The sequence below is a fragment of the Neopelma chrysocephalum genome, unplaced genomic scaffold, assembly GCF_003984885.1.
Source record: "Neopelma chrysocephalum unplaced genomic scaffold, ASM398488v2 Primary Assembly neopelma1_84, whole genome shotgun sequence".
Taxonomy (NCBI): Eukaryota; Metazoa; Chordata; class Aves; order Passeriformes; family Pipridae; genus Neopelma; species Neopelma chrysocephalum.
Genome location: NW_020897746.1, coordinates 4,468,648 through 4,586,550, shown reverse-complemented (window position 1 = coordinate 4,586,550; position 117,903 = coordinate 4,468,648). Strand labels below are relative to the sequence as shown.

Sequence of the window (117,903 nt, the reverse complement as noted above, 5' to 3'; positions counted from 1 at the left end):
AGAGCCATCGCTGTGGGATCAGGCTGGAGCACAACGTGCCCCCCTAACCAGGGGGTTCAAAGGGGCTGCAGCCAGCAGGACCCCCAGGTCCAGCTGGGGTTGCATCGCTGTCTGAATCTCCATCCCATGGTGAGCCCCCATGGGATCCCAGTTTAATCAGGTAGTCTTTGTCCATGTTGCTGGAACACTTGGTCACCAATTTACTTGTAAAGACCGGCGGTGTCGAGAAACTGGGATTCCCCCAGTTCTATGTCCTCAACTCAGCTGGGAAGAGCTGGGACAGGGAAGTGATGATGTAGGGAGCTGCTGTCCCCTCCCAGCCCCGGGCAGCCCTGGGAAGTGATACCCAAGCTGCTGGTGCAGGGCAAAGCTGGGAGCAGACATTCCTCTGCTGATGGAATCCAGACCGCAGGCAGCGCTGCCAGAGCTGTGGGGAATATGCTTAAACCAAACCAGCCCAGACTGTCCTTCTAACATGGAAATAGGGTTTGTCTGCTCTGAGGTCCAAGTCCAACAATGCAAGTTGTGCAGAGACCGAGGTGTCACTGATGGAAACCCCCCAGTGGGTCCCTGCCCTGAGCCCCCAGCTCCCAGAGGAGACCTCAACCCCTGCAGCCACTCTGACCTCCAGCTCACCACCCTCACATGTTGGAGCAGGATGGTGTGGGATGCTGGGCATGCTGGCCTGGGGACTGGGACAGCAGCAGCACAGGGGGGATGCCTGGAAAGGGAGCATGGGATGGAGACTCTTGGCAGCAGCAGACAGAGGGGAGGTGGTGGGTGCAACGGGGACAGCAAAACCTCCCCATGACCTTAATCCTTACATCAGCTTTCCACCTCCCTCCCCAAAAAATCCCTACCAACCCACACAGTCTAAAAATCCCCAAGGATTACAACATCCAGGGGAATAGGAAGCAGAGGAGCCTTGGGAGTGGGGCTGAATGCTGCCCAGTGCTCACAGGCAGGGCAGGGCATGGCGAGAAGCTGCCAAGGCAGTCCTGGAGAACACTTCGAACCCAGACCAACCTGTTCCTCTCCTGGGAATGTTGCAAAAACCCCCAGTCCCACACTGGGATTTGAGGAAACTGAAACCTTGTGATGCAACTGGGAGAGATGGAGCAAGAGACACTCAGGAAGCAGATGACAGATCCAGAACCACAGGGCTTCATGGACAAGGCATCAGCCAGCTGCTAAACTTCCTCAGACCCTGAACAGCCTCTGGTGTCCCCACCTTCCCCTTCACCCCCTGTGCCCAGCTCTCCCCGCGGGAGTGTGGCCCCTGTCACAGCCAGACCCTTCAGTGGTAACTGGGGATGACAAGGTTATTGGGACACAAGTTGACACTTCCAAACAGATTCTCTTTGCTGCTCTTTTCCTTCCTGAAGCTGGTCTGAGCTTGGCAGGGATTGCTCAGGAAAGCCAGTAAGGTAATATATTCATGTCATCTCACATTTGGTGCCAGGACATGAAGTAAACACCATCAGGGACCTCGCTCTGGTTCAAAGACAAGCCCTGATTCTTATTCCGGTCACATTATCCATGGTCCTTGTACAGCTTCATTGATTCATATCTTAAAAAGAAAAGCCTTCAAAACCCATTAAGTCTGCCCTGCCATTCCAGCCCTGCTCTCAGGGGCCAGGGCAAGAAGCATTAACTAATCTGCTCACATTACCTTGCCTTTGAACCGGGCACCTCTTGGCATCAATCAAGGGTGTTTGGAAGTGATCCGCTGCCACACGGGGTGAGTTTTGGCTGCCAAGGTCACCAATTACCTCAGTGCCAAAGTCATTCAATTCCAGAAGATGTGTTTTGCATTGCAAAGGTCACCCAAGTGAGTGGAGGGACCAGCACTTAGGCACTGCCCCCTGCACCGGGTTCCCTTCTGCACCCAGGGTTCACGTGCCCACAGAGGGATGGTGGGGCAACCCAGGTGCCCTGTTTGGTTATGGAGGCTGTATGGATATAACAAGTCTCCAAAGGACCAAGCTCAGGGCCTCAGGCAGCATCTGGGGTGCAAGAGTGGGGACTCTGCTGGTGTCAGCTTGGCTGGGTCCCGGCAAGGGGAGAAGGGTTTACAAGCAGGATGTCCTCCCAGGGATTACGAAAGCCAGGCTGCCTATTGCCAGGGAAAAGAAGGTCCTTCCAGCCTCCTGGGCTTCAGCTCAGCCAGAAGCCGCTGTTTATTTGGCTTCAATGAGTTCACAGCATACCGAAACATGCTCCTGGGGGCCCAGTGTGCTCCAGAGAAGCTGGACAGGACATCGGGCTTGGCCACCCCACGCGCTCCCCGGTGCCTTGCATAAGGCAGCTCCGCACCCTCTGTCCGGCCTGACTTACACTCAGGAAGAAATTATTCACTCTTGCCTCCATCTGGCTGCAGGACACACTTGGGATGTTTCTTCCACTACTCTCACAAAGGCTTCCCATCCTGCCGGTGCCAGTAACAAGGCCAGATCCATCCCCTTTGCTCCCGGCTGACCCCCAAGTTCAGGAACAGAGACTGGATGGCCTTAGAGGAATTTGGTTTTACTTGACATTTCAAGTGCTGCTTGAGACTGTTGTTTTCAGGGCTTGTAGTACTTTGGGAGGACATATCCGCCAGGAGGGGATTAACCACAGCTGTCCCAGGCCCCTGCCATGGCTGGACTTGGGAGGGGGAATCTTTGGCCCTGGATGGATGGGGATGGAAAACCAGGCTTCCTGGAAAGCTCCATTTTGATTTCTTTTAGACCCAACCACTCACTGAACCTGGACCCATCTAGGTTGCTTGGATTCAGTTCTGGTTTCAAAACCCCTTTTACAGGGGGAAGCTGTTTTCCATCTGAGTGCCCAGCCTGGGGCTTTTCTCAGCTGTCCTGCTGCAGCCAACATCCATCCCATGCCACAGCCCCGGGGCCAAAACGGAGCAGGGGCATTGGGAGAAGCTGCAGGGTTGTGTGCACAGCCCCACAGGGAGGCACGTCCCAACTTTGGTGAGCACCAGAGTTAGACCCTTGAGTGCCTCCACAGCTCAGAGCCCACTGCCCAGTGTCCACATGGGGCAGGCAGTGCTGGGGGTGTAGGCAGAGAGCATTTACAAGAGGAACCTCATGGAAAAACCTCACCTGGGGTCAAAACCCTACATATGCCCAGGAAGCCACTGCCTGCAGCTCCCTGCTTTGCTCCAGGGCTCTTCTCCAGGTCAGGGCCATGACCACCATTAAGCCTTACATGTATGTGTGTCCACAGGTTTGCATGTGCACATACAGCTGTCTACCCTCACCCTCTCTCTTCCAGAAATGTTTTCCCAGTTGTCCTCTTTAACCTAAACCCACAAAGTCACTCCAGAAGACGTGTCCTGCATTGCAAAGGGCTGTGCGAAGGCATTTCACTGCCTGTGGAAGTGATAGTGGAGGGAAAGGCTTCCCTGGAAAGACAATGGAATGGGCACGGAGATCTGGAGGAGATTGTAGGGCCAGTGCCATTCTGTGGAGAAAGGTATGTGTGCTGCTGAGTGATGGGAGAGCGGGGAGGAGGAGGCAAACCCAGCCCGGGCGAGGGAAGGATGCAGACAAGGTCTTGGGATCAGCTGGCTGAGACATGTCCACAGGGAATTACAGGCAGGTCTGAGCCTGTCAGATTACTGGAGCCAGGAAGGGGGGAGCGGGTTGAGGCAGGTCTGGCAGGCAGAGGGATAGAGGAGCTGGAGGAAAAGGGAGGAACAGGGGGAAGGTTGGCAAAGAGGGGAGGGAGGCACACGGGAAAGGAGTGAGCAGAGGGGAGCACCCAGCCCTGGTGGTGTGGGACTGGTGGGGGCAGGAAGACAGACTAGGGGTGCCATGGGGTGGATGGGGTGGGAATGGGTTTGATCCATGACACGTCACCTCCAGCACCCACCTGGCCAAGGTGTGGGGCTGGGACCAGCCAGGGCAGATGCACATGCCAAAACCAATTAAGTGCTCAGTGGGTCACAGACCAACTGCTGGGCTCCCTCCCGTCCGAGGCCAGGGGAGAGCGTCCTCATTTGCTGCCTCTTAATTACATCTGATCCTGCCTTAAATCCTCCTAAAACCTTCCCTGAGAGCTTTCAGGTGGCTGCTGGGGAAAGGTGCCCACGAGCCAGGGGTGACAGGCCATCCAGGCACGGGTGGCAGCCCTGGGCTGAGTGGTGGCTCCAGGAGGGATGTGAGGGGCTGTTGGCACCGCGTGGTGATGGAGGAAGCGCCATGTGCACCACAATCCTGGTCCTCGGTCCACTGCTTCTGTTGCTGCGGCGCCGCTTCTGCAACAAAGTCGAACCGTATGTCCTCTCCCATCCCCTTCCTGTCCCCTCGGGGCCCTGGGGGTGGGGACGGGAGGGTGAGAAGTGGCCTTGGGGTGGAGGGTCTCTCAACTCAGCCAATGATCTATTCTTGGAGATATTGGGGTTCCTTCTGGTTTCAGTTCTCTGGGTGACACCAGGAGACATTCCCTCGAGCTGGGCAGAGGGGAGCCCTCTGTGATGTGCTGTCACCTCCTCTCCAATGCACCAGTGAGAGCAAGGAGGAAATGCAAGATTGGTCCTCCTGCCTTTCTGGTGCAAAGGGCCAGGGCTGAACTCCTGGGATGCTTTTACATGCACCGATCAAGGTGCATTTCCCAAATGGAGCAGTCCAGTCCCTGCCATCCATCCTGGCAAGCAGCCTGGATGCCTGTCTGTGTTCATGCCTCAGCCTGGGAGGAGACTGAGCAGTAATCTCAGCTGTGGAGACATCACCAGGCTACCAGTGACACTCAGCAGCACTCAGCTGGTGTAAAACAGCCCCAGGGAGATCCTGCTCCATCCTTGGGGTCCCAGGAGTGTCTGGGTACGTGGGATGCTCGAGAGCATGGGCTGAATGTTGGCTCTCAGCAGTCAGCAGCCACCACCCTGCAGCCGTGGCCCTGTTGCACTGTGCTCCGTGTTCACACACACGCTCACACTCCTCCTGGCTCTGAGGCAATGGCAGGGAGCAGATGGGAAGGGACTTGCTGCAGTCCCACACCGAGGCAATGACAAAGCTGCGACAGGAGGGCAGGGTCACCTCCTGCTCGGTGCCTCCCCGCTGCGCCACGGGCACGGTGCCGGCGGCTGCGGCTTCCACTACCTGCAGCTCCCCCGTGCCTTTTGGGAGGGAGTTTTGTTCCCGTTCAGCTCTCGCTTGGCTTCAGCTCGGTGGCAGCAGGGCCGTGCTCTCGGCGAGGCCGAGCATTGCCCTCGCTTGCTGTGCAGCCGCCTGCTCCAACACCAGGCTCAGCCCGGGGAGGTTTCCGCTGGAGACGCACAAATCTATTTACCACTGGAGACTGGAGACATCTGAAAGTGTGGAGGTCAAATTGGCACTTAATGAGCCAATTAAGTCAGGGCAGGGAGAAACAAGACTCAAAGCAGGGAAGGCATCTCCTGGCCTGCGTGCCCCCAGCCCTCCCCGTGCTACCTGCAGCACGGCACCGGCGGAATTCAACATTCATTAAGGGCCTGAGCAGGGCTGGGGGCTGCCTCTGGGCAGGGGGTATTAGGGTGGCTGGCAAGGCTGGCAGCCTGCAGCTTCCAATTGTCCTTTGGAAGCTGCAGGACAATTGGGCAGCACTGCCCACACATGGGGCAGGTAGTAGCTGGGGGACAGGTCACCTGGAGCGATGGCACTGAAGGCACAGTGTGCAGACAGTGCAGTGCCCCGGTCCTGGGAAGGCAGATCCAACTGCAGCACAAGCCCTGCCCATGGGAGCAGTGTGAGAGGGCAGCTTGTAAGGAGCAAGCAGTGGGAAAGCACAAATCCGTGCAGGAGGAGACAGGAAGGAGCCTGGAGCTGAGAAAGCTGGGGCTGGGAGGGACACTGGTGCTGCCCTTCCTGCTCATGGCAGGATCAGTGCTCCTTCCACCACATCTAAACTGGGGCCCTGCAGCCTGGTCAGTCCTAGCACCCATCTGGTTTCACCATCACCACCATCACCATCGTCAATGCTTGGCCAGCGAGACAGCAACACAGCCCACAGAGAAGCCACATGCCTCTGGAATAGTTTTTTTAGTGATTAATTGCTCTCACCATTAACTACCAGTGCCTATTAAGAGATTTTCTACTTGCTCTATTTTGGACATTCATCTACTTGCCTTGCTCTGTGCTGGCATCAATCAGAGCCATTCTGGTCTATACCAGGAGAGATTCTGTCTTCAGCCTTTCCTATCCTGGAAAAGAGAAGTAGCAAAAGCAAGAGAAAAGTCCCACAGGGACTGGGGAGAAGTGGTACAGGAGATCAAGGCAGAGTGGACCAAGGCTTCAGATGGAGATGGTGGAGGTCAGGCAGCATTCTCAGGACCAGGAACAGACCTGTGGCACCAGAGCCCCAGTACAGTTTTGATCCAACTGGGTTTTGGTGAGCTAGAGGACCAGGCTCAGTCTGGTCAGGCACCGGAACCCCAAACAGTAACAAAGACCATGATTTTCCAAATGTGCACTGCTGTGGATGACAACTGGATTAAAGACAATCCTGAAAAAACAGCACACAATGAAGAAAAAGTCAGGAGCCCGCATGTTCCACGGGATAAACCTGGCTCGGTGCAGGATCAACCCTCTGTCTCTGACGTCCCCGTGTGCGAAGCAGGGCGTGCGTCCTGGGCAAAGGACACAAATGAACAACACAGGCAAGATCAGATTATGTGAAATCCTCTGCTCACTTGACCTCCTTCACGTCCCTGTCTTCTATTTATATACCTTGGGGCTGCCAGGGATGGTGCAGGTTGTCCTTGGCCCACACTCGCAGGGCTGGAGGGCTTGGCAGGGGGTCTGTGGGGTTAAGGTTGGCCCCTGGAGCTGGCTGCCATCATCTCCAATGGAGAGGTTTGGAGAGTTTCCTCCCAGCATCCCAGCCATGGGTTCTGTTATCCCCCACCTCGCTGGAGTTGAAAAGCAAACTGGAACACTACCCTGGACTAACATCTCATCAAGGGACAGGAAGGTCAAGAGGGACTCCTTGGGCTTCGGTGCTTGGATTACCTGAACGAGCAGTGATTTATCCTTTGTTGTATGTGATATTTAATGAGGAGGTCCTGGCCGGGGGCCAGGGCTGGTTATGCATTTCTGTTCTGTTTGCCTTTCTCATGTTCCTCCCCTCCTGCCCCTTCCTGGCTGGAGCTGCTCCTGGTTTTGGGGAGGTAGAAATGATGCTGGCATGGAACCCAGGGTTGGGTTTTGGTACCAATCCAGCGCTGGAGGATGCAGGGCACTAAGCACGCAAGGGAGTACAGGAGCACTCAACAGAGCACAGGAGCACCCACAGGAGCCTACTGGGAAGGGTCACATCTGTGAGGGGAGATGTGTTCCACAGAGAGCTCTTAGAGATGGATCAGGCTTGGTGGGGCAGTGCTGGACTATGGCAAAGCAAAGGAGGCTCTTTGGAGAAGTGAAACGTGCATTTGCCTTGCTGCTGTTTTTTCAGCCCCCTCCCAACAGGCTGGACATGAATTCTCCATGCCCCAGAGGGGTTATTTTCCTAGGACTGGGAGCCAGGGCCACGGAGAGAGGAAGCATTTAGTGCCTGTGGCGATCTCTCCCCTCATGAGAACACCTTTGTCACACCCCACACATGGTGCTGCAAGGCAAGAACAGACCCTCTGCACCCCAGGCTGGAGAAAACAGAGCCAGCAGTTTGGCATCATCTAGATTAACCTTCCAGCTTATTTCCCTCTGGAAAGCAGGACGTGACCTCCTCATTTCCACCGCCCAGGCACGGCTGGCAGCGGTGGCACACGGCTCTGCATCTCCAGGCTGGAGCAATCAGCGCGCAGCAGGCAGGCACAGACAAGTGTCAGCTGAATTTCTGTGAGACCTTAAATACATTAGCAAGGCCACAAACACTGCTCCAAAGTGCTGCAGGCACAGCCGAGCCAATAAATAACCCCCAAACCCACCGGCAAGAAAACACCCCTCCTCTTTCCGTGGGAGATAAGGCTCAGCATCGCTGTCCCCCCTCACGTCTGCACAGCAACGGAGCGGATCCGCTCTCTCCCTTGCTGTGTTCAATCCAGTACCAGAAGGGTCAATTCTGTGCCACATCTGCGGAGTCATTATCCTGTCGGTTATATAAATGTCTGGGCATGCACAAAAGGCAGTGCTGATACAGTGGCTCCGACACCAACTCTCTCCAACACCTGCTTTTCAGCTGGGGAAGAGAGCTGAGCACAAGAACATCTCGAGAGCTGTCACACAGAAGGCTGCTGTCTTTCAAGCTGAATGGAGGTCTAAATAGCTCTCACTTCTGCTTTAGAATCTCATTTCTAAATGCAATTAATACTGGCATATGCATAATGAGAGACTGACGAGTGAATACAGACTCCAGCAATAAAGAAGCCAGCCCCAAGTGCTATGTAAATATTACAAATCCTCACTAGGAGCTGACCCGGGGAAGACAGCTTTCTGATGATTAAACCCAAGTGACAATACGACTGGATTCCTACATCTGTCACAATACTACCTGCTGATACATAATGAGCTACGCTAAAAGAACTCGTTCTTGCTGCTCTTCAGTGCAGATAAAATGTCTATTTGTAGAATGTAATTAATCTCTTCTTCAAAATCAGGAACCTTAGTGTCCTTGGTAACAACATGCCAGTGACTCAGAGAGCATCTCTGGTTTTTCCTCTGATTTTGGAGTGAGGTATTGAAAGTGACCCCAAATTCTAGCACTGCAAAGGAGCTGTGCTTCACAAGTGGAAAAGCCAGCTGGGTGTCTGGAGGTGGGGATGGGTTTTACCCACCTCTCTGGGCTCTGCAGGGCTCCTCTGGCAACCCAAGGAGGTTCCTGGACTTGTTTCAGCTACGTTCCCTGTGATGAGACACGCTCTGTCCCAAGACCTGGTCCCCAACCCATAGAGAACAAATTCCCTTTTACCATGGGGTGTAACCAGGCAGAGCAAGGCCAAAATTACGGGATGAAGCTGCTCCCCCTTTTTCCTGGTTTCCCCAGCAGTAAGTGCTGTGTGATTGCTCTCTGTGTGTGTCCATGCACACACGTGTGTCTGCTCCCCCAGATGGCTTTTGAGCCTGCTGGCTTGTTTCAGCCAAGTTTGGCAGGGGATGGAAGTTCAAAGACATCCAGTCCCCACCAGGCAGTGAAGATGCAAAGCCATGACCCCCAGCATGGCAGTGGGATGCAGGGAAGCGCTGCTGGAAGAGCCCCTGGTCCCTTTGAGGTTTTGCTTGGGCATCATCTGCTCCTCCAGCCACCCCACTCTGGGCTGGCTGAGATTCGTGCTGGAAAGGCAAAGTCACTGCAAAGCACCAGGGGCCATATCTGCTTTCTATGAATTTCAGTGGGAAGCAACCACTGCTGGATGTTGCTCACTGACCCAGTTCCAAAGCCCAGGGGAAGGATGGGCCGTGATACAGGGACAGCTGGTTGGAGAGAATGATGGAGAACTTTCATGATTTATTTATTTCCTAGCAAAAAAAAAAAAAAGAGAAAAAAAAAAGAAAAGAAAAAAGCATTGTTGGAGAAAATTAGCATATTCCAGGCTAAACTGTGCTGCAGAAATTCCTTGTGGGACTTGAGATGAGGAGCCTGGTCCCCCTGCAAGGGACATTTACCCTGCTGCTGCACACTGCTTTGGAGAGCCGTGGGGACATGGGGAAAGGGGGGGTTTGCTGTTACAGAGTTATCACTTTCCTTTTGAAAGGGGCTGCAATTGGCACTGCTGCCCACAGCTCATCCCATCTCCTCTGTCCCCAGGCACTCCGAGGGAGAGGAAGAGACCAGGACTGAGGCCAGCTCTGACTCAAGCACTACGTGACACCACTTTGGAGTAAAAGCCAGGTGGGATGTAGCAGTTATCTGGGATGATGCGGATTTGGGGAAACTGTGAAAAGGAAGTGCTAGCTTGGGGTAAAAAGGCCTGTCACATTTTAATGATGTTTTTCTCTTGTTTTATCCAGGATTTCTAGGTCTTCCTGCCTACTGGTGAGCCTGTGAAGTCTCAAGAAAAGTGTCTCGCTCTAGGGAAAGGAAAGTATAGCCTGGAACTGCCAGATTGGAAGGAAACCCCCCATTTTTCCAATTACTTTCAATAGGAGCTCAGTTCCCAGGTGAGGGCACATCCAGCTCTTTCTCTGTGGCCTCCCACCCACTGTCTGGATGCCAGGAGCACCTTGTAGGGACAGAAAAGGCAGCAGAGCCAGTGGTAATCCATCTGGGATGGGGTGCAGGTTTCCCAGAGAAGCTATGGATGGTCTTCCAAACCAAACAATTCTGGTGGTTCTGTGTTGAATTTGTGACTGATGTGGCTTTGTGTCCTGTTCATTGACCCCAGGGAGTGAGGGCTGGCTCTGGGGTGTCCGTCTGTGGCTCCCAGAAAAGGTAGGGCAACTCATAGGCCTTGGCCCTGGGAGGGAACCTTTGGTGTTGAGGGTGAGGGGGCACATGTGTGGAGTTCTGGGGGCAAATTGAGGCCAGGGCTCATTCCTGATCCCCCCCGGGGGTGCTGAATGCCCAGAGCAGCTCAGGGACTCACCTTGCCCTGCCTTTCCTTTGGCAGATCCCCCCAGTCTTCTAGCCTTTTCTGTCCCAGCTCTGATCATACAACTAATGATGATTCCTTCTCCTCCTGCAGCTCCCCCATGCCCTGCAGGCAGCACCCAGCCCATCGGCACACACCAAAACCCTCCGCAGACCAACCCACAACACCAACCTGAACACTGACAAACCCACATCACCCAGCTGCCCTCCCACGGCTCAGGGAGAGTCAGGCTCTGGCTTAAACACTGGTGCAGGAAGGAACTTTGCCTGTCTAAGGCTGAGCCCTGGGTTGTGTTGTGTCCAGCAGGCCCAGCCGTAGCGCAGCCCGCGGGCACGGGGCGATCGGGGGCCCTGCCCCGCAGCTTTCCCATCGCTATAAAAACATTAATAAAAGATCAGTTTGCAGACACAGCTTGCTGTAGATGACAGCATTAGAGGCGCATCTGTTTCTCCTAAGCACCAGTCTCATGCTGGGTTTATCTGGTCCATTTGTGGCAGGGAAAAGTTGCTTTCGGCGTTCGGAGATGTCTTGTGTCTGGGAGAAGTGGGGGGAGGGTGGGGGTGAGATATATTTTTGGCTCTATTTAGCCACAAAAATTTGGTATTAGAATAAAGAAAAATGTTCCTGTTTTCTGTTTGCTGCCAAACTGAGGCAGAGGATTTCTTGTGCAAGCCTTCATTTGTTTCAGGACTCGGTGTCCTGTTGGAAAAATAAATGCTCTGATGGGAAAAGTCTATCTGATCAGTCATTGGGAATGGTGGGCTCACAAACATCAGCTTCAACTAACTGAAAAAGCAGTTCCTGAAGCTTTTGCCAATAGATATTAATCAGAAGGAGATAGGTCTTGGGGTTTTTTTTATGAGTGGAGTAGTTACAAGCTGAATCCTTTCTGTGGGCACAGTTCTGCTGGCCTCACCAGCAGGGCTGGCATGAATTTTCACTGGCAAATACACCCTGTTTGCACCCAAAACAGGCTGTTTGCTCCTTCTGAGAGCCAACCACTGCAGACAGCCATAGCAGGACAGAGCATTGGAGGAAGGAGAGTGGCTGAGCAGCGATGGTGGGGAAGAAGCCTTGGATGCGGCTCCTCTCCAGGATGCTCCTGGCTGATGGCAGCACCCTCTCCCCATCCTGGGGCTGTAGGGTCACCTCCCTGCCACAGATATCAACAAGAGCTCCCAGCAGCTTGATTCTCCACAGTGAGAATTTGACAAAAGTCTGTAGAGTTTTCCCTGTAGTTTTTTCCCCGTTAAGTTTTTTAATTAAGCCTTTTCAACTTCAACTCATGTTAAACAATTTTTTTTCTCCTTTTTGGCAAAAGAAATATTATGATCGGGAAGAATAGAACTGCTTTTACCTGGAGCTGCCTTCATTTTATAGGAGATTAAAACCAAGATACAGAGTCAATAATGCCAGGGAGGGAGGTCAGGGGATGAATACAATACTGTGCTGAAGGCAGCGCAGAAGAGATTGGGAGCTGAAAAGACAAAAGCTTACCAGGATTGATCCCCAAAAGCAGAATCAGCTCTTCAGATGATACAAATCACCTGGATTCCCCTGACATGCTGGTATTGCTGTAGCATGGCTTTTAGGTATTGATTTAAGGGAAAATAAAGGTCAAGGGCTTAGCTGCAGAGGAGGCATCAGGGTAGAGGCTGTTCAGCTCTGAGTGGGCAGAGAGGAGCAACAAGGAGGATCTGCAAGGTCAGAAACAGGATGGAGAAGAGCCCCAAAAAATATGGGTGTGTGCTGGAGCTATGAGAGCCCCAAAGATTAGGAGCAGAGCCTTGCTGAGGGGAGGCCACTGGAGCCCTAATCTGCAGGGTTAGCCCAGGCACAGTCATCCTGGGTTTAGGGAAGTCCAGATTTTAGTCTGGACCTTCCATCCATAACTCTGACCTTTCCCCCCATTTGGACTAGCACACAAAAACTCCCAGAAAGTACAACAAGGGGGCCAGATGGAAACGGTGCCTGCAAATGTCACGGTGCTGCCGGGAACAGGGTCAGTGCACTGCAAACCTGGGTGTGCAAACATCGCTTGCTAAATCAACTGCAGCACGGGGCTGCTGTAGATTTGGGGGATAAAGGTTTCCTGAGCCATGGAAAGGCCAGCTCTCCGCCTGGGGACCTCCAAGAGGGTGGATTTCGTGAGAAATGTTCTTTATTTACTCAGTCAGCCACAGCCAGCAGCTGAGCTCAGAGCGGGCGAGCCTGCCTGCAGCCAGGAGCTGCGCAAGGCTTGCTGGCCATGACGGGGTGTTTGTGGTCTGCATGGAGATTTGGGATGGTCCCGGAAGGCCCCGGATGGGTGGGAGTGGGAATTTGCTTAACCTCGTTCGTTGTGTTCTCTCTGCCGGCCAAAACCAGCCTCCATTTTACAAGAAACACAGAAGGGGTCGTGGCAGCCTTCACGGGGCAGGCAGGGTGTCACCAGCACTTCTCCAAAGGATGCTGAAGGTCTCCTTCAGGTCAGGAGGCTGGACACGGTCACACCATCGTGGTCATACTGTTGTTATCTCACTGAGATGCCGTTTGTTTGAGGAGGAAGGAAGGATTGTGACATCTCTGCTCTTCTTTCCATCTCTGTCCCCACTAAAATACAGCGTAGGAAAAACAAAAAGGGAAATGAAAGGCGAGTGGGATACCCCCAGCTGGAGGGGTGGAGGTGGAGTGGGACCCATAGTCCCACACAGCCTTGGAGGAGGGGGCGAGGCTGGGGGGCTGGGCCCAGCTCCCCGGGGTTTATCTGACTGTCTGTTTTCGTCATTGCCCTGTGAGAAGGGAAATGGACCACACAGCAGCAGAAAGTCCTGGAAATCTGTGAGGGAGACCGTTCCCAGCACCCTTCCCTCTGCCCTCCCCCCTGTATACAGTTGGCTATGGAGGATGCGTGGCCCTGTATTGCTCCAACTCAGTGAGATAATGCCTTGGAATTCGATTCCTTCACAATTAAATTCCTAATCACAGCCAGCCAGTGCACTTCTCCAGCTCTGGCCCTCCTGTCTCACTTGCACACGTGGCCTCTCTGACAGACCGAGTGGACCAGGGCTGGGGTCACCTCATCGTGACTGGCCTGGCTGCTCCATCCCCTTCACATCAGACCCTGCTGCCTCTCCTCTGCTCCCACTTCTGAGGCATCCTAAAGGCTGTGTGTGGCCTACAACTTTTCCTTTTCTCAAAAAAAAAAAGAAAAAAAAATCCACCAAAAAACTAGAGTAGAAGCAAGGAGAGGAAATTGCTTCAAGTTTCTTAACTATCTCATGGAACAAAAATGCTTCATAAGGCTGTTCAGGGAAAGAGAGGGTCAAATGTCCCTCATTAACACTGATTTACTGAGAAGGCTGGGAAGTGGAAGAGGGAGACAGTCCAGCTGCCTGTCTCAGTGCACAAGGAGCCTGGCCTGGAATCCAGGCTGGGAGGTGAGGGCTGGACCCCCAACAGGAGATCGGGGTGGTGGGTTTAGCAGCAGAAGGTACAGAGGGGTGCTGGGCTGTCAGCATCCCTGAGCAGACCTGACCCTCACTAGCACAGCAGAGAGGCAGGGCAGAGCTCCCTCAGCTCGTGTAGCAGTTTGGAAATTTGGTGGCTTTCTGAAGAAAAAAGCAGAATTTGAGTCCATTCAACCCAATTAAAACTCCAGAGGAAGTGCAGAGAGGCAGGATGTAATTACCCGTGCTGGAATCCCAGTTCGGAACAGGAGGCAGAGCTCTCCGGATCAAATTAATCCCTGGTGTAACTCTGCCGAAGTTACACCGGGGCTATAATTGGCCTGAAACATTTTAACTATCTCATTTAATGTTATTCATGCTCTGCTGGAGATGAGAATGTTTATCCTAAATGAGAGACTCTAATGCTCTGTAGCAATAATAGAGTGTGAGGCTTATGCGGTTTCTCATTTACAAGGATGCTGGGGAGGCCAGATTGTCACAGAAGATGCAGCAGATCTGGATTCCCCAAATCTTTAACCATTTCCATGGCTCCTGTTGTGGCTGGTTGTCCCATTGTCCTTCCTCCAGTGTGCTCACCCTCCCCACGCCCAGGCTACTTTTCCATCTCTTGGAGATGATAGGAGCTTTTATTCCAGACCCAGCCAGAGGCAGGACTAGGGAGAGATTTAAAGTGGTACAAGAGGGAATGGAAAGCACTGAGAGAGGCCCTCCACAATTAAAGCTTCTACAAATCAGCACAAATGAGATTTTCCAGCAACAGACTTGCCTCCCAGTGATGCTAAAAGACCGGATTTTCATCAATGGAGGCTGGCTCCCTGAGTCATTCCAGGGAAGCTGCTCCCAGGTTGCTGAGGAAGGAGCAGAGTCAGTGCTGCAGGTAGCTCAGCAAGCACAAGGAGCACCAAAGTCCCTGCTCCCAGCTGGACACTCCACGGACAGTGTTTCCAGCTGCCAGCCCTGGGTTATCCACCAGGCTCAGAGGACGATCCCAGGATCATTTGAACTCCCACGCCAGAGGAGATCTGAGCACATTCCCCGCAGTGACAGGCAGCAAGGCACTGTCACCCTCCAGGAGGAACATCCCCCAGGAACCAGGACCTGTCTTGTTCCCCTTCCCATGGCAGTGCCATTGGCCAGCCCAAGCACACATCCTGACACTTGGAAAGCAGGGCCTGCAGGTTACATTCCTCCCTGCCCCAGCTGTACTCTGGCTGGTGACACCCTGGCAGGGATGGCATTGAGCCCCACATCTCCACTGTACACCCTGCATCCCCCTGAGCCAGCCCTGGCAGGTACTGCTCGCTGTGGGCTCTGCATCGCCAGTACCAGGCCTTTGGAGGATTGTAGTTATCTGTCTCTAAATCACACTTCCAATCCCCAGGCTGCTTTTAAGCCAGACCCCTGGTCTTTCCCTCTGCTCTCCAGCCAGTAGAAACCGCAGGAATGGCAGATTTGTTTGTTCCAAAGGAATTTTTAATGCCCTGTAGCTTAGTAAAGGCTCAAACGTTACAATTCATTCCGTCTCTCTCTGCTCCACAGAGGATATTAGATCCTTCTCTTGATACTTCCTCACTCTTTGTAGATGTTACCCTAGTTTTAATTTTCAGGGCTTCCAGACTGCTTTTAACAATGCTGAGCTTTCAAGTTGCTTCCTTCAAACTTTCTCCAGCCATGCTTTCCCAGAGCATAAATAGCTTTGATTATTCCCAGATGTTTTCGGTTTGTTAACCCCAGAACAGTGTTGTGTAATGGCTTGGAAAGAAGACTGGCAGCAGGCATCCTGGGTTCTCTTTCCTGGTTCACCAAATCACTTCCCGAGCAGAACATCTATGGGATTTAGCTTAAAAAGAGGAATACTATTAGCAGCAGATTATTTTGCTGTAGAGAACACGACTGGAGGTGGCTGAAATCCTCTTGCTGAGAAAGATTACCCTCTGAAGGCATGGCTCATTTTCTTCACTCAGTTTCTCCTTATCCTCTGTGCTGTGACTTCCAAGCAGGATGACACATTGAGCAACAAACCCGCAGGGAAGCCTTTGAACAGGCAGCCCTGAGGCTGCACTTGAAGGAAAAGACATTGCTCACCTCCAGGCCAAGCTAGACTCAAGCTGTGGCCATCCCTACCCACCAGCCACCCAGCCAACAGCAGTCCTGCTGGGGTCAAATTTTCCTTGGCCCGGGAGGATGTGTGCACATATCCTGACAGGCTAAAGTGTGGGGAGTGAGGAGTCTTACACAACTGCCTGACCTCCTAAAAAACCTCTATGGCCTTCCTGACTCCGGCAACCCTGCCACTCCCATATTTCAGCCATTGCATTGCTAAATAATCACAAAAAACATCCCCATTCCCACTAGAAGAGAGCCAGGGTGTATCCGATCTGGCAGGAGACACGATTCTTTTCAACCATCCATAAATCTTCCTGGGATCACCCCAAACTCCCCATATTTCTTGGTTCCTCCACCCACCCTGCTGGATCCTTCCACTTCCCTTTCTCAGCCCAGTGCTCAGCTCTGCAAAGCCCAAGGTTACTGGGGCGGATGTGAATGCATCCCACAGTGTCTGCCTCCCATATGGGGAGGACCACACCTAGGCAGGGCAAGGAACAACAAAGAAGGAGGAAAACAAGATGGGAAAAGGAATAAAAGCACCAAGAGAGAATAGTTTTTCAGCAGAGACACATCCCCATGACAGTGGTGTGGCACCCAGCCTTGCCAGCTTGTACCAGCTGCAGCTGGGAAAGCAGGTGAGATAATCCAGCAGCATTCAGCCCTTGCAGAGCCAAACTGACCTGCTGTAGGAAGACCCTGTCCCAAGGAAAACATCCTCTGGATGGGACACAGGGGACACAGAGTGTCCCAAACACCCAGCTCCAGCACAGCTGGGCACAGTGTGGTGCTGAGCAGATGTGCCTCAGGCCAGCTCTGTGTGAGCTGGTCTGACCAGGGCTGTACCCAGAGGTGCTCAGGAGAGCAGGGAGGAGGGAGGGGGAGGAGAATCAGCAAGACAAGCTGTGAGTGAAGAGTGTCAGTGCTTGGAAAGCGCAACCAATTTGCTTTTAGTACAGTTCATGCCTCTCCAACAGTGCCTAGAATAACAAATTCCTTCCACCCTCCAAGCCTGAATGCTGGAGGAAGCTGCTGAGAAACTTAATTGATTAGCTGGATGCGTGCACAGAAAAAAATTGCTCAGCATCAAGGAAATCACTGTCTTGACAGTTAATGCAGACACTGGTGGGAGATTAGATAGACCAGCTGCAGCCTTTTATCACACAGCCCCTTCTTTTAGTCTGGGAACAAGGCAAGGTCTGTTTTGATGGGGCGACCCATTTTGCAGCAGCATCGAGGGACTGGAGCATTAGGGCTGTGCCCACTCTGTGCTCACCCAAGGGGCACCCCCCTGGGCAGGGATGGCCCCATCCTCAGTCCTGGCACCTTCAGCCAGTGGAGGGCAAGGAGACAAGTTTTGGGTTCCTGCACCTCTCACCCCCACCCTCCAGCCCCAGCGGTTCCTATCGGCCCTGGCAGTCCCTGAGCAGGAGGAAGAGATGCCCTGAGAGCAACTTCAGTGTCCAGGGTGCAGTGGACAGAGCTGAGCACATCGGAGATGAGTTTCCAGATGCTTCACAGCATCCTCCCAAAGAAAGCTGTGCCCAGCTTCCCTAGTCCCTGCAGAGCATCCCTCCCCCTCCCAGCCCCTGCCTGGGCTTTCTACTTTGCTCTCAGCATCTCCAGCTCTGCCCTGCCTGCCACAAGGTCACCACCTGCGACTCTGTCACCGCACAGGATTGTTTTCCCCGTTTGGCACAAGAAAACAGGAAGCCAAGGCCTGCAGAGGCTGTGAACCTGCCTGTCATGTTCTCTGACAGTATCAAAACCTTTTGCTGCTTGTGTTTTTCCCAAACTGTCACTGCTCGTCACACCCCTTGTTTAATCCTCTGATCCCGAAAGCTTTCCTGAGCCCTGTGCAAAACAAGTGGAAAGAGAGTGGTCTGTTCTCCAAAGGGATTAGACACCACCTCAAAAGCAACTAGACTGACAGTGTCAGAGCTCCCCAGAGCAGGCACAGGCAGAGCCAAGCCTGCATGTCTGTGCTCTGTGGCTGCCAGAGGTGGGAGGAAGCAGCCTGCCAACCCCCAGCTTCCGCCTCTCCCTCAAACTGCTCACCTCCTGCTTTTGGCTCAGGGAAGGATGAAAGGGAAATGAAAGGGCTCGGCCCTTCTGTTTGCTCTCTACAGATCAGAAGTGTTCTCCTGTCCCCCATTTCCCCTATTGCTGCAATTTGCTATTTGACCTGAGCAGCCCAGAGGGGTTTTAGTCACAGTGCATTCCTAGCACGGCATCAGTTTTCTAGAGCAAAACGGAAACAGCTGCCAAGAAACAAATCTTCCCCTGATGCCTGGCACTTCTCATGGGTGGAACAAAACTTCTTGAAACCCCGGGGGGAAAACCACCAGAGCTCAGCTGCAGCAAACCCCATCCCACTCCAGCCTGTCCCCTCCAGGGATTTTGCAACATGAGAGGGCTCAGACAGAGACTAATGAACATCATGATTGCATCCATACGGCACCACTCTGAGAGCTTTGAGTGAAAGAAGAGGTAAAGAGAGATTTGATCTTTAGCTGAAAGCAATGCTGTGGGGAAGAGTGGACTCTGGCTGAACCCTCCAGCGTCCAAGTCCAGCTGTGCCCAGTGTCCTCCTACCTGCCCAGGCCCGTTGTGCCTATTGTAACTGAGGAGGGCAGAGGCAGGTGGATGGTGCTGGTATGGAACACATTAAGTTCACACATGGCTTGCTGTGAAAGAGCTTCTGAGGCTTTCCAGGGCTAAGTGAGGTTTGTTTCCAAGCGCTGTGAGAAAGCCTGGTGCTATCGGAGTCAGACTGGTGAGGAGATATGTACACAGGGCTGAGCTGGCTCTCGGATTTCAGGTGGTGTGTGTGTCCATGGGATTGATGCTGCTGAATAGCAGAGCTGACAGATGTACGTAGCCCCTCTCCTCGTGAAGGTAAACATCTCCCCCGGGTATTAACCAAATGTGGGACTGAGCCTGCAATAGTCTCCCTGCCACACTCATCAGCTTCTTCACAGACTGCTGTGGTTTGGTAGGCTGCTCGGGAACAGGGAGATGCTCAGACAGCCAAAATGGAATTGGGAAAAGAGTTTCTGGAGGCCTGGGACTAGCTGAGACATGCAAACAGCATCAGAGCACATGGCTTCTTGGCCTTTCCTGCTGAAGGAGCAACACTTGCTCTGTGTTCGCTCACGTCTTGAATGTGATAGATAGAATCAGGTCAGAAATATTGGTAACCCAGTTTCTTGGAGGGCTTATGCCAGCTGACACCTGGTTCTTGATGGTAACCAGATTCTACCCTCAGTCATGGTGCAGAAGGCAGCCTCCAGACAATATCAAGGCAATATGCTTTTTCTTGTTCACCCTGATTGAGGTTGAGGTTTATCTTGAAAGCATCCACTGCAGTTCGTGCTCAGCAGTCTCAGTCTGACTGCAATGGGCCTGATGGAGGTTCAGCTTCACCTTCCCCATGATCATTTTAGCAGGATATGCAGGAACAGGCTCAGTCAGCAGCAGTACCAGCCATAACTCACACCATCTCAGTGGTTCACTCAAGTCAGGACACTGTTCCTCCAACCGTGAGGGTTTTCAGGCATGAAGCATGTAGAGTTCACAGCTAGGACAGATGCAGCACCGATGTGCTAAAGCCTAAGGCAGCGACACCAGGTTAACCCCATTTAAGATGCATTTAGGTTTCCTGTGAAGGTAACATGAAGTTCACATTGTGACACGCATCACCTGCTCGCTCACCGCGAGTCCCTGGAGAGTGCCGGGAATGCTGCAGAGGGGCTGGAGCTACTGACTGCAGGCAAGTCATGACAGTGCTTTAGCTGGTGAGTTGGAGATGGCAGAAAAGCCTGATCCTTGAAAAAACAAGAGCTCCTTTGTGATGCAGCCTTTCAGGCCAGGTTTACACAGCAAGCCGGTCCCAGCAAGCCCAGCCTGCAGCTTCTCTTTCTGTTTCTCGGCCAGCCCAGGCCGTTCTGCTACAACCACACAAGCAAAGTCCATTGTCACAAACACCATCTGCTGAAGAGGAGGAAGGTTTCACACTGTGTCAGTCTCTTTTATCTCAGTGTAGGTTCTGCATAAGATCTGGCTGAAGCTAGAAAAGCAAAGGAGACCCCAGCAACAGCTTTTGCTGGTGCTGTCTGTGGGCAGTTATTGATTTGAGTAGAACAGGACTCCAGAGAGGCAGGACAGCACACAAGCAGCTGGTCCCTCACATCACTTTTCAGGCTTTGGTTGAAAATAGTATCAGAGTTTTCCCCCTCCCCCCCAAACTACACAGAGCCTCAGGAACAGGAGCAGCCCTGCTCAAGAGCTAACCCTTCCCTGGTTGGGCAGGAGCAGAGCAGGCAGGACTGGGCAGAAATTAGCCCTGACTGGGAACTGGGGACCAGCTGAGACCCCTGGCAACTTGGTGGGGAGTAGAATCCTCTGGTCCCCAGGGACCTGGTTCTCATGTGTTCCTTGTGGATGATCCCTCATTTTCCCAGGCCAAAGTCTCCCTCATGCTGAGCAGGATGCCCCCCTTCCCCATGAGAGCCCAAATAATTGCTGGTTCTCCTCCAGGACTGATGCTCCAGGGTTTGGGATCTGGGACACGGAGCATCAGATCTGGATGGAGGCTCCAGCAGCCTGCAATGCCCAGGGCTTCAGATCAATTCCCTCTCAGCCTGGAGCCAAACCAGGATACAGCTCCAGCTCTTCAACAGCAAAAAGCTGAATTAGTTGAAGTCATGCTGCCAGCTGTGTATTTGAACAGGAATTACATAGGGTTTCTGCTGTGGTAATGCAGCAGGTGCTGGCAGTTGTACTGAGACAGATGAGGAAGGAAGGGCAGCAAGCTGGGAACTGGGAGAGGTGCTCAGGGAATAGAGGGGCTCCTGATTCCTGCCTTGCTCACATGTAGGAAAGGTACCCCAGCAGTCAGCCAGCCTGCAGAATCTTGTTCCTTTGAGCTCCCTGGCTCCTGCTGAGCTTTGACCATCATGAGACTTAGGTCTGGGAAAGAAAAACATCACTGGGAGAGAGCACTCAGAGCCAGTGACTCCTGGCATAGGTACCCTGGCCATGAACTGGGATGCTACAGCACGAGGCACTGGCCAAACACAGACACCAAGGGTGGTGCCTGTGCCAAAGTGCAGCCTCTTGGAGGAAGATATTTGGGAAGTGATTATGAATCTGGAGCCTTCCAAAGCATACTAGCAGCTAGATCCTCTGGATGAATCAAACCCTGCCAAAAAATAAGATCTGTTTCTGCAAAGCTGAAACAGCAAACTTGTTTGTCTTTCCTCCTTCCCCTCCCAACCACGTTGTTTTAAACATTTACAGAGACCTTTATACTGTTTAAATAATGATTGGGGAGGAGGGGGGTTTGCTTCCAGTTTTTTTGCCAGCTGCTCCAAGTCAGCAGCGCTTCACATGCAACTTCGTGGTAAACCAGGTGCTGTGGTTTGTTGCAGTACCACCCACGCTGTCCTGGTTCCCCCTGCCTCACCTTGCCTGCCCACTTCATCCTCAGTCGTGCCCCCTCCAGCTGCTGGAGGAGGGGGTTACCCTGGGACCTGCCGTCTCGGGGAGCAGTTCCCTCCCCTCTGCAGTGTGCGGGCAAGTGGAACCCCTGGTTTGCCACATAAAGGGATGCACGTCCAGCTCCCACCACAGAGCCCCCCCGAGCCCCCAGCAGCACTGAGCAGGTCGCAGGGCTCACACGCTGGTGGCCGGGCAGCTACGGCGGGGTTTTCTCCCCCTGACACCGGGAGGGAGGGGAGCTGGAGGAGGATGCCAGAGCAGCTGAGCTCTCCCATCCCTGAGCACAAGCGCTACGGAGGATTAGCCATCTCCCGCGGTGCGTGTTCTCCCGCCCACCTCCCTCAGCAGCGAGGAGATGACAGCCGAGGGAAGAGAGGAGAGCACTCGAGACGTGCAGGGGAGAGGTGGCTGAAGACAGACCGACCTTTCTGCAGCGGCAGCGCAGCAGGACGTGTGTTGGTAGTTCGATCAGAAAGAAAGGCATGTGAGTCTCTCCCCTGCAGGCAGGTCTCCAGGAATCTGGGGGGTTTTGTTGGGCTTGATTTGAGTTTTATTTGCAACCTGTGGGGAAAGGGAGTGAGGAAGGCTGTCAAGGAAAGCTGGAGGCTTTCTGCAGGATGTTTGGACTGAGTGAAAGGACAGAGAAGTGAGTACGAGCCATGCTGTGGAAGCAGGATGTGGGATAGAGAAAATGTTTATACAGCCAAGCACAGGCTAATCCATGGGAGGCTTTAGAGACCATAAAAGCCATCTGCAAGTGGATGGATCACATTCTAGAGGAAAACAGTGGTTTAAAACAACACTGCCCTCACTCTTTGATCTGTTCTGAAGACATCACACCTGTGAGCCTGAAGAGAAGGGGAGGATAAGTAGAACCATAAGTTCTGCCTGCACAGTGAGAGTGGGGAGGAATTCTCCATTTATGGTCTCTTCCTGTGCAAGAACTTGGGGCCACCAAGCAAAACAAGCAGGAGCCAGACACAGAACAAAGGAAAGAAAGCTGGTCTCTCTCCTCCCCACAGGAGGGAATGGCTGTTACAGGTTCAAAAGGGGACTGGGCAAGTTAATGGAAAAGAAAGTTACTGAAATCTCCATTCCAGAGAAAACCCATTAGCAGAGTGAGTGAAATGACCTTTGGCTCTCATGTGTCACACCCCTCAAATGGTTGGTGGCAGGGAAGTTTCTGGGAGATGTACCATATGTAATAATGCTGCCCCTTCATTCCCTAGGCATTCATTTTGGACATCTCTTGGAAAAAATTACATTAGTCTTGGTGGCCCTTGGTCTGATGCCCTGCAGCAGGGCTCCTTCAAGCAGGTGTCACTGGGAGACTGTCCTCAACAAACCATTTTAGAGACAGCAGAAGGAATAACCAGTGGCCTTTAATCAGCTGCCCTCTGTCACTTTGTGAGGCCTCAGTTTACCGCTTCAGATTTGGTCAAATTAGGCACTTGGCCTGCTTTCCCTCCACAAGGGCAAGAAAAATGACCTGAAAGGTCCTGAAATAACGTGGCCTTCCATCATTTAAACATGTTCTTTCCCATTAAGTGGTGAAAGCAGCAGAGATGCTGTTCTCAAAAGCACCTCAAAACAATTATCTCCTTCCTCTGGAGTAAACGATGGGAAGCAAGGGGTGAGCCGGAGATATGGCATTTGCAATTCTCCATTTTCCATCTGCAGGAGGAGGAAATGTTGATTTGCATTGTGCTCCGACACAACCGCTTGACCTCAGTGCAGTTTATGCTAATTACTTGCAAGAATATGCTTGTTTGCTCCGTGCGTGCCCAGCATATTTCTTGTATCTGAGCCTGATAGATGAAATATTGCTTACAGGACAGTGCAGGCTGGGTTGGCTGAACCAAGTGCTGGGTGGCCGAGTAATCCAAGCAAACAGAAACACTGTTTGTGATAAAAGAGGACCTGAGAAGTTTCTCATTAATATTGCCTAGATATTTTTATACCAACTCACTCCCTTTCTGCTTACCATGCTGTAATCTCTCAGGCTGACACAGAAAATAGAGAGGATCCATCTCTTTGCCCAAAGCAAGGACAACTCTCCTTTCCTTGCTCATCTAACTTGGCCTAAAAGGAAATCTTTCTCCTGTCTCACTGGCTTTACAGTGTTAAGGTTTTCCTTCTAGTTTTGAGGGCATTTTTGTAGCTGTACACATCTTCTGTCTCCAGGTATGCTCTGAGGGTGTATATTTTAATTAAACATGCTCGTCCATGAAGAAACTGGATTCCTACTGCTACTATTGCACCAGTGCATCTGTCTGGCCCCAGGATTTGTCTGTGCACTCCCTGCCACTGGAACATTTTGTGGTGGGCTCTCTGTTCCGATCGGCTCCTTCAAGGAATGGAGCTGGGAATGCCTTCTGGCTCACTCACACAAAGATGGTCACTTTGCCCAGCTGGGACACAGACCTGAAGGGGTCAAGTCATTGATCAGCTTGTCTCCATTCCCAGCATGGTCTCCTCAAGCTCCTTTCTGTGTTGCAGTTGAAGACAGTACCCTGAGACTGCTTTTTGTTGCACTGTACCCAAAATTCAGTTGAGAAAAAGGGGCAGAAGCAGGAGCAAGAGTTGAGTGGCTGAAGCTGCCATTTCTTTTGCATTATTGGGAGAAAGGGCAATCTTTTCTGTTCTCTACCTGCAGAATCCATGTCTTAGCCCTGCCTGTAGATCCTACTGTGCTCCCAGAAAAGCCATCCCTTCGTTGCACAGATATTCTGTCAGGGAAAAGCTCTTATTATTCAGTGCACAGGCTTTCAGATAGGCCCCAGTTACAGCAGAGCATTCCTGAGTCTGCTAAATTTCTACATAAGCATGCAAGACATGCTGAGGAGGAATGGGTTTAGGTTTAAACGTGTATTTAACATTAAATGAAGGCTTAAGAGCTTTGCTGCCGGGAGCAGGGAAGGATGTTTTGTTTGCAGTGTGCCTTGCCCTGTGTGGGAAGATGTTGCTTGTCTGCTGCTGAGGCTCCAAAGAGCCTGTCTGCCATTTCTTGGGACTGATTTGAAGCAGCAGACACCAGGATCTGAGACCTCGTGGCTGGCTTTCCTTGACAGTGCAGATCTTTTCTCTCAGAAGTCTGGTACCTGAAATACCAGCAAGGAATCTCCAGTCTTAGCCCAAGGGACTGTTCTTTGTGCACTGCTGTGCACCCAGCATTTCTAACAGAGACAAACATCAATCCAGCTACCCCCTGCACCAGCCAGATGCAGTTGGCAATGGGGGAACTGGCTTTGTAATGGGTTCAAGTACCTTGTCTGCTTCCCCCCAGCCGTGTGTCAAAGATAACCACAGCAGGGCACCCCTGAAAGCACAGATGGGTGGGACCTGGACAGACAGAGGTGGAAATCAAGAAGAAATCAAATTGGTGTCAGTAAGCATGAAGAGTTTCTCCCTTGAGGGATTTACAGGCAACTAAGAAGGGAAATGGGTGGAAAACTGAAAGATCTTGTCCTTCCATTCGAGCATGGGATCAAAGCCCAGCTGAAGTTAGAGCAGTTCTGTTATTGATTTCCATTTTTCTTTCCATCCTTCCTTCCCCTATCAAATATTCTGCCCATTCTCCTATTATCTGCTCTAGGGGTAACCAAACACCTCAGAGCAAAGCCCAGACTTCTTTAGAGAGGATAATGCTGTAGCTTTGAAGGACAGATACTGAAGCACCTCGAGAAATCAGAAAGATGGGGATTAATGTCTCTCATGATTTGCTGGAGGAAGCAATGCCCCTCTAATCCTCTGTGGGGAAGTTGAGAGCAGCCCCCAAAAGCTCACATGTAGATCTCCATGCCCTTTTCACAGCTTTCCTTGCTTGCTCGACCTTTCAAAGACTGGAATAACAAAATACCATAACTGATGGAGATTTGCCACAGGAAATCCATCTAAATTATGTCGAAATTGCCCTTGGGAGCAGCATTGCAGCTGCCTGAGGAAGGAGAATATGTTCAAACAGAACTGTCCAGAGCAGACTAACTTCCTTCACATCTCTAGGAAGGTTCACAGACCCTCAGAAGAACCACCATGGCCCGCTGACCTGGGGGAGGCTCTGCCTTGTCCTGGTGGTGAAGGTTCCATGCCGGAGATCTGTGGGACATGATCGCCCTCTAAAGGGAAAAGCTGAGAAAACGCGATTAATTCCCACACAGGCGAAGCTGCAGAGAATTAGAAGAGCATTGGCATGGGCAAGGCAATGACCGTCTCTCTTCATCCAGGGTCTTTGTTCCGACTCGAGCATATCCTTGGAAACATTATCCGTGCACTCCAGCCATGAATAATTGCAGCCAATCAACTGCACACTTAGCTCATGCCGTTCTCCCGAGCTTTTAATTGTTGAGTCCATTAGTTATTTGGTACCTGGCAGAGCTTATCCATTTATAGGCACACACAGACCGTGGGCTGAGCAGCTTTCACCCGAAAATCAAGACGGTGGCAAATCCCTCAGCGCATCCAAGTCTACGCCCTCTCTCCCGGGATCTGAACTCTGCACAAGGGGGGATTTTAGTTGTTTTGTTTTTAAAAACTTAACGTCCCTTGGGGACTTAAATGGCTAATTCTAGTTGTGACGGGTTATATTTGCTTATTTGGGAAGCTAAAAGCAGCCAGGCAGATTGCCAACCCTGTCTTCACAGAGCAAAGGCCGCTGCAACAAGGGCTGTGTTAATTATTGCTGTTCTGTATCATCATCTGCCTTCCTACCAGGCCAAACACTCGGGCCACAGGCTCCTGTGGGGCAGGAAGGCATGGAATCTCTTGTGTCCTCAAGCCAGAGCATAGGACTCACCAAAAGCTGCTTCCCCCAGGTCCTGCCCATCCTGCCAGGGCAGCCTTTGAGGCTTTCTGGAGCTATCAGAGGGCACAGAGGGCTGGGGAACACCTCACAGTCAGCTGCTTAATTTGGAAGCAGCTTATTTTTAGCACCACCTTGGTATCTGTTTACAGCCTTCTTGGACCACTTAAAAAGTGCCTTTTGCAGCCTGTTGACTTTTTAAGAGAGATTTAAGAAACAACGTGGGCCATTCTGGAGAGTAAGGACTTGTGAGTTGGGTTAAATCTGTGCTCTGGAATAAATTAAAAAAAAATCAGGTTCTAAAATGGGAGCAAGGCCAGGAGGATCCAGGCACTAAAAATAAACATGAAGTCACGCTGTCTTTTCCTGGGAACTCGGCTGCCTTGCCTGGAGAAGGGGCTCCCAGAGCAGGCAGCAGCATGGAACCATCTCTGTGAGGGTTGGGAGGTCCTGCCACAGGTTGTCCAGAGAAGCTGTGGCTGCCCCATCCCTGGAAGTGTCCAAGGCCAGGTCGGACGGGGATTGGAGCAACTTGGGCTAGTGGAAGGTGTCCCTGCCTGTGGCAGGGGCGATGGATCTTTGAGGTCCCTTCTAACCCAAACCACTCTCTGAGTCTGTGATCTCCCTGCTGTTGGAGGGGATCTAGGAGCAGAGAGACAACCCCTCAGCTCTCAGACATTTCAGAGGTGACTCTGGGCTTGTCACCTTTACTCAGATTTTGCTGCTTTCAGACTCCAGTTTGGCTGCTTTCCATTCCCAATCACTGGAGCTTTTCTCCACAAGGGTGGATATACCTCTGTGGCAAGAAAGTGTTATTGGCAGTTCTTATTTTTCCTCCCCTTGGTTCTGTTCACACTGTGTTATTGTTCATATAGGCTTCACATATAATGTAAATAGGATCATATATAGTTTCATATGGAAGTTATAATTTCATTTATAGTTTCATATATAAGCCAGACAGGATCCTGTGGATTTCATGACAGGTTTTCACAGGGAAGGACAATCACAGCACATCCTGGAAGCGTCGCTTATTCAAAGCACGGCACATACATTTACTAACTAATCTCTGACTAATCCTGGCTAATTAGCCCCTTCCTCCACGAGCTAATGCGCGTTCAGCCTTTTGAAGCATTTAGAGCGCTAAGCACAATCACGCACATCTCCTTAGCGTGCCGGGGACGTGAAGAATTAATAAATAATTAATAAATAGTGTTAACGAGCAGGATGGGGCGGGACTACATTTCCCATCAGCCCTCGCGCCCCGAGGGGGGCTGGACTACACCTCCCATGAGCCCCCGCGCGCGGCCCCGCCCTCCCCGCGGCGCACGGGAACAGCATGGCGGCCCAGCTGCGTGCGGTGAGCGGGACCGGCCGCCATCCGGCGCCATCCGCGGGCACGGCGGCCCCGAAGGGCGCGGGGACGGCGGGAGGGTGTGCGGGGGACTCCCGTGCGCCGCCGGGACCGCTTGTAGGGCTGCTGCGAGGGCTCGATGGCTGCGGGGGGAGCGCGTAATGGTGCCCCCCCCCCGGGCGTGGTGGATGGAGGGAGCAAGGCCGGGCGCGCTGCGGGATCCTCAGCTCGCGGGGTTTGGCTCCGCTTGTGCCGGCTCTTCCCCTCAGCGCCTGTGGGAGAGTATTTTATAGCCAGCGGGTGTAGCTCAGCCTGAGCGCTGCCGCCGGGGGTGTCTCCGAGCTCCCCGGGGCGGTGGGTCAAGGCAGCCACGCGTGCCCGCGGGTGTCGGTGCTGCGGGGGGTGAGGAGGAAAGGGGGCAAGAACAGGCCCGAGGTTTTGAGGCCCCGCGGTTTGTCTGTTCTGGGAGCTGAGCTGGTGATGATAAAGGTTATCCCTGTCTGAAACTGATGTTTCCTCTGTGGAAGTATCACTCTGAGGCTCGGCGTTAAAGACGCGAAGGTAAAGGAGTGGTTTGCTACATGAACTAACTCTGTGGTGTTCCTCCCTTTCAGAGCCTGGCACGATGTCAGGAAAGGATTAAAACACTCACCTGGCTGGGGACCTGATTTATCTACTGGACTGACAGCACAGCTGCACAGTGGTGAGAAACATCAGCATTTCTCTTGCCATAGTCTTAATTTTCTACTCCTATGGAAATAAGACTCATTTTTCAGTGTCAGATGATATGCTTGTGTCTCTGGGGCTCCTGGGAGGGGATATCAAAGCCCAGTGGCTTGATTAATGTAATTAAGCCAATCAAGGCTGTAGCTTTGTTGCAGCTGCCACTCGAGTGTGCTGCCCTTTGCTGCCATGGAGCATAAGCTGAAAGGCAGCACGGAATGAATGGGAATTTTACTGGTGTTGGTGCCCAGCAGAGCACCTGCTTGTCAGCGTGATCAAAGATGAGCCAGAGCAGAAGGGATCAGAGGTAGGAGGGATTGGATGTCAGCCCATTATGGAGACACTTGACACAGCTCATCTCATAACTGTATCTGTCACAGAAATAGACGTAGTGAAAGAATAATTGCTCTGTTTGCCTACCTGGAGGTGCCCTGGGAGAGTTTCAGACTTGCATCAGGTTGCTGGGGGTGGGGACATGCCCCAAAGGGTCATCCTAGAAAGGACACAGCCTGAAGAATCCTTCCCCTGAGGGGATGTGTCTGTCTCTTAGGTCTGATGAATGCATTTCTCAGGGTAAACTCACAGACAAATTACACGCTGGATGGATGGATTATTCTTGTGTGCAAGGAGGGAGTTGGATTAAGATGTTTGTGGAGGAGGATGAGGAGGAGGATGTCAGCTTGAAACAGCTTAAAAGGCTCCAAACTACCAATGTCTGAGAGCTGGTGGTTTTCTTTTCCTAAGCAGGGATTTAAATAACATCCACCTCCCAAAGTTTCTTGTCTGTGAGTGAGACAGCCCACTGCCAGTCATGCTTCTCTGTGTCTGAGGGACAGGATTCTGCTGTGCTGAGTTTGTGAGACAAAAATTGCTGTCTCTGAATGGAGAATTTCTGTCTCTAATTCTCCCTCAGTGACCCAGGGCTGGGGTTTTTTTTGAAGGGGTGAAAAGGAAATGAGTGGAGGACAAACTTTATTTAAAGTACTTTTGTTGACAGTTCTTATTGTAACTTGTATTTAGGAGGAAATGGTCCTGCAGAGTCCTGGGGCTGCTGTTGCCCAAACACAGCTTTGGCAAGAGGGCAGCTGCTAAGCTGGGCTTAAGCTGGTAAGAGAATTCTTCAGTGTTGTGTGTTGCTTGTTTTAAATTCATTAATTCTATGCCAGATGTGTAGGAAGCATGACTCATGTGCTGATCAGAGCACCTAATCTTTGGAGGCTGTACCAGGAAGAGCACTGGCCATCAGCCCGGTGGCACCTGGGTGTCTGTGCTGTGCGTGGCTCTGTGGGACTTGAGGGGGTTGTGTAGCCAAGGGCAGGAGGGAAACTGAGCCTGTGATGTGCTGTTATCCCTGTCTGACACCTCTGTGAGGAAAAAAACTCCACTGAGGCTCATGTGCTTCCCTTGGTGGGGTCTCCTTGCAAAGACTCCACAGACACGAGTGGCACTGTGCCCTGTCCTCCCACCCTGTGACAAGTGGCACCAGCACAAGTGCTGTCCCAGACCCAGCTCCCCGCAGCCCAGGCATGGCTCAGGAGCTGAGCATGAGCTGCTGTTGTCATAGCACAGTTTAGAGCTGCAAAGAGCTTTTAAGTTCCTTTTAAGCAAACAGTGACAGGTTGAAGGGCAAATAAGAAATGCATTTTTTATCTTTGCCTGATGTACAGTCATTGAATACACAGGCTGTAACAGCACTTTGTCTCCAGGCAGCTGACAGCTGCATTCTGCTAAATGGTTTTACGCTTTATTTAACAGAATTCCTTTGCTGCAGAAGGTCAATAACAATTTCCGACGGGCTGAGCCGGCAAAGTTGATGACAGGGAACGTCTTAAGAAATCAAGGGTGATGTGTGAGAGGGGAGGGAAGGAATGGCCCCACAAACCACCAGTCACATTGGGTGCTCTGGCAATACAGCTGTGTTCCAAGCAGGATCAGCCACTGGGAAAAGCACATGGGGCTTTTGGTTTCCCAGGAGTAAGGGGAGAAAAGGTGAAGAGGCAGCCTGATGATAAATGGGAAAAGGAAAAGCTACTCAGTGCTTTGAGATTAGAGGGGCAGGAAATGTTTCAGAGCAGACTTCTTTAGGGAAACAGTTACAGGATTGCTTTGTGGTGTCTTCCAGCTCTAGAAGCAACAGAATAAAGATTGTTTTGGACTGAGTGTCACAGATGGCCACTGATAAGTGACTTGTGTAACCCCAGGCTCCTCCTCGCTGCTCAGGGGTTGCTGCAACCACACCATAGGTAAGTTACCACTGAAGCCAAAGAGGATTTGGGTACTGGTGCCATCGGCTTGGGTGGGAACAGGTTGTTCTCTCCTGAGATGTGTACTCTAGATTAAATAGTGCAAATCAGGAACTTCACAGCTGACAGTTGCTTTGCTCTGACACTGTCTTTTTTTTTTCCGCTAGGATCTGACCTACAGGTGGCTGGATGAAAGAGCGATTCCCTGTTTTCTTCTGTTCCAGAATAAAATAAATTATGGGAAATCTTGTGAATTGAAGTTGTTTTTTGTTTAGCTATTTTTGTAAAGGTTGGACCCAATAGTCTTAGAGGTCTTTTCCAACCTTAGCTATTCTATGATTCTACTGGGACAGAAATGGTTTTGTGCAGGTAGAAAGGATTTTAGATTGAAACAGCTCTGAAATTCAAGCAGTTGTGAGCTTACCCTTCCTAGCAAACCTGATACCCAAAGACTTCAGTGTCTGCACATGCTGCAAGTTGAAGAAAAGCAGTTCCTGGGGACAAAACTACTTATGGCTAAGCCAGGTGTGGTGACAGAAACGGTTCTTGTGGTCTGCTTGGGAGCTCAGAGATAAGGGTGTGAGAGGCAGTTGTAGAGTCATTAGGTTCTTCTGATGGTAAATCCTTAAAACTCCAGTGTTAGGCTCCACCCTGGGCTGGGAAACCTCCCTTTTTTGAGAAGGGAGAGGAAGATGCATGGTGTGGCTCTGCTGTGCACAAACAGCTCTGCCCATGAGCTGGATGATTCCAGGCAGGATGCTGCCCTGGGAGAGCACTTCTCTCTAAACCCTGCTCTTCCTGCCCTATGTCTCAAGGTGCTGCTGATGTCACCTGAGGTTTGGGCAGAGCTGGTTTGAGGAGGTTTTGGAGTGTCTTGGGCAGGTGATGTGAGGATCAGGCTCATTCTTGTCATTAAAGAGGTTTTTGCTGAGTGCTTGTGAACACAAAACAGGCCTAACAGGCTGCCGTGGTACCAGTGTGAGGTGGCTCTGATGGGAACAAAGGTTAATTTGAGACGTGGGAACACAAGGTGGGCCCCAAGCTAGAGATTACATCTGAAGCAGGCTTGGAGCCTAACCTGTAGGTGAACCGGCTGGAAGCAGCCTGCCTGGGAGCTTGAGGGGGTTTGGAGGTTCCCTGGCTCGTGGCCAGGGTATCTTTTGCCATCTCTGTACAGCAACCTCATACAGCAAATAGCATTCCAAGTGGAAAAGGGCCATGCTCTGAGCTACCAGGGCCTCCCTGCCAGCCCAGATCTTCATGATTAAACCTGCCCCCATCCCCATCAGCCTCTGGGGCTGTTCCCCAGTCAAGGGTTTGTTCTACTACCTGCTACTGCTCTGCTGCAGGAGGGGGGGGGGTCTCACCCCCACCCACTTCATCAAAACAACAGAAACAGGCATTAAAGAAAGCAACCATTCAACATTTATGTAATTACACAAAGTGGAGAAGTGTCTTGGGTTACACTGCTCTGTATCCACCCTCCAGCTGGAGGAGTGTCCCCAGTGGGTCTCCCTGAGCAGAGCTGGTTCAGGACCTTCACCTCCCTGGGGGCTTTAGGGAGGAAATTAAAAAGAGTGATGATCACTTGTGACTCACCTGGCATGGGGCTGCCTCTCAAAGCACTCAGAGGGCACCACAACCCTGGGTCCCTGTGCAAGAAAGGCCCAACAAACTCAGTGCCACACGTGTGGCTTCAGTCCAGTGTCACCTCCGGGCTGCTCAGGGGCCGGATGCATTCCTGGTGTCCCAGCTGAGCTGAGCTGACTGTGACCCTACTCTTGGCTGATGGCTTTTAAAACCCTTCCTTGTCTGAAAACAGCAGACCTAGAGAAGGGGTCAGTGACAGGGCACACTGTGTCTGTCACAGGAGAGGGCAGCCACACCCCTGTCTGTGCTGCTGATCACGGAGACAAACAGATCCTTCTGGAAGGCGGCACACACCGACAGAGCTGGCTGCAGCTGGGGCTTTCTGCAGTCTAGGAGAGGAGCTCTCCAAACACACCACCTTCTCATCAGCTGGATGATCTGGTCTCTAGTCCACAGGTTCATCCTGCCCCTTGTGCCACCACGGTGATGAGCATTTGAGCCGGGGCATGATGGTGAGGTGTTTTCCAGCAACTCCAGCATCCTCTTCCAGCACCATCCTGCCCCTCCTGGGCTCCACAGGGGCCACTGCTGCCCTGCAGCCATGTTCATGGGGCTGGCAGGTCACAGCCACGTGCTGTGGTGCTGCTTGATGCCCCAAAGGCCATGTTCAATCACACTGAGCCTTGAAACATTTCAGGAGATCCCTGAGGAAAGGCAACATTTCTCTACCAGCTTCAGCTTCCCCCTTACCCTCACACCACTGCCAGCTGCAGTGTGGCAGGTCTGCTCCATGGGCTGGCCGACCAGCTGGGGAGAGCCCTCAGGAGAGAGAAGGTGGCCCTCGGGAAAGAGAAGAGCCACAGGAGTCCTTGGACTTGCCCCTGTGGGCAACCTCCCGGCCTCACCGCTGGTAGAGGGTGATGATCCCGGCCCGGTGCAGGCTCCTCCACAGCGCTGCCTCCAGCATCATGTCATGGTTGGCATAAAACACCAGAGGTTTCTTCTCCACCTCGTAATAATGGTCTGAGAACTGCTCGTAGTTGGCAGTGATGAACCCATAGGCACTGACCTGGGGGGAGGGACAGACAAAGGATGGGGTCAGGGCTCTACTTCACGTGGTCCATTCACCACCTCCTTCCCTCTTCCAGGGACAGGGGGCATGTAGGACAGCCAAAGCAGGGGGAATCCCCTTGTCTCCAGCAGGAAGGTGATCCCGTGGCCTCTTACCTGGTCACAGGTGTGGAGCGCAGTGAGGAGCATGAGGGCACCTGTGCTGGGCATGTAGAGGGAGCTGTACTGGGTGTTCAGGATCTCTGATCGCAGGAACCTGGCAGTGGACATGGCAGGGGTGGGGGGTCAGGGGTGGCACGGCACCGTAGCCCCCAGACCCACACCCATCCAGCCCCCACCACACACTGGGTGATGCCAGGCCCTGGTAAGGCAGGAGCACCAAGTGAAACTGGGACTGGGGTGGATTCTCTGGTGACTGCTACCAAGGCTGAGCTCATTTGCTGCAGGTTGGTAAAAGGCACCTCTCTGCTGTTTGGAATCACCCCAACCCAGATGCCTGCTTTCGTGAGAGGCAGGAAAAGACACTCCCGTTGGACCCTACCTCTGCTCCTGTTAGACTGGGACAAAATGTAATTTATTTTGGGGAATGGGAGCCAAGTGAGCACAGAGAGGTGTAGGAGAGGATGTGAGCTGTGCTGCAGTGAGCAGGAGCGACAGGGGAGAGGTGCTTCAGCCTTATCTGCAAACAGCAGGGCAGAGGTGGTTCCATTGTCTGGGGAGGACTGGGAACACACTTTGATGCTGAGCAGCCACTGGTCCATACTGAAGAGAGCAGAGGCAGGTGGTCTGAGTCCAGCCTGGAGCAGAGCTGAACAGCAGCCACCATCCTCATCATCCTCACCTTGCTGTCAGGTACTGCAAGAAATCAGGATGCAGCAACTTGAACTTCTCTGCAGATGCCTCCGGTCCAAAATACTTCTGTGGCCTGCAGCAGGGCAAGGAGAAGGGCAAAATTGTGTCACAGGAGTCCTGGAGCTACCTGGGGTTCGTCCCAGCAGGGACTGAGGTTGTGGTGAGAGCAGGCAAGTCATGCCTGCATCACTGAGGGTGCTGGGGGGACTTTTGGGGGGCTACTCACTCATCCCCCTTGTCTGAGCCCTCGGGCACTGGGCTGCCCTGGATGGCTGATCTCAGCATGACGTAGTCCCGGACATCCGAGGGGATGAAGATGTACTTCAGGTCCTGCAGTGGGGGCACAGATGTGGCACTTGGAGGGGCTTAACAGGGCAGTGCCCATGCAGGCTGGCAAGGACTGAGGGCTCCCGAGACGGGGAGAAGGTTTGGGGGGCCAGCCCAGCCTCAAGGGACAATTCGGGACCACGTGCCCAACAAGCCCTCAGGGTGTCACCTTGGCCTGGGGGATCCGGGTGAAGCCGTACTCCTCGTAGGCGATGAGGGAGTTCTTCATGGTGTTCACCGTGAAGCCGTAGAAGGAGACCTTGGTGCCCACGTCCTCCTCGAAGCCTTTGATGATGGCACCGTTGATCCTGCGGGAAAAGCGCAGGACACGTGTCCAGGGCTGGACCCTCCCCAGCACCCACAGCCCCAATCCCGCCCGGGACCCGCGCGCACCTGAAGACCAGGTCGTGTGCGTCGATGGCCCGGCCCTGCCGCGAGCCGTTGAGGATTCCACCGTTTCCCACCACGGCACAGCGGACACAGCCCCCGGGGAGGGCGGCCCTGTCGAAGAGGTGCCTGTTGGCAGAGGCGTTGAGGAGCCGGAGGGTGCTGCCCACCACTGGAATGGAGCAGGATGGGAGCGGTCAGTGAGGAAAAGGTGTGTCAGCACACGTGAGCACGTGTGTGTTAAAGTGTGCGACAGCACAGAGCACATCCAGGAGCAGCACACAACTCACACCATCACTGTGCAGGAGAGGGGCCTAAAGGTGGGAATGGGGACACCGGGCAGTCCCTGCTCTCCCAGGCTTTGTGTCACCCACTCTCAGCTCCTCCCCCCCCCCCCCATGGTTCTAACCCTGCTCCAAACAGCAGCACTCAAGGCCGTGCAAGGCACAGGGTCACATCCAGACATCTCCAGCCCCAGCCCTGCTGATGCTGCTGCCTGTGCTGGCCATATCCCCTCCTCACAACATCTCTTTGCAATGGCCACCAGTTCACTCCCCACTGCTGTCCCCAGCACTTCCCAGCCCAGGGACTGAAGCCGGCGGCTGTCAGGGAGAGCAGAGCGTGGGTTTGGGGTGGGAAGGGAAACAATCTTCATCCACAACAATGGAGAGGGTTGTCCAAGCTCCTCCGGCCCCAGTTAATAATCATGCACACACTGGAGCTTTTATTCGGGGAAAATGTCACAAGATGCAGCAAGAGGCCTTTGCAAAGCCATGCCCTCCACCCCATGCCCCAGGAGGTGGAGTGGGGAGAGATCAAGGTCCCTGGCTCCTCTGCTGCCTTCTCTGCCTGTCTCATGTCACCAGTCCCTTCTGCTGGGTCCCCGAGCCCCTCGAGCTGCCCCAAATCCCCAAATCACCCCACCGGCTGCGGCCCCCATCCCAGCTGGGTCTGTACCTGCAAGGGACAAGCCTTGCCAGCCGTAGGGGACGTGTCGTGTCCTCAGCCTGTTCCAGGTCTCCAGGGTGAAGTGCTGGTCCCACATCAGCACAGGGGTGTCGAAGCGGAAGATCTCCCCAAACTTGGGGTCTGCCTTGGCTCTGGCCATCACTGAGTGCAGGCAGGTGCTGGGCTGGGAGAGAGGAGGACCCCAGCTCAGCCTCTGGCCTGGGTCTGCCTTCCCTGCGACATCTCCACCCCTCAGCAGGCACCAAGGAGAGGACAAACCCAGGGACAGAAACACTCCTTGTCCATCACAGGTTCTGCTGGGTCACCCAGGCAGGGCACTGCCCCATGCCTTGGTTTGCTGCTGCAAAACACCCTGTGGCACCCAGCTCAGTGGGGCTGGGGGCAGCAGAGGTTACAGGGTCAGCTGAGAGTGTGAAAGATTCAGCACCTTCAGGTGTGGGTACCCCATTGAAGGGCTCTGCTCTATGAGAACAGTCCCAGCGCCCAAGAATGGTCCTCCCTAGAGCCTGGGTCCATCCTCATGAGTCTCCAGCCTGGTCTGGTGGACCAAGAGTCACAGGGTTGGAGGGAGTGGGTGATGCTGCCTCCAACTTCCACATTAGGGAATGGCAGCAGGGAGGCCTGGAGAGACCCATTTGTGTGGATGGAAAAGGTTGCTCCCCTGCAAACCCCTTCCAGAGGATGCTGCTCCTCCTTCAGCTTCCCTACACAGCCCTTCAGCCCACAAAACCCAGCACGGAGGGGCACCATGGACATAACTGTGCAGTGCTAATGATTACCTGCTTCCTGCTGGGCTCGGGCTCCTCCAGCTCTGCAGAGGGCTTGAAGGAATTCCCACTGGAGTGGGGGAAATACATGGCAGAGTTAAAAATCCATCACTTGGGCACTGGGGCACCCCACAGTGGGCATGGGGCTCCCAGCTCACGCCAGGGTTGCTGGACACCTTTCCCTCCTTACCTCTCTGAGCTGCCTCCAAGGGCCCATCTGCGATGTGGGGTCCCCGACGGGGCCAGGACCAGCGGCTCCGGCTGCAGCAGGCTGGGACCAGACAGTGAGGGCTCAGCTGAGGAGGTGACACTGAGCACCCCAACACCCCCACACCCGTGACAGCCATAGGGCAGGACCATGTCCCCTCCCCTTGTCTCCCCTCCACCACTGCCTGCGCCCACCCGTCCCTGTCTGTGCGTCCTTCTGCAAGGGGAGAACCACAGACGTGCAAAATACGGGGTTTGTGCAGAAAGCAGCTGCTGTCTCCTCGTGGGTCCCACCTCCAGGAGCCCCACACACCAAAAATCACACCCAGCCCAGCCTGCAGCTTTGGGGGAATCCTGCTGAGATCACCCTGTCTCTTCCCACCGTCTCACCATTCCCGAGTCCAAGTTAGACAAGGCTGGGGAAAGCTGGATGGGCCAGCAGGACACTTTTAGTTGTTACACTTGGAGAAGCAATCAGCAACCAGGGGCTGCAGGCTCTTGGGGTATATGGGACCTGGTCTGCCATGGGGGCAGCTGGAGCATGCCCTGATCCTTCATTTAGCACTGGGAGACAAAGGCAAGGGCAGCCCACCCTGAGCAATCTGGGATGCCCTGAGCCCCAAGGGGCCAGGAAGAGCTGACCCAGCCCCCCAGGGGGAACTGGGGCTGGGGGCAGCCTGGCAAGCAGGAGGTGGGAGCCCACCGGAGGGGAACAGGCTCCCATTCATCCCTGCACAGAAAGGCCCTTCAGAGCCCCCCCGCGCCGCCGCCAGCCCAGCCAGCAGGTGCTCAGCCCAGAAGGGAGGTATTGTGGAGGAGACAAGGGCCCCTTGTTATGGGATCTCTGCCTGGGAGCCTGGGGACAGGTAGAGGCAGGTGGGGAGCAGAGCTCTGCCTCCCCCCCGGCCCCTGCCGGCACGGCGCTGCCGGGCAGGGCAGGCATTGGGTTTCCGTCCCTGCCACGGCCCCTGTCAACACCAACAGTGCCCACAGCCCTGCCCAGGAGCGGACCCAGACCTGTTTGCCACCCAAACCCTGCTCTGAGCCACCCCTGGGGGTACAGCATGACATGGGGGTCTGGCAGTGGGGGCTGGAGCGTCTCCCCAGGCGTGGATGGGGAGGCAGTGCCCAGCAGGATTTAGTCCAAACTTCTTCTTTGCACCATCCCAGCACTGTCAGCTCCAGGCAGCGGATGCTGATGGGGAAAGTGTCTCCCTGTGCAGGAGGCTGAGCCCTGCCAGCAGGGCAGGGCAGCTTTTTAGATTAAGCCAGGGCATCTTGCCTTGGTGTCCCATGGAAAGGCTGGTCCCCAGCAGAAGCAGAGCCCTGTAAAGCCCCCACCACTCCAAACACAATGCTACAGCCCAGGGGTCAGCACAGTGTGACCCCCACCTCTCCTTGCAGACAACCAGCTCATCCCTGAGGCTCATCCTGGGATCACCTGAGCTGACAGAGAGGAGGGAGGGAAAATCCCCAAGAGGAGTCCATCAAGGTGGGACTGAGCCATCCCAGGGAGATGCTGGAGCTGCAGCTTTCTGCAGAGCCTTTCTGGGGTATTCCTGCAAGGATCCAACTAACCCCAGCCTGACCAACCTTGCCTGTTCCCTTGGCTTGCAAAGGGGAGCACAGGGTCTGTTCACAGCAAGGTGAAGGCCATCAAAAACTGTACCAGACCTGGTGGTTACACTGAAGGCTGCTCTTTCATTCCAGGTACCGACAGCACACCCATCACAGCAAAGCTCATCCACACAAGTGTCTCACAGGAGCTACCAGGGGATCCCTGGATGCTGAGTCAGCTCAGCCAGGGCAAACTGCCCTGGGATCCAGGGAGCTCACCCCAGCCCTGCCTGCTGCCTCCATCTCATGATGCAGGTGATCCCCAGCCCAGGTGCCTCACCAGCAGGAGCTTATCAACACTACCACCACCCAACCAACAGACACCTCTCTGCTCCAAACCCAGAACAGGATTGCACTGAACTCCCTGCATACAAAGCCCTGGGTTGGCCACACACCCATTTCCTGGCTGCAGAAGTGCAGCTCCCCACCAAATCCCAAAGTCGTTACCCTCACCCACCACATCCAGGCTTGAGCTGCAGCCAAACAGCCTCTCCCAACCCCACCACCTCCCTATCCCTTCCTATCATGCTCACAAGCCTCAGCTGCACATCTCTGCCCACCCAGACCCCCCCCAGCCCTCCAAGCTCTCCTACTCTTGTTTCTTGGTACAGACAGACCCCTCTATGGCTCACCCCAGTACCTGCAGGACACTGGCAGTGGGAGGGTGCTGTGCTACTTTCTGAGGTTCCAAGGATGCTGTGGGAGCTCTGAGGGGCTCAGCCCATGTGTACCCAGGTGGGCAGAGCCAGCCTGGCAGGTTGGCTCCTGATGATGTTCCATGGAAGCTGGGACCCACCTCCAGTCATGGCCAGAAACAGTGGGTGGCACTTGCTCCTCATTTCTTGCAGGACTTGCGCTGAACTGATAAATCAGTGCCAGCACCTCCCTGCACTCACATCCCAGCTGCAGGTGCTGGAGCCAGCTCCCCAGCAAAGCCACTGCCCAAACCCTGCCAGGAAGGGCGTGGGGCAGCTGGCCCCCCACCAGAAAGCAGATCAGTGGCATGAAGGGGAGCCAAGCGCTTTGACGTCACCCGCCAGGATGTGGTGAAGCACCTCGTGATGCTTGGTTGACTCAGAAGATGACAACGCTCCCCAGGACCAACAGATGCACAATGGGGCTCTGGGAAGGAGTGGCTGTGGCTGCCCCAGCACTGGCAGTGGCAGCAGAGCCAGCCAGGCTGGGTGCACTCCCTCACCATCTGGCTATTCATAAATCTGACATTTTTGGTCCAAGGCCATCCTTCAATTCCGGAAGATAACACTGTGTGCGAGTGTTGTGAGCACACACTGGCCTTATCTTCAGAAAACACTCCCAGGGCCCCACATTTGAGGGAGCCAAAGTAACAACAAGAACCTGCTCTTGGAGGCATTTGCTCCATCCTGCTGCGAAGGGCTGAGCTCCAGGAAGCATCTTTCCCTGATGTAGAGCTGGAGCAGCATGGAAAGGCTGGGCAGAGCTCAGTGCTCTTCCTCTTAGCCCTAACAATAAAACCACAGGCAGAGCTGGCAGCTCACCAGTGGGGTTTGGGAGAGATGGACAGGCAGGGATTGGGAGTGGGATAGGGCTGTGCCCAGCCAAACCCTGGGGGCTCCAGGGATTCAGCTCCCTTCATCCTTGTGTTGCTGGCTCTGGGGGGACGAGGGCATTTCACCCATCTCCATAGGACCTCACAGCTGCCACCAGCTCTGTGCTGAGCTGGAAGGGGACTTGGCATTGCTGTGGGTATCTGGTCCTGGGGTGATCTGGTGCTGGCAGCAACCACCATCCATCAGGGGATCAGCTTCCCTTTACCCCTCTTTGTCCTCCTGTCCATCTACATGGGGGCACTGCTCACACAAACCTCCCCACAAAACGTGGTCACCTGCACCCACACGTGAGCACCCTGACCCTCCCGTGCTGGCAGGCAGAGCGGGAAGTGAGTGCTCTGTGGTGGCACCTCAGCCTGTGGAACGCTGGCTATCCTGGTTCCACCTCTGGCCATCCCGGTTCCACCTCCGGACTCGGCCCCACATCCGTTGGCAGGGCAGAGCTGATTCCTCCAGTTCAGCCTGGACGAGCAGCAGTCACGGGGCATCATGTTTATAAACACAGGGAATCGGAGCCAACAGGACCCACTCATTTGGGTTTAGCTTTAGAGGTTGGATTGAAGCCAAGAGGAGAGTCCAGGAGAGATTTGGAGAGCAGGTCAGCTCTGTGTTACCTCACCCTGGGCTCCTCTCTGGGGCTGGATGAGCTGACCCTTGGTCCCATCAGTCACGGGGCTGGAGCCCAGCCTGGCTTTGCAGGGGAGGTGACCTGGGGCAGGTCCAGGCAGGGTTAGGAAGTGGCAGCCTGACATGTGGTGGGGAGAACCCACTCCTGGCTTCCATCTCATGGCTTTCCTCCACACCCTGGTTCGGGGTTGAGCCATGGATCCTGTGCCAAGGCACAGCTGGTTTCCATTCCTAGCTCCAGAGTGGTGTCTGGGCATGTTCTGCTGCCCTCATGGGCCTCAGTTTCCCCTCTCATGGACATCAAGCTCTTTGTGGGGAGCTGCTCTGCACCCCGGCTGTGACGTGCCCCCAGCACTGTGTGGTTCCAGCTGACACTGCACAGCCAAGGGTGGACACAGCCAACCTCTGCCCAAACTGCTGGGGATACTCCTGTTCCACAAGCCCAGCAGGGGAGGGGATCTCTGCCTTGGGCAAGATGGGATGGGGCAAAGAGAGCCCCCAGCTACCAGCTGGGGAAGAGGCAGCGTCTGGACCCCAGGGCAGCCCGTCCAGCTGCATCCCCAGCAACTCCCAGAGCAAATCTGCCTGCCCTCAGCTCACCCTGTGCAGGACCAGCTCCAGTCCTCACAGCAACTCCCGTTCCCGGGCAGCACCCAGGCAGCTGGGCTCTGTCACACCGAGGGCACCCAAGAGCACCCAAGAGCACCCAGGAGGAGGTGAGGGACACCCACAGCACTCTCCTGGCACATCACCCGGTGCTGCAGGGCAGAGGGCGGCTGGTCCGCAGCCCAAGCGCTGTGCAGGCTCCCTCACCCCCTGCCCACTCACCCACGCTCCCCGGGGCTCCCTGGGGAACACCAGCACTCCATCCCTTGGCACCGCGGAGACTCAGGAAGGGGCTCGGGGAGGTTGGAGGACGCAGGGAATGCAGGCGAAGAGGGATTGCAAATTGCTGGAGTTTGGGAAACGCTGCAACCCTGAGAGTTTGCGAGCAGCGAGGCGCAGTCCGGGGATCCAGGGGGGCAGCCCGGGGGATCCGAAAGGGTTGGGGGGCAGCCGTGCCCTGCCCCTGCAATGGGGGGGTGGGTCAGTGCAGCTCCATGGGGGCCAAACCTCCCCCAGGACAATCAGCTCGGATCCTCCACGAGCCCAGCGGGGACACGCGGGGCTCGCAGCGGGTTTCACAGAATCACAGAACCACAGAATCTGCCGAGTTGGGAGGGACCCACAGGGATCACCGGGTCCAGCTCCCAGCCCTGCACCTGGGTTTGGTGGGCAGCTGAAGGGGGTTTGATCCTGCCCGGGGTGCGCAGGACCCTCAGCCGCCCCTGGACCCAGCAATGGTTTCTTTGCACTGTGATGGGCTGCACCCACGTGGGGACCCCTGCAGACCCCCACGGCCCCGGAGTCCCGCTCTGGGCACCCCTGGGCTCGGCTGGCGGCCGTGGGCAGGAGCCGGTGCTCAGGATTCCTCGGAGCGGGGCAGAGCCTGCTGCGAGCACATTTTCCAAACTACCCAACGACCGGGGGGCACAGCTGGAAGAACCCGCCCTAAGGGGCCCACACTGGCATCCCAACTCCCCCTCCCCATCCCAGTGCACGGCACCTCTTGCTGGATTTGCACATCCCTACCCCCCACCCCCATTCCCCGTCCCCCCTTACCTGGCTATGATCCTCTGGCTGGTGGGCGACTCCACCGTAGTGTAGTAGTGACTGTAGAGGAGCAGAGAGGATGTTAAACCTGCCAGGAGCAAAAGGCAGAGCCTTTTCCAGTGTGGGGACCCCATCCCGAGCACTTCAACCGCAGGAGTCGCGCAGGCGAGCGGCAGCGTGGGAGCCGGCCCCGGGCACACAAACTTCCCAGCCCCTCTCCACTCCCAGCCCGGTGGGCGCGGACACCGCTATGTCCTGGCTCCGTCCTGCCCTGGGTGCCCAGCTGCACCTCGGAGCAGGCTGGGATATTCCTCCGGAGCGGTGGGAGGAAGGGTGTGAGCCGGAGGGAGGAGGCACCAGGCTGACTGGTTCAGACTTGCTGAGAAAAAAAAGCACTTTTGAGCTGCTTTTTCTCCGCGCCGGGGGATTAAACATTCACCCAGACCGGCAGGGAAATGCGATTTTTTTTTTTTTTGCCTCTTTTTCATGCCACCCACCCACAGCTCCCAAACACGGTTCTCCTTTCTATAACTTTCCTGTTCGACTAAAAACACGTGCGTTCACCGCCGGCTGCTTCCCAAGCGGCAGCACCCACACCCCACGGTGCCACCCCCGAGCGAGTCCGCGGGTTATTTTATGATTATCAGAAGCTCCACGCTCTGAAGTCAAGCCGGGCTCCCACCCTGGGACGTACCCGCGCCCGGCCGCTCGCTGGTTAATCCGCCATGGGGGAGAAAATGTGGGGGGAAAGGGGAGAAGGGGGGACACTTCTGGGGTGCTGCCCCCGGCCCCGTTCGGGCTGAACGCATCGCTCACCCACGCTGTGTGTTTGCAGCAAACAAAACCGTTCGGAGCTCTGCGGCAAGTTCGACAAAGAGTTTGGGCTGAGGGAAAGGCGAAACGTGTTTGGAGGGATTGGGAGGAAATTTGCATTAATTATTTTGGCGTTTTCGGAAAGGATGTGCTTCAGTTTCTATTTTGAAAGAATATTTTGATGGTTTTTCAGTTAAACTCTGAAAGAACCAGCCCTGAGAACTCAAGGATATGCATACCAAATGTTTGTTGCAGCGGGGGGAAGGGACTCAGCAGGAAAACAAGCGTTTTCCATTGAACTGTAGGGATTTGGGGGGGGCTGGGTTTTTAGGAAGTGACCAGGCTCGGGGAACAGCAGGATGGGGAGTCCCATTGTGTCCTCGGCTCCCTGAGCACCCACATGTTGCTCTAGGGCGTCACACACCTCCAGCCTCTCCACAAATACCTGTTTTCATTATTCAGCCCCAAAACCCAGGACTAAACTCCGTCCCTGCTCCCAAGTCCCACTGCACATCCCCAGGCTGGGGTACTCATGGCTGCATTTCCCCCAACACTCCTTTATCCCCCCAGATCCAACCACCCCCCACTCCCATTCCTGCCTGCCCAGACACGTTTGCAGTGATGCTGCTTGTTCAAAGGAAGAATAAACACAAGAATAATTTTAATAAGAGTTTGTTTCAGTCTCCATTTGCTTCCATTATTGCAGGTCTCCCCATTGCCAGCCCTGGTCCTCTGGGAATTTTGGCTGTGTGGGAAAGCACCATGCTGACATCCATGAAGTGCCCAGTGTGCATCCATGGCAGTGCAGGGAGCAGGTCTGTGCCCACAGCTGGCAGTGGTGGCACTGGGAGAGTGGGCACTGGACCTGGGAAACCACCAGGGGATGGTGACCAGGCTGCTTTAAGGAAAACTTGCAGGGATCCATCCCTGCTGTCACGCAGGGACCGGGGGAGCCATGGCAGGAAGGTTGGCTGGGCACAGGGTGTCTTGGGGAAGGAGAGAGCAGGCAAGAAGCTGGAAGGACAGAACAGACCATCACCACTTGGACACACAGGGATGAAATTGAGCCTGAGGCTCAGCTGGAGCTAAAACTCCAAAAAGATGGGCTGGAAGAGGGGTTTACACGTGCCCTGGTAGCAAAGGGCAGCTCAGAGAAATGGGGTGCACCAGTGGAAGGATTGGATGCTTTTTGCCTCTATCACTAAAGGTTGCTCCCAGCCCTCGGGAGTACTGGCATCATCTAGAGGACTCAGGGCCAGCAGAGCGGGGTCAAGAGTCTGGGATCCTGCTCAGAGGTCCCCCCAGCTGGAATTTGTCCCCACCTGGTGTGACTCAGGGTCTGCCTTGTTCACTCTCACCCACTGGATTCACTCCCTGCGAGCCAGAGCCGCCGCTCACGTGCTCTTGACTCTGGCCCTTCATTAACTCCAGCTAATTATTACCAACTGCTCTCATAAGTCACAGGGGACATAGCAATTCCTGGCTGGAGGTGGATGACCAGTGGCCCAGACGAAGTGACCTGTGGAAAGTCAGGAATTTGCCACTTGGAAACATTTATGGCCCATTCATGTAAATGCTGGTGGAGTGGCAGCTTCAAGGGCTGCAGGAACTGGTTTCTTCACATCGCTCCCATCCCTCTGTTTCCATGATATATGGGTTTCTACTGTTGGTTTTATTTTCAGCGGGGTGAAAATGAGATGCACAGTTCTTCATCTGCTCTACTTGTTTTGTGCTACAATGCATTTTGGACTATGCCCCAAAATTAAGTGGCGCTTAATTTAGAAGTTAATAAGTGTGAAAAAACCTTTTAGGATGATAGTTGCCAAATAAAGATTAGGAAAAGAACATAAAAGAAATCACAATGAAAACCAGCAAGTATCATTTTTAGCCTGGGTTTTTTATTCCGGTGATTACTTCTTGGAAACAGAACCCAATCCCTCCACATGGCTTGAGAGTGTGAGAGGAGAACAAACACATTTTGCACCAGCTGGCTGTCAGCCACAGCTTGGTGGAGAAAAGTCTTGTGGTCTTTGCCACGATGAACTGTCCAGCTGGGAGAAAGAGATCTCCAAAAATCTCCTGGAGGATTTGCATATCCAAATTTGTTCAGCGCGGGTCAGAGGTGCACTTAAGAAGGTGCCAAAAATCTGCTCATAAAACACGTCCCTGAAATTCGAAGTCTGGACGCCAGGAGCAGGTTGCTGTGTCAGCCCTGCTGGAGAACGTGGGGCCATATGGCTGCCTGAGGAGGCACAGCCATCCCATCATGAAAAATTCATCAGCAGATGTCCCGGGAGGCTGACGCACGGCCCCTTCCCGGCGGGGCGGGGAGGGCAGCAGGAGCACCTCAGCCAGACCTCCCCTCACCAGGCTCCCTGCCTGGAGCACACAGGGTCACACACAGCACTGAGAAGATACTATGGATGCTCCCTGACACTCTCCCTGCTTGGATTTGTTGGTGCTACTACAACCAAAGTCAGGAGGCGAGCGGGGAAGTGACCACAGGGAGGATGCCTGGACGTGGGGTTGAGGGCAGGGGGGTGGCAGCGCTTGGCTGCGGGACCAGAGATGCTCAGGGCTGTGCTCAGCATCACCCCCGGCACCTGCAGCTCCAAGCAACGGGCTCTGCCCTTCTGCCCTGTGCACAACCCCACGCTGTGGGTGGGGAAAGGGGCTGGGGGTGCAGCTGTGCAGCCAAACTGAGCTGGGATGCCCTAGTTCAGAGAAGGGCAACAAAGCTGGAGAAGGGGCTGGAGCACAAGTCTTGTGAGAAGCAGCTGAGGGAGCTGGGGTTGTTTAGCCTGGAGAAGAGGAGGCTCAGGGGTGTCCTTATCACTCGCTACAACTCCCTGAAAAGACGTTGTAGCCACGTGGGGGTCGGGCTCTGCTCCAAGGCAACAAGCAACAGGATGAGAGGACATAACCTCAAGCTGTGCCAGGGGAAGTTTAGGTTGGACATGAGGAGGAGTTTCTTCACATAAAGGCTGATTAGACATTGGAATGGGCTGCACAGGGAAGTGGTGGAGGCACCGTCCCTGGAGGTGTTTTGGGAAAGACTAGTTGACATGGTAGTGTCAGGTCACAGGTTGAACTCAATGATCTCAGAGGTCTTTTCCAACATAACTGATTCCATGATTCCATGATATTTATGCCATTGTGGCAGGATGTGGCCCATCAGGGAAACACACCCTTGCGGGGATGAGCTCTGGGCTGAGGTGCCAGGTCGGGACCTGGGGAGTGGTGGCAGGATTTGGCTTAGGTTGGCTCACGTGTGCTCCTCTTGGTGCTGCTGGGCCCAGCCCAGCTCTTATCGCAGTGTCTGCGAATGGCAGAGCCCTTGGCCAGCCCTGGACCGCTGACCGGGGCTGAGATAAGCCAAACACACAGTTCAAAGGCCATCCCCTCTCTGCTGGCATGAGGCAACCTGTGAGGCTCTGGGCTATGCCCTGGAGGGGTGCAGAGCTGGGAAACACCTTTGGGAAATGAGGGTGACAATGCAAACTGCTGCCTTCCCCCTTCTTGCCAGCTCTGGGCCAGGCAGAGCAGATGTGGTCTGATCCTGCCCTGTTCTTAGCAGGGCAATCAGTCCCTGAGGGCTTCTCAAAGCCTGGACAGGCCAGGCTCCAACCCCAGAGCACACAGCTGGGGAGAGGGGACACCATATCTGAGTGTGGGTGGGCACCAGCCCCTTATCCACCCACCTGTGTGGTCCCATCTGACACTGCATGGCTGCCATGGGAGGAATGGAGGGAGTGTTGGGATGTCCCCAGGACTCAGAGAGTGTTTTTCCAGGATTTACCACCCCAAGGGCTGGGTCAGCCCAAGCTGGGAAAGCCCTGCAGCACCCAAGCTCAGTCTGGTAGAGGAGCCTGCACTACCAAACCCCCTTGGCATGGGAAGCAGGGACTGCTGCACCCCTCGGAGCCGTTTACCTGCAGGGCCCTGCCCCAGCACCTGGAGGGCTGACTGGCAGGTCAGCTGGTGCTTTTTGCACAACAAAGCCATGGGCTGCTCCTTTATCTTGTTCTCCCTCCCCTATTATCAATAGTTTTTCTGGTCCAACTGGATTTACCTGCTACCACATCCCCAAGAAAGGGAGAAGGTCCACACAGCGGGAGGTGAGGAGAGTGAACCCCCCACCCCTGCACACCCAAGGCCTGCCCCAAACCTCTCTGCAGTTGGGGAACATAAATAGCATCTGATAAGACACCAGCACAAGGCCTTTTGTGCTGACCTGGAGCAGGCACATGCCTCTGCTACACTCCCACAGCATCCAATCAGCCACGGCAGCTCCAGAGCAGAGTATCTGGAGGGAGCACCTGCTCCATGCCAGGAAGCTCTGGGTGCTCTGTGCCTCAGCTGCTTGCCTGGGAAGAAGAGAGATAGGAGTGATAGTCTGGATCATGGCACAAGGTTGCCTTGGAGCTGTATATGGCACACACAGTGGCTCCCTCTAGCACCTGCTTGGGCTTGGTCTTGGCTGCCAGCACTGGCAGGTACCTCAAACCCCAAGGTTTGTGTCTGTGAACACGCAGCAGGACGTGGTGGTGCCTGCTCCTGCAGTCACACTGAAAGAAGGAAGAGGTGGAAATGAAGCAAAAGATTCGAAGCCCTGGCAGGAAGGTGACAGTGTGAGAGCTCCTGGGTGACAAGTGGCTTTGGTTCCTGCAACCTGGCAGGGAATATTTAGAGCCTGTTAACTCCTGGGGAACGCCAGGAGGAGTCAGGCACGGCTCTAATAACAACTCACGGTACTCACCAACAGCTTCTGAAAAAAGCAGCGCTGACACAACAGCAGCTTCTGGACATGCTGAGACACAGTTGTGTATTTATTACTCAAATCAAACGTCTCTGTTTAAATCCTGCAGCCCGCGGAGCTCCTGGCTGTCAGCAGGGAATCCCCTGCTGGTCGCTGGCACTGGGTGTCGTGTCTGTGCATGAGGAGGAGTCGCTGTGTCTGAGCACCCCGGGGGATGTCAGACCCCATCCCGCCGTCTGTCCCTCTGCCCGCGCTGCCTTCAGCTCCGTGGCGTGTTGCAGGAGCCGAGGCCACACCTTTACACACTTTGTGAGTGGCACTCACAGGTACCAAATCTCTGCTCCATGTGCCCCTACATGTGCCCAGGGAGCCCCCGGGCCACAAATCCCGCGGGCAGGCGGGTGTTACAAAGCCGAGGACACTGGGGAACACTGGTGTGGTGCAGCGTGGGCAGCTGCAGGGCCGTGCATGGCACTGGGACACGGTGCCAAATCTGGATGTGCCAGCCTCGGCACCGTGCCGGCAGGTCCCTGAACAGGAGCTGCCACCTGGTGGCACAGGGACAATCCTGCTGCCCTACCAGCCACAAGGATGGGGACATTTGGGGTGGCCCTGCGCCCTGGCACTGGCTCCATTGAGCTGCACTGAGCAGGCTGGGGCTACTCCGGCACAGTCCTGATTTTCCCCCCGGGACACTCACCCAGCTGGCATCTCGCCCAAGCCCCAGATCCTGGCTCTTGCCAAGGGTGCTCCAGCTCTAGCTGCCCTCCACAGGTTTTGCTCCATTAGTTTGTGCCAGGACAGAAGCTGGCTGGGAAATGTCACCTCTGAGCTCCCTCAGCTTCCTGTGGCTGCTCTGGACCTGAGGCCACAAGATCAGGTGGCCCTAGTGAGGCTCAGCTGGACTTGTGCTGCAGGGCATGTGTCCTGGTGTGTGCCACACCTCAACCAGCCCACGGTGGGACAGGATGTCTTGGTGCCAGGGGGGACAGGAGCAAAGTGAGGAGGTGAAGGGGACCACCAGGTCAGAGCAGCTTTCCTGGGATCAGAGATGATGTGACTTTGAGCTTGCTGGGAAACTCCAGAGCACAGCAAAGGCCCTTTTCCAGCCAAGGTTATCTCTGATAACATCAAACTGTGCCGATTGTGTTGAGAGGAAAGCCTGGAGGGAACAAACTCTGCTGGCAGGGAAAGCCTCCTGGGAAGTTTCCTTCCCTTGACTCTGGGAAGCCTCAGCACTGGGGAAAAGCACGGGCTGGGGGCTGCCAGCCCATCCCAAAAGCCTCCTCGCCCACGGGGGGATCCTTGTTCAGTGGGACTCAGCCCCATCCGGCTTCCCAGAGGAGAGGGAAACAAAAGAGGAGGAGGGGGAAGGGAAGGGTCTAAGAGAAACTTCTTCCAACTTGTCGGGAAGAGAAAAGCTCTATTCAGGCAGGAAGAATACCCGTGTGGAGCCGGTCACTAAGCAACCCGCAGCAATGTGGTGGTGCCTGAGGGACAGGCAAGGAACAAAAGTGTCTCGCTGCCCACCCAGAGCCCCGGCAGGGAGAGCCTGCAGGGCCTGGGGACAGGGGACACAAGAGGTGCACAGCCTCCACGAGGGTCCAGAGCTCCTGGGGCAGGGGCTCCTCCTCGGTCAGCTCCGGAGGGTGACCAGCCTCCATCAGGCTTCCCCTTTGCTGCTCAGGAAGGATTTGTGGTCTGCTCCTGTGGCTCCCCATGGGCCTGGTGTTCACACAGGGCTACATCATTCCCAACAGAGGCACAGTGCTCCCTGCTCCCACAGACACTGTGAGTGTGCATGGGCAGAGCATCCCAATGCAGGCTACACCCTCTCCCAGAGAAGCTGAATTCTGCATTTAGATTCAAAATGTGGGGGGCTGTCCTTTGCAAACAAGCTCAATGAGACATGATCAACTGCCTGGCCTCTCGGCAGCACAAGGAAAAAAGGGACAAAGGAAATCAAGCCTGACAAATCCTGCTGACAGTCCCAGCTGAAATGCTTCCCTTGGGCTCCAGGGAGTCCCTGGAGACGCTGCTTCCCCATCTGAAATGCTGCAGAAATGGGAAAACACTCACAGCCAGAGCAGGTCCACTGAGACCAGCCAGTGTGCAGCTGGTTAACTCCAGGGAGATGCCCTGGACACTGGAAGTGGCTTTTTGTCTGCATAGTGTCACAGGGGGGAACATCCAGCCCTTCACACGTTTGCCTTGAGCATCTGATACACTTGGAGAGGACAAACCTTCCTCAGAGAGGTGTTTGGCCAGTGCTGATCCCTGTCCTGCAAGAGCCAGGTGAACAAGTGGGGGATGCTCAGGTGTGTCCACATAAACTGCAGAGCTTCTAGAGATGGAGGTGATCTCAATAACCTTCAGCCCTGCCCTTCCCTGGCTTCATTATCTGCTACATCTCAGCCTTTAAAGCATCAGCTCTGGATGAACTAAATAACCACAACCCACAGGGCTACAGTGAAAGATCAGCTTGGCCAAAGTAGTGCCATTTATTTTATGTACAAAAGCCCTTTGAGAAGGCCAACATGCTGCACGTGTCCTGGACACAGCACTGTGGGGGACAGGCACTCCAGCCAGCAGCAAGGAAGGGTAGCATCCATCCCTGGGCTTGGAGAGCTCCCACCTTCCCTGGCAGGAGGACAGACACAGCGCTCTGGGCACAGCTGGGAGCCAAGCATGACAAAGTCCAGCTAAGCAAGGACTTGGCACACCAGGACCATGCCAAAAAATTCACATTTTGTGCAGCCATGGGATCCCTGGAGCAAGAGGCACCAGGTACTGCATGTCTGCTGCACCATGGAGAGCAGTTACCTGCCCCTGAGCTGATGGCAGTGCTCCTTTGGAAGTGTCACAAGGCCACACTGGGAAGCAGAAGTGAGACTCATTCTCTCTTGAGTTAGTCACCTGGAAGTGTCCAGTCCACCCTTTTTATCTGCAGGGAGCAGAGTGAGAGCAGCACCTCCAGAAATAAAGTCAAGCTGAGACAGGGCCTGTGTGTGCATCTCCATCCACTGGCTCCTGAGGGAGCTTGTTTAGACAACACCCAACTGCACAGTGGGCATCACTAATGGAGAGGATCCACCAGAACAGAAGTAGCCCCAGCCTGAGGAGCATCTCCTTGCAAAGAGAGAAAACTTGGATTAAATAAAGGACACTGGACCATATGCTATCCAGATCTATCCTGGATTCTGTTTTCCCAATACCTGTGCCTACAAAAACCAGCAGGAGTCTTGCAGCACAGCCACAAGGATTTTGTTGGCACTCTGCATTTTCTTGTTCTTCTCTGGGTCTGCAGCATTCACACATTTGTGCAAGTGTTGTGAAAGAATAGAGGTGCTGAAGGAGGGAAATATCTTTGTGGGGATGAAATGTGCCTGGCAGCCCAGAACTAACCTTGGCTCTGGTGGTCCTCTTCTCTTCCCAGTGAGGTGCTGAGATTTCCCAAGCAATGGCCCTTGCCACACAATCAGGATCTCTGGTAAAGCTTTATGATATTCTCATCGTGAAGCTTTTTCCACACCTCCTTCTCCAGTTTGAAGTCGTGGTTAATGTAGAAAATCAGCCGCTTCCAGTCCTTGTCGTAGTAGTGATCCGAGTACTTCTCGTGCCCGTCCGTGATGTAGCCATAGGCACTCACCTGGGAAAGATGGGGAGCTCCCTGGGCAGGGGTACCGAGGGTGGAGGGAGCTAAGTGAAATACAGGACACAGTTCCCAAACAGGGAAGGAGCACAGGACAGAGATGCCAACTGGGGCTCCTCTGGTGACCCTGCATGGGGGCCCAGAAGGACCAGATTATGAGCACTGGCTCCTGCTGGCTCCTCTCACTGCCTCCCTGGGAGCTCACATGCTCTAGGTCACAGCAGGCTTCACAACCTCTGTGTGAGCTATCTTAGGGCTGTTTCTCTTGTCTTCAATCTGCTGCTCCACAGCTAACAACAGCCCACATCTCTCAAGGCAGACAGTAGGCAGGGTTGTAGCCACCCCTGCTCTCCCCTGCCAGACAGTGCTGGGTGCAAGAATCACGGGGCCCTTACCCGGTCACAGAGGTGGAGGGCAGTCAGCAGCAGGAAGGCCCCAGTTGTGGGTCTGTACAGCCTCCAGTAGGGCTTTTCCAGATTTTTAGATTTTAAAAACCTGCAGCAGGAGAAAAGAAAGCCCAGAGCGGTTGCTGGGTGTGGTGTTTCAAGCGGGGCACACCTTTCCCTCTGTAGCCTCTGTCACATCTTCCTTCCTTGCAGCAGGTTGTGGCCATATGAGGCATTTCAGAGAAGCCATGAGTATGCCCAGAAGCTCCATCACCTGCACTGCAACCTAATCACAGCTCTGCTCCAGTTTTATGGAAGTGGAAGTGGGGATTGAGGCAGTGGGGATAAAGAGGGGATGGATTAAAGGATCTAGTAGGTTAAAGCCCACTACTCTTAGGTCTGTCCTTTGCCTTGCAGTGCTGAAGTGGCTTTGAAGCTCTGTGGTATATCCTGCTCCCCATCCACATCTAAGAGTGAAAACGAGACATAGGGAAGGTGCAGAGGAGGGTCACAAAACGTGCCAGGAGCTGCATAACCTGTGTTATGACAGGAGTTGTTTGGAAAGCAGGAGTCCACACCAGGAAAAAATAGCATTGAGTCCTCATGGCCTTGGAAAGGACCCAAGTCAGAGGGGAGACGTCAGAACGAGCAGGGAGTGCTGGCCATCTGGCTCTCAGGGAAGGCAGAATGCAGCTCTCAAGGAGACTGAAGGGTAAAGGCAGCCAAAAAAGGCACGACAGGAGCTCCTGTTCCTACATCTCAGTCACGTGTGGCCCACGATGGGCAGATCTCAGTGACAGCAGGCTTGTGGACAGGATTGGAGAGGCACAGAAGAGCAGCCAGACCAGGCAATTGGGGTGCTAAAGAAGGGTCTATTATGGTGTTTGAGGGGACAAACAACCTCAGGAGTCTAGAAGGAATCTCTGTAGAGAAGGTCTGTTACAGAGCCTTTCTCCAAGGTGCTCGAAAATGGGGAATATGAAAGGCTGGTCCTGAACTAGATCAACTATTCCGGCACTTCATCAACACTCTTCCCACATTTAAAGTTGCCATTTGCCCAGGATCTCTTTTGGCTGCAGAAAGCCAAACTGTCTCCAGCTCTCAAATTCTGGATGACTACCCACCACTAACCCACTGCAGCACCACAGAGAATTTCAGCTGAGTGCACACTGCTGAAGTTTACCCCCAGGCTGCTGGTGTGGCTGAACTGGAGTTACAAGGGAGCAGAGAGCTGGGAGGAGAGCCCAGAGACAGACAGAGATGGTGCCAGCCAGAAAAAAAAAGCCCATTAGAGCACATAACCCCCAGCTCACCTGTTTTTCATGTATCTGAGGAAATCAGGGTGAACCACCAGGTATCTGTCCATTGTGAAATCTTTGTCAAATTTCTGCCGGGGCTTCTGCCTAAAGACAGGAATGGGGAGACTCAGGATGAGATCCTACACTTCATCACAGCTGCAAAGGATCAGCACTCGCTGGTAAGAGAAGAACCACAAGCACTGTGAAATTATTCTGCAACATTTCCCAGATTATGACAAAGTGTCCATAGCCTGTGTGTGTTGCAGAGGAAGAGATCAGGGAGGAGAGGCAACAACAGGAGACAGGAATACCAAAAAGCACATGTTTGTATAGGTAAGAATTGGTGAAACCAGGCTTTCATCCATGAGCAGGCCAGCACGTACAGACACCAAACCAGACAGCAGCATGTGCTCATCCCAGAGGGCCACAGAGCTTTCTCCAAGCTCTGGCCACACACCATTGAAATCAGCTACCTCTGGGAAGGAGGTGTATTGGTTACAGCAGTGCTCAGAGCTGTGGAGGAAATGAGATATTTCTCCAAACAGATATGCCAGGGGAGGGAGGCTTTAGCCTGGCTTTACCCTGGCCTGCCCCTCCTCAGGGCTGAGCACTGTGTAGAGGAAAAGGGCAAAACAGAGAGCTCCTCACTGCAGGCTGTAGAGAAGGCTAGTTTGTTTTACCCGCTGAGGTTCAAGAATCCTTTCCTGATGTCCTTGTTGAACAGAAGAGCCTGCAGCCACTCATAGTCTCTAGCTCCCTCCAGGAAGTGAATGTATTTGACATGCTAAGAAAACAAATGAGCATTACCAAACAGCACTTAAAATCAAAGCAGACATGTGCTTTAAAAACAAAATGCAAGCAGACATCTAGGCTCACTGAGTTTCTTGGGCACACATCTTCAGTCTGCACCTTTCAACTAGCCCACAGAAGCAGAATGGAGATAACATCTGATGTGCAGCTACTTCTACATGCCAAAAGGCTGGGGTGGGACTGACACAGCTTGCCACTGCAAATACTCACTCCCAGCCAAGGCAGTGCAGGTTCCCTCATTGAGGGAAATGCTGAAGTGCTGGCTCAGCCCCTTCGCTCCTCACGCATGGCAAGAACAGAACTGAAGGCCGCAGACAAGCAGCATCCCATCAAAGCTGTGCATTCATACAGCATGGACCTGACTTACTTTCTCCCGTGGGATGTTGCTGAACCCTTTGTGTCCCAAGATCTGAAGAGAGGAAACCAGGGAGAAGGCTGTGAATCCATAAAAGGAGGTTTTTGTTCCCACATCTTTTTCGTAACCTTTGATTACAGCCCCGCTCACCCTGAGCAAGGAAATGAGAGGAGCAGAGTTAGGTGACCACTGCAAACCCTCACGTCCATGTTCCTAACAGGAAAAGGTAGTGTTAGTCTGGAGGAAGGGAGGACTAGGCCTGTTCTGAGAGGCACCCTGATGGGCAGGAGAGCCCCTGCTCTGGAGATGGCTCTTTGTGGCTCAGTTGTGAACACAGGCTGTGGGTGTTCAGGAACTTCGCAATTACTTTTTGACTTTTTGTCTCCTCCCACGAGTCATTTTGGCACTTGGGAATCAGTGCAATAGTAGAAGAGATGAAGTGATGCAGCCACAATTACCTGCTAGCCCAGAAAGTAGCTGTTAGGTTAAGGTAGCTGTGCATCTTCTGAGGAGGAAGCCTGCCTTACCGGAAGACATAGTCATGGGAGTCAATCTCCTGGCCCATCCCAGAGTTATTCAGTATTCCTCCATTCCCCACGACAGCACAGCTGATGCATGTTGGAATGCTGCTGTTATGGTTGGCCAGGAGCAGCTGCTGGTGGGGATTCGGGGGCAGCAGGGACATGACCTCCTTCACCACTGTGAAGCAAACATGGTGGAGAGTTATCAAGAGTCTTTGGGATGGACACAGTGAAATCACCACAGTTTCCACCAGGAGGCCCACCTAGCCTTTGACAGGGAGATGCTGCAAAGCTCCAGCTACTTGGCATCATGTTCCTGTTGGGAGTCTGATGGTCCCATCCTGACAAGCCCTGAGGGACTCACGTGAATAATTCAGGTCCATGAAGCCATATGGGGGTATAAAATGCTCCAGGCGGTTCCATTCACTGTCATTGAAGTATCTCTTGTCTGTGAAGATTGTGATGTTGGGCAGGAAGAGATCTCGCAGCCAGTCAGACTTGGCAGCTCTGGCCCTCACTGATTCAGAGCAGGTCTTGAAAAACAAAAAGAAAACAATAAGGACTGATGAGCAGAGAGCTGATCAATCTGACTGAGTGCCAGTGCTTGTGTGCCTGTGTGTGACAGGGTCAGAGAGAAACATAGAAACTCCAGTGGTACATCAGTCATTCCACTCAGCATCCCCATCACCGTAACATGAAGCACAATTTCAGCACTACATCCATAACTACCGGGCAGAAAGTCGCCTACCACGGAGCCAGAGTGACTCCAAGTCTCCAAGACTTTCCTCTTCAGAATAAGAGGCCTGTGATGCTTAAATATTTTACTGGCTTTGGGCCTCATTAACTGATGCAAATTAATATCTGTAATAGGTCTAACCTGAACTTAGCAAATAAGGCTATAAGCAGTAATAATATGCTATAATAAGCAGTGTCCCACCTCACAAGGTCCTCAGGAAGCACCTCGGGACATGGGGGATTAGATCACCATTACCACTCCCTTTAAAGGTACGAAAAAAGGTACAACTTGTTCAATGTCATAAATTAATCACTGTGAAACGCACTGCCAGACAGGGAATCCAGTACAGGCTGACCTTCAAATGAACCTATGGAAACACATGCAATTGCAGTAAGTTCCCATACTAAAGCACAACAGAGGACTGGCCAGGCTGAGTCATACATGGAGGTGTTCCTGTCTGGGTCCCACCAGCATCTGCAGTGAGCTGACCTACCAGCTCAAAAATCATCCTCAGCTGCAACGGGCACACATGTCCAGGGGACAGCAGACAAGGAGGTCAGTGGGGAGGCATTCTTGGTGAGCACACACGCCATCACACCTACCGATGCTGGAGAGGAGTTATCCAGCAGGTACTTGTCCTCGAAATCCCAGTGTGGCTCAGATGTGTAGTTAGCAGCGCTCAGTTTTGTCTTTTTTGTCAGTGCAGCAGCCTGAGGAACAGGTGTTACAGTTTTCACTGACGCAGGAGGCTCTTTGGGTTTTGATTGGTCTTTGGATGTGTTGTTTTCATGAGCTCCCTTCACCCCAGAGGATGGTTTCACTGTTGCCTTCTCCTTGGCTTCCTGCGCCCTGGGAAGGGGTTTCACTGTTGTCTTTTCCTGCTCCATCCCTGGAGCTGGTCTCACTGTTGTTTTCTCCTTGTTTCCCTGCACCACAGGGGCTGTTTTCACTGTTATCTTCTTGATTTCCTCCAACTGAGGTGATGGTTTCACAACCATGTTCTTGGCTTCCTTAACCCCACTAAGCGGTTCCATCATTTTCTTCTCCTCCTTTCCTTTCCATCTTGGTGTCTTCTCCACCATATCTTTTTTGAGCTTTGTGATGTCTCTCCCCAAAGTCACCTCTAAAAACCTCCTAGAGTTCCCATTATCAGAACAGTTTAAACCCTGTTGCTCTTGGTTGTCCACTTGTTGCGTATCTGGGGCATGTTGAAAGATGTTCAATTTCCTGAATGCAATCAAAGAAAAAGCAGACACATCACACACACTTTCCACTTAACACTGAACACCCTCCAGCCCATTTTTAGTGCTCTTGACTCTGAGCCTCTCTCTGTGCTTTAGAGCAATTTCATTTTGATCTTTGCCAAAGTGTTATTCAACTTCCTACACCATTCTGGCCTGAATTCTGCTTATCTCCCCACTAAGCAAATCCCAGAGGTACACACTCCTCTCCTCAACACTTGGCTCATGAAACATTCACACTGGCTGTCACTAGCAACCAGTACAGCACAGCTTTGCCCTGCACCGGGCAGGACCCCTGGCAAAGTCCCCAGAGCACTGTTGTTTTGGAGATCCTGAGCTCAGGACATGGCACACACCACGAAGGCAGCCATCTGGCTCTTTCCTCTGCCAGCAGAGCTCTGTGCTTCAGCAACAGAGCAGGAAAATCTTCCAGAACTCAGGAAGGGAAGTCTAAGAAGAAGTGAAACTCCCTCCTTTACCCTACATCATTTCTTGAGCATTTGGGCATTCTCTGCCACAGGGCACTTCTCCCTCTCCTCCTCCTCCTCCTCAGTCAGCTGATGCAATGGCATCACACAGCACTCACCAGGTACACGTGTCTTAGGGCAGACACCCTGAAGCCATTAAAATGTAAAATCTCTACATTTTTAGCACTTGCCTCTAATATTGCAGCTGCCCTGTTGCCTGGTTCAGAGGCACAGGCAGGTACAAGGTTATCACAGAGGGACACATCTGCCAACAGCAGAAGAGCCACCTGCAACAAGACTGGGCTGAAATCCAGCAGAAAAATCAGGGCAGAAGTGGTGGGGTTTTGTCAAAAACTTCCCTTCTTATCTGCAAATGGCTGGAGGGTGGAACAGGAAAAAGGAAGGTGAAAAATTCCTGCAGCTGAGCTTTTATGTACAGCAAAGCTTTTTAGGATAAACCATCGTGGTTGTGGCAGTCTGATTTCACACTCATGTTCAGCCTTTGCTTCCAAGGTAATAAATGGGAAAAAACCACTTCTGCAGATAACAGGCTGTAGATAACAGTTCAATTGCTGCTGGAATTTGATGGATGCCATAACACTCTGTTCAGGAAATTATTAGGTAAGGAGGCTTTTAACAGTTGTTTTGTATCAGATAAATACAGGAACCTTTGCAATGAGAAAAGAGGGAGTTTGTAAAACATGGCCTGTCAGCTCCACCTCTCTCATAATCCTTAGCCAGTTACAATCAAGAGTGCAGAATGTGCTTTTGTAGTGGGTTGACCCTGGCTGGATGACAGGTACTCACTACAGCTGTTCTCTCACTTCCCTCTGCAATTGGACAGAGGAGAGGAAAAAAAAAGGGAAGGATTCATGAGTTAAGAGCTGGGAGAAGCACTTACTGATCACCATCAAGGGCAATACAGACTCAAAATGGAGATATTAATTGGATTTATTACTAACAGGGGCAGAGCAAAAGAGTGGGAAGTAAAATAATCTTAAAAACAACTTCCCCCCACCCCTCCTTCCTTCCTAGTTCTCCCTCCTCACCTCCAGCGGTGCAGGGGGACGGGAATGGGGGTCATGGTCAGTTGTTGTTTCTGCTGCTGCTCAGGGAGAGGAGTTGGAGCCCTTCCCCTGCTCCTGTGGGGTCCCTCCCACGGGAGACAGTCCCTGATGGACCTCTGCAGCATGAGTCCATCCCTCGGGCAGCAGTTCTTCCCAAACTGCTGTCCCGTGGGTCACTCCTCCATGGGGTGCAGTGCTTCATCAATGAGCTGTACCAACGTTGGTCCCCAACAGGGGCCACAAGTCCTGCCCGGGAAAAACCTGCTCCAGCCTGGGCTTCCTTCTCCATGGGCTGCAGGTCCCTGCCAGGACCCTGCTCCATCCTGGGCCTGCCACGGGGTCACAGCGTCCTTCCTGCATCCACCTGCTCCAGCATGGGAGCCTCCATGGGCTGCAGGGGAGTCTCTGCACCCCGATGCTCCTCCATGGGCTGCAGGGGCACAGCTGCCCCACCCTGCTCTGCACCACGGGCTGCAGGAGCCACAGCTCCGGTGCCTGGAGCACCTCCTGCCCCTCCTGCACTGACCTTGGTGTCTACATTGTTGTTCACATGTTTTCACTCGGTTCTTCCCTGGCCGGATTTTTTTCTGTGCAGCAACCTTCTGTTCTTAAGTATATTATCCCAGAGGCATCACTATCATTCCTAATTGGCTCGGCCTTGCCCAGCGGCAGGAAGCCCATCCTGGAGCCGGCTGGCATTCGCTCCACCAGACAGGGGAAGCTTCCAGCAGCTTCTAACAGAAGCCACCCCTGTAGCCCCACTGCTACTAAAACCCAGCCACAGAAACCCACTACAGCTTTCTATCCTCACGCTTCATGTATAAACTTGCGTTGCTATTTACTGCCCAGTAAGAGGAAAGATTTTATATGTACACTCTAAGTAAAGAGATATTGGGTAAGGTAGCTCAGGCAGATCTTAAATCCCTTGATGAATGTCTGTTGTATTTTTAAGATGACATTTAAAACTTTGAAATTAAAGGGCAGAAGACAAGTGAAACAGGGCGGTATGACAAATGAAACAGGGGAGTATGACAAACCATTCCCCACTCCATTTCCCTATGTGCTGTCTCACAAGGCCAATTCCACCCCAGCTCTATTACATTTGCCCACATGGCCAGACACTCGTGCCTACACAGGACCCTGCTCTCCTGACCAGCATTTTAAATGCAGACAAATTGTCAAAGCAGCTCATCCAATTTCAGGCTCTAGAGTCCAGCTGGCAAACAACTGCAGAAGCTCAATGACACTTACTGTCATTTCCTCTCCTTTTACAAAGCCCAAGGACAAATAGAGGATAAAGCCACGAAAATGTTGCTTTGTGTATTTTATGTTACATATAAAGGTACAGAAATAGAACTGCCACACAAATAACCACAGGCAGCTCATACCTTGTTCTGTTTTATTTCAGTTGCAAAAAAGGAAGTAAATTCATTTCAGGCATTTCCATTACCTGAAACTATGGCAGAATTAAATGGCTTCAAGCAGCTGGGCATGGAGAGCCAGTTCTTGTCCCAGCTCTCCCACTGATGGGCTCTGGGATCAAGGACAACTCACTTCATTTCTCTACACCTCCTCCTTCTCTCCTTTTCCTCCCACTGCCTCCCTGGTGCAGATTCCAACCTCTACAAATGGATAGCTGCCCTCAAGGTGTGGTCTCAAGTTGCTAGAGCTGAGCTTAACTCAAGTCACCTCCAGAAGAGATGCAGATGTTCCCAGCCTCACTCTTCCTGCCTGCCCCCACAGCATCAGCCCTGGGACATCCAGCTGAAAACAAACTCCATCAAGCTGAGCCAGATGAGCTCACTGGGAGAGCTGGGACCAGATGAGGGTGATGGGGAGGCTGGGAGTGGTGCTTCCTATACACAGCACACACCACACTACAGAATCACAGTATCAACTAGGTTGGAAAAGACCTCTGAGATCATCGAGTCCAACCTAAACCAACACATCCATGAGCCATGCTACTACTAGGAAAGGCTCAAGTGTCTCCAGGGCTCATCCAAGGAACAGTGCTCCCTGCCAATGATGCTGGAGACACTTCATTGCAGTCTACACTACAATTCCCTCCACATCCCTTCTTGTAGGATTTGCTTGACCATTTCTTTAAATTATATATATATATATGGATCATGTCTGCATGACACTGGTCTCCCAGTATGCAGCATATTTGTGTTAGGAATCAGCTGCTGAACTCACTAGAAATTGGAAGGCATCCAACCCAATTCCCTGTCCAGCAATACAATCTAGATTAGGGCTGAATAAAGTCATTCAGGGAGCCACTGTGCAGTGCCAAAGTGTGAAAGCAGGTAGCATTAATAAAGGAAAGGGTGCTTTAAACAGCTACACAAGCAAACCTTAGAAACTAGGGAGCCAGCAGAAGTAGGTTTTTGAACTGTGGATCTTCCAACACCGTGCTCTGCCTGAACGTGGTCTGCTAAAATAAAGTGGTCACCTAACTCAGATCAGCAGTGCAAGTTTTAGGGTGAAAAAGAGAGAGGCAGAGAAAGAAAGTGAGTGCAAGTACTCTGCCCAGACAGTGCATATCAGGAGGAAGCAGGTCTCCTACCTGAAAATCTTTGTCTTCTCCAAGGAGCTGAAATTGGCAATGAAGATGCAAAAGTAGGTTACAACAATGAGGCAAATCACAGTTTTGGCAATTTTAGGGAGCCTTATCCTGGAAAATCGCATGGTGAGATGCCCGGGAGCATCAGAGGCTCTGCTGCCACTGCCCAGAGGTGCTCGCCAGGCACTGCTTTATCAAGGTGTGTTCAATGACTGGGCTGGTTTTCTCCCTGGATTTGCCTACAGGAAGGCGCACACCCTGTCTCCCAGGATTCCCAGACACTTTGCACACAGATCCAATTTCTCAGGCCAGCTTTTACTATTCATATGTATCACCATAAAACCATAAAAGGGTTTGGCGAAATAAACACTTGAAGAGAAGTACAAAGATCAGTGTTTACAGAGCCACTGTGCTCATCCATACTCTTTTATATGGATCCGAATCATGGGTCATCTACCGCCACCACCTGCGGCTCCCAGAACGCTTCCATCAACGCTGCCTCCGTACAATCCTAAACATCCACTGGTCAGATTATGTGACTAATATGTCTCTTCTAGAACAAGCAGCAGTTACAAGTATCGAGGCCATGTTGCTGAGAACACAGCTGCGTTGGGCAGGACACGTCTCCAGGATGAAGGACCAACCACCACCTCCCTAAGATCCTGCTTTATGGTGAACTTGCCACCGGCTGCCGCAAGAGAGGAGCCCCGAAGAGGAGATACAAGGACTCCCTAAAACAACATCTCAGCCTTGGCCATATTGATCACCATAACTGGTCTACTCTGGCCTCCAATCGGGAGGCCTGGAGACACACCATCTATAACGCTGCTGATGCTTTTGAGAACGCACACAGGGTCACTCTCGAGGAGAAAAGACAACGCAGAAAGAATCGAGCCTTGCAGAATATACCATCTAAGAAATCTTTCTGCTGTGCCTTTTGCAACCAGACCTGCCTATCTCGTATTGGCCTTTTTAGCCACCAGCACGCTTGTAACAAACGTGGGTAGAGCCCTTCCCAAATCTTCGTTCATGAAGCCCAGCCATGATGATTGTAACAAATAGTGGGAAAAGACCTTTTACTGCAAACAGTGGAAGTTTCCTATGTTTTCCTTAATGAGACTGATCTGGTAAGAAGGAAACCCTTCACCTCTGATCTGGCGGAAGCACCACTGGGAACATGTGTAAATTATGGAAGTAGCCATAGTTACAATCAAAGAAGCTTTCATACCACCACTTGCCCAGGATTTTAGATATAACCATAAACATATATTCTTAATGCAGTAATTGCTTGCAACTGCAATCCAGAAGCAATCCCTGCCCCTCAAAAGCTGATGGATAGGTACACATCCATTTTACCTTGTGATTGCTTTGAAATAAATCAAAGTAAGAGTCGTTGCAAATCCAGAACAGAGAAGTTTGTGTTATGAAAATCCCTGGTCTGTGTGGAATCAATTTGGGCAGTCCAGAGTACATCACCCCAGCAGCAGAGGGAAAGATCTACAGAGATGAACGTCCCAGCCAGACAAATGCTTATCTTTATCAGGTAGTTTTACAGCAAAGGGCTATTTTTAATTTCTAAATTGTTAAATATTAGCCCTGACTGTTCACAGGGAGATGGCCTTAGTGCTCCTTATGCATAGGCTGCTTTTGCACAGCTCTTATAAAAAAGTCAAGCTTGGATATAAAAAAGCTTTTGTTGATGGTATCAACAAAATCTCAGAAGCAGTCACACTGATACTGAATACACAGAGAACAGAAGGTGCCTGTTTTATGTCACAGGAAAGCCAGTCAACAGGTTTCACAGCTACCTTGTACCCCTCCACAGAGCACAGCAAATAGCTGCATGGACTCCCTGTACAAAGCTCAGCAGTAGCTGCCTTTCTTTTCTGTCCATACTTACTGACAAGTTACTCTCTTTGGATTTATGTGCAAAGCATTGGTTATCAGAGGGCCTAGGAGAGAAAAAATGAAACAATAACATAGGTTTGAAAAGCCCTTGAAGAAATACAGGGGAGGTTGTTAGCTCAAGGTACAGCCCTGGCTCCATCTACAACAAAGCATTTCACTGTTGCTCAAACTGAGCCCAGGATTGAAAGAGAGATGTGTTGAACAACTACAGGCACTGAGAAAGGGCTCAGCCAAGGTATTGCCATATTCCAGCTCATGAGCTCCAGGCACTTCTACAGAGGTGCAGCAGGCAAGTAGCAATTCTGTGCCCACAAAATCTCCAACAGGACATTCTTACAGGAATAAGTATCAGTCCTGCACTCATATGCAGCACAAATAGCAATGGCTTCATTTTAGCTTTCCTCTCTCAAGTCCTATGCACCTTCAGGTATTCAGCTTGGAAGAAGCTGCTTGTGTGCAACTACAAAACTTTTTCTGTTAATAGGGTCTCAAAGAGAAATTCTGGAAGCAGCAAACACTTCCCTTCAACCTTCTCCATGTACCATTACTGCAAAACCAAGAGCCACAAGGGATAGCAAGACTCTGACAACCAGAAGAAGATGGATTTCTTTGCTTTTAAGGAACTGCTCTGGTGATTGTGGAGAACACGTCTGTAGCACTCTGTGTTCAGGAAAGATTGTGCTTGGGGGAATATCCTGATCTCTGGCAAGCACATTAGCCAAAAGCAGGCTTGCTATGCAAAACACACAGCTTTCCACCTTCTTGGTGTAAGAAAAGAAAACCTAAAAACCCCTCTCAGAGTACTGACTTCTGCTTCCTTGGAGTATCATTTCATCATCCTCCACCTCCACTGCTGAAATCTGTCAGAAGTGAGGCAGCCAGGCTGGTTAGCTCAAACATGAGGTCAGACTGGGAAATGGGGTTATATTGGAACTCTCCAGGGTGACCTGGTGAAAAGTGAGGCCAAGAGCAAAGCTGGTCCCTTATAAAGCTCTATAAGAAGTAAGATGCTTGGGATACACAGGGCTCCCCCACAGACAGGAAGATAGAAAGCAAATAACCTGCACCTAACACAGGTACTGTCCTCTCAAGGGCCACAGGCTATGCCAGCCTCCTTTTCCAAACACATTTCTCTGGCATTCCTACCTGCAATCCCAGGAGATGCTGCTTCTCTCGTGGTGTAGAGACTCCAAACCCAGCATTGCTGCCCCATGTTCAGTTGCCCAGTTACCAACATCAGCGACCACAACAGAAGAAGTTCTTCTATTCTTCAGTGCTGTAAAAACAAGATGACTTTGTTTTAAAGCAAACTGCACCTGGGATCAGCAAGTGAAGGTGGTTATCTGTCAGCCCTTTTTCATCTCCAATGGTCCATTTAATTGCACATCCACTTAACTACATCCTTATTACATCCTGGACATATAAAAGGCAGATTTGCCTGGTTTGGGTTTTTTTTTTTTGTTCATAAACAAACTTCATTGCTATTAGATCTTAAACTGTGTGTGTTGTGGGTGTCGGCTGCCATTTGAACTGTGCCAAAAATTTATCTATGGGCATGTTCTCCAGAGGGCTAGGTGTCAAATTTTGTTGACTTGCCTGTGCCCTGTGTGCTTTCCATTTTCCCATGTCTCTGGGTTATGGAACAGAACATCACAAGATGTGTTTTAAGAACAGAGCTATTCTACAAATTGATCCAGCCTTTGCTGCAGGGTAAACTTGTCTTTCAGTGATGGTTACATTGTACCATAACCAGTACTTGACTGGAAGCCAGTGGAATAAAGAGCTGCTAAAGGAGCTGGGGGTGTTTGGACCTGTTCACAGTATTACCTGATGATAGAAGAACTGAGTGAGTTGTAAGTGGGAGAGAAGAATAATGACATTGCCTCCAGCATGTGACTGCTCAATGGTCATGCCTGTGGGCTAGCAAAGGCTTAGCTTGGCAAGCTTAGTTTCTTGTTCCCCTCTCCCTGTTCAGCAGTCATCTCCAGAAGCCAAAGCTTTCAGGTTGGGAATCTGGGGAGGAAGAAATTACAAGAGCAAACTCTGCACAACTATTTGTCTTGCTTTCACCAAATAAAACCCATAGCCCAAAAAATTCCAAGCTTCCCATAATTCCACATTCACTTGTCGTTTTCCAGCTAGTCCCTTCCCTTCTGCACCAAACCTTCCCTCACAAACTCTGAACAAGCACCCAGAGACAACAGCATTTGTGAGACAAAGCCCCCACATCTTCCATTGTGGCACTTTCAAGAATACCCACAGTTTTGTCACAGAGCAAAGCCCCAGAAAACTGTGCCAGGAGCAGGGGAATGGCTTAGAGAGCCAATTCGTCTGTGTTCTCCATGGGCTAAAATGCCCCAGGAGGGAAAGAGACAATGGATTTGATGGTGGAACACTTGAAAGCGGCTCCTCAGTGTCCACACAGCAAAGCAAAACTTGTTGGGTTTTCATTAGTGCTGATTTGTGGGCTTGGCATCCAGCCCCACCCAGCTAATGCCCCCGTAAAAAAACTGCCTTGAATCTGTGTTGTGACAGCAGATGACATGGGTCCAACCTAGAATATTTCTCCCTCTCCCACACAGTAATGGACCCATGGACAGGCTCCTCAGCCAGCTCCTACACACCATGGAATGTCCTTGCCTGGAACAATCACTGGGAGATGGAGTGTAAGTGCTCTTAATTTGACCATATTACAGCCTCTGGTTGCTGGAACTTGTTTTCGTTCTTTCTGTAAACACAGTGAGGACTCAGCTTTTGAGCTGTTCCCCATGGCCACAGCTCTGGGTGATAATTAACCTCCCTGTACAGAGTGGAGCAGACCAACTCTGTCACCACACGGCCTTTCTGCTTCTTGAGCTCTTCACCATTCACCTCACCCTGCTTGAGCTGCAACCCTGAAATGCTCTGGTCTCAGCATTCCTTCCTCACACACACAACACTGAGAAGACTAATGAGCCACCTCGTTTGAGAGAATTTAAAAAGCCACAGAAAAATACACTCCCAGCAACAATGGCTGGAAACATCAGCTGGAGTTACACAGGCTGGAAAGAACCAGGGGTCCTTTATCCAAATGCCTCCCTCAGCAGCCTTTTGTCTGTGCCATCCCAGCAGGAAGCTTAGCACAGCACCCCAGAGCTGCCAGACAGACAGACAAACCCACACCACTTCAGGGCTGAGATGGGCTGTGAAGTTTTTCCCCCCACCCCCTTTAAAATCTATTTGATGGAAAGGAAGAAAACATTCTGTTTCCTGACCAGGAATCTCTCAGACCTGGCCCCCCAAGGAGCAGGGCAGCACTGCAGATGGGTGAGGAGGTAATTTATTAGACTCATGGCTAGTTGCCCTCCCATCAGAAAAGCAGCCTCTACAGCTCCTCTCCCTGACAGCTGCCAGGAGTAGGAGCATTCCAGCACTCTTCACTGCTGCAGAGAAAGAAACACAAGAATCACAGAGCATAAATTCCTCTCCGTACCCCCAGCAAAAAATGCAGGCGTATTATCTCAGCACGTCACAACTGGCAGCAAAATTCAGTCCCTGCACAGATATAAATTACATCTGTATGTGGGTCTACGACTTTCAGAGCCGTAAGTGAAATATTTCTTGGTAAAGGTCTTTCCCATTTTCTTCACACTGATTTAACATCAGAAACCATCCCCCTTGACATCTCTGGCAGGACAAATGTACCATTTGGCATCCTTTGGGGTGAAAAGTGCTACAAGGAATGTAAAATTAACCCTGCTTCTTGAGTGGTATAAATCATCCTGTCCCTGTCTTACACTTGGAAAACGTGGCCTTTCTCTCTGTTCCTCACTGACAGGAGCATCAGAGAAGTGCAGTCACATTTTTAGCTGCAAGAGTAGGACAGTCACAGGGCTCTGTGAGGAGCAAGATGGATTTACTGCTGGAAATCTGATGCTTCTCTTCCCTTCGCTCTCTTCTGTCTATGGTCTTCTATGTACCAGTTCTCCTGCTTTATTTAGACACATACAGGGTGCTACTTATCTCCATCCTCCTCCCATTAACTTGACAGAGATGTTTGCCAGCCACAGAGAGAAGGTAATTCTTTGCCACATCAGCGGCACAACACCCATCAACCTCGTACAGGGAAGTCCCCAGGCAAAGTAATTGCTGGGCAGGAGAGCAGCACTGTGCCTTTGCACTGGAAATAGAGATCCTTGTTCTCAGGAGGGGTGTGACATTCTCTCCTGATTCCCTGGAAACTGCCTGGCATCTCTTCAATTTGGGTTTGTCTCGCAGGCCTTGGATTTCCAGGATGCAGAGTCTCAGCCAGAGCCAAGAGGATCAGCCAGCCTGTTCCTAATAGTTCTGCACGGTGACATTTGTCATCTCCTCCTAGAGATGCACTTCCTAAAGAAGTGCCATGGAGAAGTCAGGCAGGACACACACTCCGTGTGTTTGTTGCTAGCTCTGCAGCTTGTACCTCACGCTCTGTGTCCCCACTTTTAGTTATCAAATGACAATGATCAGGCCTACAACAGAAACAGTCTAAGCTGTGTTGTTTACATACAATGTCAAATTCGAGGGGTGTCCAGCCCTTGTGTTAATCTCTGTTATTCTGCCATTACAGCTCTCTCTGTAGTGGGCATTTGGCACTGAGACACTATCCATTCATTAGAATGAGTTACACTGCAGGGCCACAGCAACAAAGGCTGGAAAAGTCATCCTGCAAGGTCACCTCGTGCAGTTCCAAGCTTCAGTGGTATCTGAACAAACCCTGTGACTGCAAGCAGATGTCAGTTGGGCCCTGTCTATCTTTCAGTGACTTTGGTGTTTCCCTCCCTCTCCCTAAGCAATCTACACCACTGCATCACAGTTCACTGACCCCCATTTGCTTCACTCCACCTTGCAGCTTGCTCAATGTCCAAATTCATATTTACCCCTTAATATTGTGACCATAGGTAAACACAAGCTCAGATTACTAAAATAACAAATGCACAAAACAATCAAGAGCAAGAGGACACATTGCTCTTTATTAAAATAAGAACTGTGGAAAATTATTCTTCTGGTTGTTTAAATACGTGTGCTATTCTGTAAAACCATATGGTAAAGGGTTCTCAGAATCCAAGAGAAATAAGAAGCCCTCGGGTTTATAAACCTTTTGTAATTTACCCTAAAGCACTTGCAAATTACCTTACTGGGGGTCCTTCAGTGGATGCTGCCAGGCAGTCCTGGCTGAAAGGAGTATGAGGAGCTCTGCTAAAGCATCGCACACTTTTCCAGACAGAAAGTCTCTGAAATAAACAGAAAGGAGACAGTGCAGCAAAAGGCAGTTAATCACATAGAATTTAACCAGGATGGTGCCAGCAGTCCTGCTTTTGCCCAGAACTCCAAGGATATCTTTTTGCTTTCAGCTTTATCTCTTTTTGCTTTCAGCTTTATCTACACACTGGTGGCTCCACCACAACATCCTCAGAGCCCTGATGGCTGAAGCCACCACGCTCCAGCAGCTCACAAGTCAAAGGTGGGCTATTTGTTTTGCCACTGCCAAAGTACTTCACTGTTGGTCAGGAGGTAGATCAATTAAAACCATTTGGATATCTCAAGTGCCCCACAAACACACTAAAATAACTGCACTTTTTCATGGATGGAAGTTCATATGTTCCCTAAAATAAATTTGACTTGAGAATTAGCTTTTTCTCCTATCTACAAAATGCACATTGTCTCAAGATAAACAAGTGGCATTTTATTTGTGTAATTTTATGTGGTTTGCTGTCTAATCCATCCAGGAAAAACACTTCCTGTCTTGTCATGTGGTTGATTAATCTTTAGGATTTTTTTTATCCTGTAAAACATTTTATTGTTTAGGGATTGCAGCCAAATTGCAAGTCAGTTTCTCGAGAAGGGCACTCCTTGAGGTGTAAAACACTGTATTCAGCCAGCCTCACGCTTCTCTTAGTATCAGCATTTGACAAGGTCTGGCCTTACAACTTCAAGTAAACCAGAGGCCTGCAATTCCATTTATGCATAAATAATCAGTGCATGCTTCACTAAAAAGGACTGGGTGGTCAACAACACTACCAGGGTTTTCCTGCAGGACAAACTGAGACACACTCATGCCTGCAAGCACCAGTTTTATTAACCTGGTTTGACTCAAAGCAGAGTCCTGGTGATCGAATTTTGTTTCAACACTGCAACTGGCAAGTGGAATTCATGCATGGAGAAGAGATGAGTAGAGCTGTCAACAACAGACCACTCTTACACCATCCCTTCCTATGTGCACCTAAAGACAACTGTCAGCTAAGTGACCTGAGAAGCGCCCAGCCAGCTCTTTCTTCAAAACTAGGTCCACATGGCTCTTTTTGTTCTAGTTTGTGCTCACAAAGAAGGAAAAAGAACTCCTGATCTCTGGTAGATTTGTTTAGAGAAGGAAAGGTCTGTACAAGGGGGTCTTGGATAACACCATGTGCTGTTAACCCCTAGGTTGCCAGGACAGAACCTTGCCATTACCATCACAACGTGCTTTCCCACCTTAGGACAACATGGTGAATCAGTCCTGGGCTCCCAGATCCCACCCAACCCCAAGGGTCTGCATCCCTGTGCCCCCACAGACTGTGCCAGTCACTATAAGTGCAGAGGGCAGGATAAAGTCCACCATATTTTCATACCATTAGCAAGAGAGCTCCTGCCTCATCTCTTGTTGCAGAAAGGTGAGCAGGGACATCAACCCCATCATCACAGGCTTGTCAGTATAAATACCACCAAACTGCCACACACAGTGCAGATCACTGATGGGTGCAGTATATCCATGTACAAACAAGGATAATCCACCCTTTAGTAAGAAACTATTTCCCACAAAAGGCCATAGGAGGAGCTGACTGTCTGGCAAAGACAGACCTTTGTCATGAAGGAGCCGGGGAATGGATGAGCCAAGACAGCACTTCTGCAGGACACCAGGATAAAGATACTGGATGCAGGTCCATCATCTTTGCCTGTGCACTCAAACATTTTAAGAACAGGCTGCTCCAGTGTGGGTCCCCTACAGGGTCACAGATCCTACCAGGAAACCTGTTCCAGTGTGGGCTCCTCTCTCCACAGGTCTGCAGGTCCCTGCCAGGACCCTGCTCCAGCATGGGCTTCCCATGGATCACAGCCTCCTTCGGGCATCCCCCTGCTCCAGTGGGGTCTCCTCCATGGACTGCAAGTGGATCTCTGCATTCCCACTGCCTTCCATGGGCTGCAGGGGCACAGTTGCCTCACCATGGTCTTCACCACAGGCTGCAAGGGAATTTCCACTCCGGTGCCTGGAGCACCTCTTCCCTTTCTACTCCACTCACCTTGGTATCTGCAGAGCTGTTCCTCTCACACTCTCACTCCTCTCTTCTCTGTCTGCAATTACAACAGTGCAATAACTTTTTTCCTTCTTAAACATGTTATCCCAGAGGTGTCACTGCCATCACTGACTGGTTCAGCTGTGACCAGTGGTGTGTCTGTCCTGGAGCTGGCTGGCCTTGGCTCTGTCAGACATGGGGGAAGCTTCCAGCATCTTCTCACAGAAGCTACCTCTGTAGACCCCCCCCCCCGCTACCAAAACCCGGCCACATAAACCCAATACAACCCATAAGGATCATCAAGTCCAACTCCTGGCCCTGCACAGGAATAACTCCAAAAATCCCACCATGTGCCTGGAATCTTTGTCCAAATGCTGCGTGAACTCTGGCAGGCTTGGGGTCGTGACCACTTCCCTGAGGAGCCTGTTTCCCACCTCAGCTGTGCTGGCAGCAGTTTCTAAAAAGCCAGGCAAAGGAGGTGTGTAGGACAGAGTGCAATTTCCTCAGGACATTTTAGGGAACCACCTCATCAACCCACTCCCAGCACAGCCAATGTAACAGTGTGACTGTAGGGCTGTTGAATCTGTTGTGGTCTACACACAAAATGAGGCCCAACGCTCTTGGCTGTTCATGGGCAGCTTGAAAATAGCTGGAAGATAAAATTCCCCCCTAAACCCAAGTTTTCAGAATGCCTCTGCTCCTATCTCAAGGTCACTGGGTTCACACACAGTGGTACTCCCCTTCTTCACTAAGGTCATACAGCTCTATCCTGCCACAAGGACAGCGGATGAGACACAGGAATCCTTCACTGCAGGACAAAAACACAGCCCACAGAGGAGAAAGAACTGGCAAACCCAACCTAAAATTTTCCTGTGGTGCTGCCTGAAATAGAAGTCTTCTTGCTTATGCCAAAAGTCAAACTTCACCACTACAAAGTTGATTTAAGTGTGTGGGTGTGAAAACTTCAGCACAGTCTGAACAGAGAAAAGCTGGGGTTTCTATTTTCTCCATCTGGTTTCTACTGGTCTTCCTACTGCTGCTGTGCAGGTAACACCCTGTGTAACTCATCCACCGGCTTCACATCACGGTGGAAAAACAAACAGAACAAAGCATGGAAGTGGAACAGACAATATCTATTCAGACCCATCCAAACTGAAGTGCATAAGCACACAGACAGATCTTTTAACAAAAAGCCAAAACAAACAGAAAGTTCAGAAATCAACAGGTGTGAGTCTCCCTCCCAGCCATTCTGACCATATCTTGGAAGTATCCAGAATCTATAACTCTTCCCTTTTGTAATAGACATAGCTCTAACTTTTAGTAAAGTGTCAGATGCTGAGACAAGCCTAAGCAGTCAGTCATTCCAGCTCTTTGCAAATCTGTTTCCCCCGGCAGTCTGGTTTATCCACCCAGTCACTTCACAAAGTCCCTCTTCACTCCAAAGGTCACAGTCATCTCCTTTGCCTGCTGGACTATACTGTTTCTCCTCCAAAGTTAAACAGCTGGGTTTTTCAGTGGTCCTTGCTGACATGAAAGGACACATTCCACATAAACAGAGTGACAGTTAAAGGGAATTCAGGGTGACAGGAGGGATTAAAAAGATCCTGTGCCTCAATGAGGAACTACTAGTAAGTCCAAATAGGTTACAATAAGGTAAGAAATTAAGGCATGAATCTGATGCTGCTACTCACCTGAAGTCAGAACTTGCTTCACATATGAAGCACTGGCATCCTCAGAGAGGATATCTCACTATATCTGCTGACCTCTGCTTTCCCCCACATTGGCATGAGCCAGTCTCTAGGCCCTGGTTAGTCACACCCTGCACACATCCCAGGGATCAGCTCTTGGTTAGCTCAGGCACAACTGCTGCGTGCCGGGAGCGGCGCAAGCCTGGACAGAGACACCGCACACAGTGCTCTGAGCTGAACCAGCCATGTCACACAGGGGGGTTCTGCCTGTACCCCATGCACCAGCAGTGCTTGTCAGAAGCAGCTACTGCCAGCAGACTGCAGCTTTCTCCTCAGCTCCCAGAATTTGGGGTATCTGGAAATGGAAAGAAGATGACACCAGTCCTCTGATGCTGGAAGGCACTACAGAGTCAAAGCATCACCTTTCAGAAGAGTTACTGAACCAATAAGACCATCTTCACTTACTACAAACTAACCACTTCCAACACTCCTCCCATTTCCTCAAAACCAGCATCCTGAGTTAATTTCTGCTTCCATCAATTATCAGGAGCAAAATTAGAACAAACTGAGTCATAGGCAGTGTTATAAACTGATTTCAAAATTTTACTTACAGCACACAGGGTACTGGTTTCCTCTCTGATAAAAAGGCTGTAACAGTGTTGACAAGGAAGACAAATGACAGAGGCAACGATCCAAGACATCACCTCCTTTGTAAGGATTGCAGTTATATCTGTATGAGTTATAAAACAAGGCAATAAAATTCAAGACCATTAGAACAATGTCACACACATTACAGTAGGAAATACCTCCACTGAGCCAACAAATACTCATCCCACAGGTGAAAAAGAGCTCAGTTGTTGGGGGCTGGGGGATCAAGAGAAGTTTTAAGAGATGTTAAAAAAAAAGTCCTGGTCCTGATCAGGAGGATTTGCTCAGAAAATCTGAGTCATTAGCTAAGTTTAGCCAGTCTCAGGAATGGTGGAGAACAGGTGGATCACAACATACAGGGTTCGTGAGAGATTTGTGAAGGAGAAAAGGACAGCACATCCTTAATCCTCCCTAAAGCAAACAGCACCCGAAATGTTCCCTCGGAGGTTTGCGGGCCCTCTCTGCTGTTTGTACAAAACAACAGCACCCTCCAGAGGATAAACAGCGCTCGCTCTGCCTCTCCCGCACCTCACCTTTTACGAACATGCAGTGTATGAGCTTTTTTCCAGCTGTGAGCGCTGTAGGCCTGTGTTTAGGTTAGCCTTGGGTAAGAAAACACGAGCCATTTTAGAAGAGCAGTAACAAAGAGCTCCAAAAAGAACCCTGCTTTCTACTGCCAGGCAGCACTCTCTCTCTCCAAAGTGTCAGTGTTCCTCACACCAGGGCTGCAATCTCTTCACAGCTACAGAGGAAAAATTGACCCCACTGAAGGTGACTCATCACACCTCACCTTTCGGATTTTATCTCGGGGAACAACTGGTTGAACTCACTGGTGGGGCAATGAGTCCACATGACCCACACGAAGGAGGCTCCCAGCCCCCCCTGCCACCCTTGGCGCAGTCACACTGCCAATTTTGGAGATGTGTTGAGACTGCTTGTGATTCCCCAGGACGATGTCAGTTGGCTCTTCCATCTCTTTCTACAGCAGCACCCCCAACAACTTGGTTCAGCACCTGAAAAATGTCTCAATCCCCACAGTAGGTTTGGCACCAGCCTCTGACGGAAAACAAAATCAATTATCCGCTTTCTCTGAGACAAATTAACAGGAAACAAACTATGCAATATCTCATCTTAATTAGTTTATTGTTCCCGGACCAATTTAGCAGTTGACAAATGCAAACAGCACACAAACCATTCCCAAAAGCTGAGCAGACCGTGACTCACTCATTACAGCACATACCTCAGTGACTGCATTCCAAACCTACTTTGGGAATTAAAAAAGTATTTCAGACAGGAGAATTTCCCCTTTAGGGGAAAAAAAAAAAAAAAGAGTGTCTCACAGTTATTCCAGAGGTGCTGGCTGGGATCCAGTAACTGGATACATTTGAACAGTAGCTCTATTCAAAGTTTAAAAACACCCCTAACAAACCACAGGGACTTCCATGTTTTGCTCTGTTCCTGTCCCAGCACAAAGGCAGTTTCAAATCCACGGCACCAGCACTCCATCCCCATCTATCTTTAGGAATTCTTACCATCCAGTGCTCCTTCCATAATTCATAATCTGAGATGCTTCACTTGACATTTAGAAAAGGCTCACAAAAAGATGACATTCCTGGGCTTTACTCATATTATGAAAAAAGAATAAAAAACCCCAAATACCACTCAGTTGCCACAGCCAGAAGGTAGAAGACACCACTGTACATTCTCCAACACATCTGAGGTTATGTTGGCCAGACAGCTTCCAGAGAAATGCAGGTAGAAAAGGCTTCAGTAACAAGGGAGTTGTTTTTTATACAGTCCTTATGTTATATCAAAATGTGATTCACCAATAAAAATGTCAGTAAAGGTGAAGCTGCTTTCTTAAAACAGGAGCTGCTTGTGCCCCTCACTCACTACCCAAATTCCCTATAGGCACCAGATACCACAAGTTTCAGAACTAGCTATTTCACCACCTAGAGAAAATTATATTCTCTAAAATGGGTTGTTATCTATATGATTTTTAAACTTTGTTCCCACCATTCTTACAGGAATAAATCCTGACTATTATAAATTAATTCCCTGCCTGGAAACAGTGATTAAGAGACATGAGGGACTGGAGGGGTGAGGCAGGAATGAGTGAGATGCTTTTCAGTGTTATAACTCCAAAGGTGATCTGGAAACTCCTGCTTGTTCTCCTCTCGAGGGTATTAAGTGAGGACTTTTGCCTTTGATTCATTCTGAGAAATACCCCTGAGGAATTTATTAAAAAATATTTGACATAGTTTGCAAAAAATCCCAGAACTCCCCTGCACAGCACAGGAGGCAACCTAAGATGGAAAATAAACTTGTAGGTGCAAAAAGCAGGTTTGTTGTGTGTCTGGGGACACACTCTTCCCCAACTATAACTATTCCCATTTCCTTCCATGAAAAGGACAGTGCAAACCCACCTCTTCACCACCAGATACACCCTAGAGGGTGAAGCACCTGCAATCACATCACAGAGATCAAGGTTAACCAATTACAGAATCAACCTATGCAAAAAACCTCATTTAAACGATCTGTAAAGAAAGCCTCCAAACCTGAAATCCCTGTCAAAGCTACCTACAGAGCCAGAGGGGAATTGTGTTCACTCTCTCCTTCCCCTACCTTCACCTCCCACACCTACTGAAGTTCCCTACTCAAATAATTCCAGATTTTTTATAAACCTGGATCTCTGTTTCATGCCCAAAGACTGCTTGAGCTTGAATGAGGAATGAGAAACATATCTAAGAACACTGAGGACGCAGAACATTCTCTGATCTACCCAAGATTAAATCAAGACAACACAATCTATTCCTTGTCTGCAGGATCCTGAGTCACTAGATAACATTAGAGTGTGCTTAGGGGGATGTCAGGAACACAGGGAAATAAGAGCATCAGAATAAAAAAATACCTTGTTAAATATCTAGGATGAATTGTGATTGCAAACTATCCCTGTACCAGTACTGGGATTTACAGTACATAGATTTAATAAAGAACAGCTTAAAACATCAGTGCAGAAGCAGGTGGAGGTGGATGTTTGTCTTCCTGTGAATTGTCTGTCCCTGAAATGAGTTTTCCCACCTTTCGTAAACATAACTGATATCATCAGATAACTTCTGATAACCTCCAGGACAGACAATGCTGGATTGAAGAAAAGGATTTATGTGTTTCTTACCCCGTAGGATTCACCCAAATAAAGGAAGATTATTATCACCCAAATAAAACAAGCACTGTGCAAGATTACATCGCCCAAATAAATATGCACTAGGTAGACGGGGAATATATGTTAGATAGGTAGGGGTTTTTTATAAGGTGAATTTTACCGTATAAAAGAGGTAACTTTTTACCCTTTGGTGTGTTTGACTCGTGGAAACCTCCACCTCGCACCCTGTGCAGAATAAACAGAATAAACAATGTGCCCTTCAAGTCGAATTATCAGTCCCCAAACTGATTTTCTTTTCACCTTTTGTAAACAAAACTGAAGTTGCCAGATAACTTCTGGTAACTTCTACAACAGAAGTTGTTTAATGAAGAAAAGAGCTCTGTGTTGGAGGTAAGATCACATCACCCAAGCAAATATGTATTAGGCGGGCAGGCTCGTGTGAACTTTACTGCATAAAAGAGGTGACTTTTCACCCCTTGGGCTGCCTGATTTGCGGAGGCGCAATGAGCGGGATGAACAATGCGTCCTTTCCCAAACTAGGCTGTGTGTCCGTGTTTAGCGAGCTCCTAAATTCGGGCGCCTCACGGAGCCCACACGAAGCCCCTCTGGGCCGCCGCCATCGCTGTGAGGGCGGGAGCGGCCCCCCCCCTGACATGGCGGGTTAGGGAGGGCGGGCGGGGACAAGCCCGCCCTGCCGCACGGGGGCCCGGCGGGGACATGTGTGTGCTCTGGCGATCGTCCCTGCCTGCTGTGGCAGCGGGGGGCCGCAGCCACGGGGACTCCTCAGTGCCACCATCCCGTCATGAGGACACTCCAGTGTCGCCGTCCCCTCGTGGGGACCCCCTCAGTGCCGCCGTCCCCTCATGGGGACTTCCTAGTGCCGCCATCCCCTCGTGGAGAACCCTCCAGTGCTGCCATCCCCTTATGAGTACCCTCCAGTGCTGCCATCCCTTCATGGGGATTCCCCAGTGCCACCATCCCCTCGTGGGGACCCTCCACTGGGATCCCCCAGTAACATTGTTCCCTCATGGGACCCCCCCAGTGCCACCGACCCCTCATGGGGACCCTCAGTGCCGCCGTTCCCTTGTAGGGACTCCCCAGTGCCACCAATCCCTCGTGGGGACCCCCCAGTGCCTCCATCCCCTCATGGGACCCCCCAGTGCCACCATCCCCTCATGGGACCCCCCCAGTGCCACCATCCCTTTACGGGGACCCCCCAGCGCAGCCATCCCCTCATGGGACCCCCCAGTAAAACTGTTCCCTCATGGGGACTCCCCAGTGCTGCCATCCCCTCTGAGGACCCCCCAGTGCCACTGTTGCCTTATGGAGACCCCTGAGTGCCTCCATCCCCTTGTGGAGACCCCCCGGTGCCACCATCCCCTCATGGAGGTTGGGTGGAACTGGACGGTCTCTAAGGTCCCTCCAACCCAAACCATCTGTAATTCTATGACTCTGTGATTACTGAAAGGACAATACCCACAAGGGGAAGATTCTGCTGCAGCAGCTGGTGAAATTTCCTGTATAAAGGGGAGACCCTGCCAGAGCAACTGGTGACATTTCCTGTATAAATATTGATGAGCCCAGCAGGTAAAGGAGCTCAGACCCCATGGCTGCAGGTCCCTCTGGGCAGCACCTCCCCACCGCCCTCACAAACTCACACGGATGTGTCCAGCAGGCTCCTCTTTATTACAGCTTTGCCAATGCACACAGAGAAAATGTACCATACAAACCCCGTGGGCTTCACATCTAGAAACCCTTTTGTTTCATGTCTTATGCAGAGGCTTTTTTATTTCTCTTAATGTCTTTCTTAAATTCAAGCTAGTAAATAACAGAGCTTCACCACTGTCCTGTCATCGACAGCATCTAAACATTTTGGTGACACTGCTCAGAACTGGTATGGGCAGGACAGGTTGAATTCCAGCCTTTAATTCTGCCTTAAGCAGCGTTATCACTGCTGGCATAATGTGAAGCTGAGGAGTTTGAGGAATTTTTTTTTTTAATCCCCAGAAATGTTCCTATTCAGAGAAGACACAAACATAACATAAGAAATAGAAAAATATTTTGGAAATAAACTGTAAAGTCTACAAGACAAAGACTAAAAATCAACTAAAACTTAACTCTCCTTTGGTTGCTTTCACAAAGAGCTTTGGAAAAGATCCTACTTTCAGTTTTGAACTAGGGAAAAGTCCCATATAAAAACGTTCTACATTTCTCCCTTTGCACAGCTTGACAAAGGAAATCATGTCCTAGGGACACAGCAAGCCAGCATGATGTTTCATATCATGGGACTCCTTTTCCCACTTAATTCATTCATGTTGGATAAGAAGAGGTAATTTTCAGACATTAAATTTAGATTAAGTCATGACTGGTAGGAAAACCACTTGATCTCATTATAAATATGCCTTGACCTAAGTGAAACAATTAGAGGATAAAATAATTCTTAAAAGTCTAATAGTCTGTTTTTATAGAATATGCTGTAGTGGGAGATAGTGAACAGATAATGAGATATTAGGTTTCTCAGACTCAAAAGGATTACACAAAATAAAGCAAACCTAATCTTTTAAGAGATCATTCCCTAAAACTGGGTCAAAAAATGTTGCCTTCCTTTGTCAGCAGTTATTAAAACTGAGAAAATCCTTCCTGATAAAAAAGTATTTAACAGGATTTCATAGGAGAGATAAGTACACCAGAAGACATTTAGCTATAATTAGGAATGCTCATTGATTTACTCTATTCAAACCACCAAGTGTTGGTCAAGACTTGAAAATACTTGATAAATTCACAGAGATTTCCTAAGTATGTAGTTTCCCACACAATTTAATGTTAGAAGAGCAGGATTTGAGAGGTGGACACAATCATCCTTTATTAAAGTCAGCCACCTCCCTGTGCTCCTTTTACCAGTGTCAGGAGGAGAAGAGGTGTTTGTGTTTCCAGGCTGAAGTTTGCTGTTGCTTCCTCGGGCATGAAGATGAGCTCAAGGAGGTCAGATGGAACTGGCTTGGATTTGTTTCAAAAAGCCAGTGTGAAGGAGGATGAAGGGTTCCTTCCCAGGAGATGAGAACGGCAACACACCCCTAATCAGAGCACTAATGCCTTGCCTTTGGCTATTTCCTTTCTAACTGGAGGATTGGAAGCCTCTCTGCCAAGAGAGCTTGTGCAGTTTCCATCTTTGGAGGTTTTCAAGACCTGACAGGATAAACCCCTGAGTAACCCGCCTTGGTCTCACAACTGATGTTGCTTTGAGCAGGAGGCTGGACTACAGACCTCCTTAGAACCCTTCCAACCTCAGTCATTCTGTGGTTCGACTATTTTCATCCATTTTACATCTAACATCTTTGGCTTTCTTCAGATATCAAACTGATAAAGACTAGGCTTGAAAGTTCATTTGCATAAAGCATGGCCAGAAAAAAGTTGTTTAACTGCTTTATATGACTGCTTTAAAGAGTTTAACTGCTTTATATGACTGAGACATGTGACCCAGCCAGAAAAAGGTAAAAAATCTCTGTACGAGATGAAAATAATGGGAGAGCTCTTAAAAAAAAAAAAAAAGATAAAAAGGGTAAGGAATTATAAGTCCTTTGAAATCCATATCACCAGCCTGTATGTGTTTGCAAAACAAACTGGAACTGCAAAATAACTAACGAGACACGTTTAAGGGCGTAATAAGGGCCAAAATAGCTTTTGGGCACATCCTCCCCTGGCTGCAAGGTTATATATCGTACAGTCTAAGCTGCTCCTTCATGTCTCCTTCAGACATCTCTCCAAACGTGTCACTTTTTTCCTTCATCAGTGTGAAGATGGCAGCCAGCTGCTCTCTCTGAACCCTGTCAAGAAGAAAAGGAGAAGTAGGAATAGCCGGTCCCCAGAAGGCACTTGGAGCAAGAACACCATGGTCAAATGAAACACGGAGCCAAACGCAGGTCACTGTAAAAGCCTTACTGGCTGCAGGAAATCTGCCCATGTGAGATAAGACAGAGAGAGCCTCTGGTTCTCCTTCCTCCCCTCTCCCATCTGCCCCATCATCCTGCATGTCTTTCTGCACTTCTTTCAACATGGAGATAAACCAGACTGCTTTCACACTAGCTTTGGAGTTCCTTAAGGCTTATCTATGCTCACAGTTTCAAGATAACTTGAAACTCTGTTTCTCAAGATAACTCGAGATGTGGAATTTCATAAGACCAGCATGTCCCAATTTAGCAGACTCCACAATGAACCTGGATTAAGATTCAACAGCAGTGTCCTTTTATTCTGTAATGAGAGTATGTAGATACAGAGTAATTCAGGAATAACTATTAAATTTGAAATGCTTATCCCACCTTAACATTAGAGACCAGACTACCCCTCAGTGTGGACATGACTTTAATCAGCCACTGGAAAATAAGATCACAGATAGGAATTTGCTTTGATTCAAGTTTGTCTGCCAGTGGGAAATGGTGAGATGGACCCAGGTAGCCAGTCCAGCAATGAGGTGACCCCAGTGTGGGCAGAGGCTGACCAGTGGACCCCCCAGATTTCCTTAGTAGATGATTAACACCCTTTTCCCCATAGCAGAGAATATCTTGATTTTTCCCTACCCTGAAGCAGTTGAGCATTTTACACAAAGATTGGTATCTGTGACAGGGCTTTATTTGTAGAAGCTTTATAGGAGGGCTTATACTGGTCATACACCTACTGGTCATCATTCAGGGATATAGGAGGGTGGGCAGCACAGGAGTGTCATTTGCTCACAAGTAGCTCATGAACTGATGTAACTGTGTACAAAATCCTCTTTTGGGTCAAAATGATAGTGCACATGGCTCCAGGCAGGGCTAGCTGTGGACTGGTACGTTCCCACTGCTGGACTCCTACCTGGCTGGGGTCAGATTGCTGTATTGCCCAACACATCTTGTACCTGACTCTCCTGCGTGAGATTAAGAGAACTAATGAGGTTGTGGTGCTTTACGGCTGTAACAAGGGAGAAGCTTTCTATTACATTCTATTACTTCAAGGCTCATTTTGCCTCTGCATGAGTGTGGGGCCAGAATTCAGTGACAGCTTAGAGCACAGATCTGCCACAATCCCAGCTCCTCCTGCTTGTTTAGCATCTTTAAACCTCCCGTGGGCTAGAAAGACAGAATCTGGCTTTTGCTTCCACGTGGTCATCCTGTCAAGAGTCCTCCTTCCTGCCACAGCCAGCTTCCCACATTGGACTTTAAACCATTTAATTAATCCATTTAAATACACGCCACTAGATAACCTGGGGTAGTCTTCCTGCAAGGCCAGTGTGGACAGGCTATCAGCTGTTCCAGTAACAAGAGGGGTAGTAATAACTATTGACAGGCAAACACAGTCTTTGCTTGGAAGGAAGGACAGCATCAACCCACGAGCAGCAACCACTCCATGAACAAGATCAGTGGAAGGAGACAGGAATGAGTAGAGGAACCTTTTTCATGTGCTGAACTCCTGCTCTGTGTTTTTCCGTATCCTGGGCTAAGCCCCAGCAGAAGCAGAAACAACAGCCTGTCCTCTCGGCACTGCTGAAGCAAACAGGGCAGGAAAAAAGCAGATCCTGGCTAAATCAAGCTTGTTTGCCAATTCTATTGCAATTAAAATCCAACGGTCCTGAGGCCAAACATATCCCGATAATGATGTGGGATCTTTCAGTTATGAAAGCCTGGATTTGTCTGTCTCTTTTGTAATGTTTTGTGCTCACATGAAGAGCCGCCCTTTCCAGACGATAAAGGGAAGCAGGGTCGTTAGTGATCAATATTTTATTTTAGATCACCGCTGGGCACCAGAGGGCACGTTGCCAGTCTGGTGTGGAGAAATTCGATACATGGCCTGGCCTCCTGTGTCTGCAGTGCATGCCAGCTGGGAGTGCTCCACGCAGGTCTGCATCCCTCACTCGTTATTTCACAGACATTAACGCTGCTGAAACCTCCCCAAAGGCCTGTTTTCTTGTCTCCAAAATCAGGATCACAGACAGTATTCGCTCTACTCTTTTTAAGCGTAACATCAATGCATTTTGCTTCTCCCCTCTATCATGACTGTGCATTTGAAAAGCAGAAAAAAGAGCCGTTACTGCTGTTACTTCTCTGTGCTACATAACCTACAACAAAGGGACAGCAAAACAAAGATAAAGAGAGAAAAGAGCCTGGGAAGGAAGAGTAAGGCATCACAAACATGAAACTGTGTTCAAAGAGGAGCTTCTCCTATCAAAGGCGACCTTGCAAAACAACTTTGTAGTGCTCCGGGTTGGTTTTGTTTGGGTTTTTTTAATGAGTTCAGATCAAACCTACCCCATTCACAAGTAAAATCATCCTCTCTTCCCATAAGTGCTGCCCTCAAAACTAGTTGGATTCAGGGAGTCAAACAGGATTTTACTTATTGCTGACAAAATAGATTAATTAAGGATTTTCAAAGCAGCCTAATTCTTCTTGATAGGCAATTGAATTTGCATACTTAGCTCCCCTGGGCTCTTTTTAGACATTTCAGTACAAGTCTTTTACAGCTAACTGGAGGTTTGGATCAGTGAGCCATAGGTATGTTAGAGAACCCCATTTCAAGAACTGCTTGGCACCCACGTCCACAGCAGCTGAAATCCTGGGCAGAGCTCTGCACTGGGAATTGCTCTGTGGGCAGACAAGACCAGAATCCTGCTGCAACAGTGTTGCTCCAGCAGAAATAAGGTAATGTCCCTGATTTTCCCTCTGATCTGACTCTATTGTTAAGGAAGCCAGTGGAATCATTTATGTGGTAAAAAGGCATAGGAGGGCAGAGCATGCCTGTAACCTAAAATCCAGATTTTCAACACAAATCTCTTGAGAAAGAAGTTACAAGCTGCTGGAGGCAGGGAGAACAAGCACAAACCAAATAAACTATTCAAAGGTTTATTGGACCAAACAAAGGCAATTTTTACAGATTCAAGCCACTAGAATTACAGTCCTTTGTATAAGAGCCACCATCAGATACAAAATGAACAAACAAAACAAACAAAAGTAAAAAATACCCAGACAGCCATTTGAGTTGAAGAAATAGGTTGGCTTGCTGCCACTAGCAAAAAATCTGGACTCAACTGTAGACTTTGCTGGATGTACATACTGCCATGTAACTTAAACACAACGTATATAAGGCATTCTTTGCATAGTTGGGTGCTCGGGACACAGTCAGCCAGCCAGCACCAAGGGGAGACAGCGGCTGTACCAGCAGGATGTTGAAGCAGAGGGTCCAGATGTGCCTAAATTCATATGCAAACCACTAAACACGCTTGCAGTTGTCGGCTGGGAAGGGGCAGCCCAGCCACTTCTAAAGCTGAAGCCTCCTGCTGTTCTTTAAATGAGCCCTTTTATTAAGAGTCTGCCAACCCCAGGCGCTGGAAAGGACAACTGTGTACAAGGTTTCAAGTATTGTCTGCATAGGAATTAAAAAGGGAGGAAAAAAAAAAAGCAGCCCGTTGGGTTTCTGATATGTTTGCAGCATTAGCCAAGAGGCCGTCGTGAAAGAGGAGCTTTGAAGGACACATCCCCACCCAGCCTGGTGTTTCTACAACACCACTAGAGGACTCAGACCCTCTTCTGTCTCTCAGAAACCAGCTGGGTTTGATTTAAAACCTGCCATGTCTGAAGCAGGAATATGTGCCCAGCCAAAATAATCTGCTGTACGTGACAGCGCCGGGGGGCAATGCAGAACTCTGGCTCCCATGGACAAGCCACAGGGCTACCAAGAGAAGAGGGCACTGGAACAGCAGGCAGGCAGAGGAACGGGGAATGTGCCTCTCCCAGGACCCCCACTGTCTGATCCTGAGCCAGAGGAAACCCCTGATGCCATAGCTACCTCCTTGGGCCTCTCCTCCTGGGAACTGGAACAGGGAAAAGTGAGGATCCAGATATTTACAGCAGCCAAAGTGTGGTCTCCTAAACCTCTGCCACAAACAGAACAGCTAAACTATCAATCTTCAGCACTTCCCGAGTCTCCTGAACACCTACAGAATCAGGTCTCTGCTAAAATAACTACAGAAGCAAGATATGAGTCAGTCCAGTCTGCCATACCTCACGTGGACCCCCCTTTGTCCCTCCATCCACCCCTCAGAGTAAAGCAGCTTTGTACAACATTTGAAATCATAGGGAGTTCCCACCCCCCAGAAATAAAGAGGAGTTTGGCCCCAGGACAAAACAACTTGAGAGTCTGGTACAAGATCCAGGCTGGTCTGGGAGAAGAGCTATGGTTTGTCCACCCCAGGAAAGGAACAACACAGATTTCATGGCCTAATACATGGTAATGAACACAACAGACTCGCTACATATTTAGTGTTCACTTCGGGTTCTGTTTGGGGGAGAGGGAGGAAGGTTCATCCCAGCCCCCCAGACACAACTCAAGTCACTGCTTGGGCCCAGCCCTAGTCCATGGAGCCACACAACAGGATCTCCTCAAACTTGACACCATGGGAGTTTTTGAAGAACTCAACTTCAGACCAAGAGGGGATCCCAAGTTTTGAGGGTTTATGGATTTCTCTTATGGGCGTTTGGTTGGTTTTGGTATTTCTCTCAAGCCTTTAAGGATGCCAAGGGATGCCTTTAGGAGGAGGCTAGGGACAACTTCATATAGTCTTCAGGTCTGCAAAGAGAAACAGGGAGAGAAATCATTTCAGTCATTTCACCCCTCAGGTTGGTTCATTATTATTCACATAAACGAGCAGGTGGAACACTCAATGTGTGTGTGTGTGTGTGTTGGGGGGAAGGCAAGGCAACTTCCCCCCTCAGGGCAGAACAAGCCACTGTTTGCAAACATCATGCCTCTAAGAAAGATTTTGCTTCAAAGTCACCTGCAGCAGGATAGTCGAAACCCAATCAGAAGTGTAAATCCTCTTGTTCTCGCACCAATCTAAGTTACAGCCCTTCTGACCTACTAATGAGAGCTGGAGAAGCCCAACTAATTGGAAGCTTTCATTAGCTGCCTCACCATCCTGTGCAGAGCCTCCCTGGGCTGCTGGCACCCTTGTCCAGCCCAGATTCCTCTTCCCACCTGCAGCCATATGAGCCAGGAATGAGTACTAGTTTCTCAAGGCAGTGTCGACCCTTCTCAATCTTCCCACGGATGTGTCTGTTCAAGGGAAGGAGGTAAAAACCCCAGACTCTCTGCAGGTCACAAGGCTTCCTTTTGTTGGGAAGCTCTCCCAATATCCCAGGGAAGGAGGGTGAGATGATTAGATGTGTTTTATGTAGAGGGACATCCAGGCACTCCCTCAAGGTCTTGCAGCATGTTGTTGACAGAGCCAGGGCTAGAAAATGTGGTCTCAGCTTGAACCTTTCACTCTGCCCTTACTGCCCCAGCATCTCTCATGGATCCACAACAGGGAACACCCAACAGAAGGCTGGGCAGCTGCCCACGGACAGAGACCTGCACTGAGGTGGAGGGAAACTACAACACACATGACCTGGGCACTTACAAACACACACAGATGCACTCCAGCCTAATTCCTCCTGAATTCAATTGGGTTCATTGTCCATAACACCTGAACCTCATTTCAAAGTCGCCTACTCCTGCCATCCACCAAGTAACAGCCTCATTTCTTCTTCTGCAAAACCTTCCCTTCTCCAGCAGCCTCACCAGCGCAGCCGGTGACCCGGATCCCGGGCAGGAGATGCCGGGCGGAGCATCACGTGGGACCGCGGTTACTCGAGCGACGTTGCGGAGGCTCAGTGGCCGGACCATTAGGACAAAGAAAGGAAATTCTCCAGGGTGGATAATCGCTCCGCGGGATCCACGGTGCTGAGGACCGGATCATCCCGCTCAAGTCACGCAAGCATAATCAGATTTCACGTGTGAGGGCATAAGCTCGTTGCCACGGGGGCCCAGGAGGGGAGGTCCCCTCCAGCCCGCTGCAGTTGGAGTGGGGAGGGATGGAGGATGTCAGAGTGTCTCAGTGGTAACTCCTCACAGGAATACTCACCTCCAGGACAGGGCCAGGCTGGCAGCTGGGGTGAGAAGACCTCAAAACAAGCATGGCCTTAATGGAGGATGTCCATCAGAGCCATAAATTCCCACCTGCACAACGGGGATCCCCTTTTCTGCTCCTGGAGAAAGCTGTGAGGGGGATTAGACTAAAGAGCACGAGGCAGCCCCTCACTGGGACATTGGGGCCATATAACCCCCCAGGCTGAGAAGCTCTGGCATTGCTGCCACAGAACCTGAAAGTCTTAATTAACTTGGGATGGAGGCTCAGAGATTTGAGCCACTGCTTATCATTGACTCTTCTCTCCTTTGCATTCTCCTTGGATCAGCATGCTTTCCCCCAGCAGCACATCAATCAAACCAGGTTAGGGTCTTCTTTTGCCAGAAGCTGTATCCTTTCTTCAGATACAGATTATCCAAATATCTGCTCTGGCCCAAGCTCAGGCCCAAGCTGCTGAGTCGTATGATCTGTCAGCTGGACATGGCTCTGTGTAAGGAACAGCTGGAGAACAAGGAGCCCAGACAAAAGCAGGTCCTGGAACATGAGGGAGGCTCAGGGGCTGAAGATCTCAAAGACCATGCTTTTCCTGAAACATGGAAACTGCAAGTCCTTCTGGTGGCATCGGAAGCATTCCCCACACTCCAGCTCAGCCATGGCATTGGCACAGGGGCTCTTGCTTTTGAGAGCAGACAGCACTGACAAACTGGCATTCCCACGTGCATTTATCTCCTGTGTGCAAAAGTCTGCAGCAGATCAGGAAATCCTGTAGCCCATCCACAACCTATAGCTTTCTAAAGGAGTCCTGAGTCACTCTAAGAAGATTCCATAGCATCTTGCTGTAACCACCTCTGGCATGTGCCCTTTTTGGAAGTTTCACTTAGAAAGCTGATTTTCAGAAGAATGGAGCATTCCCAACTCCTTTCTTTGGCTTAGCTTGTCAGGACCATCAGTTGTCTGAAATCCTGGCAATCTGGCTACAGACTCTTTGCACTCCAAAGAAACTCAGACTGACCCTTGAGGATCAAGATCAAGTGAAGAAAGGCCCTGAGTGCTGGGCAGACCTGGCAATGGATGGTCAAGATCTCCCCAGGCAGTTCTCTCCCATCTCAGTGCTGGGGTTGGTCCCATCATCCCTGTCCCTGTTTCTTTACGGTGGGGACAGCTACCATCTCATTTCTGGTAGTGACCATAACCCACTCTTCTCTAGGATCAAGATATCACAGGAAGAATAAGAGGAATGACATATTAAATCTAAGCTTTCCTGGTGGTCCCATAAGCGGAGGCCAGTTCCTTCAGCCAATCAGTAAAACACAAAGAGAGGATTTAAATGCAGAACAGGGAGACAGTGCTTAGACAAGAGAAGAGCGGGAGAGTGAAAAGTACCAAAAGGAGCTTCTATCAACACAAATCTGATATTCCTCCAGTGGGACAGAGAAGTTGAAAGGTGAATTTGACATTGGACAATACCTCAGGAACACCAGTGGGGACTGCCGGAGCTGGTATGACCAGGGAGTACAAGTCACACAGCCATTAGGACAGGGGCTGTTGAGGAGTCAGGGGGGTCAGGGGCTGTGTCACCCCCCAAGCAGACCTTGCCCACCACCGTTTCAAGGCAGAAGCCTCCCATGTTTCCCAGCCGCAGCAGCAACAGCCAAGAAGGCCAGAGCACAGCCAGGAAGGTGGCTCAGGCTTCTGACCAGCTCAGGCTTCTGACCAGCTCAGCCAAGAGGCCATGACCACCTCCACAAATTGTGTGCCCACTCCCTTGCAACACTCCTGGTCCCCCAGCCAACACCAGAGCAGTGGGAAAAGCCATGGATAGGTCAGCCTGCATTTTCCTCCGGTGTTTGTACTCCAGCTTGCTGCCTACCAGTTTGCTCCCAGGCTGGTGTGATACCCTGATTCCCTGCAGCCCTCGGTCTCTCCTGGCTGCAGGGGAGGCAGAGCCAGGCTCCCAGTGAATTAGCAGGCAGAGAACAGCCAGCTGCCCATGCTGCACGGGGTTAAGCAGAAGCAGATGAAGAAAAGTTGTGAGCGCTGGGTGAGGGGGACACAGAGAAGCAGCCACAAGCTACAACAATTCAGGACCTGAGCCAGAAGAAAACACCCAGGAGCTCCAGCAGAGTTGCTGTCTGAACTGAAATCTCATGCCAAGGCAGGGTCAGAGACTCTCACGCTGCAAAGCCTACGGGGGAGTTCACAAAGGTTTCCTCTCTGGGACAGGAGGAGGAGAAGGGGAAGGGGCTTCCTGGCCTCCCTTTCCCTGGCTTTCCAAGGGAGGCATCCTGAGTTCCTCGGTTTTTAAAGCTGCTGGGGATTCATGACTCAGTCATGACAATAAATACGGCCAGAGCTCCAGTCCATTGACATCTCATAGGTCAGAGGACAATTTCCCTTGGGATTTGGTGTAGGCAGAGAACAGCACCAGGCCACCAGCAGACTCCCTCCTCGTACAAGTGGAGCTTGGGACCTATGGAGGGAGTGTCAGAGCAGGGGGACCTCAGCAGGGACCTCCAAACACACAGTGCCCTTTCCTACAAGAGGCAGGTGGGAGGGAAACCCTCATGCACTGGGTGTTTTGTGGCTGAAAGCAGCCTTGCCCGTGGTGAGGCCATCCCTGTGGCTGGTGGCTGCATGAAGCAGTGGCCAGCCTGACCTGCAGAGTCCCACAGCCCTGGGCTCTGCAGTCCCTTGCTGCTCCCTTCCCCTTGCTGCTGCTCCTCTTCCCTCAGCCCAGGACGACTATCGTGCTGCAGAAGATGAGAAGCAAACAAATAATAAAACCCCAATAAAAGCCCAAACTTACCAGCTTCCCTCATCCATAAGAAGCACCATGCTGGACAGGACAGGACAACAAAGCCACTGGGTAGGGGGAAGGTTAGCAAAAGAGGAGGAAGGAGATAGAGGCCCAGATTTCATGCCATACAGAGAGGGGAGCAAGCAAGCGAGCCAGGGTTATGTGATGGCAATGCAGGGGGTGGACAGGGACAGATGCCAACAGACAGCTCTCCCGAAATGCAACCTCCTCCAGCCCTGTCCACCCACTTATTTTTGGAGGGCCAGCAGTGGAGATGTTTGAAATAGGTCGAGGTCTGTCAACACAGTCATTAAACCCCTGCAGCTGTTTCCTGCCCTTGTGTGCTCCAGAGTTGTCATCACCAGCATTGTCCCTCAAGTCACAGCTGCATTCCCACTTTGATCCAGGATGCCTGGCAGAGCAGGGAATGGTCTCTCCTCTCTGCCATTCCCTAGAGCCAGGGTCTGCCCAGGGCACTCTGCCTTGCTGAAACTCCAGGATCCAAGCACAGTTTTATTCAGTGCCTTGTAACCAAGAGGCACTCTGAACCCAACTGAGGAGGAGACAGGTTTCCATTGCTAAGCTACCAAGAAAAGAGTTGAGCGTGAGATTTACAGCCATCCAATTCCTCTTGCATGAATCCAAACTTGCAGTTGAACCCTAGGCTCAAACCTAGTCTGTATTAAAGCAGTGTCACCTCAACCCATCCCCGGCTGGCCAGGAAGTGAGAAGGGAGGATTGAGAGGCAGGAGGAGAGTTGGGTCCTAGAACGGGTCACCTGGCTGTGGGAACTGAGCCCATTAGCCAGGGAAACTGGGCAGCCATCCCTACCTTCTCCTTGGTCTTACAGAGGCTGACTGTGGTCTGGGGGATCACCTACTCCATCCATGAGTGCCCTGCCAACAGCAGAGCGTGTCTGAGCAGTTTGGTGCCATTCACTCAGACCCTGTTCAAGGGGTCTGTAATGGTGCCCTAGCCAAGGCCCCATGGGGCAACTTCTGGCTCTTCACTCCCACCCCTCCCTCAATCCCTGAAACAAGGCAGAGGACAGAGAGGTGAGACCTTTCCACAGCCTGCCAGTTGGGATCTGCTCTCCTTGCTCCAGCCAACACACCTAGCCAAGAGTGACAAGGACAGAACACAGATGGCTCAAACCCTCGGCAACACCAAGGCCAACCAGGGCTTGGCTGGGACCTGCTCTGCCTCATGGAAAGAGTGAACTGAAAGCAGAGACCCAAGGGGATGGTTTCTCCTCATTGTTTTCTCTTTTACTGTGAGTGGAGCCTTGTTGCAGCTGTCAATGCTCAGCAGAGCCCTGACCATACTCATTTCTAACTAAAAAAAAAAACCACTAACCTCTTTCAACCTTAAGGGAGGTTTCAAGAGCAGCTGGCAGTGACCATTCCAACCTATCCATGAGGCCCAGGCCCTAAAGGCACACTGGGGAGCCCTTCCTCTTGCTCCCTCACCCACACGAGGTGCCCAGCCAGGACAGCAATACCCAACAGCCAGCACTTGGGGGCTGTGTCTCACACCTACAACCTCAGCCCTGCCTGAGCAGGGGCAGCTGCACCACCACAACTCATATCTCCTGAACTAGAGCTTTGCACCATGGCAGCTACAGATGGCCAAAAGCCCCAGGTGCAGAAGAGAAGGATTAGGGAAATACACTGTGCTGCCTTGACCAAGTGCTGCATCCTTCCCCTGCACTCTTCCCCTTCCTGCCCAGACTGTTTTTCTCCCCCAGGGGAGCAAAGGCTACGTGCTTCTGTTCTAGAAGTACTGGTGACCCACCAGGTGTGATCAAGCACAGCCACCACCCCAGCAGATGTATTTGCCAACTGGATTTACCATTCTCCTCCCTCACTGAGCACTCCCTTTATTTTTTAAGACCAGAAGCAGGAAATTGCATCACTCAGTAAAGGTCACATTCCTTCCCCTTTTAGTCCAGATTTAGCACCAGTTTGAAACCACAAGACTCAAGTGAATACCAGGGAGGACAACCACAACTTCTGCAGGGATGCAGGTTAGAACAGAAGTGGGTTTTTTGGTTAAATAGCCAAATCTATTGCATGTCCATCCTCTCCTGTCTGAAGTCCTATAGCTCCTTCTAGAACAGAAAAGGAATACCATCAAAGGCATCTCCAAAAACAAAGGATCCCAAAATTCAGACTTGTGGTCTACTGATCAACACAACAAGTAGCCTCAAGGGAATCTGAGGGTACCGCTTTCATTTTTGGAATGTTGCTTACAAGATGCTTCACATGGGAACCTGTTGGTCCGTGGGAAAACTGGAGGAGTGGCAGGGCTCAAAGCAAACACTAAATCTGTTTCAACTTTGGTAACACACCTTAGGACTAACCGCCCACTCAGCAGCCCAAATTTTCTAAATCAGTAAAAAGAAGTGGTTGTGGGATGTCCAACTTCAGGCATCCAAGATGGAAGAGGTGATCATCCCAATGTGAGAGCCCTCATTTCCCCTGGAGTGCTCATGGAAAGTGAGATGGAAGCAGAGAGGAGCAGACTCATTAATCTGTTATGAGGAGGGAAGGGGAGGGACATGGCGAGGGAGGTGGGACAGGCAATCAACTGCAGCTCAGAAACAAACCCTCCCCTGGAAAATAAGACCCAAAACCAGAACAAAGCAAAAAAAAAAAAAAAATCGCAAACCAACACATGAGCAGATGTTACCAGTGGTACCACTACTTCTAAGTAGCAGCATTTCCTTACCAAAAAGATTTGCAAGAATGTTTGTGGCCGAGGACCTAAGGTACTTGCTACAGAGATGTGAGATCAGAGGTCAGCTCAATCCTGCAACATAAAGGCGGCAAACCTGGGTCACAGCAGGTCAGCAGCACAGTCGGGGTGCATGGAATGGGGGATAGGGATGGAAGGACAAGGAGAAGGATGCAGGACAAGGCTGAGCCACTGCGCTCGGCTCGCCCAGGAGCTTACCTGGCAGCAGCCCTGCCCCCTTGCACCGCCTGCGAGGCCTGCAATGAAAAGCTGCTGATGCCGCAGTGAAGATTTGAGGGGGGGAAAAGTAAGCCAGCAACAAAGCAAGACAAAAAAAAATTCACAAAGCTGCCTTAAAGAAATGAACAACACAAATATGGAAGAGAAGAAAACAAAGGAGCAGTAGGAAAAACACATCTGCCAATGGCCCTCGGTGTGGAAAGCTGTCGAGAGCCTCCAAGGGACTCGAAACCCAGGCACTGTCCATCAGTTCAAGGTGCGCTGTCCTGCCCTGGGAATGCTCCAAACAGACGTGACCAGTGATGCCTGGGAGATGCTGTGTGCCCAGGGCAGGTCCATCACCCCCTGGAGCCTGTTCCACAGTCCTGAGTACAAAACCCCCATCCCACTGCTGTCCATAGGCAATGTCCCCAGGTGACAGCAGGGCCATTTGTTGCCACAGAGGAACCAGCCTAAGGACCTGCAGGACTTCTGGCCCTGAAACCTGAGCAGCCATTGCTCAGGATGGAGCTGCTGGTGCAAAGAGTTTGAATTTGCCAGCTGCAGGTATGCTTTTCCATTGGTGTTTAGCAGGATCCTAAAAAGCAACTCACATTGAGCCCCATGGGTTATCTCTGACCTTCACTCAGTTCATTCCACCACCTCCCTCCCATGTGAAAAATACAGTGACACTAACAGCCCTGCTCAGTGTTTTACAGGGTGGGGGCTTCAGGCACAATAAAGATATAACAAAACAAAGAAAACAAACTCTTTCCTGATGTCACCAATGCAGAATCATTTCTGCTGCTGGCCCCAGAGCAGGGCAGGTCTCTGGATTTACTCTGCCTTCCACAATACCCTGCTCACACCACAGAGATAAGCTCAGCCAGCCCAGCTGCTGGCATCACAGAGATGATTCCCAAGGGCCTTGAGGCAAGGCAGGACATGCCTAAGCCAGGGGAGAAGTGTGATCCCTCATCTTTGCCTTCCCCACTGCTCTCAAGTTGCCTCTTGGTTCTTTACACCAGGCCAGCTGTGGTGGTAGACCATGATATGACAGGCAAGGGGTGACAAATGCCCCTAAATCATTCTGGGAGGTGCACACCACTGGGAGGAGAATTGAGTCCAACAGCCCTTGTTGAGCCACCACTGGGAAATCAGTTCCTTGGAGTTCACCCAAGAGGGAAGAGTGTGAGCTGCAGACATCTGTAAGGGAGCAGCCTGCCACAGAGCCCTCAGCTGCAGGGTTATTCCCTTGTATAGGCTGGGAAATCTTGAGCCAGAAAGCTTGGTTTCTGTAACAGGACAGGTTCTTCCTTTCTTCATACAGGGCTCAGGAGGACACTTCAGGAAAAAGTGTGACATGGACAATCCTCCATCTCTACCAAGCCCACTACATGGCAGATCCTCACCACTTAGAGCTGAGGAGGCAGCCCTGGGCATGGACACTTCAAGTGTCAGCCCCATCTCAGGGAGCTCTAAAGCCTCACACTCACTCAGTCTGCTCCAGTATTTCTGAGCTGTGCCCATGTCCTTGGTTTGGAGAACACCCACAGGGCAAACGGAGGGGAAGTAGCTACAGATCAGGTCCTCAACAGATATATATCAACACAGTACTAATGGGATCAGGAGAACTACAGCAGTTGCATCAGCTGGAAAATTTGGTCTAAGCATCCAGAGCAGAAGCTTGAACAGCTCTAAAAGTATATAGGGCCACAGTGTCTCCATCTCCTAAATCAGTGTGACTTCATTTGTTCTCTTGTCTTCCTGGGTGGGAGAGGTCTGGAACACTGGTGCTCTGAGACACTGAGCCTAAGACTACCAGGGCAGTATGGGGGAGAGAGGTCTGAGCACACCCAGCCTGCTCCAAGGGCACGTCAATCTGGTGGGCTTGGGCAAGAAGAAAAAGGAAACTCAACTTACCTTTGTTCTTCCTCGAGTTCCTCTTTGGACATCATTGACTTGTACTGGTTTCCCCTCAGCTTTCCAGGACTGTATTTAAAAGAGAACGTCCCATCTGCAGCTGGAGAGGGGAGACAAAAGAGAGCAAGAGATCTGTGAACCAGAGACCTCCCCAGAGCACAACCAACAGCATTGGGACTGTTCTCTCGGGATGCTCTCCGACCTCCGCTCCTGCAGCCCAAAGGCTGTGGCCACCCCAACACACTTCCCGAGTCAGCTCCAGTCTCCAGGAAGCCTGAGCAGAGTCAGGGAAGCAGCGTGGATTGCAGAGGAGAGCCAGGGTGCTGCTGGCCAGAGGATGGCAGGAGTCTCGGCTGCAGCCAGCACTGGAAACAGTGAGGGCTGCTGCGAACGAGCAGCCTGCTTGGAAGCAGATCCAAGTAAATCCTAAAGCACAGGAACCATATGCTATTGTTCTCCCTGGATTCAAAGCCTTGCAAGCCCATCTTGGCTTATCAAGACATGCTAATCCTGCCCTGATTAACTCCCGGTATTTTCCACTTCTCCTCTCCAGACTTGCATTCCTCCTCCCTCCCTCCCTCTCCTGTCCAGGGGCCCTTTCCCATGCTTGGGGCTCACGAATGGTGCCATGAAGAGCTGTCCCAGGCCACGTAGCCCAGCAGCTCCCTGCAGCCCTCGACAAAGCTTGTGAAGAAAGGAGATGCCACATGGCAAATCCCAGGACTGCAAACAGCACTGAGCCAGGGCAGCCCCAGGAGCACCAATACAGCTGGATCCAAGTCCCTCTGTCACCAGCCAAAAGACCTTAAGAGCAAACCATGGTTTCCTTCTCCAGGCCTGGTTGCTCTCCCACCCAGCTCGCCAGCCCCAGCCCTGTGCTAATTAGAGCACCAAAGCTCACAGACTCTGAGCCAAAGCTGATCCTTTTCCAATCGGATTTTGCTCGAGCACTATTTGCTTTTAAAAACCTCTCCCCTGCTTTATCTTCCTACAGATGGGAGGAAGCAACAGGAGGGGAGGTCAATCCAAAAGGCGGCCCAGGAGGAGCGGCTGCTTTGGGTAGTCGCCTTTACCAGTTATCCGTGGGCTGCTTATCTGGGAGCCTTTATCTCTCAAGGACTGCAGGACTCAGCTGCTTCACATCAAGCCATCCAGCATTGCTGTTTCCACATCCACCCAGAAACATCTGCTGCTTCCCCCAACCCTCAGAGCCTTGGGGTGCACAAAAGGAAGATGTTATTGCATTATCTGCATGGCCCCTCAAAATTGCACATTATGCACAAACCAGATTTCGAGGATGATACGTTCCAGTACCAGCAGGACTCCAAAAGCGGTGAAACCCCCCTGATTTCTGTGGCAGGAGAGAAAGCTCTGACTTGTATATAACCCATGGACCCATCCTCTGCCCCCAGTCACTTAGGAAGCCCCTTCCAATCCTCTCTACTGCTATCATGGGCACCACATTCATGAAAGTTTTTCCTCCTCCACGTGCCCAAATGAAAAGCACCTCACAGCCCCTCTCCTCCCTTCCTCACCCAGAAGGATTCAGCATCAACAGCTTCCCTTCTGTTTTCCAATAAACACTGCCCTTAAGGATTTTTCTCCCTGTGTCTGAGATCAGCTGCTTGATTTAGGCATTTCTCCAACCCCAAGCTCGTGCACACATTCAGCTGCTGCCAGACCCTGGGGACTGCCATGTAAAAGGCAAGTCAGAGCCTCATTTCATAGGTGAGGAAACCAGAGATCTCAGAAATGAGCAGTACAAAAATCCACATTTCCTCACTTCTTTACAACCATTTTCCTGGTCTTGGGGAGCTTCCCTGGGAAGTCCTGATGGGTAACTGCTCAGGTACTGATCTGGAGTGTTTCTCTAATCCCAAAATGCCATCAGAGCTCTTGGGGGAACAACAGGCAAACCCTTTCCCTACCATCACCACAAATGTCCCAACACAAGCAGCCCAATGCTCTGGTCCCTCAGCCCCAAACATTCACCTCGGCCATATCCCACTTCCCTCTGTGGGAAAACCCTCCCCATGGGCAGACAAACAAACCTGGCCAGCTGGAAACAAGCAGTAATGCTGCAGCTTATCAGCCCTTTGGATGGCCACAAAAGTGCATGGAAACAAAATTCAGCTGGCTGCTGCTTTGGGAGATATTAGGAGAAAGAAAAAAAAAAGGAGGGTGTAACATCCTGTTCCTTACCCTGGTGCAGGGCAGGAGCTGTTTTGTTACCTTTGTATAGCTCGCCCGATTTCAAGGACAATTCAGATCGTTTCCCTCACGTGGTATTCTACCAAGTAAACTGAGATTTGGGGCTTTGCCTGGCCCCAAAAGGGCAGTTTAGTTGCCACCTCACCAGAAAATAATAAGGGAAGAGGGAGGCAGAGAAACTCCCCTTCTCCCTGCCCACACGGTGTGGTTAAAAAGGAGCCAGTTTGTGGCTTTGGAAACCTCTGGCTGTTTTCTGAGTTCAGGAACTTTCTATGCAGATCGAAAACAAACTTCAGGAAACACTCAGAATAAGGGGAGGCTGGGTTTTCATGTAGGCAGTGAAAACACTGCAGAAATAGGAGGTGACCTACTTACTCAGAGCATCTGTGAGTTCATATTAAAGAAAACATTTGTCTTTCATCTCTCTGCCCTCGCGTTGCCAGTGCTGTGACCCTGAGCTGGCAGGGTGAGAGCAGCCCCAAGAGTCCACCTCTCCCCTGAACATGCTTGCTCTGTGTTCCACATGTGCTCCCTGCCAGCTCCCTGCCCCAAGTGGGGGGAAGGCTGCTCCAGTGGCTTTTGTCACCACGGCAGCATCCCAGGCTGGTCACAGGCTGCCTGCACGATCCCCATGTGCCCAAGGGGAATCTCTGGCTCACCAGGCAGCAGCTCAGAGGCTTGAGCAGGGCCAAGCGACACGCTGGAGACAGTGAAGGAAGGAGTGAGGCTGATCCCAGCAAAGCCAGGGCAGTGCCAGTATTCTCAGCTGCATCCCTCTTGCCTCCACATCCAGCCGAGCCATCGCTTTGCCCAGTCCCATTATAAAACACTTCAGAAATGGTGTGAATAATTCAGGAGGGGAGTTGGTGCCTGTCTGCAGGAGATGCTTGAGGAGGGTACTGGGTTAGCCTGGACTCACAGCCAGGGACTGTCATCTCCTGATCCCAAGCCACAGCCCAAGATCATGCCCAGCAGTGCCAGAGCAGCCCTGAAACAGAGATGAACCCAGGGAGGCAGAGCCTAGCAGAACAGCATTACTGAGCATCCATTTGGCAGGATAAACCCATCATTCCTCAAATCAGATCTCCTGCAGCCCTGTGTGGTAACCAGTGCTGCAAGGAAGCTTAACAGGGTGGAATAAGTGTATGTTGGGAACCCTGTCTCCAAAAGCGCTTCCCCCACCTTGCAGGAATGGCACCAGGATTAAAATTTGATTCTCTGTGGCATTAGGCATAATCCTCCCAAGCTGGGGGATTGCCATATAGCACCTTAAAACGGCCAAGCAGAAAGTGGGGCAGGGAAGGGGGAACACACCAAGCTCTCCTGCTGCCCCAGCTGGCCCCAACTATCCCGAGCCAGGACTCCTGGGGACATCCCAGCACCTCCAGGGCTGCTCAGGAGAGCAAGAGTCCCCTTCAGACACACATTCTTGCTTGGGCACCATCTGTTTCATTTCCTTAGGAGTGCAGCAGTTGTCACCCCACTTAGTCAATTAATCATTTTCCAATCAACTAATTGGCTAATCAGTTAAACGTGGCTCTGACTAAAGCCCCTGGAGATTGTCCTGGATGTGAGCAAGGAGCTTTTGGGGCAGCTGCCTCACGAAGCTACCCCATGGCCAACAGCCCAAGAGCATTTCAGGAAGCAAACAGGAGTAGGAATTTCTTCTCCATTTCCTGGAGGAAGGAGACCATCCCCAAGCACTCAGGGCTTCAGACCTGTCCGTACCCTCCCTGCAGGGTCCTGGCTTGCTTGGCACTCACCATCCTCATCCTCCGGCTCTCTCACCACCAGCTTCTCGTTTTCTGAGTCCACCTCTTCCTCCTGGAGGAGTTAAAAACAGAGCAGCCATGAGGAGAAGGTGCTGTGCTAAATAACTGTGCTTGCTTAAGGCACCAGAGCCCTCAGGGCTGGGAAGCAGAGCCCGGAGTGAGGGCTGGACACCCTTTTCCTGCTTCTTCCATGGAACAGGCCAAAAGGATGCTCGCTAATGAGCGAGGTTTGTTAGTCTGCTTTCCTCTCACTAATCAGTCAGGGGGATCTGGCCCACCCAAAGGCTGCAGACTGCGAGTGCCTCCTCATAATTGAGGGGATATTAAGGTTTTTAGGAAGAACCTGCTATCCTGGTGTCCCCAGGCACAGCCTTGTGCTTGAGCACCCTCCCAGGATGCACCCACTGTGCTCCCCACCCTGTCCAGGGACGTGCAGGGACTGAGCCACGGGGACTTCTGTGTGCCCCCAGGCCAGGCTTGCACAGACTGTCCCAGAGCTAGGAAGGGTCCCCAGCCAAAGCCACCTTGCAGCCACAGGCCAAGCAGCTGCTGCAAAGCACAGGAGCACTCACCAGTCGGGACCAGTGGTCAAACCAGTGCTGGGGGTTTGTGCTGGGACCCCTCCAGGAGCCCTTCCAGCCTCACCTGGCAGGAACCCCCACAGACACCACTGGCTCCTGCCCATGGACCCCCAGCCTCTCGCTCCTCCAAGAGGTGCCCACACACACACTGTGGTGGCAGCAGATCTCTGATCTCTGGAGCACAGAGAGGAGCAACAACAGCACATTTTTGGTTGTTTTTTTAAACTCAAAGCAATTTTGGAAGTTTTGGGGTTGCCTCCTACAAGCTACTACAAGCTTTATCAAGCCCAGATTCCTTTCCCTTGCAGAAAGTCATGCAAACTGCAAGCGGGGAGAGAGAGGAGCATTCCAGCTCTGGAGATAAGTCAAGGACACATGGCAGAGCCCCTGCATGTGTGAGTTCTTCCTGCAGAGCACAGTGCCCCTGGCTGTAAACCCCTGGGCTGGCATGCAAAGGGCCATGGGAAAGCACAGGGGAGAGAGGGGATGGAGCATGGAGGAAGGCTGTTGAGCCACCACGTTATCAAGGGGCACATGGGAAAAGCTGGGGTGAAGGAGACCCAAGGGAAACAAAGCTGATCTAAGAAGGACCATGCACAGAGCCAAGAACTGGCTTAGGATGAGCTGCAGGAGCGTGGCCCCAGCCCAGAACTAGGTTAGTTTGTCATCGGGGAGGAATGTGCATTATTCACAGCCATTTGGCTTCTTCTTGCCACTCTGTTCCCCAGAAGGAGATGCCACCAAGACCCCCGCCCACTGCAGCCACTGCTATTTTGGGCCACACTTCCAAACATGGGCACTTCCCACTGGACACACGGACTCTCCCTGAGGATGGCTGGGGAGGCACCCAAAGGAGCAGCCTCAGAGAGGGTGAAAGGAAGGAATGCTCAGCCCTGGTGACTCGGCCACAAGCCCAGGGCAGCAGTTCCCCATCACATCCATGTCTCCCTGTGAGCCAGGACACCTCCAGGGAGACCCTCCACAACCTGACACAAGAAGGGAGATTTCAGCCTGTTCCTTGCCTGGGCATTAGGAGCTGAGCATTTCTGAGCATTTAACAACGGAAGGAAGCAGGAAACTGGGTGCCAAACTCCAAGGAAGGAAAAATACCTCTGCTCCAACACAGAGAAAGAAACATTTGATGGGAGCAGAGGGAGCAGCCAGGGAAGCCAGGCTGGCAGGCGACAGCAATGTGCCGTGGCTGTCTGGGAAGCCCCTGCTCGTGGCAGCCAGGAGCTCCCTACAGCACAACATTTTTCTGCTTGGATGGCTCAGAGGCAGGTGCCAGCACTTCCCTTCCCCCATGCCATGGCTCCAGCCTCAACATCCCTGTCCTCATGTCTTGCCAGGGCTGTTCATTCCTGCAGCCATTGCTGCCCCCCTGCCAGAGTCCCCCCAGCTGTCTCAGTGTGGCCCCACTCACTGCTCCCCCCCGGAACAAGGCACTGCTCCCTCCGCCTCTGAGAAACACATCTGCCCCTGGAGCCCTTTTTCTCCCTGGTTCAAATAGGCAAAGCCATTAAAAGCCCACCCAACCTCCCCTGGGAAAGCACAGCAGGCAAGTTTAGCTCCCCTCTCCCCATGGCCACTGCTACCCTGGGACAGTGTCCCACCCCTACAGGGACACTGGCACATTGTTTGCTCTGCCACCCTCCCCAGGCTGGATCTCCATCCCACGCACCTCTGCATGGCTGGGAAGTGTTGCATGGCCACACACATCCTCTGCTTGTCCTGTGTGCCCGAGGCTGGATCCAGGTGAGGCACCCAATGGTGGTATCTGGAAAAAGGCAAAAGGCAAACACCCCTGAGCCCTCCCTGTGCTCAACCAACCAGCCCCAGCAGCATCAGCACACGGGGACAAGTCTCTGGATGCAGCCAGCAGACCATCTTGCCCCCATCCCGAGCCTGTGCTGCCTCTGATCCATGTGCCAAGCCACGGAATGGGTGCTGGAGTGGGGAAGGAACACCAGGGATCTCCAGTGCCCAGCCCTGGAGCCAGGGGTTGGAGCTCATGAGTTGCTCTCTGTGGCAGCCCCAGCCTGCGGGACTGGGACCAGTGCAAGGAGCCATCAGTGAGGGGGAGCAGCTCTGCCAGTGCCAGGCTCGGCTGCCCCTGTGTCCTGGCAGGGCTGGAGGCAGCTTCCTGGGATGCTGATGCAGCAGATCGGGACTGGCAGGAGGGGAGAGGAGAAGAACAACACAGAGTGCTCAGATCGTTAATGCTTTCAGGGCCTGCTCTGCCACCTGCCTTCTCCGTAATACCCCCTGGAAACCTTCCCATCCCCCTGCAATCCAGAGATGGGGCTTCCCAGCCCTCTCAGCCCCCCATCGGCTCTGGATGGCCTCGACCCCCGTGCAAAGCCTGCCTTCCCCTGCCCAAACACTTCTCAGCTGAGCCTTTCCCTGCTGTGCCAGGAGGGCGGCCGGGGAGGAGGATCTGCGTGGGCAGGGAGCAGGGACATCGTGTTCATCGGCCTTGCAGTGAAATCCCAGCTCTGGGCTGGGAGCAGCCCCTGGGCTGGCTGGAGAAACGTTCCGCAGGGACAAAGCCCCACCTCGAGCCTGGCTGTGCCCACAGCCCTTGCTAGCCGGGGAGGAGGAGAGAGCCCTCCCTTGCCTGGAGCATCCCAGCACCTCCTGGGAGCCTGCCCCGAATTTCAGAGCTCCTCAGCCCTGCCGTGGCCAGCGGGTGCTGCTGTCCCGGCTCCCTCACAGCCACGGGCAAGAACAGCCGAGCCGGGGGTTGCTGTGTCCCAGCCATGGAATGCTCTGGGAGGGGGGGCAGCACCCAAAAAAGGGAGGGGGAAGGCGTTAGGACAACACTGGGAGACTTGACAACCAAAGAGGACACCATGGCACCGCAGGCACTGCTCTTCTATAGAAGGCGCAGCCCAGGGGGAATGCAGGAAGACCATTTCGAGTGGTGGGGAATGAGGGAAGAGTGGATCAGGGCCAAATGGCAGCAGGACCTGCTGGAGGAGACAGGACCTGAGTGCTCCAGCCAACAGCCCATAAGCCAACCTCTCTCCACGGTGCACACCGACCACGAAAACCTCCCCGCGGAAAAAAAAAAGGCGAGAAGCAGCTCTGCAGGGAGCCCGCGCACGTCATTATCCGGGAGCATCTGGAGGAGGCTTGGCCGCCCGGTCCAGCTGCTGCGGCAAACAAAGGTCTCGTTGCCGCCGGCACCGGCGAGGGGACGCGATCGGCGGCAGCTGCGCGGCCCCGGGGCTGGGAACGCTCCCTGCCCGCTCCTGCCTGCGGGCAGGATGGACCCAGCCCGCTCCACAGCACATCCCGTGCCCGCTCGCTCTGAGTCACACCTCTGCACGGCTTGCCAGGGGCTCTGAAAAGCCCGGGGTTAAAATCCAGCAAGTCATCTACCTTAAACAACAAGGCAGTGATCCATCTGCCTCGGCCTTTGGCAGCTCTTGGCTGCAGAGCCGAAGCATTTGTTGGATCATCACGAACGTGCTTTTGCCCTTTAGCTCATGGCCACGAGCGAGACGCCCGTGGCCTGTCTGAGTCTGTCAGAGGGGGTTTTGGACAAAAGCAGAGTGAGGACAAAACCTTCAGGGACATTCTGGACACAGACAGCACCGACCAGGACTATGCTGAGTCTGCCAGGGAAAGATGGCTCAGATAGAGGAGCTTGGCATCAAGTCCCCAAAATCCCCCCTCGTGGCTCTGCCACCACCAACCCCTCTCCCAGCCACACAGGAGATGGAAGCCAAGCTCCCCATCACAGCATCATCTGGTTTTCAGTTCATTTCTGGCCATTTCCTCCCCACTTCCTCCATCCCTGGTGCAAACACCTCTGAGCAACACACTTCCTTCTCAGAAAACACATGAGGAGGCCACGGGGTTGGTGTGTCCCTCTCCCTTTCCTTAGTCGAAGGGACAGTCCTGGCACCCATGTGCAGGTCAGGGACCACAAAGTGCCCCACTCCAGCTTCAGGAAAAGGGAAGATCCCAGACTGCAAAGCAAGAGAAAATTATCTTGGATTAAACTCCCGGGCCCTGTGTGTTGCCATTTATGGCTGCACTTTCTGCTCCAAGCCTGATGCAAGACATTGCAAGAGAGAAAGAAAGCAGACAGGAGAGAGACAGCCAGAAAGAGAGAAGCCAGGAGAAAAGGGGAAGAAAGAAGCCTTTAAAAAAAGACTAAATAATAATGTAGGGCAGAGTTTAGCAAAGCAAAGCAGCTGCTATGTCGACAGCTCCCCTTCACCCCACCGCTGGGGCTCTCCATCCTCCTGCCGGGCCAGAGAAGCAGCTGCTGCAGAACAAGAGCAGTTTTCCAGCCCCTGGCAATGGTCCTGCCAGCTCCAGGATGCCTGGCAGAGATGTGCCTCACATGCAGATGGCACTTTGCAGGTCTGACCCCCCCCAAAGTGTGGGAGCATCTGCCCCTGCCAGTTCCCCTGACACAGTTACCGGCAAGGACAAGCCATGGAGTGGACAGAGCATTGCCAAAGCTCCAGGACCACCCAGACCTCAGAGAGGGGTCAGGCAGTGCCAGATCTGATGGGGAAAGCACTGGCACATCCCATGGTGGGGTGAAGAGTTCCAGCTCAGCAGCACCCAGCCCTGCAGGCACCATCACATCCCGGTGTGGCTCCCCCGGGATCACACCCAGATGGTTCATCCACTGCTGTCTCCTCTTTGCTCCAGCCTCTGGCCAGCAAACACCACACACTGGGACATCCCTTGCTGCCCAGATCAGCCAGATGGCATCCTTGAGAGCAGGGGCAGGAAAACTCAGCCCTCGCTTGGAAAGCTGACCTGGCAGCTGTTCACATGGATGGGCACTTCAGAAGGCAAAGAGTCCTTGTGGCCTCTGCTCCAGGAGTGCCCAGCTCCAGGCTGACTCCCAGGGCTGTACCCAGCCCAGCCGGAACTGGGCAGCAGCCAGACCTTCTGGACCCTTGTAGGGGACACAACATAGAGCCCCAATGCCCCCGTGCCCCACAGCACGTCCCAGCACCAGCCCTGTGCTCCAGCCCATGGCAGGACACGTGCACAGGCTCCCTGGGGGGTGACACATGTCCTGTCTTGCTTCCCAATTTCCAGCCATTGCAAGAGATGATGCATTTGTCATCAGCACAAACTACTCTGGGTGAGAGCTGAGCACATCTGAGCAATCAGGGTCCAGCTGGGGAGCCCCAAATTCCCTGGCAGAGGCCTGTGCCACTGCCAGGGCTGTGACAAAGGGTAGCACATCACCACATCCCTTCCCAGCACACTGTGGGACGATGGAGCTCCTGCCCCAGCCCACTGGCAGTGCAGACACAGCCTGCACAGCTGCCAATTACAGCCAGACTTAATTAGACACCCTCTCCCCTCCGGCACAGGGAAGGCAGGAAGGAGGCATTAGAGGGGGAGATGCTGATTTTTCAAATATAAAGAGGGTTCCTGCTGGGAGCTGGGTGGTTTGTGCTGCCTGGTGTGCCCAGAGGGCACTGGGAGCCCCCAGGACGGGCACAGATTGGGAAGGTGGGGAGCACAGGGGAAAGGTGCCGGGAACTTGGCAGAAGAGACAGATGACACAGCCTTTGTGCCTTTGCCATCCGGGTTACAGCCCTGCAGCTGCCCCACTCAGGCAGGGTTTGCATGTCCCCTCTCTCCTACTGTCACCCACTTGACCCTGCTCTGTTTGAAGCCCCCAGCTGCAGTTAACCCTTGGCAAACCAGCCAGGCTGCCGTGCCCAGCAGAGCCTGGCACTGCCTGCTCACCCTTCTCAGCTCCAGAACATTCTGGCCAGGATGGCATCCCAGAGGTAGCTCTGGAACACCACTGAAACCCCTGCCTTGTCCCTGCCACCTGCCATTTCCAGGGCAGAACTACTCATTAGGGAATTAAAGTTTCTGACTGTTTCTCACAAGGACCACGCTCTGCAGCTCCAGAGACGCTGCTGTTCCCACCCAACAGCTTTTCATTAGGGGATTGCTTTGACAGCACTGCCTCATCCGTTAACAAGCTGGGGATGGGGATGAGAACAGACAATGACAGACTAATTAACTTTATTTTAGTGATGGGAGCCAGCAGAGACAAGGGGAACCACTATCAGCAGTTAATGGAAACAAGGGCTCCTTTCCCTGCTCTGCTGCTGCTTCATTTTGTAGCCCTGGGCACGACGCTGCAATGGTCTGGTCACTACAGAGGGGCAGGGAAGCTTCAACCCACACTGATTTCACCAGCCTTGCAGGAGATGGGAGCAGGAGGGAGGCTGTGCCACACAGCTGCCCCAGCAGATACCAGTTTGCACTGGCAGGGAGAAGGGAAGGAGGGATGCAGAGAGATGCACGGCTCCAGCCAGGCATTAGAACACACCAAGGCTGCTCTCCCTGAGCAGGTTCATCCATCAGCATTTCAGTTGAGTGGTTAATGGCTGCGGTGAATCCAAACCAGCCTGGCACAGTACGTGCTGAGCAAACAGGAGAGAGAGAAAACAAGGAATGAAATTAAGGAAAGAAAATAAGGAAAGAAAGCTCTCCAAGTGCCAAGTGCAGCCCTCTGCTTGCTGATGTACTAAAGAGCCCTGAGCCTGCAGCAGCCCCCAGCCAACCTCAGCACGAGGTCTGGGAGCCTCATCTGCTGAGTCACATCAGGGGACCGCAGCCCTCAGCCAGCCAAGACGGGTTGGACAGGGCACAATTCCATCAGCAGCCGAATGCAAAGCACTCACAGCTCTGCCCAGGGCCAGTCCCACCCCTGCCTGTAATACCTGCTGGGCTTGGGCCTGGGTAGTGCTGGAGGAAGAGGATGAAGCAACTTTGAGGGAGCAAAAGCAGGAAACCCAGGGAGACTCTGCGGAGCTGTGGATGGTCTCCTCCACTCTGCCCACGGGATCGGCCCCTGGATCAGCAGCTGGGCACACACGTGTGTGGTGCCTGCTGGAACCCACGTACTCCCTCCACTGTGCCACCCATCCCCGTGGGACAGCCAGCCTGGCCCAGCCTGCACCCAGCAGTCCTGGCAGCTGTGGGATCATGCGCAGGCCAGAGCTCCCAAACACTTACTCAGCAGTGAGAACCATCCCTCCCCCTTCCCACTGCTCCCTACCAACACCCAGACTGCACATGTCTGCTCCCTGTCCTTCCCAAAGGGATGCTGCTCGGGTCCAGGGTGACTTGTCCTGCTTTGCTCCTACAGTGAGGTAATGATTTCCCAGGAGGAAACCTCTCTGGGCTATTCTAGGACCCTCCTCGGCTCCAGTGCCCCCTTTGCTGTAAGAGGGGCTGAGGGCAGTGAGACCCCCAGTCCCCCAGAGCCCAGCCAGGCTTCTGGAGGACACAAGACTCCCTGTGCCTTGAGTAAGAACTCACGCTAAACCCTGTAACTGCAGCTGTGCTGAGTGGGGATAAAGGAGCTGAGCCCTTCTCTGAAGGCAAAAATCTTCGCTGCATTCCCTGGTCGAAGCAATTGGGGACTGAAGGGCAGCCAGAGGGGAGGAAGACATACCCAAGGCTTGAGCTAGCGAGGCAGCAGAGGAACCCGTGAGCTCTGGCAGCACTGGATACAGCCATCCATCCCCATGGGTGCTGCACTGAGCACAGAGCAGCCCGAGCTGGTGGCCAGCTTTGGTGCCGAGCTGGCCCAGCCAGGATCCAGCCGGCCAACGGTGGCCAAGGAGCTCTCCAGAGATCCTGGTACTCAAAGGCACCAATAAATCACAGGACAGAGAAACAGATGTGCCTTCCAGGACACCAGGATGAGGGAGGGGGCTGCTCAAGAGCTGTAGCCATGGCCAAGGGATGCCAGGAAGGGGAGAGGGAGAGCTCCAAGGCTCGGAAACCGCCAGGGGAGAAGAGGAGGAGCACAGGGAGGAAGAGCCAGGTCCCAGCCCCAGGAGCGGGTCAGGGCTCACCCCTGGGTGTTTCAGAACATCACAGTACAGAGCAAGGGGGAGCCGCCCCCGGGACCTGCCCAAGGCCATCCAGTGAGTCAGTGGAGATGCTTTCCAAGGCTGTCTGCGCACTGCCCGGCAGCCTGGATACAGTTGCTGAGGATTACAAATGCTGCTAATAATAGCCAGGAGGCTCCTGGGCCCCAGGCCTGAGCTCCCCGGCTGAAACACTCTGCTGCCACATGGATAAGGCATCTCTCCTGGATTCCTGAGCCACCCCACTACTCAATTTCCCCACTGGGGCAAGGGGCCACACGGGAGGAAGCCACCAAAGCAGGGAGTTCAGGCACCTTGGGGTGTCACCGAGTCCCATCCAAGCTGGGCAAGAGCAGAACAAGATCTTTCCACGGACACTGGGTCGCCCTTTTATTTTTAAACAAGATCCGGTGCTGGAACAGGATTTACCGTGCGTTTATAGGCATCGCTGCCCCCACCAACCCCCCCAGTTCAGCCAGGGGTCAGACCTTGGGGCCAGCATCCTGCTGGAGTGGGGCGGTCCCTTCCCTGGGGCAGGCAAGGACAGCCAGCCAGGGACAGCCTAAGGAACCTGGCGCTGGCACGGGGACAGTTTGCTGTTACCCACAGAAAGGGGATGCAGAGAGGAAGAATAAACACTCGCACATTCCCCAGCACCTGGATAAGCCCCTGGGGAAAGGAAAAGACACCCAGGGGTTAGATGTGCAGACGGTAGACGCTCATACTCTCTTCCCTTAAATCTTCACTATCTTGATTATTTTTAGGAGCATTCCTTGGAGCGGGAAGGAGCCAGAAACCTCCTCCCCAAACCTCTGCCGTTCCCGGGGACAACTGTCTCGTCCCCACCCGAAGACAAAAACTCGGGTTTTACCGGGACCTTTCCTGTTCTAGGGGAAAACCCCTCCCGCGTTGCTCCGGAGGTACGGGGAAGGGACACCGCGGAAGATGGTGGGGAGGGGATGGAGGGGACATCGGCTGCGGGGACCTCGGGGGAGGGTCCGCGGGGAGCCGGCCTTACCTTGCTCTCCGCATCCTCTCGGTGGTCGGGCTGCCGGGGCTCTGGGGGCGGCTGATGGGGCTCTTGGGGTGCCTGCCTTGGCTCTGGGGGAGCCTGCCGGGGCTCTGGGGGAGCCTGCCGGGGCTCTGCCGGTGGCTGCCGGGGGATGCTCTCGGCCGCCACGGGGCTGGGCTCGGCCGCGGGGCCCGGCTCCGCCGCCGCCTCCCGCTGCTGGGCGACCGCCTCCTTCCCCTCCTCGCCTGCCCCGACCTCTTCCACCGGCACCCGGCTCCCCTCGTCCTCCGGCCCCTCTCCCGGTCCCGCTCCCGCCGCTTCGCCCCCGGGGCCGTCCTCCCGGGCGGGCTCCGCCGCGGGCTCCCGGGGCCGCTCCGCCGCCCGCTCGCCGCCGCCTCCCCGCAGCCTCACGAAGACGGAGGCGAGGACGATGGCCAGGACGGTGAAGAGCAGCGGGACGGCCAGGTACAAGTCCACGGCCAGGTCCATCCTGCCCTGCCGCCGGAGCCCGCCCGACCCGACTGCGCGGCCGCGGGGGGTGCGCGGGCAGCGCTGGGCCGGCGGCGGGGCTGGGCCGGCTCTCGGACGGCTTTGCCCGGCGTCATCCGCCCGGCCCTGCCCACCGCCCCGGCCCCCCCGGCCCTCCCGGCCCGGGCACCCACCTCCCGCACCGAGCCGCCGGCCAGAGACATCCCCGCCCGCCGGGGATGCGCCACCCGCATCCACCCGCACCCAGGGGTGGGATTTGGGAAGGGGGGGACCAGCAGGGAAAGGCTCGAGGGGCAAGCAGCCCGGCTCTGCCTGATGTGAGTGTCCAGCTTGGGACACGGGGATCTTTCATTAAACACTGCCCTACCTTCACAAAATCATTCCCAGACCGGTCGTCAGACTCTTGTATCGTGAAATCGTAGAGTGATTTGGGTTGGAAAAGACCTCTGAAATCACCGTGTCCAGCCATTAACCCAGCACTGCCACGTTCACCACTAAACCATGTCCCCAAGTGCCACATCCACACGTTTTTGAACACTGCCAGGGATGGTGACTCCACCACTGCCCTGGGCAGCCTGTTCCAATGCCTCACCCCCTTTCAGTGAAGAATTTGTTCCTAATATCCAATCTAAACCTCCCCTGGCACAACCTGAGGACATTTCCTCTTGTCCTGCCACTCATTAACGGGTCCCATTCATAACCATTGACTGGGAAGGTGTCTGTCTCCTGAGATGCTCCCTGTGGGCAGGCAGGCACCCACAGCTTGGTGAGCTCTGACAGGCTGGGGTGTCAGCTGACCTCCGGGCACTGCTTAATGGCCATTTGCACCTTGTTAGCCCTTGGCTGGGTAGTGGAGGGGCTGGCAGGGCCAGGAAGGCTGTCCTGACTCCCCTGGGTGAGGAGCATCTGGCAGCACATCCATGCCAAGCTTTAGAGCATCGCTGCACCTTCCCCAGGAGATGCAATGGTGTCGGTGGTTCATCTGTGCCATAAACTGCTGTCACACCCACCAGGTAAGTGGGTGCTGAGAGCAGCTGGGCTGCCAGAGCCTCCCCCCCAGCACCTTGCTGCTGGGGGATCTGGAAAACAGGAGGCTCAAAATTCGGGATGTGCCCAAAACCTACCGCAGGCTGGCAAGGAGACTGGCCAAGGGGTTGTCAGGTCCTTCCAGACTCTACCACCAAGGATTTCCTGCCTCTTGAGACTGCTGGGAGGATTAGCCAACCTTTTACAAAGCAGGCTGAAATTAGAAGGCCTAAGCTATTCCTGCCAGGGTAAAACCAGCACGGAGCTTTCTTCCAGCTGCATGCAAGGAGAGCAGACATGGGAATTCACCCCCAAAGCTTCCTCCAGGGAAAAAACTTTGAAGATATCGCCAGAAGTGAAGCGGAGTTTTTTATTGACTGGCTATAGACAAAACACAAACAAAGATGGGATTAAATCCCCCGGGGTGGGAGGAAGGAAGTGAAGCCATGATCCTCCCTGTGTTTGTCTTTATTGGTAATCCTATCAGGCAGGCAATCGTTTGCGTATGGATAATTATATTCTTAGTAACAACCAGTCACGGTACTTATCTCCCCTTGTCCTGCAGAGCTTTGCATTTCCTGGGTCCTGATCATCAGAGCTGCTCCAGAGCTCGGCCAAAACACCCAGAGATTGGCAGCGTCACGACACTGTTTGGTTCAGCAGGGTTTTTGATGTATATTAAGTCCCTTCTTCTCCCTACTTGTCCAAATCCCAGCAGCCATGAAGGCACCATCTAAAGTCCAGTGCATCACTTGCTTTAGGAGGCTTCTCCTGAGCCCTGGAAATTGCTCATGGCTAGAGATGGAACCAGGGTGGGGAAACTCCAGGGAGCAGGTCCTTGCTCCTGTGTTCATGTGGACTGTCAGTTTTGAGCACAAAGAGGGATTTTGAGTGAGACTGACAGAAATGGCCACTGTGAGCTGCTGGTAGGGTGACTTGGGAGGTGTTTTGGCCTTACACACTGATGCACAGATTTCCAGCTGTCACAGTGCCCTCGATTACTGTCAACATCCAGGACACCTCCTGCTCTTTCTCCCTGGCAGTACAAATTTTCCATGGCTCTTGGTTGGAAGTCTGTTGGAGGGTGTTTGCCCGCTCAGGAATGCAGCAGCATGTGGCTTGCATTAACCCAGCACGGAGCACAGAGCACGGAGCACTTTATCAAGCACCCTCCCAAGCAGGATTTATCACTGCCTTAAAATAAGAGCCGCAACAGCTTCTCCTGAGGTCAGGATCCCTGACAGGGGAACCAGCAGGAGCCTCAGAAATGCTCATTAGTGGCTTCTGGACCTGCAGCGATGCACTATCAAGTTGCTGGAACCTGCTGCACTCACAGGAGCTGTGAGAACTGCAGGGTTTGGATGTCTCTGAAAAACAACACTCCTGGTCTTGAGAGCAGCAAGGACACATCTGCCAGAACAGCTGCTCTGACAGAGCCAACCTCATGCAGTAACGAGGTGACAGGATCAGCAACATCCAGACCTGGAGTGAGAGCTTGACTGTCCTGCAGAATGTGACCTGACAGGGATGATCCCCCGGGCAGAAACTGGGCTCAGCAGATCCCGTGTGATGTCGACTTGGCTGCTCCATGGCTCTCCAGAGGGAACTGGGTGGAGTAAACTTGGCCTGGTCTCTGGCCAAGGCTCCCAGTGGGAGGCACAGAGGTATCCGTAGGGTTCCCCTATCAACTTACAAGGCACGATTAATGCCTCCCGCACGCTCCGGGACAGGAGGGGATGGATTCGCATTCCAGGTCAGCCAGGCAGGCTCCCAGCCAGAGATCTCTGCCCTGGTCCTGCCCGCCAGCTCTGGAAGAGACCAGCAGGGAGTCTGCTGGCAAAGGGGGGCTCGGGGAGGGCGATCCCTTGGACACAGCACTCCCACCCCATCCCTATCCCCGTTCCAGGGTCGGGCTGAACCCGGAGCGGGGCAGCAGCATGAGCACGCTGCCCTCTCTTGGGAGGAGAACCGCCCTGCAGCGCCCGCCGGTCCCTGAGAGCTCCAGCCGGGCAGAGAATGGCTGGGAATGGTCCCCGAGAGCCCCGACCCCGCACAGAAGCGGCTTTCACAGGGCCCAGCTCCAGGCCACAGCCGTGGGAGCCAAGGGCTGGGAGCAGCTGAAGAGCTTTGCCAACAAAGGGGGATTCAGAAGAGCTGCGGTGACAACTGCTCCGGGAAACATCCCCGGCATGCGCTGCGCTGCAAACCTGCCTTCGAGAGGGGCTGGGCTGCGCTGGCTCCCAGCACCGCTCCAGGATCCGGGGATAACGTGCGGAACAGCCGGCAGAGCCTTCCGAGGCACCCTGATTTACCACACTACACGTTCAGTCTCCGGCAGCCTGTGAGCCGCACAGGCACGCCTTGTTCCGAGGTGCTCTGCGTCCCTCCCACCCAAAGCAAGGAAGTCACCGGGCTCCAACACCTCTCTGTTCACCCCAGCTGTAACCCAAGCATGTCTCTACGTGATCCTGTGCAGTGGGGTGGACAGATACATGTTGGTTTCCAGTGTGGAAAGACACGATTCTCTGTTCTCCAAGATCCTGCAAGAACCCATTTTCCCCTCACATAAAGCTTGAGCACAGACCAGTCTTATAACTGGTCCAAAACTCGGATTATTTCCACAAGCCCCAGTCATGCTCCCAGTCACTGATACCACTTTTTCCTTGCCAAGAACACAGCCCTCTCAGTGTTGATGCCAGAAATGAGAAGCTATCCCAGGAAATGCCCCTGTACTCACTGTTCTGCAGCTGACACAGGCTCAGAGATCACTCACCCACCTGCCTGGCTGCTCCTTTGCCTTTTGACACCCGGCTGTGCTGGCTCTGGAGCTGCAGGGGTGCTCAAGTTTAATCCAGGAATGGCACAGCTCAGCTCACCAGGAGCTTCAAGCCAGCACAGAGGTGGGAATAGCTCCCACCAAATGGAATGATCCTTCCCAAGAGCTCTCCTGTGAGTGCTTGTTTCTAGACTTTCCCCCTCAGCTTCTGTCACTACTCCCTCTTCTAGGTCACCCAGTACAGCTCTTCCATCATGTTAACACTCATTTTCCAGCCTAATCCCTGAGCCAGGGCAGGGTCCAAGTTGTTGTTGTTGAGGGTCTTCAAAGTTTTGAACCAGCTGTACAACTGGCCTTGCCCTTGACAGCAAGTTGATACAAACTGATATCCCCAACAGTGAACCAACAGCTCCCGGATACTGGCAGCCCTTCCAGCCCCAGCTGCAGCGGAACAGCTGAGAGATGACAAAGCCTTGGGTCTAAACAAGGCAGTGCTGCATCAGAAAAGCAATTCCAAAATTCTCCTCCAGCCCTGGTACGCCTTTCCCTGTCAGCACAGCTGGGACACAGCAGGACACGGCGGGACCAGCTGCTGCTGCTCCAGCTGCCCTGACCCTCCTCCTCCTCCTCCTCCTCCTCCGGGCAGGATGCACAGATTTGCTGCAGTGGCAGCCCCCAGCTCCAGGTCCTTCTGTTCAACCAGAGCACTCGCAGTTACAGGCATCACACAGGTGGGAGCCACCAGGTCTCAGACCATGGAATGATTATTTCCCTCTGAACAGATTCCCAATCAGCTCTACCTGCCTTGATTCACACTGCTCCAGAACTAGAGGGGGTGCAGCACCACAGAGGAGCCTTTGTGTGCCTTGAAAAAAAAAACATGCTGCAAATGTTAGTTCAACCCCAGTCTGAAACATGCAGCTGCTTAGTGCTGTGCCTGACACTCCAGTAGGAACACAGCCCCGTCTGTGACTTGCTCTCCAACTGCCACAGAAGAAAAAGCAGAAGTTATTTACTTATTCATCAGACTGGAGGAAAGGAGCAAGAACATTGGCAAGGTGCAGCATCAACAATCCAACCCTGCACTGTCAGCTCCCCAGCAGCAACTAAAATATCAGTGTGTTGTCCTCCTAGTTTAAATGAGGTTGCAATTGTCACAATAGGAAAGATGTGCAGATAAATCAAGAGGAATAAAAATAATTTTTGCAAGGCCTGATTGCAAGGCCTGATTGCAAGGCCAATGGAGGCACTGAAGGAGGTACCAGCAGCACCTGCAAATTAGAAAGAACAACAGGATTATCCTGAAGCACCCAAAATTGCCTCTCTCAGGACTGGAAAGCAGGAGAGATCAGTTATAAAAGCATTTTGCAGGGGAGGTGAGCAGGGCATGCAGAGAGAGCTGTGAAGGGAGAAAAAAACCTGGTTTTATAGGTGACAGTAAACAAGAAGAATGTTTCCAGCAGTGTTTGGGAAGGGGAGGAAAGAGGTTTATATTATGCGGAAATGAGTGAACTGCCTGTCTGCTGCCACAAAGCCATTTACTCTTTGAGGTGTTTCATTCTACAATGTATTGCTATAAATATTTCAAAAGCCTCCAGGCTGCTGTCCCACACTCTGTTCCAGCTGATTTACCTACAGTTACCAGCTTCAACAGATCTCACTGACAAAACATATACAAGATTTTCCACTTTCCCAATCCTTGTTCCACCTCACAGCCAGGTTTGTTGAGGCAGCTTTGGCACACAAGGAGCACCCTCGGAGGTGGCTCTGCCCCCAACCCCCAGGGATGGGGAAGGAGTCAGTCAGCTCTGCTTGGAGTGCAGCCCCTCCAGAGCCTCTCTGCACTGTCTGGCTTATCTAGAATCATAGAATCATGGAATGAGTTGGGTTGGAAGAGACCTTGAAGACCATTTTATTCCAACCTCCCTGCCATGGGCAGAGGCACCTTCCGCTATCCCAGGTTGCTCAGAGCCCCGTCCAACCCGGCCTTCAACACTTCCAGGGATGGGGTAGCCACAGCTTCTCTGGGCAATGTGCAGCAGGGCCTCACCACCTTTACAGTCATGAATTTCATCCTAATATCTAATCTAAACCTACTCTCTTTGTTTGAAGCCATTCTTCCTTGTCCTGTCACTCCAGGCCCTTGCAAATAGCTTCTCTCCATCTTTCTCGTAGCTCCCTTCAGGTACTGGAAGTCTGCATTTAGGTCACCCTGAAGCTTCTCTTCTCCAGGCTGAACAATCCCAATTCTTCCACCCTTTCCTCATGCCAGTGCTCCATCCCTCTGATCAACTTGGTGGCCCTCCAAAATCAACACACAACACACACCCCCTCTCGCCAGTGTAAGGTGGCACCAGAAATACAACACAAAAGCATCTTGTTATACAGACCTGGGAGGGCAGGGCAGGGGCAAAGAGCAGGTGGTACAGTCTGGTAACTTCCATGATATGAAAAGAAGTGACTAGTTGACAGGATAATGCAAAATAATTGATTTTATTTAAAATAAAAAGCAAAACCACAATCATCCAAACAAGACAAGTATCCCAGCTCTGCTGGATGGGTGATAAAAGCAGCTAAAGGGCAGTGGCAGGGCTTGGAGCTGACAGTGGGACTGTCACATGAATGGGTAACACTTTCCTTCCCCCCCTTTGCAAGGGGGATGCCAAAAACCTCCTGGTACAATGAGCCCACACAGGCATTTCAGACTGGATTCAGCCAACAGTCTTGCTTCCCACCCCACGATGGCTGGGGATTCAGGGAGGAGAAGGGTCGGGGTTAATTATGAAAGAGGTTGCTGTCTTTCTTCTAAGCGCTTGGAGAGGTTTAATGTAACTGAGAAGACAAACTGGAGCCAGTGCACATGAGCTGGAAAGGGGAGGAAGGTCTGCCAGCGCTTCCTCAGCGTCACCTGCTCCCACAGCACTTGTGCAGGGAACAGGTGCTGGGACTGGAGCCTCTTGTTCACATCTGCGGGTCTGACGGAGTGTGTGGGTGTTTCCTCCTGAACTCTCACAGCCTGTGTTGGTCACCAGACCCAACAGCATGGCCAGAGCTCCCAAATCCCTCCACCTTTCCCAGAGCAGGCAGGACAAAGGTCACAGTCCAAACCCAGCCCAAGGCTCCCAGCCCATCCCCAGGGGACAGGGCAGCCCCCAGAGCCCGGGGGGCTGAGGCAGAGCTGCTCTGGGGCTCAAGGAAACAAGGGGCCCACGGGGTCTGGGTGCTGGACCAGCTGCATCCAGGGGCTCTACAGGATACAAAAGCAGAGGGTTTGGAACAACAGACATGGATGCCCCAAGAAGCACAAGCCTGGAGAAGTGAGAGCACAAACCCCACTGTCCCCAGTCAGCCTCCCACAAGCATGGAGCTAGGCACAAAGGGAGCACAGTTTCTAACTTTGTTCCTCACTTATCCAGCCTGGAATGAGGGCCTGGGAAGCACCAGCTCACCCCCTTCCTGTAAGGCCAGCGAGGCTGACTCCCTGATGAGAGAGAATTTAATCTAGTCCTATTTAAAAACAAATCCCGCTCTAGCAGGACCTGCTGTTTAGAGCAGGCCATGAAACAGCAACAGTTCAACCCCGGTGAAAACAAAAAGCCTTGTTCTGCTACAGTTTATGTGCCACCAGCAATTCTGGAAGGGCCACCACAGAACACCACGTGGCCAGGAGAGCTGAACAACATCCCCAATGTTTTCCGCTATAAGAGCTACCACGAGGCTCGGAAGTCTCAGGTTGCTCGGGATGAATGGAACACTTTTTGTGGGTGGATGACTTCAAAGCATCTCACACAGTAATTACAGTTCAGCCTCACAACACCCCTGTGAGGTAGGGATTTTCCTCACTGCTCAAAGACAGAACCTCACCAAGTCGGGCGAGGCAAAAGCCGTAAGTGGAAGAACTGGAGATCCCAGAGTCCTGATTCCCAGGTAGCCTGAACAAATACTGTTTCACAGCAGGAAGCGCCCTGTGGAGCACTCAGGAGAGTGTTGCTGGTATCACAATGCCTTGCAGTCCCATTGCAAACGTTGCTTTTCCGTGAGGGGTGTCAGACCAACACAGGCTTCATCTGAAATTGTGTTATTTCACACCGTGGAAGAGTTCACAGGCGTGGAAGAATGCTCTGCACTCTGATCTTCCCACAGTGCTTCCAGAGGCAGACGTGTGGCTTTCCCAGCACAGGGCTCAGGTGTTCACACACATGTAAGATTTTATGACTGCAGAACTGAATCACACATGCCAAAAGCAACTGCATCTCACTGAGGTGCTGCCCAGCCACCACAGCAGGCAGGGGACAGCTCTCCAAGGACTCCCCTTGCCGTGGCAGAGCTGATCCTTGTGAGCCTTTGCCTCTCCAGGCCCCACATTCTTCCAAAAAGGCAGCAGCTGCAGCCTGCTCTGAGAAGACACACACGGATTGTGCAGCCTGCCAGGCTGTTTTGCCTTGGCCAGAAACACCAGGAGTTTGAGCAATTGTTTTTTGTTTTTTTTTTTTAAATGAAGTAATTTTGTGGAACAATCTGCACAGTCTACAGAGTGGTGCTCGCTTATGCCTGGTTATGACAAAAAATTTGGGAATCTGGACAGCTCAAGTGTACCAAAAAAACTTCCCTCTCACCATTTCCCTGCCACCACGCTGCTCCTACACAAACTGACTAGCACAGAAGAGTCAAAAACAGAGATCCTGACAAACATATTTAGGATTCCCTTGTACAACAGGATATGGCCTGGTCTCCAAGAAGGGAGGGAGTGTTTAAATAGGAAAAGACAAGGTAAAAAAGATCAGAAAACCCAGACAAGCATTGCTCCAAGTTCCATCAGACCCAACATGTGTAAGAAAGTCACAGCTGAGGCTGCCAATCTCCTCTTTAATCAGTGCCTGGGCATTATTACATGTTTACAACACACATGGCACTTCTGTCAAGTTTTCTCTCCCAGTAAAGTGAGATCCTATAACCACCTCCTAGGGCTCAGGAAAGCACCCCTGGAAGAGCACCCAACTCAGCTTCTGCCAGACAGACATGTCTGCTAAAAAACCAAACCAGCAGCTCCAACAGATCCCTTGGGGATGAGAGCTTTACCAGGCATAATACAAATGCACCTACACAGACTGAAGCAACACACTGCATTTTCAAAAAGCATAAAACAACAATACATCCCCCTCCCAGTCCTTTAAAATTGGCACTGCAAAAGTTTCAGAAACATCTGAACCCACAACCTCAAAGAAAAGCCATTTAGGGAAGTGAACTGCCCACGGCCCCAGAACTGCTGGGTATTTAAAGCCCACCAACTGCTGTGATCACATAAGTCAGAGTCAGACTTTGCCAGCAGTTGCCTTGTGCTAAATATTACCCCTGCACCCGAAGGATGGTAATTACTGGCAAATGCTGACTTTTCCCCCAGTTTTTGTTGTGCAAGAAACTCCAGGATTCTCCTGCTCTGAGTTTCCTGTCACAAGGTGCTAGTGCAGCTTTGTCACCTGTCATCATAACAGACACAGAGCAAAAGTAAATGCCAGGTGCTGGTTAAGGTGTTGCACCTCAGGTGTGTGCATGGAGCACGTAGATTAAGACCACAAAAGATGCTTCAGGTTGGTGGCCACCTCCGCTGAAGATGCTTCAGTGCTGGGAGCATTCACACCACCCTCCATTCCTTGGCTGAACAGGGATCTGCTCTTGGAAGTAAGATGAAAAAGGAAGGCGTGTGCCCAGTGGAAGCAAGGTCAAGTGACATGGGAAGAACAGAGATGCTGCTTGTCACTGCAGGGAGAAAATTCGTGTGGCCAAAGCTCAACCGGGTTTGAGGCTGCCAGAAATGTGGGGGGCAATAAAGAGTTTTTTCAAATACGTTAATGGCAAAAGGCAGTGTAGAAATAATATCAGCCCTTCCAGGATGGGGGTGGGCCTCTCCCACACAGGGACATGGACAAGGCAGAGGTGTTTAACACTTTCTTTGCCTCTGTCTTCAACACAGATGATGGACCAAGGGGCTCTCAGTGCCCTGAGCTGGAGGACCATGACTGAGAATGATCAACTCCCAGCTGACCCTGAAACTGTGTAGGATCTGCTGCTCCAGCTGGATCCCTACAAATCTATGGGGCCTGGTGGGATTCATCCCAGAATCCTCAAGGAACTGCTGATGTCATAACAAAACTTTCTTGATGATTTTTGAGCAGCCTTTGGAATCTGGAGAGGTCTCAGCTGACTGGAAGCTGGTGAATGTTGTCCCAATTTTCTAGAAGGGCGAGAAGGTAGACCCCAGAAACTACAGGCCTGTCAGTCTCACTTCAGTGCCTGGTAAAGTTACGGAGAAGATTATTCTGGAAGATATTGAAAAACACCTGAAAGACAATGCAGTCATTGGTCACAGCCAGCAGGGCTTCGGGAGAGGAAAGTCCTGTTTGTTGAACCTGATTTCCTTGTACAACAGGGTAACCCACCTGGCTGATCAAGGGAAGCATGTAGATGGAATCTTTTTGGACTTCAGCAAAGCTTTTGAGACCATCTCTCCCAGGATCCTTCTGGACAAACTGTCCACCCCACAGCTGGATAACCATGTTAAGGGATGGGTGAGCAATTGGCTCACTGGTTGGGCACAGAGGGGGACAGTGACTGTGGTGACATCAGGCTGGCATCACTCACTACTGGGATTCCACAGGGCTCCATTCTCAGCCCAGTGTTCTTCAGCATCTTCATTAATGACCTGGACACAGGACTCAAAGGAATACTGAGCAAGTTTGCTGATGACACCAGACTTCGACAAATTGGAGGGCTGGGCAATCACCAACCATGTGAAGTGCAGCAAGGGGAAGTGTTGGATTCTGCACCTGGGACAGGGAAACCCTGGC

The 117,903-nt window shown here is 52.2% G+C and overlaps 3 protein-coding genes, 1 long non-coding RNA gene and 1 other non-coding gene across 16 annotated transcripts; 2 read left to right on the top strand and 3 right to left on the bottom strand.

The window, feature by feature from the left end:
• Window positions 1-21,616: 21,616 nt before the first annotated feature.
• LOC113971621 lies at window positions 21,617-30,938 on the top strand. Of its 5 annotated transcripts, none has more exons than XR_003535605.1 (5): window positions 21,617-22,048; window positions 28,328-28,416; window positions 29,457-29,543; window positions 30,559-30,679; window positions 30,847-30,938. It is a non-coding gene; the product is annotated as an uncharacterized LOC113971621 (long non-coding RNA). The 5 variants fall into 5 exon arrangements; XR_003535604.1 differs by lacking the exon at window positions 21,617-22,048 and adding an exon at window positions 27,665-27,719; XR_003535606.1 differs by lacking the exon at window positions 21,617-22,048 and adding an exon at window positions 27,930-27,948.
• LOC113971762 lies at window positions 28,183-28,258 on the top strand. Its single transcript, XR_003535649.1, has one exon. It is a non-coding gene; the product is annotated as a small nucleolar RNA R38 (small nucleolar RNA).
• On the bottom strand, window positions 30,842-42,925 carry ST6GALNAC2 (ST6 N-acetylgalactosaminide alpha-2,6-sialyltransferase 2). The gene is made up of 10 exons (XM_027691726.1): window positions 42,345-42,925; window positions 36,833-36,913; window positions 36,655-36,712; window positions 35,864-36,038; window positions 34,913-35,078; window positions 34,689-34,827; window positions 34,419-34,522; window positions 34,182-34,265; window positions 33,497-33,596; window positions 30,842-33,338 (listed from the first exon to the last, which is right to left on the bottom strand). Exons 1-10 carry the CDS (start codon window positions 42,467-42,469, stop codon window positions 33,171-33,173), a joined length of 1,200 nt encoding a protein of 399 aa, XP_027547527.1. The 5' UTR covers window positions 42,470-42,925; the 3' UTR covers window positions 30,842-33,170.
• A 7,459-nt stretch (window positions 42,926-50,384) lies between these two features.
• ST6GALNAC1 (ST6 N-acetylgalactosaminide alpha-2,6-sialyltransferase 1) lies at window positions 50,385-76,531 on the bottom strand. 3 transcript variants are annotated; one of them, XM_027691484.1, is made up of 14 exons: window positions 76,000-76,531; window positions 75,884-75,924; window positions 72,112-73,138; window positions 71,892-71,955; window positions 68,063-68,163; window positions 64,058-64,924; window positions 56,268-56,892; window positions 55,294-55,462; window positions 54,936-55,107; window positions 54,421-54,559; window positions 53,924-54,027; window positions 53,259-53,348; window positions 51,955-52,054; window positions 50,385-51,577 (listed from the first exon to the last, which is right to left on the bottom strand). In XM_027691484.1, the coding sequence occupies exons 6-14, from the start codon at window positions 64,111-64,113 to the stop codon at window positions 51,386-51,388; spliced, it is 1,647 nt and encodes a 548-aa protein (XP_027547285.1). In that variant the 5' UTR covers window positions 64,114-64,924; window positions 68,063-68,163; window positions 71,892-71,955; window positions 72,112-73,138; window positions 75,884-75,924; window positions 76,000-76,531; the 3' UTR covers window positions 50,385-51,385. The 3 variants fall into 3 exon arrangements, with proteins under 3 accessions (XP_027547285.1, XP_027547287.1, XP_027547286.1); XM_027691486.1 differs by having other exon boundaries at window positions 50,385-51,556; XM_027691485.1 differs by having other exon boundaries at window positions 64,058-64,187.
• Window positions 76,532-77,366: 835 nt separating this feature from the next.
• Window positions 77,367-107,347, bottom strand: MXRA7 (matrix remodeling associated 7). 6 transcript variants are annotated; one of them, XM_027691489.1, is made up of 7 exons: window positions 106,774-107,346; window positions 99,551-99,646; window positions 97,280-97,340; window positions 93,306-93,405; window positions 91,383-91,433; window positions 91,158-91,238; window positions 82,553-84,291 (listed from the first exon to the last, which is right to left on the bottom strand). In XM_027691489.1, exons 1-6 carry the CDS (start codon window positions 107,254-107,256, stop codon window positions 91,205-91,207), a joined length of 825 nt encoding a protein of 274 aa, XP_027547290.1. In that variant the 5' UTR covers window positions 107,257-107,346; the 3' UTR covers window positions 82,553-84,291; window positions 91,158-91,204. The 6 variants fall into 6 exon arrangements, 5 of the variants coding, with proteins under 5 accessions (XP_027547289.1, XP_027547290.1, XP_027547293.1 ...); XR_003535578.1 differs by having other exon boundaries at window positions 84,255-84,291; window positions 91,383-91,420; window positions 106,774-107,345; XM_027691492.1 differs by lacking the exon at window positions 91,383-91,433 and having other exon boundaries at window positions 106,774-107,344.
• Window positions 107,348-117,903: the final 10,556 nt, after the last annotated feature.

Excerpts from the sequence above, each read along its gene's own strand:
- ST6GALNAC2 (XM_027691726.1), bottom strand. The coding sequence starts at position 42,469 with ATGGGGTCCCCACACTGGAAAAGGCTCTGCCTTTTGCTCCTGGCAGGT. Across the intron at positions 36,039-36,654 it reads CCGAGCCCAGCAGGAAGCAG|CCCAGCACCTGCCTGCACTC; the intron begins GTAATCATTAGC and ends CCTCTCTCCCAG. Across the intron at positions 33,339-33,496 it reads CGCTCCACACCTGTGACCAG|GTCAGTGCCTATGGGTTCAT; the intron begins GTAAGAGGCCAC and ends CCCTCCCCCCAG.
- MXRA7 (XM_027691487.1), bottom strand. The coding sequence starts at position 107,256 with ATGGACCTGGCCGTGGACTTGTACCTGGCCGTCCCGCTGCTCTTCACC. Across the intron at positions 99,647-106,773 it reads GAGAGGATGCGGAGAGCAAG|ATACCACCATTGGGTGCCTC; the intron begins GTAAGGCCGGCT and ends GCCTTTTTCCAG. Across the intron at positions 91,421-93,305 it reads GAACTCGAGGAAGAACAAAG|GCCTCGCAGGCGGTGCAAGG; the intron begins GTAAGTTGAGTT and ends TTTTCATTGCAG.
- ST6GALNAC1 (XM_027691484.1), bottom strand. The coding sequence starts at position 64,113 with ATGCTGGGTTTGGAGTCTCTACACCACGAGAGAAGCAGCATCTCCTGG. Across the intron at positions 52,055-53,258 it reads CTCAGATACATGAAAAACAG|GTTTTTAAAATCTAAAAATC; the intron begins GTGAGCTGGGGG and ends CTCCTGCTGCAG. Across the intron at positions 51,578-51,954 it reads CCCTCCACCTCTGTGACCGG|GGAGCTCCCCATCTTTCCCA; the intron begins GTAAGGGCCCCG and ends ACCCCTGCCCAG.